Below are 114,818 nucleotides of genomic sequence, written 5' to 3'. Positions count from 1 at the left end.
TTTAAAAAATCTCATGGCCAAAAAAATAAAAAAAAATAAAAAAATCCATTTTTATTAAAAAAATCAGCTTTTATAGCCCCACAAAGCCCGATTTCTTTTATTAAAATGGATTTTTTTATACTTTTTTTTCTTTTCTTGGCCATGGGATTTTTCCAAGTTATCCAATAGTCCCAAAAATAAATTATTCTTTAAAATTTATACTTGTATTTTTGGGTAAATTTTATAATCATTACATCAATTTAATCCAATGTTGTTAGTAGTTAGAACACTTAATCTGTATTGGTTGTGTTTTATTATCATTCCATTGTTATTTCTTGTGAATTATAAATTTAATCAAATCAAAAAAAGTAAAAATACATTATTTTTTATTGGATAACTTTGAAAAATCCCATGGCCCAAAAAAAATGGGGGGATCAAAAAATTAATTTTTATTAAAAAATCAGGTTTCATGGCCCCACAAAACCCGGGCCAAGTTTTGTGGCCTTTGTGACCCCACAAAGCCCGATTTTTTTTTAATAAAATGGTTACTTTTATCCTTTTTTTTTTCCTTTCTTGGCCATGGGATTTTTCCAAGTTATTCAATAGTTCCAAAAATAAATTATTGTTTAAAAATTATACTTTTATTTTTGGATAAATTTTATAATCATTATATCAATTTAATCCAATGTTGTTAGTAGTTAGAACACTTAATCATGTATTGATTATGTTTTATTATCATTCTATTGTTATTTCTTGTGAATCATAAATTTAATCAAGTCAAAAAAGATAAAAATACATTATTTTTTATTGGGTAACTTTGAAATATCCCATGGCCAAAAAAAAAAAAGATCAAAAAATACATTTTTAATAAAAAATCAGGTTTCATGGCCCCACAAAACCCGGGCCGGGTTTTATGGCCCCACAAAGCCCGATTTTTTTTATTAAAATTGTTATTTTTATCCTTTTTTTTTTCTTTTCTTAGCCATGCGATTTTTCCAAATTATTCAATAGTCCCAAAATTAAATTATTGTTTAAAAATTATACTTTTATTTTAGGATAAATTTTATAATCATTACATCAATTTAATCTAATGTTGTTAGTAGTTAGAACACTTAATCATGTATTGGTTGTGTTTTATTATCATTTCACTACAAAAAAATTGATTTTTAGCGGCGATTTTTTAGCGGTGGTTTCTAAAACCGCCGCAAAAAATGAAATTTTGCGGCGGTTTGCAAACTGTCGCAAAATACTATTTTAGCGGCGGTTTTCAAAAAACCGCATCTAAATTTAGAAAATAATTAAATAATTAAAAAATAAAATTTAATTTAGCGGCGGTTTCTGAAAAATTGCCGTTAAATTCAAAAATTATTAAATAATTTAAAATTAAAATTAAATTAATATTTGCGGCGGTTTTAAAAACCGCCGCAAAATTCATTAAAAAATGTAATTTAGCGGCAGTTTCTAAAAAACTGCCGCTAAATTCAAAAATTATTAAATAATTTAAAATTAAAATTAAATTAATATTTACAGCGGTTTTCTAAACCGCCGCAAAATTCATTAAAAAATTTAATTTAGCGGCGGTTTCTGAAAAACCGCCGCTAAATTCAAAAATTATTAAATAATTTAAAATTAAAATTAAATTAATATTTGTGGCAGTTTTCAAAACTGCCGCAAAATTCATTAAAAAAATTAATTTAGCGGCGGTTTTTGAAAAATTGCCGCTAAATTCAAAAATTATTAAATAATTTAAAATTAAAATTAAATTAATATTTGCGGCAGTTTTCAAAACCGCCGCAAAATTCATTAAAAAAATTAATTTAGCTGCGGTTTCTGAAAAACCGCCGCTAAATTAAAAAATAATTAAATAATTTATAATTAAAATTAAATTAATATTTGCGGCGATTTTTCAAAATCGTCGCAAAATTCATTAAAATATTTAATTTAGTTTTTAAAAAAGAAATTTCCCCCCAAAACTTGCATTAATAATTTACAATTAATACTTATTGTATTAATAATTTATATTTTATAATTTACATTAATAATTTAAAATTTTCAATTGCTTTGAAATAATAAGTAGTAATAAATTTTTTTCCCAAAATTTGCATTAATGATTTACATTTAATACTTATTGCATTAATAATTTACATTTTGTAATTTGCATCTTTATATATATAAAACAAGGATAGTTTTCAAAAAAGAAATTTCCCCCCAAAACTTGCATTAATGATTTACAAATAATACTTATTGCATTAATAATTTACATTTTGTAATTTGCATTAATAATTTAAAATTTTCAATTGTTTTGAAATAATAAATAGTAATAAAATTTTCTCCCAAATTAATGATTTGCATTTAGTACTTATTGCATTAATAATTTACATTTTGTAATTTGTATCTTTATATATATAAAAGTAGGATAGTCTTCAAAAAAGAAATTTCTCCCCAAAACTTAAATTAATGATTTACAAATAATACTTATTGTATTAATAATTTACATTTTGTAATTTGCATCTTTATATATATAAAAGAAGGATAGTTTTCAAAAAAGAAATTTCTCCCCAAAACTTGCATTAATGATTTACAAATAATACTTATTGCATTAATAATTTAAAATTTTCAATTGTTTTGAAATAATAAATAGTAATAAAATTTTCTCCCAAATTAATGATTTGCATTTAGCATTTATTGCATTAATAATTTACATTTTGTAATTTGCATCTTTATATATATAAAAGTAGGATGGTCTTCAAAAAAGAAATTTCCCCCCAAAACTTGCATTAATGATTTACAAATAATACTTATTGCATTAATAATTTGTATTTTGTAATTTGCATTAATAATTTAAAATTTTCAATTGTTTTGAAATAATAAATAGTAATAAAATTTTCCCCCAAATTAATGATTTGTGTTTAGTACTTATTGCATTAATAATTTACATTTTGTAATTTGCATCTTTACATATATAAAAATAGGATAGTCTTCAAAAAAGAAAATTTTCTCCAAAACTTGCATTAATGATTTACAATTAATACAGATTGAATTAATAATTTGCATTTTGTAATTTGCATTAATAATTTAAATCTTTCAATTGCTTTGAAATAATAAGTAGTAATAAAATTTTCCCCCAAAACTTGCATTTAATACTTATTACATTAATAATTTACATTTTGTAATTTGCATTAATAATTTAAATCTTTCAATTGTTTCGAAATAATATATACTAATTATGTAAAATTAATAATAAATTTTAAATATACAAGTTTTTCAATGCTAATTGTTTTCTATTAAATTTGCATGAATTTTATGAGAAATATTAATGGACAACTTAAACTATTAATTAAGTGATAGAAAAGTATCTATTTATTTAATATATTATTTTTATATCTTTATTCTATATATATTTATATAATAATAAAATATGATAATCAAATAAAGTATTTTGCCAAATGTCAATTATTAGGGTTGTCAAGTATTAGAGTTTTTCAATGCTAATTAATATTTAAGGTATCACATTTTTAAGACTATGGAAGAAATCAAAATTCACTTTTTTAAAATTTTGTTATTATTGAAAAAACTTATTCTTACTCATATTTAAGAATTTTAATTTATATTTATAATTATAATATAATAAATAGAAAATAACAAACGTCTTTAAGTGGAAATATTATAGATTTTATAATATTTATTTATAAATAAATATAATATAATAAAAATTTTTTATAAGTATATTGAATTAAAAGTATTCTCCATTAGCATATTGAATAGTGAATAATTAAGTAAACTTAAATTTTTTCAATATGATTAAAGATTAAAAAAATTATAATTATCAATTTAGTTAAAATTATTTAAAATAATAAATTTATTTTTTTAATTTTAAATTAAACTCTCCCATATATCATGAAGGTTCACCACTAGTTAACTAAAAATTTAATTTAAAAAAATAAAAATAAAAATAAAAATAAATTTAACAAAATTTTAATAATTGTAAAATATATATAATTTTTTTTAATAAATTAATATAGTTAATTTAATTCAATTAATTTATTTTTAATTTATTCCTTTATTCTTTTAAAAAATGATAAATTAATTAATGTTTTTTTTTCTATATTAAAAAATATAAAATATAATTCTGAAAAATAGTGGTATATAATTTATATATGTAATTATATAACAAGGGAAATTGGTAGATCAGACGGTTTCAAGCATGCAATGGCATAGGGGAGGTTGTGGGTTCGAAACTGCGGAAGGGGGGAGGCTGGAAATTTAATTTACAGCCTCGCCACGTGGCCGCATATCACGTGGCGCGCGGATATGCGGCCACGTGGTTGGACGGGTGGGCAACCGTGTGGGCGCGGTCGGGTGAGAGAGTAAATTTTTTAATTTTATTTAAATTTTAGCGGCGGTTTTAAAACCGCCGCTAAAATTAAAATTTTTTAATTTTTTTTAATTTTAGCGGCGGTTTCTAAAACCGCCATTAAAATTTAAAATTTTAATTTTTTTTTAATTTTTTATTTTTTTAAAATTTTAATTTTTTTTAATTTTTGCGGCGGTTGAAAAATCGCCGCTAAAATAAAAAATGTTAATTATTTTTTAAAACCGCCGCAAAATTAGTGATTTAGCGGCGGTTATTCCAACGGTTGGTCAAAACCGCCGCTAAATGCTCCACGACGGTTATTCCAGCGGTTGGTCAAAATCGCCGCTATATGCTCCACGACGGCTGGTTTAGCGGCGATTTTGAAAACCGCCGCTAAATGCCAGTTTTTTTGTAGTGTTTCATTGTTATTTCTTGTGAATTATAAATTTAATCAAGTCAAAAAAGGTAAAAATACATTATTTTTTATTGGGTAACTTTGAAAAATCCCATGTCCCAAAAAAAAAAAGATCAAAAAATTCATTTTTATTAAAAAATCAGGTTTCATGGCCCCACAAAACCCGGGCCGGGTTTTGTGGCCCCACGAAGCCCGATTTTTTTAAAAATGGTTATTTTTATCATTTTTTTTCCTTTTCAAGCCATGGGATTTTTCCAAGTTATTCAATAGTCCCAAAAATAAATTATTGTTTAAAAATTATACTTTTATTTTTGGATAAATTTTATAATCATTACATCAATTTAATCTAATGTTGTTAGTAGTTAGAACACTTAATCATGTATTGGTTGTGTTTTATTATCATTGTATTGTTATTTCTTGTGAATTATAAATTTAATCAAGTCAAAAAAGGTAAAAATACATTATTCTTTATTGTGTAACTTTGAAAAATCCCATGTCAAAAAATAAAAATAAATAAAGAGACTAAAAAATCCATTTTTATTAAAAAATCAGGTTTCATGGCCCCACAAAACCCGGGCAGGGTTTTGTGGCCCCACAAAGCCCAATTTTTTTTAAAAATGGTTATTTTTATCCTTTTTTTTTTTCCTTTTCAAGCCATGGGATTTTTCCAAGTTATTCAATAGTCCCAAAAATAAATTATTGTTTAAAAATTATATTTTTACTTTTGGATAAATTTTATAATCATTACATCAATTTAATCTAATGTTGTTAGTAGTTAGAACACTTAATCATGCATTGGTTGTGTTTTATTATCATTTCATTGTTATTTCTTGTGAATTATAAATTTAATCAAGTCAAAAAAGGTAAAAATACATTATTTTTTATTGGGTAACTTTGAAAAATCCCATGCCCAAAAAAAAAAATGATCAAAAAATTCAATTTTATTAAAAAATCAGGTTTCATGGCCCCACAAAACCCGGGGCGGGTTTTATGGCCCCACAAAGCCCAATTTTTTTTTATTAAAATTGTTACTTTATCCTTTTTTTTTTTCTTTTCTTAGCCATGAGATTTTTCCAAATTATTCAATAGTCCCAAAAATAAATTATTGTTTAAAAATTATACTTTTATTTTAGGATAAATTTTATAATCATTACATCAATTTAATCTAATGTTGTTAGTGGTTAGAACACTTAATCATGTATTGGTTGTGTTTTATTATCATTCCATTGTTATTTCTTGTGAATTATAAATTTAATCAAGTCAAAAAAGGTAAAAATACATTATTTTTTATTGGGTAACTTTGAAAAATCCCATGTCCCAAAAAAAAAAAGATCAAAAAATTCATTTTTATTAAAAAATCAGGTTTCATGGCCCCACAAAACCCGGGCCGGGTTTTGTGGCCCCACGAAGCCCGATTTGTTTTAAAAATGGTTATTTTTATCCTTTTTTTTCCTTTTCAAGCCATGGGATTTTTCCAAGTTATTCAATAGTCCCAAAAATAAATTATTGTTTAAAAATTATATTTTTACTTTTGGATAAATTTTATAATCATTACATCAATTTAATCTAATGTTGTTAGTAGTTAGAACACTTAATCATGGATTGATTATGTTTTATTATCATTCCATTGTTATTTCTTATGAATTATAAATTTAATCAAGTCAAAAAAGGTAAAAATACATTATTTTTTATTGGGTGACTTTGAAAAATCCCATGTCCCAAAAAAAAAAAAGATCAAAAAATTCATTTTTATTAGAAAATCAGGTTTCATGGCTCCACAAAACCCGGGCCGGGTTTTGTGGCCCCACAAAGCCCGATTTTTTTTAAAAATGGTTATTTTTATCCCTTTTTTTTCCTTTTCAAGCCATGGGATTTTTCCAAGTTATTCAATAGTCCCAAAAATAATTATTATTTAAAACTTATACTTTTATTTTTGATAAATTTTATAATCATTACATCAATTTAATTTAATGTTGTTAGTAGTTAGAACACTTAATCATGTATTGGTTGTGTTTTATTATCATTCCATTGTTATTTCTTGTGAATTATAAATTTAATCAAGTCAAAAAAGGTAAAAATACATTATTTTTTATTGGGTAACTTTGAAAAATCCCATGTCCCCCCCCCCAAAAAAAAGATCAAAAAATTCATTTTTATTAAAAAATCAGGTTTCATGGCCCCACAAAACCTGGGCCCACAAAACCCGGGCTGGGTTTTGTGGCCCCACAAAGCCTGATTTTTTTTTAAAAATGGTTATTTTATCCTTTTTTTTTCCTTTTCAAGCCATGGGATTTTTTCAAGTTATTCAATAGTTCCAAAAATAAATTATTGTTTAAAAATTATACTTTTATTTTTGGATAAATTTTATAATCATTACATCAATTTAATCTAATATTGTTAGTAGTTAGAACACTTAATCATATATTGGTTGTGTTTTATTATCATTCCATTGTTATTTCTTGTGAAATATAAATTTAATCAAGTCAAAAAAGGTAAAAATACATTATTTTTTATTAGGTAACTTTGAAAAATCCCATGTCGCCCCCCCCAAAAAAAGATCAAAAAATCTATTTTTATTAAAAAATTAGGTTTCATAGCCCCCCAAAACCCGGGCCAAGTTTTGTGGCCCCACAAAGCCCCATTTTTTTTAAAAATGATTATTTTTATCCTTTTTTTTTTCCTTTTCAAGCCATGAGATTTTTCCAAGTTATTCAATAGTCCCAAAAATAAATTATTGTTTAAAAATTATACTTTTATTTTTGGATAAATGTTATAATCATTACATCAATTTAATCTAATGTTGTTAGTAGTTAGAACACTTAATCATGTATTGGTTGTGTTTTATTATCATTCCATTGTTATTTCTTGTGAATTATAAATTTAATCAAGTCAAAAAATATAAAATATATTACTCTTTATTGGGTAACTTTGAAAAATCCCATGGCCCCAAAAATAAAAACAAAAAAGATCAAAAAATTTATTTTTATTAAAAAATCAAGTTTCATGGCCCCACAAAACCCGGGTCCACAAAACCCGGGCCGGGTATTGTGGCTCCACAAAACCCGATTTTTTTATTAAAATGGGTATTTTTATCCCTTTTTTTCTTTTTTGGCGATGGGGTTTTTCCAAGTTATTCAATAGTCCCAAAAATAAATTATTGTTTAAAAATTATACTTTTATTTTTAGATAAATTTTATAATCATTACATCAATTTAATCCAATATTGTTAGTAGTTAGAACACTTAATCATGTATTGGTTATGTTTTATTATCATTCCATTGTTATTTCTTGTGAATTATAAATTTAATCAAGTCAAAAAATATAAAAATACATTATTCTTTATTGGGTAAATTTGAAAAATCCCATGGCAAAAAAAAAAAAAATCAAAAAATCCATTTTTATTAAAAAATCAAGTTTCATAGCCGCACAAAACTCGGGCCCACAAAACCTAGGCCGGGTTTTATGGCCCCACAAAGCTCGATTTTTTTTTATTAAAATAGTTATTTTTATCCTTTTTTTTTTCTTGGCCATGGAATTTTTTCAAGTTATTCAATAGTCCCAAAAATAAATTATTGTTTAAAAATTATACTTTTATTTTTGGATAAATTTTATAATCATTACATCAATTTAATCCGATGTTGTTAGTAGTTAGAACACTTAATCATGTATTGGTTGTATTTTATTATCATTCCATTGTTATTTCTTGTGAATTATAAATTTAATCAAGTCAAAAAAGATAAAAATACTTATTTTTTATTGGGTAAGTTTGTATTATCCCATGGCTAAAAAAAAAAATATCAAAAAATGATTTTTATTAAAAAATCAGGTTTCATAGCCCCACAAAGCCCGATTTTCTTTATTAAAATGGTTATTTTGATATTTTTTTTTCTTTTCTTGGCCATCGTATTTTTCCAAGTTATCCAATAGTACTAAAAATAAATTATTGTTTAAAAATTATACTTGTATTTTTGGGTAAATTTTATAATCATTATATCAATTTAATCTAATATTGTTAGTAGTTAGAACACTTAATCATGTATTGGTTGTGTTTTATTATTATCCCATTGTTATTTATTGTGAATTATAAATTCAATTAAGCCAAAAAATGTAAAAATACATCATTTTTTATTGGGTAACTTTGAAATATCCCATGGCCAAAAAAAAAAAAAGGATCAAAAAATGATTTTTATTAAAAAATTAGGTTTTGTGGCCCCACAAAGCCTGATTTTTTTTTATTAAAATGGTTATTTTTATCCCTTTTTTTTTTCTTGGCCATGGGAGTTTTCCAAGTTATTCAATAGTCCCAAAAATAAATTATTGTTTAAAAATTATACTTTTATTTTTGGATAAATTTTGTAATCATTACATCAATTTAATCCAATGTTGTTAGTAGTTAGAACAGTTAATTATGTATTGGTTGTGTTTTATTATCTTTCCATTGTTATTTCTTGTGAATTATAAATTTAATCAAGTCAAAAAAGGTAAGAATACATTTTTTTTATTGGGCAACATTGAAAATTCCCATTGCCAAAAAAAAAAAAAACATTTTTATTAAAAAATCAGGTTTTATGGCCCCACAAAACCCGATGACGTTGTGCAGTTTTGAAAAATTATTTTTTCATGAAAATCAGTATAGATCTGGAATAATATATATCAAAATTTGTTTTATTTACAACCATAAACATACTACATAGCCTTTATAAGCAATATGATTACAAAACAAAACGAATAGAAATGAAATCAATCCTTAGAGATTCAGTCAGTGAAATTGTTTGTTAGAGAAAAAGAATCTTGTTCAATGAGATTTCAATGAGATCGCTGTGATTGATGAAGATTGTTAAATGACCCAACAAGCAAAAAAATTGAATGTATAATGAATGACTAAGTTTGGATGGTTTGATAATGGAGAGAAAGAAAGTACTGTGAACGTTGAAAGATGAGAGAGAAGAGAAAGGCAATATGAAAGAGACAAGAGTATTTTAGTAAATGAAGATAAGGACAACGTGAGCTTTGTAATTTAAAATCTCATTAAGGGTATTTTAGGCATTTCATATAAAAGTGGGTATAGAGTGCAATTAGTTTGTTTGATTTGTCAAAAATATTTTTTTACTAGAAAGTGGTTAAAAACAATTTTTTAAATTTCTTTTAGGTTATTTATGAATTTCTTTCTCTCTCTCTCTCTCTATATATAACAATTACATCTTATGGTCTTCTTTGAGTGCGATTTTGTTCACCCCTTTAACGGAGGTGAATGTAACCCCCGTCAGTGGGGGTTAAAAAAATAATCATATTTTTTAAAAAAATTATTTTTAATTATTTTTAAAAAAAAATTATTTTCAACCACTCAAATAAATTAATTACTAAAAATAGCCACTTTCCAGTTTTGACTCAGTTTTAACCCTGTCAATTATTTTTATAAGTCTGTCATTTTTTTATAAATTCTAATCCATTCAATTTTGATCCTGTCACATTTTCAGTTAAGTTCTAAAAACAAATTTTTTTTTGAAACAAAGTTAGTTTTTTTTTAAACAATTTTGCATTTTTTTTTTCAGTTAAGGGGTTATTTTTTTAACCCCACTAACGGGGGTTACGTTCACCCCTGTTAAAGGGGGTGAACAAAATTGCACTCGTCTTCTTTCCCTTATCATCTACCTACGATGTACAAGACAAAATAATAATTTTCAAAGAAATAATAATATTTTAACAACTATATATATATTTTTTAAGAATCATACTAAGTGTTTCTTAATTAAGATATAAATTAAAAAAAAAGTAAAATATAAAAATCATTCCAAATAAAAATACTTTTTTATTGTATTTGTTAAATTTATTTAGAAAAAAATAATATGACTTCTTATGTTGAATTTTTCAGATAAATTTATCTCTCCCCTCATTCAGATAAATTATCTTGATATAACCTTATTTTACTTATTTTAACAAATGTTACTCAAATAAATAATAATATTTTATAATTATAAATTGTTGAGAGTGCCTTTCTGTAACGCCCCACTTTTCCAAATACACAATGATGTAAAATATAAGCCAACATCACCCCTAGCGTTATGGAAACCCTTACCAACGGAAGCATTTGGATCGAACTTGCAAACTTAACGAAAGCTAAAGAAAGGGTTTCCACTAGATTTCCTTTATATGAACAGGAAACACATAGAGCTTTTAATAAACTCAAAAGACGCAACTCACTACTTGAAGTTACAACTGCAACACACACCCAAACTCGTAAATAAACCCTTATCATGGAAGCCTCCCTATAAAACATTCAAAGTGCATCAACTGAGATATTACCCATGCTCATACATCAAACCTACAACCCTTAATACAACAAGCTCGAGCATCCTTATTACAATACACTACTCTGATTACATATGTACATAATGAAATAAAAATTCGGATTTAGCCAAGCATCACCTCCTTGCCCACGTTTGAATTGGAACCTGCAACACCTGATATTTTTCATAAAGATGGGACGTTGAATGTCCCAGGGGTATGAAACACCCGAGTTAGATAATTACATCTAAGTGAGTGACTCAAAAGGGAAAGTACATGCGTGCAAATGCAATAATGCCATTACGAAATCCACACCTGTTGTAGCAATGCCAGGGTGTTGCAATCACTCCCACGGTCATCATAGTCACCCCTTAGCTCACCGCAAGAGCACGAGTTCTTCTATGATGGCCCAACAACTAGCCACAGTCACCAACACAAACATGATATATGATAAAGCAGAAGGAATATGCACAGCCAAGGAAAAATATGACATGTAAGCCACAAGGCATGATATGCAAGCAACATCCACACACAAGTGAAGTAACAAATGCTCAAAGTGTCACAAAACATTCAGGAATCACTCACCTTGATCGTTTTCCTTCGACAGCTCTGTTTACAGCCCGATTTCAAGCACTAGGGGCTATTATGCAGAAATCATGCATTTCGGTGAACCAAAACTTAAATATTTCTACATAGGGATTGTATATAATTAAATTAGGAGAATAAAGGTGAAAATTTGAGGACAAACGGAGACCGGACGGGCCCTCACGCGCCTTGGAAGATTGGCCACGCGCCTCCCTCTTCCTTGTTATGGATTTTGCAACCCAAAATTAAAAATGCTATAACTTGCTCATTTTAACTCCGATTCACCTTCCGTTTGAACCTACGGACTTCCCTTTCAGTGTACTACGATTCTATGGAAAGAAAAGTGGCTTACCTTTTTGGTTTCTCTTCCGTTTTTGGTGATTTCTCAATCTGGTCTCTTTAGTTTGGCTCCCTTTGCTTTCTTTTCTTTGAATCCTTCTTTCCTTTACTTTTCTCTCCCACTTTTCACTCTTCGTGGCCCTCATTTCTACCTCTTTTATAGTCCTTTATTCCCAAGTTTTAAGATCACACTTAGCCTTTAAGTTATCCACTTTTCTTCCCTAGTAATGATGGCTTATCTTTGAAATTCTTTCCACTTGATTCTTCCTTCCTTTGAAAGCTTTTTATTCTTCTAATCTCATGCCTCCAATTGCCCCTCACGTGGCCTTCAAAGCAACCCTTCTTATCCCTTTCTTTTGGTGAACCAATAGAATTCTTCCAAGTTTATTTACTTTGACTTTAAGGTGTAAGTAATTATTGTTATCACCAAAGCTTTAAGACTTTTAAGTTAACCCTCAAATCCAATTTCTCCAACTCAAAGCTTCTTAAATAAGCATTTATCATTACCATTATTCTTATTGTTGGAGAAGTTATCCTTTGATATTTGCATTCGAGTCCTTAAAAACCATTTTCATTTGCACTTAAATCCATAATTTCCATTAAAACACTTTATTACATCATCCATTCTTTACATTTAAATTTTGGGGTATTACACTATCATCCAAATTTAAATAGTTCAACTCAAAATGTGGTACGCAAATAAGATTTGTATAATTTGAATTTTGGATTTAGGATTGTTCTTCATTAGTAGTTGCATATTTGATTTTCAAATAGTGATGATGATGGATGGGACCCATTATCCTTTCCAAAATAGTCACGCTCAATTTAGTAAGGAATAACAACTAGTATGTACGAGTGCTTATAAGTGAAATGGTTTACCTACAAGGGTATTGGCCATTATATAGGTAGCTGTAGCCAAGATACTTAGTTAATTATCTCTCAGATTCTCAGGTTTGGTTATCTCATGTTAGCAAAGAATTCATTGGGATAGATTGAGATAACAACAAATCTCTTAGATAGGTGTTGGATCCTCCAAGATTGAGATCTAGAGTTGAATTTTTTTGACAAATCACTTAGATAAAAAACACATGGTGATACTATATTAATTAGGATGGAGACACACGACAAGTTGTGGTTCATTACTCCTAGGGGTAGTTTGCTAGTTTCACCCTTTCAAGTGCTCCCTCATCACTTAACATTTTTTGATAATCCTGACCTATCCTCCAAGAGTTACATTTTTGCAACTCACACACTTTCTTAGTGTTTTTATTTTTATTTTTTAAAGTTCTGATAGTGCCTTCTTTAGGACAACCTAAAATAAGAGTGGTCACCACCTATATAAGACCTTACTTTGTCGAAAGTGCTCGATTGTTTAATCACACTACAAAGAATTTATTTTTTTGAGACGTTTTTTTGTGGCGATTTTAAAAATCGCTGTAAAACACAGTATTTTGTGACGATTTACAAACTGCCGCAAAATATGTTTTTTGCGAAGATTTTTTTAACATTTTATGACGGTTTTCCAAAATCGTCGCTAAATTTATTAAAAAATTTAATTTTGCGGCAGTTTTTTACGGTTTTTAAAAAATCGTCGCTAAATTCAAAAACTAATTTAATAATTAAAAATTAAAATTTTTGGCAATTTTTGAGAAATCGCCGCTAAAAAAATAAAATAATTAAATAATTTAAAATAAAAATATTTTAACATTTGCGGCTATTTTTCGAAACCGTCACTAAATTCAAAAAATAATTTAATAATTAAAAATTAAAATTAAATAACATTTGTGCCAATTTTGAAAAACTGCTGTAAAATTCATTAAAAATTTTAATTTAGCGGCAATTTTTTGAAAATCGCCACTAAATTCAAAAAATAATTTAATAATTAAAAATTAAAATTAAATAACATTTGCGGCAATTTTTCAAAACCGCTGCAAAATTCATTTCATAATTAAAAATTAAATTTAGAAAATAATTTAATAATTAAAAGTTTTAATTTTGTGGTGATTTTCAAAATATCGCCGCTAAATTTAGAAAAAAAATTAAATTATTTACCAATAAAATTAAATTATTTACCAATAAAATTAAATAACATTTGCAGCGATTTTGAAAAATTGGGGAAAAATTTATTAAAACATTTAATTTTAAGAAAATAAAAAGAAATTTAACAAAATTTTAATATATAAAATTTTAATAATTTTAAAAAGAAATTTTAAAAAATATATAAAATCTTCTTTTTATTTTTTAATCAATTAATTTATTTAATTTAATTCAATTAATTTATTTTTATTTTATTCCATTATTCTTTTAAAAAATAATCAATTAATTTATTTTTTTTCAATTTATAGTAAAAAATATAAATTATAATTCAGAAAAATAATGGTTGTATATTAGTATATAATTTATATGCGTGAAGATTTAATAACAAGACTTTGCAGCTCAATTGGTTTCGCTTGCGTATGCGCACAAGGGAGGTTTTGGGATCGAGTCTGGGGAAGGCGAGCGCATCACCACGTGGCGCGCGGACATGCGTCCATGTGGTGCAGGGGGGCAGGTGCGCTTGTGAGCGTGCAAGCCTAGGCTAGTGGGCAGGGATAGGCACGCGGCCTAGCCACGCGTGCGAGGTTGTAGAAATTCAATTTTTTTGAATTTCAAAATTTTCAAATTTTTTGCGACAGTTTTGAAACCATCGCAAAAAATATGACTTAGCGGTGGTTATTCCAGCGATTTAATAGCCGCTAAATGCAAAAAAAAAAAGCCACTAAATGCCATTTTTTTTGTAGTGAACATGCAACAACTTTCTTGCAACTCGGGTTCATTTTCCCTGGTTGCTCAATCAGTATCTTCTTCCTATCTCTTGTTAGAACATTAGCTTTTCTCTTATTGGACTGGTATGTTTTCCTCCATTACCGATTCCTAAAACCCCTTCTCTAGATTAGAATGTGTACCAGCTCGAACACTTTGTCCAACTCTACTTCTAATTCTTTCATTTGTCCTTTAAAAAGGCCAAGGGTGGGCAACACAGTACATGAAATGTCTTTCCACTTGATCAAGCTGGGAGCCACTACCCCTAAGCTCGGTGGGTCAAACCTAGTACCATGGATGTAGTATCTAAATTGGCTATTTTTTTAAAGGATATAACTAAGTAGGACATAATGGCTTTGGTGAAGAAATATCACCCTCCTTGGAAGGGTTACTAGTACTTTTTGGGAATTAAGGCTATGTTTGGTTAGGTTGAATGGAGGGTGATAGAAAGGGAGAGGGAAATGGAAATGGAAATGGAAACGGAAACGACATGGGAATGGAATGTTCATTTCATTCCACCCCCATGTTTTGAACACATTGATTTATATGCAATGGAAAAGAAAATATAAACAATTGACAAGAATGCATTTTACATTATAAAATTAAAAATTCTTATAAAAAGTAATATATAATTTCATAAGAGCATTTAATTATCTGATTTATTTTGAAAAATATTTTTTTAAACTAAAAGTATTTATGAAATTGAATAAAAATAAAATTCAATTCTCAACAAAATTTTTTTTACAGATTAGTTCTCAATTCTCAATCGATTTTTAAAGATTCAACCAAAACCACTACCTTTTACAGGATCTGGCGTAACCTATTGTCTTTTCAAAGGATCAAGCACAACCTCTTGCCTTTTAAGGATCAGGTGTAACTACAATAAGATATAAGATGTTTACAATTTGAAACCAACTAGAGATGCTCTCACAAGATTTGAGATTAAGTACAAAAGATGTTTGAGATTAATATTTTTTACATATTTTCTATACCATTATTACTTGATTTTATGCTTAATTCTTATGCTTATATATATTTTCTATATTAATTTTAGGTAATTTATCATGTTGATAGGATTTGAAGGAAAAGTGAGAAAGAAGAGCAAAAGTTATGGATTTTCGCTACCCAATGGTTCGATTAAAAATAAAAGTTGTACCAATTGGAATGTCAAAAAAATCTGAAAAAAATATATGTGAGAGCTCTATATGTCTACTTTTTTACGCTTCAAACGGTGCGTAAATTCAAATTTTTTACAAAAAGCTATGGCTATTGGAATGACAGAAGGTCAAAGTTGTCAAAAATTCAACATTACCTACGAATTTTGCATTCCACTTTCTCCAAGTTGGGTTGACTTGTAGATGGATTAAGAGGCCTTTTAAGGATTATTTGGGCTTCCTATAAAAATTAGGCCCAATTGGACCTAAGAAGCCTAGCGCAAAAGTCTAATTAAATTAAGCTCATATCTTATAAAAATTCCTAAATTGTAATTCTTGATATTTTAAGGGATTATTTTGTATTGAGCATGGTGATGTTCTACCCTTGTGTTTAGTTTTGATGATGAAAAATAATACTTTGTTTCTATCCCCAAGTCATGAGTCAAGTTTATGGTTTTCAACAAAAATCAATTTCAAGTGCTTTGTTAAAATGAAAATGAAAATGATTTATGATTTTCTATATTAGTTGGAGATTTGCAAAGTTAAGTATTTAGTCTTAAAAGAATCTCCTAAAATAATTTTCAAAATAGCTTTGAAGTCGTTGGTCAAGATAGAGCTAAAATTGTTTTACGGCAAAAGACCAACTTGAACATAAATGTGTTTGATGAAAATCCAATCTTAAGTATGAAAAATCATTTATGTTAATCTCATATTTCAAAATAAACTTTCATATTTTGAAGCGTGCATGAAAGATTTTGATTCAAAATTCAAATGTCTAAAAAATCCTTTAGTTCATGCATCATGTTTTGAAACTCCTTTTGGTAAGGTTTTAATATTTTTCTAAGTTTGGAAGGTTAGCACTTTATAAGGAGACATAGAAGAAAATGATTTCATTTTGGAAAACTATCTCCCGGTATTGTGATATATTCTATCCATTAGTACTAAAACTATTTTTAATAAATGTTTCAAGAAATAAAAAGTGTATATCTTGGAGGTGGTAAAATTGCAAAATCCTAAGTTTGTACTAAAACCCAAATTTTACTTTCTTATTCTTATGGATTTTGATTTTCTAGATATTTTTATTGAATCTAAATGGAGGGTACTTTCTTATTTACATTTATGTATTAAAGTAAATGGAAGGTAAAATATAAATAAAATAAAATGAGGGACATTTACTTAAACTAAAGAAATGTAAATAAGTTGTACTGTATGTATATCCTGAAGGATGGCTTCATCTGTCAACAGAAATCTCATCATCTATCGACCGGTCTCTTAGTTTTAGCCCATCTGTCGACCAATGCTCTTACATTTGTCGACCGACAGAATGTCATTTCGTGATGCTTCAAGCCATCTGTCGATCGGCAGAATGCTTGCACAAGCATCTGTCGACCGTTCTTCTTCATCTATCGATCGGATTTTAAATATTTGCTAATCTGTTGACCAATGCCTTGCATCTGTTGACCGTTTGTGTCGCAAAAACTCCCAACGACTAGCTTTTCCACTCACCCAAAGTGTTATTTCCACTACCAACGGCAAGATTCGTGAATGGGCTCTCAAGGGACTATAAATACAAGTTAAATGGGTGATTTAGACCAACCAAGAGATTACATTACAAGCTCCCAAGTGCCAAGATCATTGTTGTGCTTCATTGGTAAATTCTTTTTCTTTTCAAGGCTTTGTATTCATTATGTTAAATTCATTATCAAGCATTTTCTTTATTTTGAGAGAATTTGTAACTGAGAATATTGTTTCTCAAATCCTCTCTTGTATCTCTTTGTATTTTCCCTAGCTTGTTTTGCTAGAGGGCTTACTTTGCTTGTAGGAAGATTTTGATTCCTGGCTTGTTGTGCTAGAGGACTTGTTTGTTGAAGCAGGGGGTTGGATACCTAGCTTGTTGCTAGAGCGCTTGCTTGTTTAAGTAAGAGGTTGTATTTCCTAGCTTATTGCTAGAGTGTCTATCCGAAGAGATATGAGGTATTTAGTGGATTGATTGAAAAATCCTTAGTAAGGAGCTAAGGTAGTAAGCTTGATTTAAGCCGAACCACTATATATCGTTGTGTATCTTCTTTGCTTGTGCCCTTTCTTTCATTTATTATTTCAAGCATTTCAATAATCCTCACTTGCTCTAAAATCTCGATTTTCATCAAAAGGATTTTCAAGTTCAATCAAATTTTGAAACAACCCAATTCATCCCCTCTTGGTGTTGGTGCCATTGCTATTCAAATCTAACACATGGGACCTAAACTTTTGAGTGGACATGGGTGGCATGAAACATGAAAAAGGAAAACATGGAGAGGAAAACATGGAGGTAGGGTATCCCATGTTTTAAGGAGAAAATTAAGGAAAAGAAGAAATGAATGAGTATAAATAGAGAATGAATGCAAAAAAATTGAGTTGGAGGTGAGAGAATATGAAGGATTGGAAAATTGGAACACTCTTGGTGGAAGACTTTTTCAAGAATTGGTGACAACATTTTTTTAAGAAGGAAATCCTACACATCGAAAGAGTTTTAGTCTCTTCTTCCATTTCTTTTAAATTCTATATTTATGTTCATTTGTTTTGTTATGGGTTACATCATTTGTAATATGAACTAAACTCTATAATTAGGGTGTTTTGATTCAATCTAATTATCATAATTTAATTTTTATGGATTGATTTTCTTTATTCATGCAAGTGTTTATTATTATACTTAATGCTATCAAATACTTGGCCAATATTTGATTGATATGTTGATATAGATTTAGACCGGAAGGAAAAATCTATAACTTGATCTAGATAATAAATACCACAAGAATATAATTGGAACGGAAGTAAAAATTTGACTTGTGTGGTTAATTATCATTGCATGAATAATTAAATTTGGATTATCAACCATTTAAATTAAATTGGATTAATTAGGTGAAATCAAAATACCCTAGTGCTCTCCAAATCTTGAAACTCTCTATATTTACTTTATGTGTTATTAATTTATTTTCTTAAATTAATTCTCCTTAATCAATTGTTTAAATAACATTTGGGCCAATATAATTTTGGTAATTATCACCCGATCCTTGTGGGAACGATATTTTACTCACTACTCTATTACTCATACGATTCGTACACTTGTAGAAAATCGTCATCAATCACTCACTAATAGTCGATTATCCATCAACATATACTTGATTACTTTAAAAAATACTCGATTAAACCCTTATAAGTAATCATACTCAACTAAGGAACCAATACACTCGACTAATGCAAGGATATACTCGATTATGCACAACTCTTAGTTGATTATCAATCAAACAATATATATTGTTTTGAATAATATCAAAACAATTTTCTACTTGATAACAACAAATAAATGAGAAAAACAAATAATTAATATATGAAGCACAAGTTTCTCATCAACATCTAAATATCATAAACAATAAGCTTAAATATAAAACTCAATTTTCTCAGCATATAAACCTTAAACATAGGTGATGTTTGTGAAAGTTGAATAAAACTAACTTTCCAATCACATTCACTAGGTTACATAAAGACCCTTTGAGGAGCCAAGATAATGAGATATTTTACAACACATGGCTTTTGATAACAAGTTGAGAACAATACATGTTACTCAACATCCTATTTCTAGATTCAAATAAGAGTCATTTTTCTAAACTTATATGTAATACCCCAAGAGCCCAGAGAAGGATAGTATATATCGAGGATAAGTAAGGAATGAAACAACATCAATTGGATACTTTTTGGGTTAAATGTAGGTAAAGAACTCTCAAGTTAAGCGTCCTTAAGTTAGGAAAGCTCAAGAATGGGTGATCCTCTGGGAAGTTCGCATAGGCCCATCAAGGTAAGTTGTTCAGATCCTTCCTATCATGAAGATGCATCAACACACGACATGTAGCATAAAGATTCAGCATACATATTCATACATGTTTTATGAAACATATTCACATAAAATATTCATAAGTCAAGCATCTTACTATTTCTTGACTAACATAACACATATAAAACGTTGCAAATATGTTCCTCAACAAAGCACATCATTAACACAAAGATACTCTAACTTGATCATTGTGATAACTTATTTATATATCAAGATAAGAGCACACATAAGTTAAAACACAACATATCAAGATGCTCTAATTCTAGCATCATGATTTATCAATTATTCTCAAGAACACATATACACAAAGCATGCATGATTTCTTATTCTATAAGCCCTCAGCCATATATACATCTAATGCATAATTTGAGCGATATTTGAAAGATGAAAATTTTAGAGATCTATTACTCAAATGCATTTATCCTAAACATGAGCAATACTAGAAAATATTGCTTGGAGTATTTAAATTCATTCAAGAAATGTTCTAACTATATCTAGATGCTTCAAGATAGCACCACTTAAATGCATCTTTATACTTATTCAAGTGATTAACCATCACTCGACTATCAGACTAAGAAGATGAACTTTCAGCAGCTTTACCAAATGTTGCATGAAATCATCAGTCCTATAGATATTTGAATGATTTGCTTATCAAACAACATGCATTCAATATTATAAGTTCTTCAAGTATTATTTCATTAAATTTCATAACATTGAGAACCTTAAGAATTTGATACTAAATATCAAATAGACAACTTGACTTGATGTTTAATACTTAAACATTAGACAACATATCTAGAATACATTACTCTTATCCTTTGACTAATGCCGCAACACATCATGAGCTCCACAAGTTACTTATGCAATATCTTTAGGATGATCCCAAAGAGAGGCATATACAAACATATCAATACACTACAAAGAAAAAAAAAAAATTGATATTTTGCGACGATTTTTAAAATTGCCACAAAACATGGTATTTAAGCAATTTATAAATTATCGTAAAATACGTTTTTTGCATTGGTTTCTTCAATATTTTGCGACGATTTTAAAAAAATCACAAATAAATTTAGAAAATAATTTAAAGCGCTATGCCCGTCGCTGGTGTTGTCGGCAGAATAAGCATCGCTGGGCGGTGCTGGAGAGGTCGTTGGGCGGTTTCCGGTCGAAGGGCATGCATGCAACGCGAGCTGGGCCCACATCCATTGTGTGCGGTGTTCTCACGCACATTGCAGGCTGGGCCTACGTTTGTCTTTTGGCCACGTGCTTGCGCATGCCAGAGATCGGGCCGCGCTTCATGTGCGCCCATTTTGGGTCGGGCTGCGGCTTATCCGCGGGCCCTACTCAACAAGAATGAGTGGGCTTGGCCATTGTGTGAAGCCTCACCCACTCGCGCACGCGGCCCATAACCATGTGTGCGTGGCAGCCACTATCTCCCTTCTTACTTGATTTGTCGATTTTTCTAGCACTGTTTTCAATTTAAAACAAAAAAAAATCTTTTGTTTTTCAAAACATCAAGGTTTGTTGATAGTTAATCTCCCATTTCTTTAAATCTTGCATTTCGTTGTTTCTTAGCTGGTGTGCTAGAAAACTTGCAAGAGCTAACGATTCTATTAGATTGATGTTTGCAATTTGAGTTTGGTTTAATGAATTTAAAAATATTAGTGAAGAGTTAAAATAGTGAATTTAGATGGCACAGCTGAACCACTTTAAAATTTTCTTGTCTATTACGCTCTATGTTGCACGGAAACACTTTATAGGTGCCGTTTCTCCATTTCTAAAACGTTTCGGAAACATTTCCTATTCTCGTTTCAGACCCTATTTATACCTATTTTTTTTAGAAAAACGTCCGTTTCTACGTTTCCGTTTCCTATCGGAAACATTTCTTGTTTCCGTGCAACATAGATTACACTTTTATATTTTCTCAAAATTTTTCATTATATTGCACCTCATTTACAAAAATTTCAACATTCTTTTTAATTGTTGTTTAAAAAAAAACTATTCAAAATAGTAGTATTTTTTAAAACACTCAATTCACTCTTGCTCTAGGTGTGATGCCATATAAGCAAAGGTTATCTAACAATAATGATTCTTGACATGAATCCCACTAATCATAATTAGTTACATAATTTTTAAGAAATATTCCAAAGTTATGTTCACACATCTTTATTATAAGAAAGTACCTTGCATAAGGCCTTCTAGGAGACCTTTCGAGTTCTCTCAAAGGCCTTAGTGCTATGGCTTTCTAAGAGTCTCTCAACGATCCTCTTTCCAAGAGGATCTCCTAAAGTTTTCTCCCGTGACCTACTATTTTCTTGACTCCATGGGCTTCATTAATGGTGGGTTTATCTTTTGAGCTCAGCCTTTGTGGGCTTTGTTAATGGGCTTAGCCCCCTCTAAACATCAATGTACTACAATTTAATTGATTAAAATATTTAAGCTATAAATAATTACTATTGTCCAAATTGAATTTTTTTTTTGCAACTACAAGGAGAAAAATTTACCTCTAATGAATTATATATTACTTTTATTAATTATTCTTTTAAAAGTTAGAATACATGTTCTTGTTTTTGCTGGGAAAAAGTTAGAACACAGGTTTCATATATGATAAACATTTTTTTCTCTTTTTATTATTTATTAATTGTTTTTATAGTATTAAGAGAACTAGAATGCAATAACGTAAAGAAATAATTTGATGAGATTATATTGACTTCAATTTTAAAGTCAAATAACTTACATAACTAAAACAAAAAACTTAAGATTGACATTAAAAATAAAGTTCAAGAGACAATTTGATCATTTACTTCACAAAATATATATTTGTACTGCGAGTACAACTTGGAGCTGGTATTTTAGACTTTGCTTAACCATGCAATGTAGTTAGAATTGTCCAAATTCAATAAAGTATCCAAGTTGAATGAAGGTTCCGATAATCTTAAAAGGATAGATATTCAGTTGAATATCAAATCTAGTACAAGAACACAAAACAAGAACAAATAAAGAGAGCTAAAAAGGTCGATTTTGTTGTGATAGAGCCGGGCATGTTACCTTTATCCTTTCAGAGGAAAAGAGCTTGGTATAATGGCAAATTAATGACAACAAGAAGGCTACATAGTAGAATCTGTAAAACCATGGTCTTACAAAGCATAAGTCCATCCTTTGTGAGTAACACTTTGTTGACTACCCAGATTAACGAGCATAAGTTGAGTAGAGCTAGTGTTGCCAAAATGGTAAACATGGGAACAGAGGTTCCGAACTCCATCACCTCTTGCTCATATCTCTTGGACACATCTGGATCAAACACTTTCTTTGTGACCACAAAAGATGTCATTGAAAGACCAAGTAACCCTAAGATGACATCAACATAGGCATATAGATAGGAGGTCGTTCTCTTATAGAGCCACATTCTCTGTTCGTTCCACCATCCTAAGATTGTGCCTTGACACCATAGAAACTCAACCAAACTGTATATGTTTACGCAAATTATCACGTACATAAATGGTAGTAACCACGGGCTTGAGACCTACATTTTAGCTTGTTAGTAAAAGCAAAGGGTAAACAAGTAAACCAGACGAAATAAGCTAACATTAGTATGCATTGCAAACCAAAATCAATATGTATGTAGCAAATTATAAAACAAATGAGAAATAAGAAAACCAAAAGGAATCTATATGTATTGCACACTATGATGTTTAACTATACAGGGACCTATATTATTACTATATAATCCATATAATAAAGTTACATAATGAAACATAATCAATATTTAATCAACCCTTAAAATCATGCTAGCTTCCCCATGAAACTTATGTTTGTAAGAGAGATGTAACAACTTAAGTTTGCAAGTTACATTTAGAAGTGGCAAGCTCGATGACCATTACCAAAATTATGAACAAGTAGATCAATAAATAAATTAGTAGAAAGTTAAACGTTCCATGAACTAAGTGTTGATGAACAAAGCGACAAGCCATTTGCAATGTGCACGCACCTAGTGTGTTCAAGGACACATCGATCATTCGAACAATTCTAATATAACCCTAATTATTAGCTCCACCCCCATTAATCAATGAAAAAAACAAAGGTCACCACCTTGTTAAAAAAAAGAAGTGGAAGTGGTGACATGATTAGGAACACCCATATCTTTCAAAAGCCATTGAAATCAAAGAATTAGGGGTAGTGTTTAGAAGGCATGGCATTTTGCCTCATTTTTAGAGTGAGCAATGATAGTGTACGCTAGGAGATAAAAGAATCACTCATGAGAGAGAGAGAGAGAGAGAGAGAGAGAGAGAGAGAGAGAGAGAGAGAGAGAGAGAGAGAACCCATACTATAGTTTTAATTAACAGGATCACCATTGGTTTAACCCATATACATATTTATATTTGGACTACACTGGAACTAGATTGAACCACATGCCTAGCAAACATATTTCTCTTTCTTTTTGTTTTAGAAAATTAAAAAAATAAAAATAATGCCATGAGATTGAAACCTCAAATATAGGGTTCAAATTGAAACCTTAGAATGATTTAAGGTTTCAAAATTAAATTCCATTAAATTTTGATTTCAAACCCATAAGTTTGGATTTCAATCCGAAGATGGAAACCTGATTGAAACCTTAGATTGACCTTGATTGGGATTTAGAAACACAATAGAGGGGGGTGGGGGTGGGTACTACCACCATTGTTGGGGAGATTTAATGAAATAAAGCCAAATCTATAGAACATTTTAAGTGAGGAAGAAATATGAAGAAATGAAAGTCCTAGAAAAAATAACCAATAAGCTAGATGTAATCTAAAGCGAATAAGTTGTGCACTTTGCAAATTCATCCGTTGATATGAAAGCAACTTGAGTCATCTAAAGGCTAAAGTAAAATATTGAGTTGATTAGGAAATGTGAACCAATTTAAAGTAAAATCAAAGATGTAACACCCACATCTTTTAGGCATGTTACCAACCCAAAAATTTAGGGTTTTTTTTTTTTAAACATAAATATTGTTGTTTCTTAACTACAATAATTAAATTTATTTGTCTTGGGAAGAAGTAGGGCAGAGTTGTTGAGAAAATCGAGAGGGCTGCCAGGGTCAAACGGAAACTAGGATTCGACCAGAGAAAGACTGAGGCTTTGGGATTCCTGGAGGGTCTTAGGAGTCTTCGAGGTAGACTGACCCTGGGGCTTTTTGGGGAGCCGTCTCCAGATGGGTCTGGAGGGTCTTCGGATGACTGTCTTTGGGATCTTCTGGGGAACTGTTCTAAGAGTTTTTGAGGTATGGTCCTTGAGGGCTTGTGGGTATATGCAGCACAAAGACGATTAGAAAGCATGCGAGGATCTTCCCCACACGGGTCCTCCGATGCCTAAGTTAGATACTAATATCTAGAAAATGGGATGCAGATGTATGTAAATATATATATATAGCATGTCTAGTATAGGTCTTCAGGGGAGTAAGCCTTCGATGGGTCAAGATATAGTCTTAAATCTCCAGAGTAGGGGTCCTATATAGTGAACAGTCTCAATATGTTCTAAGAGGTCCGGGAGATCTTAAAAAGGTCCGAGGGAATCCCAAAGAATTCGTTTGCCTTGGAGCAAGCGAGTATTTATACACTTGGTGGGGTCTACGAATGAAAGACTTCAGACTCTTCGGAGAGATGCATTGGGTGAGGTCGGAGGGCTTGGAGGGTCTTCGGGCTGAAAGTGCCTCAAATGAGTTTCCTCTAGGTGGGTCCGAAGACTCTTTCGGAGCCACCGGCTGAACTGGGGCCAGAAGACTCTGGGTAAATTTTTGGGCCATGCAATGCTGAGGCTCAACGTCCTGAAGACTCTCCGAGGACTCTAGGGGACACTTGTTCGGGAGACTCTCTGAGGTCATCTGGGGATATGCAAAATACTTAGGAATTTTTTAGGGCATCCCACAACAAATATATTGCACTATCAACAATTAGATTCCCCTTTTAATTTAGAGGTTTCCCATCTTGTGCATCACATTCCAAATACCTTTAGTGGGCCACACTAATTTAAATTCCACATTTTCTTAAGTTATCTAGGTGGATTGAATCAAAGTTGAGCAATGAAAACATTTAAATTGATCCTAATGTTTCTTCTTATCATCTAAGAACTTTTAATTTCCCTTTTTGGTTGTGCAAACAGTTTCACGTAAGTGATCACACAAACTTTATTTTTGTTGCACATTATGTATTTGAAAAACGTTTTTGAAAACTTTAATGAATCTTTTGGGGTACATGCTTAATGTGAGTGCACCTTTTAGGGGCAATCATCAAGCATTATCAAAAGATAAAGCTTGTTGTCTAGAAGAGAAGAATCTTCTCTGTTACAAAGCAAGAAGCCATTGAAAAGGAAGTTAACAAAGATCAGGCAGCGGGATTCATTCGAGAATCCCATTCACCAACTTAGGACTCCAACGTCATCCTCATGAAGAAGGCTAATAGTGACTAGAGAATGTGTGTGGACTTCACTTACTAGAATAAAACATCCATAAAGGATCCTAAATTGATTAATTGGTAGATGTCATGCTAGGTAATCAACACGAGTTTTATGGATGTGCATTTTGAATACAATCAAGTTTAAGATGTTTCAAGCAGACAAAGAGCATATCATTTTTATTTATGGACAGAGGACTATATTGTTATATTGTCATACCTTTTGGTCTTAGGAATGAAGTGGTCACTTATTAACAACCCATCAACTTCATGTTCAAATCTCAAATTGATAGGAACATGGAAGTTTATGTCGATAACTTACTATCCTGAAATGTCAAAGTTAAAGACCATGTTAAGAATCTCTCAGAGATATTCAAAACGCTTCGACATTATAGAATAAAGCTTAATTCAAAGAAGTGAGCATTTTGGGGGGGGGGGGGGGGGGGGGGGAACGGAACTTCCTTTAATTCTTGTATAGCTCTACAAGTCCTCTTATATGGATAGGATTATACAACATAGGAAAGAGAAAAAAAAAACAAAGGAAAGAATTGACTATATAGAAATAGGAAATGTAACACCGAGAATTTTAAAAAGACTTGAGTATAATTTATATATCTTGGGCTATAAGTGAAATTTCAGATAAATTGGGATTATAATATAATTTTTCACAATCATGAGATATTGAATCGACCGCAGGGAATGCTTTAGATCTTAGATATCTGAGGAAAAGGACATGGGATTGACGAGCGTTCTAAGATAGGATTTATGGTATTAAAAGAAATTAGAATCGAGACTATTTTTGGTATACCTGTGATTTAGGCAAAAAAAATCGAATCGTTATAAGAGACTTTCGGAAAGTCAACGGAACTCTAAGGGCCCCCCAGATTTATATAAGGATCAACCCTGAGGTGGTTTCAGGATGAAACAATAGTCCGGTGAGTACACTGAGGCAAAATCGTCCTTATCGAGTAAGTCTTAGAATTATTAATTTTAGATTTTTAGTATTGTAATGCAAATTAATTCAATGGTTAAGGGTGCAATTGCAGTTAGAAAATTACCCAAGCGAAATATGGATGCAATATAGGGTTTAAATATGTAATTTCCATATATATTGGTGTAGTATATATAATATGAAAATATATAGTATGTATATATGCATGTGCGTGAAGTAGAGGAAGCAAAGCATGGGCTGCAAGATTGGAAAGCTAATTGCAGCAGGATTTGAGGAAGATCTGTAAGAAAATCTGGAGTAGATAATGTATAAGATTTGAGATAAGATTGTGATCTATAATATATATATACATTCTATATATATACATTCGTGTAGTGCAAGCTTTGGGTGCCTATAAATAGGCAGTGAACGTGGCCGAGAAAGAGGGAGAATGTAAGGAGATTGAGAGAGAAAGAGAGAGGGAGAGATAACTAGTCGCTGACAGCCAAGGCTGACTGGAGGCAGCAACTGGTGATAGCAAGCGGCGACTTGAGGCAGCACGCAACAGGTGGACGGCAAGCAGAGGGCGGCCGGCAGGTAACGGTGGTGGTCGGGTGTTGCGTGGCAGATGGAAGCGGTCGGCGAGGACGGCAACAGTCGGCGTAAGCGGTGGTGGCTGGTAGCATGACAGTGTGGCAGCTGGGCATGGCTATTTGCGTGTAGGGAGAAGAAGGAAGGAGTAGAAAAAAGAAAAAGAAAAAAAGAAAAAGTAAAAGAAAAAGAAAGAAAAATAAAAAAATATGAGAAAAATAGGATAAAGCTTCCAAAAATTTCAAAAAATTATAGGGAATTAATTTGGAGCTTAAGGAGCATGCCCAAGGCCAAAAAATTATTCAGGCACGCATTTTGAAGTCAAGGCACGCATATCGAGGAAGCCTGAGAGGCTGAGTTAAGGTGAGTGATTTTTTTCAGAAATTATTTTTATAAATTACGGTAGTGGAAAAATTGGGAAAATGTTTGAGAAATTATTTAGTGTGGAATTACTGAGGAAAATAGGAAGAAATAGAAGAAAATTATGGACAAATTAAGAAAAATAGAATATTGATATTCTTGAATAAATATGATGGCCAGGGTATGTTGAGGTCATGAATTGAGTACATCAGAAGGCTGGCACGAGAATCAAGATATTTTGAGATACGCTTGAGATAAGTGGTCCGACTCTAAACCCAATTTTATGTAAATTATTTTATCATGTTGTCATGTCTTGATGTGAATGTCATGTAGATTGCCTTTACATGTTATGATAAAATGTGCATATGTTCACGATAATATTGTTAATCATGTATCGCACCTGTTTGAGAGTACGGGTCGTCACCATTGCTCTACCAAGGGTGCATCCATATATCTCGACATGGTAAGGAAGTCGTAAAAATGGGGAGTAGCATTAAGGTGCGTTTGACTCAAACGAAAAGAAAAGGATATTTTGCATATTGCATGCATGCATAGAATATGATTTTGTACCCTTACTTATGTGATTCATTATCTAACCTGAGTTTTACCTCTGGAATATTCGAACGTTTCAGATGGAAATTGTAGCAAAAATAAGGATGAAAGAGGCCTGAAATGACACTTAGCAAAGTGCATGATGTATTGATTGTATGTTATGTAGCCTATGTATTTAAGTTTTGTTAATTTAAATTCTGAATGTTTTGAGGAATAATGATGTATAACCTTATTTATGGTTAATGTTAAAGTTAGGTTCGATTCTTAGTCTCCGCATTTAATGTTTATGATGATTCTCATTCGAGATAGATGAATGAAAAATTTGGGATGAATATAAGGAATGATATGGTTTAGCAATTAGATTTGAAAGAAAAAATTTATTATCCTAAAATTGTCACACGCCTAGAAAATGGGGTGTTACAGGAAATCTACTAAACTAGACTAGGAAAGTTCCCTAAACCTAAATTTAGAAATCTCCAAAAATGATGATCCGCCAATTAGCCAAATCCAATCAGACAAATTAGGATACTTTGACTAATCATTCCATGAAATTTATTACTCCCCCTAAAGCTGGTGAATGGATATCAACCATTCCCAACTTGCACACCAATTCTTCAAATAGCTCAGTGGGCAGCCGCTTTGTCAAAAGATCAACTAGCTGTTGTTTGGATGGCACATAGGGAACGCAATTGAACCCAACCTCTAGCTTCTCTTTAATAAAATGTATGTCTATCTCCACATACTTGGTTCTATCATGTTGCACAGGATTATGTGTAATACTTATGACTAATTTATTATCACAACATAATTTGATTGGCCAACTATTAGAAATTCTTAGGTCTTCCAAAATGATTCTCAGCCATAATAGTTCACATAAACCTAGTGCCCTTGCCTGAAATTCAGTCTCAGCACTAGATCTAGCTACTATACCCTGCTTCTTACTTCTCCATGACACTAAATTCCTTCCAAGAAATACACAATAACTAGTTGTGGAGCCTCTATTAGTCAAAGACCCTCCATAATTTGCATTAGTGTATCCAGTAACATCTAATTCATTCCCTGGTTTGAATAAGATCCTTTTACCAAGTGTAGTCTTTAGATAGCACAAAATTCTCCTCACAACTTGCATATGTTCTTCCGTGGGACTATGCATGAATTGACTTATCAATCTTACTACAAAAGCAATGTCCGGTCTAGTATGTGACAAATAAATCAATCTACCAACCAGTGTTCTAAAAATCGGCCTAGGCGACCGCCTAGGTGCCGGTGAGGCACTAGGCGACCCCTGGCCGCCTCGAATATGGCCTAGTCGACCCCTTGATAGCATGTACATTTATGCTATATTTTGGCATTTCACCTTAGTCTTATTACGCCATTTGAAGTAATTTTTTGCTAATCTTTCATGGTTTCTATTTTATTATACTTCAAATCATCCTTACACTATTTTCTATCTTACTTCTATGGATCTAAGCTTGCTTAGCTTTAGGGAATATTGGATGGGCTAGAGAAGCAGCTGGAAAAGACTTGAAGTAGCTCATTTCAGACTTCATGAGGGTAGGCCGGCTTTGGGCAATTGTGGGACTCATCTAAAGGAGCTTGGGCTCACTTTCAAGGAGCAGATTTGGGCTGCTCGATTTTGCTGTTGTGGGCTCACATATTTCTTTGCTTTTTTGTTGGGCTAGGCCCAACGCTAGCCTTCTTAGCTCTTCCTTTCTTAGCCATGTATTTAAGGCTCTTAGCACTTATTTCCAAGGGAAGAGAGGGAGGAGAGAAGGAGAAGAGATTCTGGCCGTTTTTATTGTTGTTAGCATTTTCTGTTTTTCTTCATTTTTTTGTCTCCATTTTGTTTTCCTTGCTGCAATGAAAGGCTAGAGCTATTGTAACTGGTTGTGTATCTTGAACCCATGTGGAATCTGAGTCCCGGATGAGCTACAAAAACCTGGTTTGTTGTTTGTTTCTTATTCATTTCCATTTGGTTTAGTTTGAGCAGATTTGTGAATGCATGGAGTTCATGGCAGGTTTGTGTGAATTTGCATGGATTCATTTTCTGTTAAATGCTTAAGAGAACAGCATGTTGTAGCCGGTTGGTATAACATCTCGGAAGTGAATAAAATGTGCTTGAATGGTTGTTCTTGCATAGCTCCGGATAGGTTGAATAGAGAGTGAATGGTTGCATTTTGTTTATAAGAGATTTCTGTATTCATTTTGTTATTCCAATCATTCTAATCCTTGGACGGTTGTTGGGGATGCTTTAAGTTTGATGTCTGAAGATTAAAACATCTAACAAACCAAGATTTATAGGTTGGACGAGGAAGATTTCACATAGGGGACAAATACACAGCTGGTTGCATTTTACTTAGTGATTTTCATCCATCCTTGTGTTTTCTATTTTGTTATTTAGTTTTCTGTCAACCCCCCCCCCTGTAAACAAACTGTTATTTGTATTGGTTCTCCTTGTTGGTAGAAGAAGGTGAGGCTCCTTGTGAGAGACGACCTAGGGTGCACTTTGCTGCAAACTAGAGAAGAGAAGAGAAGAGATATATAGATACTAATTCTGGAGTGGTTCGACAGCCGGCCAGAATTTTGGCGCCGTTGCCGAGGAGCCAAGTTTTTCTTCTAAAAACATAGAGGACCGACCCTATTTTCTGTTTGTTTTGTTTTCTTGTTTGAGTGTTTTTTCTGTTTTGTGTTCTTGGTGATAAGGTTATCAGTTGTTGCTCACAAACTTGAAGAGCTATTATGTTCTGTTCTTGATAGCAAGCAGCAACAGAAAAGCCTTATTTGCCTTTTCGATCTTCTTTTTGTGTGTGTGTATTTTCCTTTCTATTTTCTTGTTTCTAGAATTATTTTTGAACAAAGAAGTGGCTGTTGGAGAGGGCTGCACGACCTGCAACTGGAAAAGCAACCCTGCAGCAACTGAAAAAGCAAAAAGACACCTGCAGTCCTTCTCTGGTCTGGTTTTCAGCATCACTACATTGTGTTCTTGTCTGATCTTCATGTGCTCTGATAGGTGCTGAAAAGCAAGCTCACAGCAAGTAGACAACCCAACAAAAAAGGGGCTGCAGTAGATCAGGAGCATAACCGTTTTTCCTTTATTTAGAGAAAGTTGAAGCCCACTTTTCTGCCTCTGACAGCAGATCACCTGACCAAGAGGATATTCTGTTTTTCCTTTTCACCTTTTCCTTTTATTTTCTCTCTTTTAACATTCCATTTAACGTTGTCTTTCCCTTCCCCACTAATCTCCCTTTTCGTTTGGCAGATAGGCACCAACAGCTGCAACCAAGAGATGATCAGCCACAGCAGCCTTCCATTTAACAGCGGTTTTGACCACCTCCATGACAGATAGCAATATTTAAGGATTGAGCTCGAGATACCGGTTCTATCCTCTTGCTTTCTCATCCCTACTTGATATTCTTTCATGTCCATATGCCCCCCTTGATGTTCTCTTGCATATAGAGTGGTTTTTGAGGAAAAATAGGAGCCGGTTTTGAGGGAAATCAGTTTTCTCGGTTACTGTTCACAGCCTTCCACTTGCTCCGATTGAGCTGATTTTTGGTGTTCAAAGAAATGGGGGTGTGAGGATCAAGAGTCACTATTTTAGTGAGGAGACCATTTTTTGGCCAAATTCCAACGTTTAAACCACTTTTTGGGCCATTTTGTGTTTCTCAGTGGCTAATTTTGTGTGGTTTTTAGTGTTTTTAGGTCCCTCAATGTTTTTGTGTTGAAATTTTGTGAAAAATTGCATAAAAAAAATCATTTAAAGGCTTCTTGTTTGACATGTTTTTGTGTTTCTATGTTTTTGTGTTTTTGAGTTTTTGAGTTCTTGGTATGCATAGGCCATTTTGTGTGCTGTTTTTGTGCTGATCTCTAGTGCATGACCAGGTCCTCTAAGAAAAAATTACTTGACTTGGATCTTGAATTAGAGAACACTCTTAGAAGGCAAGCTAGAGAGCTTAAGTCTCGGGATAGGATTAACCCTAACAGTGTGTCTAATACTTCATCCGAACCTATTCCAGAATTCACCAATATGGCAGATAATGGTAATGGAAATAATGGTAATGGAAATCATGGAAGTAATGTAAATCATGGTCATTTGGATGGTAGAACCATTAGAGAGCTGGCTGCACCTGATGTGCATTATCAGCCCCTATGTATTCAATACCCACAGTTGGATGCTAACTTTGAACTCAAATCTGGACTGATCCATTTGTTGCCCAAGTTTCATGGTCTTGCAGGAGAGGATCCACACAAGCATCTTAAAGAGTTTCATGTTGTTTGCTCAACCATGCGGCCACAAGGAGTAGATGAAGAGCAAATCAAGCTGAGAGCCTTCCCATTCTCACTTGATGGATCCGCCAAGGATTGGCTCTACTACCTGCCACCAGCTGCCATTACCAGCTGGGATGGATTGAAATGAATCTTCTTGGAAAAATTCTTCCCAGCCTCCAGAATAGCATCCATAAGGAAGGAAATTTGTGGTATAAGATAGATGAGTGGTGAGACTCTACATGAGTACTGGGAGAGATTCAAGAAGTTGTGTTCCAGTTGTCCTCACCATCAGATAAGTGACCAACTCCTAATTCAATATCTCTATGAAGGTCTAATCCCCATGGACAGGTACTTGGTAGATGTTGCAAGTGGAGGAGCCTTGGCAGAGAAGACCCCAGCAGCTGCACAAGAGCTGATATCAAAGATGGCACAAAATGCCCAGCAGTTTGGCACCAGAATTAACACTCCTACAAAAGCCATCAATGAAGTCAGTGTGGCTGCCACTATGAACCAGCAGAGGATAGAAAACAAGCTTGAGGAATTAGCTTCCATGGTCAGCCAGTTGGCATTAGAGAGAAAGCAACCCCAGCAGCAGCTTTGTGGCATTTCCTCCTTGCCATCCCATATAACAGACCAATGCCCACAGTTGTAAGAAAATAATGAGACCTGTGCAGGCATTTTTCCTGGTAGACCATTCCAAAACCAGCAGCACAGCCAACCACAACCTCCAAACAGATATGATCCATTTTCCCCCACCTACAATCCAGGTTGGAGAGACCATCCGAACCTCAGATATGGCGGCCCTTCCAATCAACATGTGCAACAGCAGCAACAGCCATACCAGAATCAACCATTTCAGCAGAGGTTCCATCCTTCAATTTCCAGCAACCATGCTCCACCACCAAGGCCGAATCAAGCCATGCAACAAGCACCTCCATTACCCAAGTCTGAACCTAGCTTGGATGATCTTGTTAAACAACTAGCAGCCAATACACTCCAATTCCAGCAAAAGAAAGAAACCACAATTCAGAATTTGGAGACCCAAATAGGCTAGCTAGCTACAAACATCAATGAGCTAAGGAGTCAAGGTTCAGGGCAGCTTCCTTCACAACCAGTTGCCAATCCGAGGGGTAATGTGTAACGACCCATTAGAGGGTTTAGATTTTATTTAGAAATTATTGAATTTCTTAATTAGTATTGTTTGGAGGATTTTGCCAATTAATTATTAATATGGCAATTTAGAGATTTTAATTGAGAAAATAGCTTTTAAATAGCATTTAATTATTTATTTATTTGTGAAGATTAAATGCAAGGACATATTGGTCATTTGAGGATTTGTTATTAGAATTTAATTATTAAGTAAAGTTATTGTGGTTACGAGATTGACAAATCCGTCTGTGAGGAGATTGGGATTAAAGTCTCCTAGTTATGTTGAGAGAAGAGTTTCAAGCCATGAAGGAGTCTGATCTAGGGTTTCAAGTGTATATATTAATCCATTAGCATTAGTTTTTCTTCACGCCGTGTGAAGAACAAGAGAAGGAAGAAACTTAATAGTGAGATTGCTTAAGAGATTTTCGTTGCAATCGTTGATCCGATCAGAGTTAGCATAAGGCGAGTATCCTATCTGTAATTCCTTTCATTACAGATTCATAGTAGTTTGTTCTCAGTTTATTCCAGCGCTTCAATGAATTCTCAGTTTATCAACCAGTTTATATATATTCCTATATGCGTGTTAGATTAGCGTATCAAAGGCTTCATTGAGCAAGCATCTATCCTTGTAAAACATTCTTACGGGATCATGATTTAATGAGTAATCTCAATTTTTCAGTAACTCTTTTGTTGAGTTTCAGTTGATTACAGACAGTGCACGTATATATATGTCTATATGTGTGTGTGTATAACAGTGAGTGCATGAATAAGTTATGCATAATTCTTATAGCAATTCTTTTAAATATGATCTCCAAATCATGTTAGCATATATTCTCAGATTAAACAAGACTCTTCGTTCTTGTTCCCAGATCTTTATCAGTTGAGTTTGCAAGCGTATGTATATGTGCAGTTATAACCATGCCCAGTGAGTTTGATAACTGGTGCATAAATCTTTCAGCGTTTGCTTTCAGAAATGATCTTTAATTCATCCTCAAGTTGTTTATTTATCAATTGGGATTGTTCTCCCAAGATTTCTTTTGGAATGATGTAGTGAAGATAAGTTTTGATTCAAGTTATGATCTCTGTTATCGTAAGCTGTATATCCGATAAGATTCCAGTCATTCGAATAAGTCTTGTGTCATTCGAATGAGTTTCCTTGCATCCGAATGAGTTTCAGCGTTATCGTGATGTTTTTCCCTTATAATGTATCAGTCATTTGAATGAGTTCCTTGTCATTCGAATGAGTCCTGAGATATCGTATCATTCGTATGAATTTTTGAGGTTTTTTGACTGTCATTCGAATGAGCCTTGTTGTCATTCGAATGAGCCCTTGAAGATGTGAGTAAGTTGTTGCTTTGTGTAGCTTAGCATTCGAATGAGTCTTCTTGTCATTCGAATGATCTTCAAATTGATTCGAATAAGGTTACTGTTGCATTCGAATGAGTCGCATTTTGCCAGTTCAAAAGTTGAAAATTTTCAAAATTCATTCGAATGAATTTGAGAGTCATTCGAATGAGTCCCAGATCAGATCCGAATAGCCTTTGAATATCATCAGTCATTCGAATGAGTCTCTGTCATTCGAATGAGTTTTCTGCCATTCGAATGAGCTTGCTGAAATCCATTTTTTCATTCGAATGAGCTGTTTTTCATTCAAATTTCCTCCTTAGACTTTCTCAATCATCCAAATAGTATCAAATGGCATCCAAATAGCTTCCAATAAATTCTTGATTCAAGTCTTAAATTTAATATAAATATTCAATTATTCAAATATTGAATTTTTATGCCAAGATATGATAAGATCCAATATGCCATGTCTATACTCAGAAATTTCAGAATATTTGAATCTCAATATTTCTAGTAAAAATTATATTCCATGTTTAACAGTTCATTATGACATGGTCAGTATTGTTTTGTGAGATTATGTGCATACATACTTTTGTATGAGCATTGAGCATGACTTTATATGGAGCACTACATATCGTGTGCCAGCATTTATGTGAGCATTGCATTGCATTATGCGCACCAGGCGGCTTGTCCGCGGGGATCCCATCAGTTTCAGTTTCAACTCAGTCTATGAGTTGCTCGCCTGGTGGCAACCAGGGGGCTAGGGGCTTTGCCCACAGAATGTGCTTACAGTTTTTATGTATGCAGGTTCAGATCAGACAGGTATGTATTATCAGATTATGTGGGCCTATGAGCCAAAGTTGCATACCTGCATTTAGTTTACAGTTTATGTGCATTACATTTTTACTAATGCAAACAGACAGTGATTATACAGTACAAGTCCAGTCAGTTATTTTCCAGTATCGATATTCTTCGATTCAGCTTCAGTATTCTTTCCAGCTTATTACTTGCTGAGCTTTTGTAGCTCACCTTGTACTCTTCCCCCCTCCAGGTTCTATCAGGGGAGTATCAGATGTGGGGCCTAGCAGCAGTATTCAGTAGTGTGTGTACGTGGAGCCGCTCAAGATAAAAGATGTCTGGGAGTCTGTTGAGTTTTATAGTGTTTTCTCAGTTTAAATCTATTTTATATTTCAGTTGAGGGATTGTCCCTCAGACAAAGTTTATGGCTTTTAGTCTGTATTGACTTAGAGTTTTTATTCCAGTTGATTGAGATGTTCAGTTATGGTATCAGATTTCATTTTATTAGTTAGTTTATCTTATTTTCCCCGTAGCACCTCTTCTCGGGCAGTTCTAGGAGAGGGGGTGTTACAGTATTGGTATCAGAGCGGTGTTTTGAGGAGTCTCCCGTACACACATAGGATGTTGGATAGAGTTAGGACTTGTGTCCAACAGTTAGATATGTTGGCCCAATTAGCAGTATTCTAACCCTAAGTGGTGATGCAGAAAGATGAGTAATAGAGGTGGATGACCCCGTACTCGCAGTAAGGCTGCTTCTATGGAAGACGAGGTTCCAGTGTCCACACTAGGCTCACTAGGAGAGTCTAGTCATGATCTACGGCAGGGAATGGCCGAGATGTGAAGTATGTTAGCAGGATTGATGAGGGTAATAGATACCCTAGTTACTAATCAGGTAAAGGAATTGGAGGATCATGAACGAGGATCAATAGCATGCAACGGAAGCGTTTTAAAATAAAAATCGATCCTCGTATTGGTTAGAGTCTAGGAGACTTACTTTTACGGCGGATTACCGGACGGAATGGAGCGATGGGAGCTTCTTCGCGTGGAGGAGACGACGGCTGTCCTGTTAGCCTTCGGCTCCGTCGCATCAGAACTCAAACGCCCCCTTTCGATCTTCCGGAGTATGACTCGAACTCGTGGCCTCTCTTCGGTGAAGGAGAATAAAAAACGACTTGGATGAAAAACAACTAAAGAGAGATATATATAGGGAGAACCCTAGGGTTAAAACCCTAGTGGGCCAAACCCTAACGGGCCAAGACCTTTTAATTAATTTTCCAATTGGGTTAGCCCAATTAATTAATTAAAACCCTAATGAACTATTATTTTATTTTAGCCCAATGGACCATTCTAAATAAAATAACTCTCTCTTAATGTAATTCATCCAACAAGCCAAATGTATTAAAAATACATGAGTTACATCGAGCTACCCCGGGGACCAAAAGACAAATTATTCACGGCTGCTAAAATGACCAAAATATCCCTGCTACCTAGTAGCTATATTTTTGTCATTCTAAGTGTTCCAACTATCACCATATGGTAACACTGACCCCACGAATAATTTTGCATATGCCATGTCTTTGACCTACTAGTGTAATGACGAAAATACCCCTCTGCGTAACACCCATCATTTAGAAAGGAATAATGTACTAACACCTTTCTAAATGACTTCTACCATCCTTAGATCACTAGTCCAATAATCCGTGACTACTCGAATGTACTTGCTTATCACTGGGAGCTACCCAGAAGCACACACTCTTAAGTCACGTTCCCAGGGCCCTGGATTATTCGATTATTCTTGGACAATCACAAGGGGGTGAATCACAGAAACTATCTTGTAATAGTCTGTCTTAGCTAATTAGAAACCATACTCCCAACTCAAAAAGATATTGATCTTTGATAGACCTCACTTACAATGAATCCAAGAATATAGATCTAGGTTCACTAGACCACCAACTAATACTCAAGTATTAGAGTACTCGTCCACGTAGTAGCAGTGATAGACTAGCTCCATGATAATTAGTACTTTGTCATTAGCTTCTATCACAGGTCCACTCTACGCATTCCAAATGCGCTTGTACAATTAGAGTAAACGGACTGTTTACTGGCTAAGGCAAGCCATCCTCCATTAGGATCTATTGCACAATGATCTTATCATGATAGAATGCCCAGTTCTATCAAAAGATCAAGAGTTATATTTTCTTGCTTATTAAGTACCCATGATTCATGCCTAACTGTGAAGAACGACCCATCACATGAATCACTTACTTAATAGCATGGACACCTTTCCAACAATTAAATGCAAATAATATATGTGCCATAAACTGAATAAAAGAAACATCATTACCATAAATTAAACAAAACGTGTCTTTAGGGCATACATTTCCAACAGGAATCACAAGTTCCCCAAGAAGTAGGAGATAGTAGAGGTGATAAGCCAGTCGCTCCAGCAACTCTAGTTGTGGAGGCAGATACAGGGAGTCAGTTATTAAAGGATTTCACCGCATTCTGACCATCAGCATTCTATAGAGGCAAAGATGCAGCAGCAGTTGAGAATTGGATGCTATCAATTGTATGGACGATCGCCGAGTGTGACTTAGCACATTCTTGTTTAGCAGCGATGTCGAGAGATGGTGGGAGACTGCCCTCCAGAAGATTGGTAATCAAGAACCCACATGGGTCAAATTTTAGTAAGTATTCAACGACGCTTATTACCTAGCATGGGTCAAGGACCAAATTTTTTTAAGTTTGATGAGTTGGTGTAAGGTACCAAGATAGTGGCCCAAGGTGAGGCAGAGTTTATAGCCTTGACTAGATAGGCCTTAAATTTGGTGTCCACTGAAGTTTAGAAGGCTGTTAAATTTCAGAGAGGATTGTGTGTTGATGTTATCCACGCTTTTAGAGGAGCTTAGAGTGTGGATTATGCCACGATAGTTCAGTGAGCATATGCTATTGAGAGAGATAGTAATGAGTGGAAGACGACACAAGCAGCCAAGAATGGAGCAGGTATATGATAAGAAGTTATTTGGAGACTTAGAGATTTTGGTTTGATCCTTGGCATGGATTGATTATCATGGCATTATGCAAGAATTGACCATCGATAGAAGATTATTGAATTTGATCTACCTCGACAGCCAGTTCAGATATATAAAGGAGTTAAGCCTATGGCTACGATTCCTATGATCTCAATGATGAAAGTAGAGAAGTTGATGCATGATAGATGTGAAGTTTACCTAGTTTTTGTTACCTCGGATGAGGGAAGCAAGAGGAACTTGTTTGAGGTGCCGGTAGTACAAGATTTCTCAGATGTTTCCTTAATGAATTATCAGGATTACCTCCTCGGAGAGGAGCAAAGTTTACTATTGAGTTATTGCTTAGTACGCAGCTTATCTCTAAGGATCCATATCGAATGACACCTAATGAGCTAAAGGAGTTGAAAGCCCAGTTAGAAGAATTAATAGATAAGGGTTTCACCCGACCCAGTTTATCCTCGTGGGGGATACCAGTATTATTCGTGAGGAATAAAGATGGATCTTTGAGACTATGTATTGGCTATCGCCAATTGAACTAGGTGACAGTAAAGAAGAAGTACCCCTTTACCCCGAGTAGATGACTTGTTAGATCAGTTGTGAGGAGCTAAGGTATTCTCGAAGATAGATTTGAGATCGGGATACCATCAGGTGCGAGTCAGAGATAATGATATTCAAAAGATTGCTTTCAGGACTCACTATGGACACTATGAGTTTGTGGTGATGCCATTTGGGTTAACGAATGCTCCAGTTGTTTTCATGGATTTGATGAATCGAGTTCTACGTGAGTACCTAGATTGTTTCATTATTGTCTTCATCGATGACATCCTAGTCTACTCACCCAGTGTAGATGAGTATACAGAGCATTTTACTTTGGAACTGTAGAGGCTTAGAGAAGAGCAACTGTATGTCAAGTTTAGTAAGTGTGAGTTTTGGCTCACTCAAATTGGATTTCTAGGCCATGTGGTGTCAGGAGATGGTATTTCAGTGGATCTAGACAAGACTAAAGAAGTTATGGATTGGCTGAGGCCGACGACAGTGACTGAGATATGTAGTTTTCTGGGACTTACAGGTTATTATAGGCGATTTATTGAGGGGTTTGTTCGTTTATCTTCCCCTATGACTAAGATAACAAGGAAATGAGAGAAGTTTGAATGGAATGTCACGAATGAATGTGCTTTCCAAGAATTAAAGCAGAAGTTGACCACTGCACTAGTTTTAGTCATTATAAGAAGTGGAGAGAAATATTCCATTTATAGTGATGCCTCCCATTTAGGATTGGGATGCGAATTGATGAAATAAGGTTGAGTTAATGCTTATGCATCTAGATAATTGAAGAAACACGAGGTGAACTACCCTACTCATGATTTAGAGTTGACAGCGGCAATATTTGCATTAAAGATATGGAGGCACCATTTATATGGTGAGAAGGTTGAGATTTATAGAGATCATAAGAGTTTACATTTTCTTCTATCCTAGAAAGAATTGAACATGAGGCAGAGACGTTGGGTCGAGTTATTTAAAGACTTTGACTATGAGGATTCCATACCATCTAGGAAAGGCTAGCATAGTAGCCGATGCTTTGAGTCGGTGAGGAGCTTCTATGGTTAGGAGGATAGGTCAAGAATGGAAGTTATTGGAGCAATTGAGTACTCTATCTATTTCAGCCCCAGAAGATAGATCAGTGATGAGTTGTGCTTATATGAGGGTACAACCCGAGTTGTTTGATTTAATCAAGGACCAGCAATCAGAAGATGAGAAGTTGGCATGAATTTAAGCAGATATTGAGAAATTTTCTCCTTTGAGATATACTCTATGGCGTGATGGTATACTCTTATTTTAGGGACTTATTTGTATACCCAATGATGGGAATCTTAAGCAAGGGATTTTGAATGAAGGACAGAAGAGTCATTACACTATTCATCCAGGTATTGCGAAAATGTACCACGACCTTAAGTGATAGTATTAGTAGAGTGGTATGAAGAAAGATGTAAGTAGATATGTTTCACAGTGTTTAGTATGCCAGCAAGATAAAGTGGAATGTTAGAAAACCTGTAGGTTTATTAGTTCCATTACCTATTCCAGAGTGGAAGTGGGATAATGTTGCTATGGATTTTGTGATGGGTTACCCAAGATGACTAGAGGCTACGATGCTATATGGGTGAGTGTTGATCGTTTGACTAAATCAGCCAATTTTCTGCCTATCAAGAAGACTTATCCATTGAATAGATTTGCCAGAATTTATATTGAGGAGATCGTGAAGTTACACTGTGTTCCATCCAGCATTGTATCAGATCAAGATCCTCATTTTAATTCTCATTTTTGGGGAGCTTTGCATGATGCATTGAGATCTCAGTTGAAGTTCAACACAACATTTCATCATTAGACAGACAGTCAGTCAGAGAGGGCTATCAGGACTCTTGAAGACATGTTGGAAACTTATGTTCTAGACTTTCAAGGTAGTTGGGATGAGTATCTACCTTTGGTAAAATTTGCCTATAATAATAGTTTCTATTCAAGTATTGGAATGTCCGTAAGAGGCTTTGTATGGGCGACCATGTCGATCGCCAATATGTTAGGAAGAGATTGGTGATAGGGCTTTATTATGTCCTGAAATTGTTGAGTAGACGACAGAAAAGATCCGAGTGATCAAAGTTAGAATGAAAAGAGCCCAAGACAGACATAAGAGCTATGCAGATAAGAGACGATGAGACCTTGAGTTTGAGGTAGGCGACCATGTTTGGTTGAGAGTCAAGCCTATTAAAGGTGTGCGGAGATTTGGCGTAAGAGGGAAGCTTAGTCCCCGTTACATTGGTCCGTTTGAGATTTTGAGACGGATAGGGACCTTGGCATGTGAGGTAGCTTTGCCACCTCAGTTGTCCCATGTTAATAATGTGTTTCATGTTTCGATGTTGAGGAGGTATGTACCAGATCCTCAGCACGTGATTGATTTTCAGAATCTTGAAATTAGAGAAGTTGTCTTATGAAGAGATGCTTATCAGTATTCTAGAGTGAAAAGAAAAGATTTTGAGGAATCGATCAATTCCTCTCGTGAAAAGTGCAATGGCATCGACACTCGTCAAAAGGGGCGATGGGAGAATAAGAAGAAGAGATGAGGAGTCTTTACCCCTCGTTGTTTGAGAAACCAAATACGAATTTGGAGGACCAAATTCTTTTAAGGAGGGGAGAAATTGTAACGACCCATTAGAGGGTTTAGATTTTATTTAGAAATTATTGAATTTCTTAATTAGTATTGTTTGGAGGATTTTGCCAATTAATTATTAATATGGCAATTTAGAGATTTTAATTGAGAAAATAGCTTTTAAATAGCATTTAATTATTTATTTATTTGTGAAGATTAAATGCAAGGACATATTGGTCATTTGAGGATTTGTTATTAGAATTTAATTATTAAGTAAAGTTATTGTGGTTACGAGATTGACAAATCCGTCTGTGAGGAGATTGGGATTAAAGTCTCCTAGTTATGTTGAGAGAAGAGTTTCAAGCCATGAAGGAGTCTGATCTAGGGTTTCAAGTGTATATATTAATCCATTAGCATTAGTTTTTCTTCACGCCGTGTGAAGAACAAGAGAAAGAAGAAACTTAACAGTGAGATTGCTTAAGAGATTTTCGTTGCAATCGTTGATCCGATCAGAGTTAGCATAAGGCAAGTATCCTATCTGTAATTCCTTTCATTACAGATTCATAGTAGTTTGTTCTCAGTTTATTCCAGCGCTTCAATGAATTCTCAGTTTATCAACCAGTTTATATATATTCCTATATGCGTGTTAGATTAGCGTATCAAAGGCTTCATTGAGCAAGCATCTATCCTTGTAAAACATTCTTACGGGATCATGATTCAATGAGTAATCTCAATTTTTCAGTAACTCTTTTGTTGAGTTTCAGTTGATTACAGACAGTGCACGTATATATATGTCTATATGTGTGTGTGTATAACAGTGAGTGCATGAATAAGTTATGCATAATTCTTATAGCAATTCTTTTAAATATGATCTCCAAATCATGTTAGCATATATTCTCAGATTAAACAAGACTCTTCGTTCTTGTTCCCAGATCTTTATCAGTTGAGTTTGCAAGCGTATGTATATGTGCAGTTATAACCATGCCCAGTGAGTTTGATAACTGGTGCATAAATCTTTCAGCGTTTGCTTTCAGAAATGATCTTTAATTCATCCTCAAGTTGTTTATTTATCAATTGGGATTGTTCTCCCAAGATTTCTTTTGGAATGATGTAGTGAAGATAAGTTTTGATTCAAGTTATGATCTCTGTTATCGTAAGCTGTATATCCGATAAGATTCCAGTCATTCGAATAAGTCTTGTGTCATTCGAATGAGTTTCCTTGCATCCGAATGAGTTTCAGCGTTATCGTGATGTTTTTCCCTTATAATGTATCAGTCATTTGAATGAGTTCCTTGTCATTCGAATGAGTCCTGAGATATCGTATCATTCGTATGAATTTTTGAGGTTTTTTGACTGTCATTCGAATGAGCCTTGTTGTCATTCGAATGAGCCCTTGAAGATGTGAGTAAGTTGTTGCTTTGTGTAGCTTAGCATTCGAATGAGCCTTCTTGTCATTCGAATGATCTTCAAATTGATTCGAATAAGGTTACTGTTGCATTCGAATGAGTCGCATTTTGCCAGTTCAAAAGTTGAAAATTTTCAAAATTCATTCGAATGAATTTGAGAGTCATTCGAATGAGTCCCAGATCAGATCCGAATAGCCTTTGAATATCATCAGTCATTCGAATGAGTCTCTGTCATTCGAATGAGTTTTCTGCCATTCGAATGAGCTTGCTGAAATCCATTTTTTCATTCGAATGAGCTGTTTTTCATTCAAATTTCCTCCTTAGACTTTCTCAATCATCCAAATAGTATCAAATGGCATCCAAATAGCTTCCAATAAATTCTTGATTCAAGTCTTAAATTTAATATAAATATTCAATTATTCAAATATTGAATTTTTATGCCAAGATATGATAAGATCCAATATGCCATGTCTATACTCAGAAATTTCAGAATATTTGAATCTCAATATTTCTAGTAAAAATTATATTCCATGTTTAACAGTTCATTATGACATGGTCAGTATTGTTTTGTGAGATTATGTGCATACATACTTTTGTATGAGCATTGAGCATGACTTTATATGGAGCACTACATATCGTGTGCCAGCATTTATGTGAGCATTGCATTGCATTATGCGCGCCAGGCGGCTTGTCCGCGGGGATCCCATCAGTTTCAGTTTCAACTCAGTCTATGAGTTGCTCGCCTGGTGGCAACCAGGGGGCTAGGGCTTTGCCCACAGAATGTGCTTACAGTTTTTATGTATGCAGGTTCAGATCAGATAGGTATGTATTATCAGATTATGTGGGCCTATGAGCCAAAGTTGCATACCTGCATTTAGTTTACAGTTTATGTGCATTACATTTTTACTAATGCAAACAGACAGTGATTATACAGTACAAGTCCAGTCAGTTATTTTCCAGTATCGATATTCTTCGATTCAGCTTCAGTATTCTTTCCAGCTTATTACTTGCTGAGCTTTTGTAGCTCACCTTGTACTCTTCCCCCCTCCAGGTTCTATCAGGGGAGTATCAGATGTGGGGCCTAGCAGCAGTATTCAGTAGTGTGTGTACGTGGAGCCGCTCAAGATAAAAGATGTCTGGGAGTCTGTTGAGTTTTATAGTGTTTTCTCAGTTTAAATCTATTTTATATTTCAGTTGAGGGATTGTCCCTCAGACAAAGTTTATGGCTTTTAGTCTGTATTGACTCAGAGTTTTTATTCCAGTTGATTGAGATGTTCAGTTATGGTATCAGATTTCATTTTATCAGTTAGTTTATCTTATTTTCCCCGTAGCACCTCTTCTCGGGCAGTTCTAGGAGAGGGGGTGTTACATAATGTTAGTGCCATCATGCTTCGAAGTGGGAAAGAAGTAATCATCCCAACCCCTCCACCATCATCAAACATGAAGCAACATGTAGAGGGTAGCAAAGAGCAGCAACCCTCCTCAATCCAAGAAGCCAAGCAGCCAAACTCCAGCTATCAAGAACAAGGAGAGTCTTCCAGCAACCAGCCCCTGCCATTCCCACATCGAGCAACGCAAAACAAGAAAAGAGCAGAGGTCGAATTAGATAAAGAGATTTTAGAGACATTCAAGAAAGTGGAAGTCAACATACCCCTCCTTGAAGACATTAGGTAGATCCCCAAGTATGCAAAATTTCTCAAAGATTTGTGTACTCACAAGAGGAAGCTTAAGGGGAATGAGAAGATCAACCTTGGGAGAAATGTCTCTGCCCTTATCCAACCTGCCATGCCAGCAAAGTGTAAAGATCCAAGGACGTTTTCCATTCCTTGTATTATAGGAGACATGCAATTTAGCAATGCTTTACTAGATTTAGGTGCATCCATTAATGTCATGCCTAACTCTATATATATCTTCATTGCAGTGTGGTCCTTTGAAGCCAACAGGAGTGGTTGTCCAGCTGGCCAATAGAAGTACTGCACACCCCACTGGAGTCCTAGAAGATGTGTTGGTTAAGGTTAAGGATTTAATCTTTCTAGCCGATTTTTATGTTTTGAATATGGAAGATGGCAGCACACTTGAGCATGCACCCTTGATACTAGGGAGACCATTCTTAAAAACTGCTAGAACTATTATCAATGTGCATGAGGGTACACTTTCCATGGAATTTGCTGGTAACACAATTAACTTCAAGATACTTGATGCCATGAAATTCCCTGCTGAGGATCATTCCACTTTTCAAGTAAATAGAGTTGACCTGTTAGTGAATGAAGCATGTTCTGAGTCTTCTGATTTAATTGATAAACCTCCCACTGTGCATGAGTTCCCAGATACGATTATTTTCACTAATTGTAGTGATGGAGAGAGTCAATGTACTGCATGCTTAGAGATTGCTGAATTTTTGCATAGGCATGAGTTTGATTTTGATGCTAACATTCCCCAAGTGGAAGATAGTGCTGCTGACCTTGTTGAGCATGTTGATAGTGCTTTGGAGTTAGAGTTGCAGTCAAATAGGCCAACCCCCTCTTTGCAGCAGCCACCCACCATTCAGTGCAAGCCTTTGCCTCAGCACCTCAAGTATGCATTTTTGGAGAAAGATGAGAAGCTACCAGTCATCATTACAAATAACTTACAGCCTGACCAAGAGAGAAAGTTGCTGGATGTGCTGAAAAATAATAAGAAAGCAATTGGGTGGACTTTAGCGGACATAACTAGAATCAGCCCATCTGTTTGCATGCACCGTATCTTATTGGAGGAAGGAGCAAAACTAGCAAGGCAGCCTCAAAGAAGACTTAACCCAACCATCCTTGATGTGGTAAAACAGAAGGTAAGTAAATTACTTGCAGTCGGTATTATTTACCCTATTTCTGACAGCAAGTGGGTGAGTCCCATGTAGGTTGTTCCAAAAAAGACGGGCATCGCGGTGGTCCCAAATGAGCAGAATGAGCTTATCCCCATGAGAGTGCAGAACAGCTGGAGAGTCTGCATTGATTATAGAAAGCTGAACCAAGCAACCAGAAAGGATCATTTTGCCCTCCCATTCATTGATCAGATGTTGGAGAGGTTGGCTGGTAAGTCACACTATTGTTTCCTTGACGATTTTTCTGGATACTTTCAGATTTGCATAGCCCTAGAGGATCAAGAGAAGACCACCTTCACCTGCCCCTTTGGCACATTCGCTTATAGGAGAATGCCTTTCGGTCTATGTAATGCTCTAGGTACCTTTCAGCGATGCATGGTAAGTATATTTTCAGATTTTCTAGAGCATTGCATGGAAGTGTTCATGGATGATTTTTCAGTTTATGGCACTTCTTTTGATGATTGCTTGGTTAGCTTCTAGAGAGATGCATTGAAAAGAACCTTGTTTTAAATTTTGAAAAATGTCATTTCATGGTAGAACAAGGAATTGTTTTAGGGCATGTTCTGTCTAAGAAGGGTATAGAAGTGGATCGGTCTAAGGTTGATGTTATTGCTTCATTACCTTACCCCACCTCTGTGAGGGAGGTGCACTCTTTCCTTGGCCATGCAGGATTTTACAGGAGGTTCATCAAGGATTTCAGCAAAATTGCACTTCCACTTTCCCACCTTCTCCAGAAAGACGTGACCTTCCACTTTGATGAGCAGTGCAAGCGGGCATTTGAGGAACTGAAGAGTCGATTGATTTCTCCACCCATCATACAGCCACCCGACTGGGAGTTACCCTTCGAGTTGATGTGCGACGCCTCCAACTTTGCAGTGGGTGCCGTCCTTTCACAGCGTGTGGAGAAGAAGTCACATGTCATTGCCTATGCCTCGCGCACCTTGGATGCTGCTCAAGCAAACTACACCACGACTGAGAAGGAGCTTTTAGCTATTGTGTTTGCTTTAGATAAATTTTGCTCCTATCTTCTGGGTTCTAATGTTGTCGTGTTTTCTGACCATGCAGCCTTGAAATACCTATTGAAGAAGCCCGATGCTAAGCCCAGGTTGATACGGTGGATGCTCCTACTTCAGGAGTTCAATGTTGAGATAAAAGATAAGAGTGGGGCCGAGAACCTAGTAGCTGATCATTTGAGCAGGGTCCCTTCTTCTTCAGATTCCACAGTCATGGACTCCCAGCCTATCAGGGATGATTTCCCAGATGAGTTACTATACCACATTCATGGTGTTGAGCCCTGGTATGCTGACTTGGTAAATTATTTAGTTGCTTCTGAATTACCTGCATATTTTAAGAAGGAACAGCTAAATAAATTTAAGAGTCAGGCTCGGTATTATGTGCGGGATGATCCCTATCTGTGGCGCATGTGTAGTGACCAGGTCATCAGGAGATGTGTGCCTAACCATGAGTTTGCATCTGTCTTAAATTTTTGTCACAAACTTGCATGTGGTGGTCACTTTGGTCCCCAACGTACAGCTAGGAAAGTCCTAGATTCTGGATTATATTGGCCTTCACTCTTTAAGGATTCATATGAGTTCTGTAAGAATTGCACACGTTGCCAACACACAGGCACTATATCACGTAGGAATGAAATGCCTCAACAACCCTTATTGTTTTGTGAAATCTTTGATGTTTGGGGCATTGACTTCATGGGTCCATTTCCTGTGTCATTTGGTTATGTGTACATTCTGTTAGCTGTGGATTATGTTTCTAAGTGGGTGGAAGCTAAAGCCACTAGGACTGATGATGCTTCTGTGGTTGCAGATTTTGTTCGTTCTCACATCTTTTGTAGGTTTGGCATGCCCAGGGCCATCATCAGCGACCAAGGATCCCACTTTTGCAATAGAAAGATGGACACCCTACTTCGTAAGTATGGGGTAATACACAAAGTGGCGACTCCTTATCATCCACAGACTAATGGGCAAGCTGAAGTCTCAAATAGGGAGATCAAATAGATTTTGGAGAAGACTGTCCAGCCCAATAGGAAAGACTGGAGCCAGAGATTAGAAGATGCGCTATGGGCCTACCGCACTGCCTACAAAACCCCCATCGGCATGTCCCCCTACAGGTTGGTTTTTGGAAAAGCGTGTCACTTGCCGGTGGAAGTGGAGCATAAGGCATATTGGGCGGTGAAGCAATGCAATGTGGACATCAGTCAAGCGAGGTCCCAAAGAAAGCTCCAACTTCAAGAGCTTGAGGAGATTAGGATGGACGCATATGAGAACTCACGCATCTACAAAGAGAAGACCAAGGCTGTGCATGACAAGCTTATTGTGAGGAAGACATTCGAAGTTGGCCAGAAAGTTCTGCTATACAATTCCCGTCTCAAGTTGATGCCCTGTAAGTTACGTTCCCGTTGGACTGGTCCTTTCATAGTTATTCATGTTTTTCCCTTTGGTGCAGTTGCAATCAAGGACGAGTCCAATGCAAAGCAATTCACAGTGAACGGGCAGCGGCTTAAGCCATTCTACGAGAGCTTTCAGGAGCATATTGTGGAGGAGTTGCATCTCCTCAATCCCACCTCCATTTGATACATCAGGCTGTTTCTCTCTCCCTCCCTAATATTTTACATTTACTTGTCCTATTCTTGATTGGAATTGTATGTTTACATTGAGGGCAATGTAAAGTCTAAGTAGGGGGGGCGCATTCTTATTTTAGCAGCATTTTCTTTATCTTTTCATATTTCTTTTTCCTTGGGTCTAGTTGAGTCTGTTTTGCGTGGAAATGCAAGTTAAGCAATTAAGTCTAAAAGAACCCAGCATGATTAGAACTTCAATCTTATCTTCCTTTATTTCAAGTGGCTTGGCAATGATTTTGATTTGATAGATTGATTGGGTAGTCTACAGCCGTGAGGATTTTGAGCCTATTGTCTTTCTTGTGTGTGCATTCACCTATCATGATCTCCACTCTAGAACTTGTTTTGATTCTTGGTTGAGGCTATATTTGTTCATACATGACTCAAACATGATTAAGGCATTCTTTCTTGTCCCCATTTGGCCAAAAAAAAAAAAAAATCAATCAATCCCTTTCGCTTGCCACTTAGAGCCATCATTCTTACCCTTCATTTTCATACACCTTTTTGGACCTTCCAACCTTAGGAAGAGGAATATTAAGTGCATTCTAGAGAGAGAGATTGAATTCATCAAGCAAGTCATAAGGCCAAAGGCCATTTGCATCCATGAAAAAGAAAAGCAAGCAAAGGATAAAATGGTGAGAAGGAGCGTAAAACGCACTCACCTCTTTCAAAAAAAAAAAAAAATTGATGAGAAAAAGAAGAAAGCAAAGTTGAGACAGAGCGTAAAACGCACTCAACTGAATAAAGATGCAATGTTTTTCATAATGCTTAGAAATTCTATCTCTTGATCTTGGAGTTGCATGAAATGTTTTCTCGACCTAAGGCATGTTTTCCTTCATTGTTGTCTTTCCATTTCTTTCTTCCCCACATTACAACCCCGAATAATCCTTTTGATTTGTGGCATGCATGTGACATGGATAGTGGAGATTGAGAAGATAAACAAGCTTATGGTAGTGGAATTGTGATTGGGTGAATTTGAGCGAAACAGTCACCACCACCTCTTGAGAGATTTTTGAGCATACACTTGTCCTGTGAGAGGCTTCTACTTTTGATTTGTCTTATTGAATGAATTTTCATGTCACTTGTTTTCTTGGAAGTAGAGGAAAGATGATCTTTGAATGATGAATTCTCGAAGACTTACCTTGCATCTGATTTGTGTTTTTCCACATTTTTATTCTTGAGTCATAAAAGTCTAGTGTTTTGCCCAGGAGTGCAAAAGTCTAAGTATGGGGGAATTGATAGCATGCATATTTATGCTATATTTTGGCATTTCAACTCAGTCTTATTACGCCATTTGAAGTAATTTTTTGCTAATCTTTCATGGTTTCTATTTTATTATACTTCAAATCATCCTTACACTATTTTCTATCTTACTTCTATGGATCTAAGCTTGCTTAGCTTTAGGGAATATTGGATGGGCTAGAGAAGCAGCTGGAAAAGACTTGAAGTAGCTCATTTCAGACTTCATGAGGGTAGGCCGGCTTTGGGCAATTGTGGGACTCATCTAAAGGAGCTTGGGCTCACTTTCAAGGAGCAGATTTGGGCTGCTCGATTTTGCTGTTGTGGACTCACATATTTCTTTGCTTTTTTGTTGGGCTAGGCCCAACCCTAGCCTTCTTAGCTCTTCCTTTCTTAGCCATGTATTTAAGGCTCTTAGCACTTATTTCCAAGGGAAGAGAGGGAGGAGAGAAGGAGAAGAGATTCTGGCCGTTTTTATTATTGTTAGCATTTTCTGTTTTTCTTCATTTTTTTGTCTCCATTTTGTTTTCCTTGCTGCAATGAAAGGCTAGAGCTATTGTAACTGGTTGTGTATCTTGAACCCATGTGGAATCTGAGTCCCGGATGAGCTACAAAAACCTTGTTTGTTGTTTGTTTCTTATTCATTTCCATTTGGTTTAGTTTGAGCAGATTTGTGAATGCATGGAGTTCATGGCAGGTTTGTGTGAATTTGCATGGATTCATTTTCTGTTAAATGCTTAAGAGAACAGCATGTTGTAGCCGGTTGGTATAACATTTCGGAAGTGAATAAAATGTGCTTGAATGGTTGTTTTTGCATAGCTCCGGATAGGTTGAATAGAGAGTGAATGGTTGCATTTTATTTATAAGAGATTTCTGTATTCATTTTGTTATTCCAATCATTCTAATCCTTGGACGGTTGTTGGGGATGCTTTAAGTTTGATGTCTGAAGATTAAAACATCTAACAAACCAAGATTTATAGGTTGGACGAGGAAGATTTCACATAGGGGACAAATACACAGCTGGTTGCATTTTACTTACTGATTTTCATCCATCCTTGTGTTTTCTATTTTGTTATTTAGTTTTCTATCAACCCCCCCCCTAAACAAACTGTTATTTGTATTGGTTCTCCTTGTTGGTAGAAGAAGGTGAGGCTCCTTGTGAGAGACGACCTAGGGTGCACTTTGCTGCAAACTAGAGAAGAGAAGAGAAGAGATATATAGATACTAATTCTGGAGTGGTTCGACAGCCGGCCACCCCTCTAGGCGCTAACCCGATTGATCAGGCAGTGGCAGCGCATAGGCGGCCCAGGCGGCGACTAGTCGCCTAGGATGCCTAATTTTTTGGTTTAAATCTTACCCTTTGTCGATTCTGAAGCCTCTCTTACTCCTCTCAGCCCAAGGCCGCCGCTACCTCAACGCTGTCGGTACCTCCTCGTTGCCTCAAACTCCATCGCGACCTCCTCACCATCTCTAATCCATCAAGCTTCGTCCTCGCTGTCGCTTCCTCACTGAGTCAACGCCGCCGCCACTATCAAGCTCCATCTTCGCTTCTGCTTCCGACCCCTCTCTCTCTCTCTCTTTGTCTCTCGTGCACGGGCTGATGGTGTTAGCTATTAGGGTTTATTATGTATTTAATTTTTTTTATTTATATGTTAGATATATATATATTTTTTCTATTTATATGTTAAATATATTAGATATATATGTTTTTCTATTTCTATTTATATGTTAGATTAGATATATATATATATATATTTTCATGCCACTTTCAACTTTGATTTAATTGAAAATAACATCAAGTTACATCACAAAGTTAAAAAAAATAAAAAAAAATTAACAATTTTCCTAAGCCTGCCTAGGCGCCCTAGGCGCTAGGCTCCAACTTGGCACCCGACTAGCGTCTAGTGCGTTTTAGAATACTGCTACCAACCAATCTTTGGTATCTCCCTTTGTTCATAGGTTGACAGTTGGAATTTTCTTCCAACTTAGCATTAGATCCTACAGATGTACCTACTCCTTTGCCACCCAACAACTTTGTCTCCTGTAACAGATCTAAGATGTACTTTCTTTGTGACAAAAAAATCCCAGCTTTAGAATAAGCTACTTCAATTCCCAAAAAATATTTCAATGCCCCAAGGTCCTTGATCTCAAATACCTTGGAAAGGTTCTTTTTAAGCTATTTTTGTTCTTCAAAATCATTCGCAAATACTATAATGTCATCAACATATACTAGCAGTGTTGTCATCCTTCCTCCAATTCAATGGTTAAAGAAAGAGTATGATCACCTCTACTTTGAAGATAGCCCATATGCCTCATAGCTTCAGAGAATCTGTCAAACTATGCCCTGCAGTGACTGTTTAAGCCCATAAAGGGCTTTATGTAGTTTGCATACCCTTCTTGAAAAACCTTTATCAAAATTGGGTGGCGATTCCATAAACACCTCTTCCTCTAAATCCTCATGTAAGGAAGCATTTTTTACATCAAATTGTTGCAACTACTAGCCATAATGTGTTGCTAGAGCTAATAAGATTCGCACTGTTGTCATTTTTTTCACAGGTGCAAAAGTCTCTAGATAGTCAATACCATAAGTTTGAGTGTATCCTTTAGCAACTAGCCTGGCCTTATACCTCTCTAGGGTTCCATCTGCATTATACTTTAGGTTAAAAACCCACCTAAAGCCCACAGGCTTGACCCCCTTCAATTTAGGTACCATGTCTCACGTTTGATTGTTTTCCAAGGCCTTCATCTCCTCTCGCATTGCTTGAACCCAATTCTAATCCTTGAAAGCCTCACTAATTGTCTTAGGAATAAAAATGGCATCCAAGGAGGTTACGAAACCTCTATGTTTTGGGGACAAATGGTGGTAAGAAAGATAATTAGCCAATGGATGTTGGGTACAAATCTTGATGCCTATTCTGAGGGCAGTAGGTATGCCTAAGCCATTAGCAATAGGATTAGGAGATTAAGGAGAGGGATAAGTGACTTCAGTACTTGGACTCGGAGATGATGTTGGTGCGGAAGAGGATCTGGAATAGGCTGTGTCTATCTCTTAAAGACATAAGGAGACCCTTTGAATCTGTCTGGAGGGGATGGCAGCATTGAATGAGGTTGCTCTTCTTGAGATTCTTACTGATTCTGCTCATCTAAGGGTGAATTGGACGAGCCATGGATTTTTGAATCACGAGACATGTCCAAAATAGGGAGATCAATACTTGAATCAGTACCAGAAACATTTTTCCCTTGATAATTAGTACTAGGAGATCCAAAAAATGATTTCAACAAATGTGACATCTTTGGATACATATAATTTCCTAGTAGGAGGATGATAACATTTGTACCTTTTTTGAGTAGAAGAGTAACCAAGGAAAATACATTTGAGAGCTTGGGGATCTAACTTATCCCTATGATGTTTAGAAACATGGACAAAAGAAACACACCCAAAAACTCTTAAAGGAAGAGAAGTATGGAGATCCACATTTGGAAAATAGGAAGATAAACATTGAATAGGGCTCTGATGATTTAAGAGTTTACAAGGGACATGATTGATCAAGTAGGCAGCAATTAAAATTGCTTCACCTTAAAAACTTTTAGGAATAGAATGGTGAAGAAGAAGGGACACGATTGATCAAGTGATGATCGAAGTAATCCCTTCCATTATCAATTTGGAATTTTTTAATGTGGAATCCAAATTGAGTAGATATCATCTTATAGAATATAGGCAAGAGAGTGCTGATAGATGCCTTATCATTTAAGAGATACACACAAGTCATCCTTGTACAATCATCAATAAAAAAAATAAACCATCTGGCCCAAGAACAATTAGGGATTCTAGATGGTCCCCACACATCTGAATGAATCAAAGTAAATAGAATGGAGGACAATTTATTGCTTAAAGGATAAGAAACTCTATGATATTTAGAAAACTCACACACATTTAGATTTCCAATCAAAGTAAGAAACATTGATTGCATCAAACTAAGTGGAAGGTGTTCCTAAACAATAATGTTGAAGCCAAAATTCAATCATAGATGTAGGCTGGGATGAACAAGCACAAATGGGTTGCTCCCCCTTAGTGAAAGAATTACTTGTCTTCAAGTAATATAGCCCATTCCATTCCTCAGTAGCACCAATCTTCCTCCTCGTGTCCAGTGCCTGAAAATCACATTTGTTAGGAGAAAACACAACACGATAATTTAGGTCTTTGGTAAGCTGGTGAACATATATTAGGTTGTTAGAGAGGTTACGAACATGAAGAACATGCTGAATAGGAAATAAGGAATTAAGGATCACATTACCATGACCGGCAATAGGGATTGCATCTCCATTGGCTACTGTTATTGTAACAGCCCGCCTTCTTGGGCATGTTATGCCTTAGGAAATTTGATTAAATTTTTTTCTTTTTTGAACATTATTTTAAAATTCCCTAAGACCGTATCTAGTGCCAGATGAGATATCTAGACTAGAAATAAATGTAAAGCGGAAGCTGAATCGAACCTGCTCATAGTAATACATAATTTAATAATTGTACATGGCATTTAATACAAGTTAATACATAAAGCGTTTGATGATGGAACAATATACATAAATTTTAAACTAATCATATTATAACTGAAGGATCATGAACGAGGAAACAAAGCATGCAACGGAAGCGTTTTAAAATCAAAAACGTTCCTCGTATTGATAAGAATCTAGGAGACTTACTTTTGTGGCGGATTACCGGACGGAATGGAGCGATGGGAGCTTCTTCGCGTTGTGGAGACGACGGCTGTCCTGCTAGCCTTCGGCTTCGTGGCATCAGAAACTCAAACGCACCCTTTCGATCTTCCGGAGTATGACTCGAACTCGTGGCCTCTCTTCGGTGAAGAAGAATGAAAAACGACTTGGATGAATAAAACAACCAAAGAGAGATATATATAGGGAGAACCCTAGGGTTAAAACCCTAGTGGGCCAAACCCTAATGGGCCAAGATCTTTTAATTAATTTTCTAATTGGGTTAGCCCAATTAATTAATTAAAACCCTAATGAACTATTATTTTATTCTAGCCCAATGGACCATTCTGAATAAAATAATTCTCTCTCAATGTAATTCATCCAACAAGCCAAATGTATTAAAAAATACATGAGTTACAACGAGCTACCCCGGGGACCAAAAGACAAATTATTCACGGCTACTAAAATGACCAAAATATCCCTGCTACCTAGTAGCTATATTTTGTCATTCTAAGTGTTCCAACTATCACCATATGGTAACACTGACCCCACGAATAATTTTGCATGTGCCATGTCTTTGACCTACTAGTGTAATGACGAAAATACTCCTCTGCGTAACACCCATCATTTAGAAAGGAATAATGTACTAACACCTTTCTAAATGACTTCTACCATCCTTAGATCACTAGTCCAATAATCCGTGACTACTCGAATGTACTTGCTTATCACTGGGAGCTACCCAGAAGCACACACTCTTAAGTCACGTTCCCAGGGCCCTGGATTATTCGATTATTCTTGGACAATCACAAGGGGGTGAATCACAGAAACTATCTTGTATTAGTCTGTCTTAGCTAATTAGAAACCATACTCCCAACTCAAAAGGATATTGATCTTTGATAGACCTCACCTACAATGAATCTAAGAATATAGCTCTAGGTTCACTAGACCACCAACTAATACTCAAGTATTAGAGTACTCGTCCACGTAGTAGCAGTGATAGACTAGCTCCATGATAATTAGTACTTTGTCATTAGCTTCTATCACAGGTCCACTCTACGCATTCCAAATGCGCTTGTACAATTAGAGTAAACGGACTGTTTACTGGCTAAGGCAAGCCATCCTCCATTAGGATCTATTGCACAATGATCTTATCATGATAGAATGCCCAGTTCTATCAAAAGATCAAGAGTAATATTTTCTTGCTTATTAAGTACCCATGATTCATGCCTAACTGTGAAGAACGACCCATCACATGAATCACTTACTTAATAGCATGGACACCTTTCCAACAATTAAATGCAAATAATATATGTGCCATAAACTGAATAAAAGAAACATCATTACCATAAATTAAACAAAACGTGTCTTTAGGGCATACATTTCCAACAATAACATGGTACATTCACTCACATCTTGATGTCTCGTGTCACTACACATCACCAGTCTCTGAATCATCTCTGCAAGTCTCGGCTGGAACGTTGAATGTTCCAGGGGCGAACCCATGTTAGATGATGAATTATCTAAGTAAGAATACCAAATGCAATGCTATGAGTGTATGCAATGTCTTTCATCGTAGGTGTCAACTACACCTCTCATGCTGCCTATCATTTTAGCGGCCACCTCTTCGAAGCCGGGGTGTATGGGTGCACCCTTGACAGGCCAGCGGTGTCAGTTCATACTCCCTACGGCCTCATATGCATATGATCAACAGTATCATCGTGCGTGTATGCATTTCATAGTCGTGCCATTGATGCAGTCTACATGATGGTTTCATATCATAGCATGCCAATATGATAAAGCATTTACATTTTTAACTGTATTAAATTCAAGCAGCATACTTACAGCTAATTTGTCTCGATCTACGTGCCAAGCGGCTATCCCTTAATTTCCTTGCTCACGAGGACCCCTACAACATAGATTTATTTTTAGAATACCAATTGCTAATTTTTCATAATTTCTTCCTTTTTCTTTTATTCCTAAGCTCTATTTCTTCCAAACTTACATAATAATTATCTAGGCTTCATAAAATTTTACTTTCTTTTTACCAATATTCCTTAAATAATATTCTTAGTATTCTGGAATTTTTCTTGTAATTTTCTAACTTTCATTCCTATTTTCCCTTATTTCATAATAGCTAAATATGTAATTATTACATAATAATTACCTAATCTTTCAATTTATTAAATTTCTCTTCATTAATATTTCTTACATAATACTTCTAATATCCTGAAATTTTCTTGGAATTTTCGGAATTAAAAATCTTATTTTTCTCTATTTCCATAATAGAAAATTCCATTTAATAATTAATAAATTTAGCATTTCCAAAATATTTTTCACAAAATATGGCATACATAAAATTTCTGATTTAATAAAACTTTTTACAACATTTTCTTTCTTCTATTTCTATTTTTCTTTATTTCTTTTCTTTTCTTTTCTTTTTCCCTTTTTTTTTCTATTTTTTCTGATGGGCGCGTGGGCTACACGCGCCATCTTCCTACTCGCGGGCGCGTGCAGCCACGCGTCCATGCTGGGTGGTCTTCTCCGGCGGCCCCTCCGAGCTTCCGAGCTTCAAAACGAAGCTCTTCCCCCCCTATTTTCGACCTCCAGAACCCAAATACAGCATCAAAATTGGAGAAAAATAACTCGAAATACCTCGATTTAAGGCTTGAACTCTCGGCTCCGACGAAGTCGCGATTTTTCGGCGACGCTCGAATCTCCCTCTTCGCTGCTTCGTTGGCCTCCAAATTCTCCAGAAACGAAGCCCATGACTTGAAGATCAGAACCCTACTCTCAAATCTCTCAAACCCTCTCCCAATTGACCGATCTAAGCTTGCAAATTTTTGAATGGGTTGGCTTGCGCGAACTGGGCTATTTATAGCCAAAAAAGCACGCCGCTCATGTCAAATCGAAGCCCACGTGGCCGGGAAGGCCATACCACCGATCAATCGCCATTAAAACCCCCTTAGCCTTATTAATTCCCGGTTGTAGGCGGCCATGCGCGCTGCCTGCAACTTCTGGATTTTTCGGATTTTCTTGATTTTTTTTTATATATATATATATGATATACATATTTACATATATACTTACATTTACATAAAATGATTTCTTTTAATCTTAAATTTAATCACATTAATCTTACTATTTTTTATTTACATATTTATACATTTATTTATATCTCACATACATACTTAAGCCATAATTAATAATCAATTACATAAACTTAATATCATATTGACTAAATTAATTTAATTTATTTAATGTGACTTAGGGTATTACATTCTCCCCTCCTTACAAAAATTTCGTCCTCGAAATTTAATCATTCCTCACTCATTCTAATTATAGGGTTTTCAAACAGGTATGGATAGTTGAGTTTCATATCTTCTTCTCGTTCCCAAGTTATTTCTTCGCTTACGGGGTTTCTCCACAAAACTTATACCAGGGGAATTGATTTGTTCCTTAGGACTTGATCCCTGCGATCCAAAATACTGATCGGTTTTTCTACATACGAGAGATTTTCTTGAATCTCGATAGCTTCAGCTGGCATTATCTGGGAAGAATCTGGCTCATGCTTTCGTAGTTGCGATACGTGAAACACGTCATGGATGTTTGATAGAGCCAAGGGTAGAGCGAGTCGATAAGCAACTGGTCCAATTCTTTCCACTATATCGTATGGCCCTATATATCGAGGGTTTAACTTGCCCTTTTTCTTGTTGCTTCTAGTCACCATCCTTAGTGGAGATATCTTCAGGTATACTTTGTCGCCTACTTGAAACTCTAATTTCCTTCTTCTTGTATCCGCGTAGGACTTATGGCGATTCTGAGCTTTCTTAATTCTTTCTTGAATGATTTTTATCTTTTCTGTCGTTTTCTGAACTATCTCGGGTCCCAAGATTTGTTGTTCACCTACCTCAGTCCAGCATACCGGGGATCTACATTTTCGGCCATACAAGGCTTCATAGGGAGCCATTCCAATGCTATTGTGGTAGCTGTTATTGTAAGCGAATTCTACTAATGGTAAATGCTCTTCCCAGCTACCTGGAAAATCAATCGCACAAGCTCGCAGCATATCTTCTAGGGTCTGAATGGTTCTTTCTGATTGACCATCTGTCTGGGGATGATAGGCTGTACTTAGCCTAAGCTGAGTACCCAAACTCTTTTGTAGACTTCCCCAAAACCTAGAAGTGAATCTTGGGTCACGGTCTGATACAATGCTTACTGGCACTCCGTGTAATTTGACAATCTCATTCACATACTGTTGAGCTAATTTGCTGATTGGTTGACTTACCCTTATGGCCAAGAAATGAGCAGACTTAAATTGTCTGTCGACTATTACCCAAATAACATCATTTCCCTTAGGACTCCTTGGCAGTCCAGTCATGAAATCCATCGTGATGTGCTCCCATTTCCATTTTGGAACTTCCAATGGTTGCAAGCTCCCACCAGGCTTTTGGTGCTCAATCTTAATTCTCTGGCAGGTGTCACATTGACTAACGTACCTTGCCACGCTTTTCTTCATTCCTGGCCACCAATACACAGTCTTCAAGTTTTGGTATGTCTTGGTGGCTCCGGGGTGGATCGAGTATCTGGATCGATGGGCTTCTCCCAAAATTGTTTGTCGCAATTCCCTCACACGGGGCACATATATTCTTCCTTGAAACCGAAGGATGTTTTCTCTTACCTCAAATTCTGGTTTCTTTGCTTGCCCATACTCATCAACCCACATTTTGATTCGGGAGTCTTCAGGGTAGGCTTGCCGTATCTGATCCGTTAACTCTGGCTGTACTGTAAGACTAGCTACGTAGGCCGAGTTTCCTCGGGAAATTACTCCTACTGTCATCAAGCTAAATGCTTCAACTAGCTTCCATTCTGCCACCATCATTTCAGCCACACAAGCAGTTTCTTTCCTGCTTAGGGCATCTGCCACAATGTTAGCTTTACCGGGATGGTATTGAATAGTACAGTCGTAATCTTTTAATAGCTCCATCCATCTCCGTTGCCTCATGTTTAACTCTTTCTGTGAGAAGACGTATTATAGGCTCTTATGATCAGTAAAAATTTTGAACTTCTCACCATACAGGTAATGTCTCCAAATCTTTAGAGCAAATATGACTGCAGCCAATTCCAAATCATGAGTCGGGTAATTTCTTTCATGGTTCTTTAGCTGTCGAGACCCATAAGCAATGACTCTCCCGTGCTGCATCAACACACACCCTAAACCGTTTTTTGAGGCGTCAGTGTAGACCATAAAACCTCCTGATCCGTTTGGCATAGCCAGGACTGGAGCGGTTGTCAGCTTAGCCTTAAGTGTCTGAAAACTTTCTTCGCACCGTTCGTTCCAGTCGAACTTTACCCCCTTCTGAGTTAACTTGGTGAGGGGTGTCGCAATTTTTGAAAACCCTTCCACAAACTTTCTATAGTACCCTGCCAGTCCCAAGAAACTCTTAACCTCGGTAACTGATTGGGGTTGCTTCCAATTTGTCACAGCTGTTATCTTGACCGGGTCAACCGATATCCCTTCGGCCGATATAACATGTCCTAAAAATGACACTTGGTACAACCAAAATTCACATTTTGAGAACTTGGCATACAACTTATGTTCTCGCAATGTTTGCAATATTATCCTTAAATGTGATTCGTGCTCTTCTTTCGAGGGCGAATATATTAGTATGTCATCTATAAACACGATCACGAATTTGTCCAAAAACGGCCTGAAGATTCGATTCATGGTGTCTATAAAAGCCGCTGAGGCGTTGGTTAGTCCGAACGGCATCACCAAAAATTCATAGTGCCCATATCGAGAACGAATTACTTGTTTCAACTGCCAGCAGACGGGCCATTTCGCAAAGGACTGTCCCAAGCCGCGACTGATAAGTCAACCCCAGGGGACGTCCGGGAATGCCAGAGCACATCAAGGAAGAGTGTTTCATCTAACACGGCAAGATGCGGCAGAGGATCCAACAGTAATTGAAGGTACTATGTTTCTATCTGGTATCCCCATGCATGCATTAATAGATTCAGGTGCAAGTCACTCATTCATTTCGCATGTATTTGCTAAAATAGTAGGGGACAAACCAGAAAATTTGAATTGTCGAATGATTGTCGCAACCCCAATGGGGAAGTCTCTAGAAGCTTCATCAGGGTACAAAGATAGAAAGATTCAAATAGGAGAAGTTGAGTTCCCAGTGGATCTAATTCTTCTGGAATTTCAAGATTTTGATGTGATTCTAGGAATGGACTTCCTAACTAAGTACAACGCCACATTGGACTGTAAAGCTAAGACAGTCTGCCTTAAAAGCGGCGACTTGAACGTCAAGTTTCGAGGGCAAAGGAGGGTAAGTGAACAGAAGTGGATCTCGACTCTGAAGGCTGAAAGACTGTTGCGTCAAGGGGCACAGGGATACTTGGCTTGTGTTCAAGAGAAAAGCAATGAGCCCTTAAAGATCGAAGAAGTGCGACTCATTAAAGAATTCGGGGATGTGTTTCCCGAAGAATTACCTAGACTACCACTCCAGCGAGAGATCGAGTTCTCGATAGAGATCATACCAGGAGCAGGTCCGGTTTCGATACCCCCATATAAAATGGCTCTTGCAGAATTGAGGGAATTAAAAACCCAACTTCAAGAATTGCTAGACAAGGGATTTATCAGACCTAGTATGTTGCCATGGGGAGCACCAGTACTTTTTGTCAAGAAAAAGGACGGGAGTCTGAGGATGTGTATCGATTATCGACAGCTCAATAGGATAACGGTCAAGAATAAGTACCCACTCCCCAGAATCGAGGAGTTGTTCGATCAATTGCAAGGGGCCAAGGTCTTCTCGAAGATTGACCTAAGATCGGGATATTATCAATTAAGGATCAAGGCCGAAGACGTGCCTAAGACAGCGTTTCGTTCTCGATATGGGCACTATAAATTTTTTGTGATGCCGTTCGGACTAACCAACGCCCCAATGGCTTTTATGGACACCATGAATCGAATCTTCAGGCTGTTTTTGGACAAATTCGTGATCGTGTTTATAGATGACATACTAATATATTCGCCCTCGGAAGAAGAGCATGAATCATATTTAAGGATAATATTGCAAACATTGCGAGAACATAAGTTGTATGCCAAGTTCTCAAAATGCGAATTTTGGTTGTACCAGGTGTCATTTTTAGGACATGTTATATCGGCCGAAGGGATATCGGTTGACCCGGTCAAGATAGCAGCTGTGACAAATTGGAAGCAACCCCAGTCAGTTACCGAGGTTAAGAGTTTCTTGGGACTGGCAGGGTACTATAGAAAGTTTGTGGAAGGGTTTTCAAAAATTGCGACACCCCTTACCAAGTTAACTCAGAAGGGGGTAAAGTTCGACTGGAACGAACGGTGCGAAAAAAGTTTTCAGACACTTAAGGCTAAGCTGACAACCGCTCCAGTCCTGGCTATGCCAAACGGATCAGGAGGTTTTATGGTCTACACTGACGCCTCGAAAAATGGTTTAGGGTGTGTGCTGATGCAGCACGGGAGAGTCATTGCTTATGGGTCTCGACAGCTAAAGAACCATGAAAGAAATTACCCGACTCATGATTTGGAATTGGCTGCAGTCATATTTGCTCTAAAGATTTGGAGACATTACCTGCAGTAATTCCTTTCTTTGGGCAGTTCTGGTTGAGATGCCCTATTTCTCCACAATTGTAACACCCTTTGTCCCGAGCCGGCACGGCCTTCCTGGGTGCTGCTTCTGGCATTTTGCGCATGGGGTACCAGGCTTGAATTTCGGCTTCTGGGGTTCCAGCTTCTTGCCGGCTCTATGACTGCTCCCCTGCTGAATTTCTCCTTGGATAGCGTCAATCCGGCTCAGGTTAGCCTCGGTGGTATAGGCTTGCAGTACCGCTTCTGCATAGGTCTGGGTACTTGCACTAATCAATGCCCTCTGAAGTTTTAGGTTTAGCCCTCCCAAAAATTTCTGAGCCTTGATCCTTTCGTCTCCTTCGTAAATCGGCATGTATCGGATCAATCGACTGAAGGCGTCCTCGTACTGGGCGATAGACATGTCTCCGGTCTATCTCAACTCCATGAACTCTCTTTCTTTCTTCATTCTTAAATTCAGAGGGAAGTACTTCTCGTTGAAGAGTTCCTTGAATCTTTCCCAAGTGATGTAAGGTGCCCTGACTCGAGGGGTCATTGTTCTCTTAACTCCTCTCCACCATCTGTCTGCCTCTCCTTGCAACATAAAGGTGGCACAATTAACTTTCTCTTATTCGCTGCAGTGAAGGTGATCCAGCAACTTTTCTGTTTGCTCGATCCAAAATTCCCCTTCACTGGGGTCGGCACCAATTTTCCCCTGAAAGACGGGAGGGTTCTGCCGTCGGTACAAGTCAAGCATGTTGGCCACGTGACCATCCCTGGAGTGAGTCTCGTGTATGAGACCCACCACACCTCCCAAAATTCGCTCCATCTGGTATAGTCTACTACTCCCGGTTTCTTGGCTAGAGTCGCCTTCTGGGTGTCCCCTTGTGTTTCCTTCGGCGCTGCCAACTTGTGGGTTGGACGTCCTAGCCCAACTGCTAACCGTCTTTGAGTGTTCACCATCTGAAAGAAAAGTAGCATCCTGGATTAGAGAACATGATCTTGCCATCCGATTACTTCTATTGATATTATACATTCAGCTGCAAAATGTTATATGTACATGCTACATAGTCCCATAGATTACAGACAACACTGTATGTAAATAGTTAGGGGGTTTCTGAGATGGGTCTATTTTGGTCCTGATGACCTCCAGACCCAAATGTTCTTTTCATCATCAGATTCATATGGGGGTGCCTTGGGGTCGTTCATTATCACTTCTGTCTCTTCCTCGTCTTCAGAGTCGGTGTCCTCGAACTCAAGAAGGTCATCCTCGGCCCAGAATATGGGTATGTCGTCTTCTTCTTCCTCTGCTTCTATTGGATCTGCCATTTCTTCTGCTTCCTCTGGCTCAATTGGGTTTTCCATACCTTCTCCTTCTTCCTCTAGCGGGTCCTCCATGTCTTCATCGTGCTCCTCCACTGGTACTGGCTCGAACATTTCTATGAGTAGCTCGCGAACACGTGCGCAGTAAAGGCGGAATTCGAGGAACTGTTCGCCTTGATGCTGGATCCAATCTGCAAATTCCTGCAGCTCATCTTCCAGTACACCGACCATCATATTTATCTGAAACTGAGCGAATTCAGGCCAAAGTCGGTAACTTGGGGGCACATCGTCGATAATTTCTTCTAGTTGGACGAGGTACTCCATGATCCCCTCGTTTGGTAGCAGAACTCGATGTTCCAAACGGTGTGCCCAATGGTCGACTAAGATTTGCTCTGAAAAATTTCCATCCATCCTGTCACCACAACTTTCGTTAGTACCCCTAATCGTTCTCATATTGGTACTCTTGTCCTGTTAGGCTTAATCCAAGTTTTCCCCTTCCTAGGTATTCTGTTTGGGCTCTGATACCAACTGTAACAGCCCGCCTTTTTGGGCATGTTATGCCTTAGGAAATTTGATTAAACTTTTTTTTTTTTTTGAACATCATTTTAAAATTCCCTAAGACCGTATCTAGTGCCAGATGAGATATCTAGACTAGAAATAAATGTAAAGCGGAAGCTAAATTGAACCTGCTCATAGTAATACATAATTTAATAATTGTACATGGCATTTAATACAAGTTAATACATAAAGCGTTTGATGATGGAACAATATACATAAATTTTAAACTAATCATATTATAACATGGTACATTCACTCGCATCTTGATGTCTCGTGTCACTACACATCACCAGTCTCTGAATCATCTCTGCAAGTCCCGGCTGGAACGTTGAATGTTCCAGGGGCGAACCCATGTTAGATGATGAATCATCTAAGTAAGAATACCAAATGCAATGCTATGAGTGTATGCAATGTCTTTCATCGTAGGTGTCAACTACACCTCTCATGCTGCCTATCATTTTAGCGGCCACCTCTTCGAAGCCGGGGTGTATGGGTGCACCCTTGATAGGCCAGCGGTGTCAGTTCGTACTCCCTACGGCCTCATATGCATGTGATCAACAGTATCATCGTGCGTGTATGGATTTCATAGTCGTGCCATTGATGCAGTCTACATGATGGTTTCATATCATAGCATGCCAGTATGATAAAGCATTTACTTTTTTAACTGTATTAAATTCAAGCAGCATACTTACAGCTAATTTGTCTTGATCTACGTGCCAAGTGGCTATCCCTTAATTTCCTTGCTCACGAGGACCCCTACAACATAGATTTATTTTTAGAATACCAATTGCTAATTTTTCATAATTTCTTCCTTTTTCTTTTATTCCTAAGCTCTATTTCTTCCAAAATTACATAATAATTATCTAGGCTTCATAAAATTTTACTTTATTTTTACCAATATTCCTTAAATAATATTCTTAGTATTCTGGAATTTTTCTTGTAATTTTCTAACTTTCATTCCTATTTTCCCTTATTTCATAATAGCTAAATATGTAATTATTACATAATAATTACCTAATCTTTCAATTTATTAAATTTCTCTTCACTAATATTTCTTACATAATACTTCTAATATCCTGAAATTTTCTTGGAATTTTCGGAATTAAAAATCTTATTTTTCTCTATTTCCATAATAGAAAATTCCATTTAATAATTAATAAATTTAGCATTTCCAGAAATATTTTTCACAAAATATGGCATACATGAAATTTCTGATTTAATAAAACTTTTTACAACATTTTCTTTCTTCTATTTCTATTTTTCTTTATTTCTTTTCTTTTCTTTTTCCTTTTTTTTTCTATTTTTTTTGATGGGCGCGTGGGCTGCACGCGCCATCTTCCTACTCGCGGGCGCGTGCAGCCACGCGCCCGTGCTGGGTGGTCTTCTCCGGCGGCCCCTTGGCCGCCGGCGGCCCCTCCGAGCTTCAAAACGAAGCTCTTCCCCCCCTATTTTTGACCTCCAGAACCCAAATACAGCATCAAAATTGGAGAAAAATAACTCGAAATACCTCGATTTAAGGCTTGAACTCTCGGCTCCGGCGAAGTCGCAATTTTTCGGCGACGCTCGGATCTCCCTCTTCGCTGCTTCGTTGGCCTCCAAATTCTCCAGAAACGAAGTCCACGACTTGAAGATCAGAACCCTACTCTCAAATCTCTCAAACCCTCTCCCAATTGACCGATCTAAGCTTACAAATTTTCGAATGGGTTGGCTTGCGCGAACTGGGCTATTTATAGCCGAAAAAGCACGCCGCTCATGTCAAATCGAAGCCCACGTGGCCGGGAAGGCCATACCACCGATCAATCGCCATTAAAAACCCCCCTAGCCTTATTAATTCCCGGTTGCAGGCGGCCATGCGCGCTGCCTGCAACTTCCGAATTTTCTGGATGTTCTTGATTTTTTTTTTATATATATATATACGATATACATATTTACATATATACTTACATTTACATAAAATGATTTCTTTTAATCTTAAATTTAATCACATTAATCTTACTATTTTTTATTTACATATTTATACATTTATTTATATCTCACATACATACTTAAGCCATAATTAATAATCAATTACATAAACTTAATATCATATTGACTAAATTAATTTAATTTATTTAATGTGACTTAGGGTATTACAGTTATCTTCTTGGAGCTATTCATTGGTTTATAAGATTCAAACACATTTAAATCAAAGGTCACATGGTCGGTAGCTCCTAAGTCTATGATCCATAAATTATTCCTAATAGTATGTGAGATAGTAATGGATTCAGAATTCAAACAAATACCTGCTTGAGACATGAAACAAGTGCCATCTTGAATGGTTTTCAAAAAGCTTTTTAACTTATTGATCTCCTCAGTATTCAGTTTATCATTCATGATAACTGGATCTCCCTTTTTAGGAATGGTTTCTTCCTCCTTAGTTGCATTATAGGCTTGAGCTTGGTTTCTGGACTGTATATGTTTCAAACCTCCCACCTTGTTCAGCATTGCTTCTTTCCATGTAACTTAAAATAAATCTCCCTGGTATGCTTGGATTTTTTGCAAAAACAACACCACAAACCATCCCGATTTTGTGATTTAGAGTTATACTCATTCCTTCCTTCTTGTGGCTTGAATTGAGTACCATCCATTTTATTAGTCACCATTGCAGATCCCTCAAGATTTACTTCATTTAGCATGGTTATCCTTCTATACTCCTCGCTACAAACAATAGAAAACACTTCATTGAGGGAGGGAAGTTTTTCCCTTCCAAGGATCTGCACTCTCACTTGGTCAAATTCAGCATTAAGACCGGCTAAAAATTCCACTACTCTGTCCCTTTCAAATATTGCAATTAGGGTGGTTGCACTTCACTATACTTCATTCTAATATCTTGGTAATGATCCAACTCAAGACAATACCCATTCATTTTGTTGTAGTACTCAATGATTGTCCAAGATCCCTGCCTTGTACTACTTATTTTCATTTTAATGTCAAAAATCACAAATGCATCTTGCACCTTAGAGTAAGTGTGCTTTGTAGTGTCCCAAATCTCCTTAGCAGTAGACAAAAACATACAATTTTTACTCACCTCAGGCCGTATCGCACTCCAAAGCCAAGACATTATCATAGAGTCCTAGACTTCCCATGCAGAAAAACTTGGATCTTTAACATTTGGAACTGACTCAGTTAAATAGGTTATCTTCCCTCGTCCCTTCAAAAACATCTGCACAAGTTGTGACCATTGTAGATAGTTCTTCCCATCAAGTCGATAGGTATGATGTATCCCTAGTAGGAGCACTCCCCATAGGCGGATCAAATGGGACACCATCTCCTTTTCTCATTACAGTAGTAGTTTATGAAATTTCTGACATGGTAGAAAAGAGGAGGACACAAAGACTGACATACTAGGGTCAGATTTGAACACTGATGTGGCAATGAAGGCACACAACAATAGAAAAAATGAATGAAAGGGACAGACTGCCTATGGCTCTAATACCATGTAGGTAACAAAACAACTTATTTCATTCCCTTAATTTGTGTAAAGCTTTACAAATCCTCTTATAGAGACAAGGATTATATAACATAGGAAAGAGCAAAAAAATAAAGGAAAGAATTGACTATATACAAATAGGAAATCTCCTAAACTAGAATAGGACAGTTCCCTAAACCTGAATTTAGAAATCTACAAAAAAGATGATTCGCCAATTAGCCAAATTAGGATACTTTAACTAATCATTCCATGGAATTTATCAAGGGCTAACCTCAGTAAACTTCTTTAGTTACACGGTGATGCATCATGGAATAAATGCAAACCTCGAAAAGATTAAGGCCATCTTAAGTATGCCAAAACAAAAAAGTATTTGAGACATGAAACACCTCACAAGAAATATCACTTCTCTTATTAGATTCATATTAAGATTAGTTGATATATGCTTGCCTTCCTTCCACATTTTAAGGAAGGAAAACACAACCTAGTGAAATGATTAGTTCCAGAAGGCTTTCGAAGATCTAAAGCAACATGTTACCTATCCTCCACTCCTCAATAACTAGAGCACGAAGAAGAGCTTTTGGGCCATCTGTTACTCAACAAGCATGCATTACGTGGAGTACTGATATGAGAAAGAAATAAACACCAAAAACCTAACCACTACATTAGCAAAATATTTCATGGTGACAAATCACATTATTTTATGATTGAGAAACTTAATCTCGCCCTTGTTACCATGGCCCAAAAGATGAGGCATTACTTTCTTGGCCACACTATAATTGTCTTGACAAATATGAAATTAAAGAATGTCCTCCAAAGGCCTGACCTCATGGGTAGAATGTTGGCATGGATGGAAGAGCTTAGCGAGTTCGATATCTAGTACAAACCTCAATCTTAAAATTACATGTCTTAGCATATTTTCTCCCATAATTGACTAAACCCTAAAAAATCTCGTTCCATAAGTAGTTCAAACATCCAAAGACATTGAATTGAAGTTATGGACCTTGTTGGCTAGTGGTAGTTTCAGAACTAAAGGTAGCAAGGTTGGAGTAATATTGATAGAAGTAGAGGCAAACAAATTTAAGTATGCTCTGTGATTCACTTTTCTAGCAACAAATAAAAAGGGACAAGGATGAAGTGCTTTTGACTAGTCTCAAACTAATTCAAGAATTGAAGGGAAGAAAGTTACAAGCATAAAGTCATTTAAAACTAGTAGTTAATTAGATTATTGGGAACTTTGAACCTTGTGAACTAAAGATGAATAGTTAGATTTTAAATGAAACCAAAGTTATATCCTCTCTAAAAAGGTTTTCCATTCATTAAGTACCTTGGGCTTAGAATGAGAAAGCAGATAAACCATCCCACTTGACTTTTTGTTCCAAGTGAGAATCTACCCAAAGATTGTTAGTGATGTATACACTAATGCCGAATTTAGATGACATCTAGTATATAATAGGGATACATGTATGATATTCTTGCACGCTAATAAAGTGGTAATTTCTTCATTCATTACTCTCCAAATTGTCTATGAATGAGTCCCTAGATTTTCTAATGATCTTATTCTTAAGTTGTTAAGAATATGTGACAAAGATCTATAATATATGATTTCTTAAAATTATTCCTAATCCTAAGATTTATCAGATAAGGATTATGATTGATCAATTATGGACTAGCACATGGGCTTTTACTTTTGATTAGTATGAGATACTAATAATAAAGGAAGACGAGTCACATGCCATATTGCATGAGATGTAGATAGTAGACATGGGAAGATGTTGGTTGAACATCTACTGAATGTGACGCTTGTAACAGATTACATGGCTTAGAGGATGATGATCTGTTGCTGTTTTTTGATTGTGTATCTAGTCCTCAGATCATAAGCATAGTGTTCTCTTGTGCACTAGTGTCAGAGATTTTCTGTTGAGTGGAACCATACAATGTAAGAGGTGAGAATGCTCATTGTGTGGTCTCTATGCAATGGTGAATGGAGGTAGATGCTTGCTAATATAATCCATTGACCTCTGGCGTGAGGCGAGCATCCTATGCGGTGGCAATTGGTTATGGTTGTAAAACCCCATAGCCAAGGTGTGCATGATTGGAAAGGAGCTTCCAATGCCAGAAGGAATTTCGATGTGTCATCTCAATCACACCAAATTGGATATTGGCATAGTTACCGAGTCTTGTGAGTTTAATTAGTCAATGGCTCTCACTTAGTCAGGATGTTAGTCAGTGGAAGAATTATAGTGCATGATAATCGAAAGCTCTAATAGGGTTATCTAAAGTATTGAATTCATTGCCATTAAGATCATCTTAACATTATGCTAGAGGTCACTCGAGACCTTTCAGGGTGTTGTGAGGAAATGGGGAGTTTCTCATAGTAAATCAAAATGTGCAATTGGCATCAACGAGTTTAATGTATCCTGATTGCTATATGGTGGTGAACCTATAAAGTCATGCACAAACTAGTTAATACATTGGATTACTGATTCCTTGATGTCGTGTGTGCTCAATTATCATTAAGAGTTAATGATGATGATGGATGTATTGTTAAGAGTTAACAAATTAATCAACAAATTGTTAAAAGTTAATAAAGGTGGACCGTTAAGAGTTAACAAGTCATGCCACTAAAAGTTAACATGAGGTTTTGGTTCTATTAAGAGTTAATGGAATGGCCATTAATAGTTAATGGTGTGCCTTGATGCAATTTAGAGAACCTTGGAAAGGAAGGCATGAAACAATAGACAATGTTCCTAAATGGTCAATAGTTTGGTTATAAAACTATCGATTGGTCAACTGGAACATTGACAGTTTCACTGAGCAAGATTTGATCTCGCGTGCTTTTTTGTTTCAATCTATAGAGCATTAAATGCTCTGCCGAGTATGATTATATGCATCTCAGAGGCAATAAATGAGGAGTGAGAGAGAGAAGACAAAAAGGGGAAGGGAGTAACTTGCTCTATACGCCTTGCTCTATTCTTCCTTTCGATCCTTTTTGAGAAAGCATATGCTCGACCATTGCTACTACTCAATGTCTTCTTCCTCTATCTCCATCACCTTCTCTCCTCTCCTCACTCCCTTGTTTTTGTTAATCCAAAGGTCATGTGATGACCCGTTCAGTTTATCCGAGGAGAGCCAATCATAGCTTGGAATCATCATCGTCCTTGCTTATCTAGCACATCGGTGAGGTGAAGGGTCCCATTGCCACCTAGTTGTGGATCAACTTGGTCCCCTACGGTTGTGGGGGTGCCGTGGTCGGCCAAAGAAGCAGCTACTAGAGCGGACCGGGTTGGACATGAGGCTTTTCGTGGGAGCTTGCTCCTGACTGAAAGAGTTTGGGTCCAGGTGCATCACAGGCACAACTAGAAGCATCTCAATGAAGTAAGGTAATGGTTACTTCCATTCTTCATTTTGATGCTTTTATTTTGCATATGCCTGTCTATACCAAGTCTTGCAAACATTGTGTGTGTGTTCTTAAAAATGTTTTGAAAACCATCGTGACTCCCTTGTATGGTACACTAAGCGTTGGTGCATTTCAAACAAAGATATCTGGGTAGAAACCATTCAAAAGTCCAACATTGGGGAACTAGACGAAGTGTAGTACAATGAAAAAGAGCCAAATTGGATAGATCCAATTTTTATCCATCTCTACAATGGATAACTCCTCGTAAATCAAGTGGAGGCTAAGAGAATACAAATCAAAACTGCACACAAAGTCATCGTGGGGGATTAGCTTTACTAGAAATCTCATAGCCTTCCATTCCTTTCATGCTTGAGGCTAAGGATAGTAGACTTCACTTTTGCATTTCATGAAGTCCATGAAAGAAAGTGTGGAGATCACTTGGAGGGAGACTTCTTACCTTTACACATCTCCAACAAGGTTATTACTAACCAACCATCTTCACAGATGCCAAGTAATTAGTCTTAAGGTGTGATAGCTGCTAGAGACACTTTAATTGTATCCACTAAATCTTCCTAACTAATGACGAACCTTGCCTCACCATGGTCACTCTTTTAGCAGGGAATTGACCTCGTGGGTCATTTACCTCAAGCAATCGGACAAAGATACTATGTTATAGTAGTTGTTGATTACTTCAAAAAGTAGGTGGAGGTAGAAGCACCAGTGAAAATCACTAAAATCCTAGGACTTCCTAAGTTGATCCATCCATTCCTAATTTGGAATCAAAGGAGTCATAGTTGTACATAACAACACCTAGTTCGACAACAAACCTTTCTAAGAGATTTTCAAAACATAAAACATAGACTTTAGATTTTTAACCTCAAGACGTCCTCAAGCTAATGACTAAGCTGAAGTGACAAACAGAAGCATCCTCTAGGAAATCAAAACTCTCTTGATGCTGACTTAAGCATCGAAATGACTTTATCTCGATTGAGCCCTAGGATAGTTTTCTTTTCTTTTCTTTTTTTTTTTTTTTTGTTGTCTTTGCAAGCAATTCCAGTCCATCTCAGTAGCATACATGGTCGAAATCTTAATTAAATTGTTTAAATTAATTTGTGGTCAATCCTTACATTTACATGCTCTATTTCAGTATATAGATATGGGTATTTATACTCATATGTATATAGATTTTATAATGAGAAAAGTCAAACACATTTGATAGATATCATGGTCCTATATATGCAATCCTTATATAAATCATCTTATTCAATCCCTATAATATAATCAAGACACACAATCATATATACCAATCCCTAATATTATGCTAATGGCGCAAATCAATTTAGAAACTTAGAGATTGATATTCTACATTTTTATGGATAATTTTCCATTTCTCGTCTTGCCTCTTTATTTTTAGTGTAACCATTTGAGTTACCACAAAATATGTATTATTGACTTGCAATCATGTAATATCATATTTTTTATGTGAAAGCATAAATGAAGACATGAATGGTGATAAAATAGATATTACACTAAAAAATCAATGGAAAGAGAAAATTTTTCGTTTGATTCTTTATCTTAACCACATAAGAATAGAATCATTAAGAACATTATGTTTATTTATTAAAGAGCTTTTTAAAGTACTCTTTCTCATTATGTGTTGTTTAAGAGAATCTCTTTCAACCTCAAAGTTCAAACCAATTTTTATTGTTTATGTAACAAAAAATAATTAAATAAATAACCTAAATTTGCAACATTTTGGTTGACTTTACTAAAAAATTTGGCATATCGTGATGATTCAAGGACTTCTCAATTTAATAAACAAAACTAAGACGAAACCAATTCTTCTAAAAAGGAAAGGAATTGCATATTAACATTATGGCAACAATGACAATTAATATTATGGTAATAATGACACAATTAGAAATTGAAATGTGAACACACCTGTGGGAACAAAGAGACGCCTCTTAGAAGGTAAAGTGAAGGGACAATAGAGTAATATAATGTTCCGAAGCAGTTCAGAGCCCAGAGGCAGCCTGTGCAATATCCCAATTGAAGGCCAAGGCTAATTCTTCCAACTCCATGCCTTAGAGGACTATACTTAGAGAGCAAAATCTGTAGAACACCTTTGGACCATCTCTTGTGTTGCAAAAGTGTGTCATTCAATGAGGTTGGAACAACACCTAAGAAACCCTTCCTTGTTGGATTATAATACACGGATTTCCATCCTTGACATTGAATCAACAGCCCAGTTATCACATCTTCAACCGGACAACCATATTTCAAGCCCATCTGCATATGAAAAAAAGCCCCAAGTCATAAACACTTGCCTTTGTACGATAGACACAAAACTAGAGAGAGAGAGAGAACCTGTTTTCCCCATTGAGTATTCTCTTCATATCCACAACTTGCTAGTCCTTTAAGTCTTTCCTCTAATTTACTTGCAGTTTCTTTTATATTCCCATCATTCTCCATCTTCCACTCAATCCTACTATCCTTGTTGAACTTTCTACCGCACAGGGTATCTCTTCGATGGAAACAACCAGTTCCAATATAAAGAGGACCTCCATAACCATCCAAACCATGGAATTCCATCTTTATTTTTGTCAAGTTCAAAAATAAGAAAACAATTCAAAAAGATGATATATATATATAGTTCATCATTTTAAAAGAACACTTACCTCATATATAACTCTTAATGAACTACCATATAATTCATTCTTTGTAACATTTTTGAAACCCTGTGGGAACTGGACGAAGGCAATTTCATGTCCTTTTTCTTCATCCAAGAAGAAACAAAGTGCATCTCTCACAGAACATGAATGATTCGAGTACATATCACAATCCAAATTTAATATTACTTGCCCATTGCTAATTTTTGATGACACCCTTATCTGAAAAATGATCATAATCTTAGAGAAGCAAGCTTTTCTAGACCATTAGTATCTTCTACATATAAAGTATTAGTTAATTTTCATTACCAATGCATTCATAGCTCCTGCTTTGAAATTATGAGGATGCTTTGGTCTCTTCTCCCTGGCTAAGTATACAAGAGTTGGCAATGAACAACCCTTAATATCCTTGGTATTTGAGTCTCTCCCATCAATTAGTGTCTAAAAATATAATCAAGAAAGAAATTCTAGAGGTAAATAATTACTACAACTTGGATAGTTTTAGCATTTTCATATATCCGAGGAGAACAACAAGATTCAATGCTAAATGAAGAAAATAAGGTGTGAAATACTTGAAATATGGTGTGATGGTCATATTTAGATGAAAATTTGTTCCATTGAAGATACCTTTATGTTCTAAGCGCGTGTTTTCTGGGACTCTTCCAAGTTTAGTTGTAAATGTGATATGATTCTCCATGTCTTCATATAACTTCTGCATAAAACATAAGGGCAAAAAAATATGAGCAGTAGATATCAAGGAATTTTTGAATATGTTACATCAAAATTAGGAAGCATAAGGAATTCTTAAAAGATGATCCCATTAATTAGTGGAATTGCATCACAACATGCAAAATTAGAAGCCTTCATAACCAGGAATAATGCTCCAATTGAAACACAAAAATCCATTATGATATCAACACTTCTTCTTTTTTTTTTTTTATTGGATATAATTTAGTAATTATATTGTTTGTAACAAGGACTGAGTTGGAGAAAAGGAAATCAAAGTAAAATGAACGTTTTTTAGTTCAAGTAAGAAAACACGCCTACACAAACATAGGAAATTGTCTCATTTTTTTTTTTTCTATCAAAAAAAATTATTCCAAACATAACATCTACGGTCACTTTTCTAAACTTGTTTCTGAAGTGAACAATTTAAAGAAAGGGTATAGGATATGGGGTCTCACATTTTTAATTTTCCTACTTAAGATGGCTAGCATAAATGTTATGTGAGAACTTGAATGTTATTCAAAAGTTGAACGGGATAAACATACTTTTTGTTTGTGGTTTGTCCTTAAAAAAACATAACAATCTTATTTTTTAAAGTTGATAGATAACATTCATCTCATCTAGACTCTTGAAACCAAACATTAGCTATTTAAAGGTATTAATATGATCATGCTAATATGCCCTGCAAACAACAAACATAAACTGACTAAAGACTTCCCATCGATCCTCCAAATGAAGCATGAAAGTACAACTTGTTGAGCAAGTGCATAATTGAACAAGGCAACAACTGAGGGGCCACCACTCGATCATGAAGATCAAGATCCGTGAAGATGGTTCATTTGTGAGCAAAAAACAAAGATAAAAATAGCCTAGTTGAAGACAAAGGACCAAGTGGCGACCGAGTGGCCACCACTCGGTTGCAACAGAGAGGCCTCTCGGTTATGGCCGAGAGGCCACTCAGTTGTGGAAAGCAAAGCATGAGGAAGTATGGATCCAACTTCAACGAGTGTCCAAATGCATCAAGTGACCAAAGATTGAAGCAACAACTACATGGCCACTCAGCCATAACCGAGTGGCCTAAGAAAACCCAGTGGCCTCGAAGACCTGAGTGGCCACTCGGTTGTGGCTAAATGGCCCGAAAGAATTATTAGAAAAAAACACAAGGATGCGGGTCAAATACACCTAAAAAAGACAAACCCAAAGAGACAAAATGCAGAACCCAAGTGAGAAGGAGCAAGAGGTGGCCGAGAGGCCACCACTCAACAGCAACCAAGAGACCTCTCAGTTATGGCAGAGAGGCCTCTTAGTTCTAAGTGGCCTCTCGGCCTTAAGTGTTCTTCAAACCACCGGGGGCCTCCCTCAAAGCCAACGGACCCTCCCGAGGCAAAATACAAAAGCGTGTGGAAGGAGCCAAGTGATGAACCGAGTGGCCACTCGGTTATGGCCGAGAGGCCTCTCGGTTCTAAGTGGCCTCATGGCCATGAATGTTTTTCAACCCCTAGAAGCCTCTCTCGAAGCCAACGAACCCTCCTAGGCATTCCTCGATTCAAATATTCTGAGAATATAAGCGACAGACCATTAAGAGTCCTAATTCCACAAGGACTTTGAAACAATTGAGATAAACACCCTCCACGAGAAATTTCACAATAAGCGTCATCCATAAGAGATAAACGCCATTCATAGCAGTCCTAATCCCAGCCAGACTGGGGATGATCAAGATAAGCGTTATCTACAAAGAATCCTAATACTAGGTTAATTAGGATTACTCTATTCTCCACTATAAATAGAAGGCTCATCTCCTCATTCAGGTACGCTCACTCTGATACTCAAACCCTATTTTTGCGGTCAAGCACTCGAAGATTGACTTAAGCATCGGATGGTTTGTGCGGGAACAGTCTCGCACGCCTCTCATCGTTTGTTTGTTTTGGTAGATCACTCGGTTCTCCAAGGTCACTAGGTTCTTGAAGATCACTCGGTTCTGAGAGATCACTCAGTTCTCAAAGACCTCTCGGTTCTTTGAGGTCTCTCGATTATTTGAGGCCTCTCAGTTATTTTAGGCCTCCCGTTCATCAGCAAGCAACCACTCACCAGCATCAACAATATATCATCTCTCAGGGCCTCCTAATTATTTTTGACTTCTTGATTATTTGCCACAAGGCCTCTTGATTATTTTCCACAAGGCCTCCTGATCATTTGCCTCAAGGTCCCCTGATCATCCTTGCCGAAGAACGTAAAGATTACTTTTTCCCACTTTACAAATCTATTGTTGTATCTTAGCAACAACACATGCAAATTACCTTATCCCTCCATTTTGAGTGGACACAAATCCATTAAAAATATAAATTCTCTCCAACTTTTCTTATAGTGTCTTTTATGTTGTTTCTTGTAAAGCAATGCATGTAACCTAATTAGGTGTAAATGCTAACAAAATAGAGATTCAATTTGTTGGCAGTTGGATTTATCAGTTGATTTATTTCATTAATATTTTGAGTTGTAATCTAGTAGGGGTCCTAATTTATAGGAGAGTAATCAACTCCTATACATTAGGAGAATTGTTAGGAGGTTGAATAATCTTAGAATTCTTCAAGGATTAGAAGTATGTGTGTTATAAGTAAGATTGTATTAATTAGTTTTGATATATGAAAGATTAATTCTTTTTCTTTCACATGGTATTAGAACCAATTATCTAGGGTTCTATAGCCTTCATCGCTGCTATCTTCAATAGTGCATCTAGGGTTTTATTTTTACCCTGTCTAGCCTTCATCGTCGTTTGCACTCTCCAACTGGGTTTTCAACCACCCAATCATAGCCGCCTCTTCCCTATCTTCCCTTCTCCCACATCTGCTGCACCTCCTCCATTACCGTCGTCGCCAGATCTACCTCCTGTGAGCAGATCGACCACCACACGTTGTCCAGTGCCATCACGTCTCCTGCCGCCTTCTTCTCATCTCTTTGCTTTCACCGCAATCGCGTCGTTCTCTTCCGCTGCCACCAGATCTGAAGCAACAACTGCTGCCTCTAGCCACCCCTATCTTTAGCCTTGATTGTTGCTTCCTTGTTCATCCACTCGGCCTTAATTGCCGCCCCTATCTTCAGCCTTGATCGCTGCAAGTTGTCTTTAGCAAAGGAATGGCAGAAAACTCAGATTCCAGTATGAACAATAGAGAAGCAGCCACTGAAAATTATGTAGCAGGTGTTAGTTCGAGTGCTGGTACCGATTTTGGGGCAGGAGTAAGTGAGCTTCCCAAAATGCTATTACCCTATCGATTGGATGGTAAAAACTACCTCTAGGTGCAGCTGGTTCAAACTTTCCTTAAAGGTTGAGGAAAACTCAGCCATCTTACTTCTCTTTCTCCGGCAGCAACTGATCCCAATTTCCAGGTATGAGATATAGAGGATTCTTTTATTATGTCGTGGCTATGGAATGCCATGCAACCTGATGTAAGTAGGAATTATATGTTTCTAAGTATTGCTAGGGAAATCTGGGAAGTAGCTAAGTAAACCTACTCTAAAGTGCAAGATGCATCGGTTATATATGAAGTTAAAACCAATATAAGTAGTACTAAACAAGGGGAGATGACTGTTACAGAGTACTACAATAGCATGAATGGCTTGTGGTTAGAATTGGATCAATACTAAAAAATTAAGATGGTGTGCAGTGCTGATGCTGCGACCCTTAATAAGATCATGGAAATGGATAGAATTGTTGAATTTTTGGCTGGCCTTAACTCGATTTTTGATAAGGGTGTAGATTCTTGACCGAGAGAAATTGCCCTCACTCAATGAGATATTTGCAATGGTAAGAAGTGAGGAAAACAGGCGAGCAGTGATGCTGAAGGGGACATTCACTGATGGATCAGCTTTAGTGTCAAACAAAGGAGAAGAATCAAGGCAAAGAGATGGAAAATCAGAGGCATAAGAGCGGCCTAACAACAGAGAGGGACTTTGGTGTACATATTCCAAGAAACCTCGGCATACCTGAGATAATTGCTTCAAGCTCCACGGAAAGGAAGCAGTCCTAAGCAAAATGGGAGGATTCCCAAGCACAGCTACTCGGCCTAGCACTCAATCCTATCTATCACACAAGGGACAAGAAGAGGATGGAACTATGGAAAAGTTGGAGGAAAATTTTAGTTCAGATCTCACTCTTCTCAACAGTGAGGAAATCAACAAACTGAAATATTTTTTGAAGACTATACAAGATGATGGCAGTTGCTCCTTGGCTCATCAAGACCTTTCTGGTAAGCCCTCAGGTAAGTTTGCTTATTCTGTAATTTTTCCAGCATCAAACACTGACAGGAATGATACTTGGATCTTGGATTCCGAAGCTATAGACCATATGACACTTAACTCCCATGTGTTTACTACCTATCAACCCCTTAAGACCATGAAACAAATCTACATTGCTAATGGAAAAATAGTCCCTATAATCGAACATGGCAGTGTTTATCTAAGCCCAAACATAACCCTTAACCATGTTCTTCATGTGCCCCAATTATTAGCCAACCTCCTCTCTATCTCTCAACTCACAAGAAACCTACATTGCCATGCTATTTTTTCTACTAATGTGTGTGAGTTTCAGGCAATGAAAACCGGGAGGAGGATTGGGGCTGCTAGGGAAACAAATGGGTTGTATTGTTTGACAAGGACAGCAGCAAAGAACCAGCAACTAGTGGCTTGTTCCTCTCAAATTGCAGCCAACTATCACCAAATCTGGCTGCATCACTACCGGTTGGGTCACCCACCATTTTCTTTATTGAAATCTATGTTTCCTACTTTATTTCTTTCTTTAGATCCTAGTACTCTTCATTGTGATGTATGTGTTATATCCAAACAACATTGTGATGTATGTGTTATATCCAAACAACATCGTGTATCTTACCTAATTAGCAATAAACTCCATTCTATTCCATTTGCATAAATTCATTCTGATGTATGGGGTTCTTGCAAAATTCCTACCTATTTTGGGGCACGTTGGTTTATCTCATTTATCGATGATTGTACTCGGATGACATGAGTTTTTTTGCTAAAAGACAAAGCAACCATGCAAACAGTCTTACCAACCTTCTGTAAAATGATAACGACTCAATTTGGAACTCCCGTAAAGAAATTTCGAACCAACAATGCTCGAGATTATTTTAACTCTTATATGAACCACTTTTTCCTACAAGAATGGATTGTCCATGAATCTTCTTGTGTGGATACTCCACAACAAAATGGAGCAGCTGAAAGGAAGATGAGACATCTCCTTAATGTAGCTCGAGCATTGCTTCACCATCTTACCGTTTCTAAAATTTTTTGGGAAGAGGCTGTCCTTATGGCCACTTTTCTTATTAACCGCACGCCTACCAAAGTTTGAAACCAACAAAGTCCTCTTTCTTGCCTTACTACACACTTTCCTGACTCTAATTTCCATACCACTCTTCCTCTTAGAGTGTGTTTGATTGCACACATTTACTATAGAAAATGTGTAATTATTATAATATTTTTTATGGAAGCAATCAAACATTCTTAACTTTTCTATGGAAAAATGTGTATGGTACAAGCATTTAAAGATTATTTCCATGGAATTCATTTTCCAAGGGAGTGGAGTGGTTTTTGTTTTCTAGGCAAAATTACCTAGAATTAAATTCTAGGTAATACAATCAAATACACTCTTAGAGTATTTGGGTGTGTTTCCTTCGTTCATATTTCCAAATCCTCTCGGGATAAGCTTGATCCAAGAGCTGTGAAGTGTGTCTTTCTTGGGTATTTCTCCACACAAGAAGGATATAAATGCTATCATCCTCCCACTCGCAAGCTCTATATCTCTAAGGATGTCACATTTGTTGAGACTACCCCATTCCTTAGCTCTACCCAAGCTGGTCACCAGGGGGAGACTTCCTATGGTGACCCAAGTGACATCTTCTTTCTTCTACCATCTTCCCAGTCCAATCTTTAGCTTAATGTTGATCCTCATTCGGTCTCCAGTCAGCCTAGTCATACCTCTAATCCTGACCCTACAGCCAGTCCATCTCCCTAGCACTCAAACAGCTTTAACCATGGTGATGATCAGGCCAAATTTGATGAGTAAGAAACCTGCCAGTAGCTGCAAGGAAGATAAAAGGGGTCTCCTTATGTATATAAACGAAAATAGCCAAGCCTAGAAGACCAACAAGCTCCAAACTCCTCTCCCATTCAAAGCCGAGATCACATGCAAGCAATACATCCAGCCTCTATCGGCCAAATCCTTGATGATATCGACCTTCCCATAGCTCTTAGGAAGGGAGTTAGAAGCTGCAACACCCAATGGCCAATTACCTATCCTATCATAGCCTCTCCCAAAACCATAAAAGCTTCCTAACATCTCTAGATTCAATTATCATTCCAAAATTAGTAACTAAGGCTCTGAAAAATCAGAATTGGAAGCTTGCTATGCTTGAGGAAATGAGGGCTTTAAGAAGGAACCATACATGGGATATTGTGGACAGACCTAAGGGAGTTAATCCAGTGGGGTGTAGATGGGTTTTTAATGTCAAGTATACGGTCGATGGGACACTTGAGAGGTATAAGGCAAAGTTGGTAGCTAAAGTCTACACTCAATCATATGGAATTGACTACCTAAAGACATTTGTGCTAGTGGCAAAGATGACCATAGTTCGTATTCTCCTGTCATTGGTAGTCTCATTTGGGTGGAATCTATAACAACTAGATGTTAAAAATGCGTTTCTCCATGGAAATTTAGAAGAGGAAGTGTTTATGGATTTACCACCAGGATTTCATGAGAGACTCAGTAGGAAGGTATGTCAGCTAAATAAGGCCTTATATGGGCTCAAACAATCCCCTAGAGCTTGGTTTGGGCGGTTATCTAAAGCCATGCATACTATAGGTTACAGACAGGCAAAGCTTAAAGAAAGGCTAGCTAAGGAATTTGAAATCAAAGACCTGGGTATGCTCAAGTATTTTTTGGGAATTGAAGTAGCTTATTCTAAGGCAGGTATTTGCTCAAAGGAAATATGTGCTTGATTTATTGACTGAAACAAGATTGATTGGAAGAAAAGAGGCAAAAATTCCTATTGAACCTAATTGCAAGTTATGGAACAACCTTACTAGCAAGTCTATAGACAAAGGAAGGTATCATCGACTAGTTGGAAGATTGATATATCTCTCTCACACAAGACCAAATATTGCCTTTCCTATCAGCTTGGTAAGTCAATTCATACACAGCCCAACTGAGGAGCATATGCTAACGGTTAGAAAAATCTTGTGTTATCTCAAGGCTACTCCAGGTAAAGGGATCATATTTAAAGAAGGAAATAAATTGAACATTCAAGGTTTTTCAGATACAGATTATGTAAGGTCCATGACTGATAGAAGATCTACAAGTGGCTACTATGTATTCTTAGGAGGGAATCTGGTGTCCTGGAGAAACAAGAAGCAAAATGTTGTGGCAAGGTCAAGTGCAGAGGCAGAATTTAGGGCTATGGCCCTTACTCTATGTGAAATTCTATGGCTACGAATTGTTCTTGATAATCTAAGAATTTCAGTCCAAGACACAGTTAAGTTGTGGTGTGAAAACCAATTAACAATCAATATAGCACATAATTCTGTCCAACATGACCGGACTAAGAATGTTGAGATAGACATGCACTTCATAAAAGAGAAGTTGGAAGCTAGACTCATTCACCTACCATATGTTCCATCAGAGGAACAAGTTGCTGATATATTAACAAAAGGGTTGCCAGTAAAAAGATTTGAAGATCTAGTAAACAAGCTAGGAATGTGGGACATCCATTCTCCAACTTGAGGGGGAGTGTTGGCAGTTGGATTTATTAGTTTATTTATTTCATTAATGTTTTGAGTTGTTGTAATCTAGTCATGGTTGTTAAAATCTTAATTTTAGGCATACAATTTTACGATTTTATGAGTCAAAAGGCCATAAGCGATCCGGATCGTATGTAAAATCGAAAATGAAGTGAAATCCCATAAAATCGGGTGTTAAAATTGTAAAATCGTTGAAATCACATTCAAAATCGCGACTTCAGCGATTTAATGTAATTGGGCAGACTTGAGGCTTAGAGACAAAATTCAATTCTGTCTCTAAGCTTAACCCAATTCACTGAAATTAAAATAGGGTTTCTTACGCGCGCGACTCTCCCCATTTGTGTTATCTTCTCTCTCTCCAGCCTCCTCTCTGTCTTTTGCCGCCGTTCTTTTTCTACCTCATCTCGCGGCTCTTGCCAGTGCTCGGAGCTCGCTGCAACTGTACCGGTGGTACTCCTTCTCCCTTGTCTCGTGGCTTTTGTCATTTCTCTGTAAAGATCCAAAAAAAAAAAACTAAATTAATTAAATTATATATATAATAATTAAAAAAAACAAAAATATAAAAAGAAAAGGGGGAGGCGCTCGGCAGCCCCCCCCCCCAAATCAGAAAATCTCTCTCTCTCTCTCTCTCTCTCTTTCTCTTTTTTATTTTCTCTTGATTTCCTCTCGGATTTTCTTCGATTCCAAGCGATCCGACCGTTCGATCGTTGATCCGACTTCGCTTTCACCGTTAAAGTGCCCCCGATCTACAAGGAGGTAAGTATTTTGGCTTCATCCTCTCTGTTTTGCTTGTTGTTTTCGTGAAATGAGGCTTGAGGTGCGATGGGGCTTGTTGGCCGAATGTTTGAGGTTAGATCTACGAAGATCCAACCGTTGGATTTTTGTGATTCTTGGATATGATGGTCGGTTTGCTTAAGAGGGTTGGGTGGCGGTCTTGGATCGCTGGAAATCGCCGGCCACGGTGGCCGGCGACGTTGGCAGTATTTTTTCTCTTTTTGGCCGAAACTTCGACTCTAGATCTACGAAGATCTAGCCGTCCGATCTTTCTCATTTTTGGGTATGTTGCTCTCCTTAGTGTTGCACACCTCGGGGTAGTTTCTGATCGTCGAAAAAATGGCCGGCGAACGGCGACAGCCAGATTCGCCCCTATTTTTGGCCAAAAATTAAATCTCAGATCTAGTAAGATCTAACCGTCCGATGGGTTTCATTTTAATATATGTTGATATTCGTGGCGAGGGCTTCGTATCGGTATATTGGTCGGCCATTTTTGGCCGGCCGGCGGCGGTCGCCGGCGGTGGCAGTGTGTTGGAAAGAAAAGAAAAAAAAAAGAAAAGAAAAAGAAAGAAAAGAAAAGAAAAGAAAAGAAAGGAAAAAGAATAAAAGGAAATAAAAATAAAAAAAATAAATAAAATATAAGGAAAAAGGAAATGAGGGCTTTTGGGGTTGGGCATGTCGGGTTAGGTTTTAGCCTAGGATGGCGGGGCCCGATTGGGTTTTAGGATGGCCCAATGTGTTGGGCATGACTGACCCAGTTGTGGCAGCCCTTGGGCTGGCCCACTCGGCTTGTTCTCCCTTGTCGCTTGTCCGGGAACCTAGGATGACTTGGTTAGGTTGGTCCTACTCGGGATATCGATGTCAGTTTAATTTGGGTTCTCTTTAGGTCTCCTAGAATTGGCGATATGATTGGCGAGTCATTTTGTTGATCGGAGTCCTAAGGATGAAGCCCTATTAGACGACTCGAGGCCGAGTAAGACTGACCCCGAGTGCGTTCTAGGCTAGCCTATGATGATGACGTGGGTTTATTTCGAATCCTGATTTCTGATGGATTCCTTTTTATCTGAGGCTAGAATATTGCAATTTATTCCTTTTAAACTATTTATTAAATTATTAATTAATTATTAAGTTTTCAAGAAAATTTATCAATTTAGTTATAAATATATATATGTATGTATTTTTGATAAAGGAGGAATTTAGATAAAAAATATATTATCTATATTAAAAGAAAACTAGTTTATGGGTAAATATATATATATATATATATTATGATATTGCAGCCTATAAGTGGGTGTGTAGTTCCACTATACACTTACGCGTAGCAAGCAAAGCGAGACATGATGACGTAGTAGATGGCTTAGCTCGATGAATTCCATGACGCCAGATTTGAATATTGCGCGGGCCAAGGTACCAAATAATCGATTTAGGGTGTTAGGCAATGGTTAGGATTTTCGGTAATTTCTTTACGTCGTTATTCTTGTTACCTAAATGTGACACCCCATTCTATTTATTGTAGGCTCAGATTCTCAGGATTTTGTTCGATCTTCTCCCCAGACTCGGACTTGAGTCATCATTTCCCAGGCGAGTAGACAGGATATGTTATGATTACCTTATATTATGCACGTATGTACTGTTTTATTCATAAATATTATAACCTTGTATAAATTTTTATATGCATAACTCGTACATGATTTTTATATGCGGATCATAGAAAAATACTCTTAAATGTTTCTAATTTGCATGAAATATTTTCATCCTACTGGGAGAGACATAAACTGAAAGATACCCTAATTGATTTCTTGTTTTGAGAATGTGAATTATTGAATGATATGGTGTATTTTAGGCACCACGTGAAATGATAAATGATTATGACTTGTGCATAAATTAGGGTATTATTTGCATTATTATTAGAGGACTATCTAGTAGATTCCCTGGTGACTCACAGCAGGAAAAGATCATGGTACTGTGAGGCTTGGCATGCCAAGGCCATGAGAGACACGGATAGTATGTTTCAGCACTGCTATCACGTGGGCCTTTATGATGATATTGTGTGATGATGATGTATGTGCCGATATATATACTTGTGTGCATGTGTATATAGGCGTTAGGCCAGTTTCTACTAGTGTGTCCTCAGAATCAGTGCATGCATCTCATACAAAAGTATAGGGGACTTGGGTGGTTAGGGAACAACTTATGGGGGTTGTCTTTAAGCACCTATTTTTCCTACACTATGTTTTCCTTTGAAATCTCAAATTGTTTAACTTATGGTTTATAATTCCACTATTTATACTGTTATTACGTTATTATACTCATGATGATCATCCTAGCATTTTATTGTATACTCTCCTAGTGGGCATGACATACCTTATACTCGCGAGTCCACAAGACTCACCTCGTTTTATTAAAAATATTTTCAGGGAATTCTCCTTTTGATTATTGGTCCAGCAGATCTTCTGGTATGATGTCATACCCTCTTTTGATTTCGGATGTATTATAGGATGCTCTGTGGAGACATACCCATGTTGTAGAGTCTGATGTTTTGTCTTTATTTTTGTTGGCACATAATTGTGCCAAGGGCCCGAGATACGGGATCGGGTATGTATTATTGACAGCAGTGTGATAGATATTCTTATTTTGTACAGCTGCTGTATATGAAATATTGAGATATTATGTTAGAAGGTGAATTGGTATTTTATTCATGTTCTATATCTTGTCAGTAATATTGTTTTATTCAAATCGAGCTAGAGAAGAGGCTTACTAGTCCATTTTAGGGCCGCTGGGCCTAGGGATTAGTGCCGGTCATGACATACCAGATTTCGGGTCGTGACAGATTGGTATCAGAGACTAGGTTACTCTTGAGTTAGGCTTGTGTCTTTTGATTCTATTCGATTCTCTAGCCTTGTCTAAGGTCTTGTCTCATTGAGTCCCACAGAGCCATTCTTAGCTGGGTTTTAGATCGTGGTGTGAGCCATGGCACATTATTGATCTAGCTTTTGCTAAGGGTGTTAGAGTCTAGTATCATTTGATCTTTTGCTTTCAGATTCTATTGCTACTATTATTGACCTATCAGTACGATGACAGGGATGATACCTACTCGTTCTCGGACAGCATCCAGGCAGACAGATTCTTTAGGGGGTGATCAGGCTCCTCAGCCCTCACCTACCAACGGTTACACGGTCAGAGGCCGTGGACGAGGTCGTGGCGAACGACGTGGCCGAGGCCGAGGCCGAGGTAGAGGCCGGGGCCGTGGTTCGGGTCGCAGTGGAGTTGACTTTGATGGTAGTACTCCGGCGAGAGATAGGGACCAGCTGATTATTGACTCCTTGGCAAACATCACGGTGCTGTTGACAAATATAGTTAATTCTCAGAGACAGCCAGAGGCGCCAGGGGGTGTGAGCCCTGATACTAGGGTTGGTGGCGGCACTGGAGATGGCACCGAGGATGGCACTAGAGGTGGCACTAGTGGCGGCACTGGCGACGGTGCTGTGGCTGGTGGCGCCAGGGGCGCCGTTAGCGGTGGCGCTGCAGGTGTTGCCGTCGGCACTGGTGATGCAGGCGAGACTAGGGGACAGCCTCCAGTGGACCTTCCAGTGGACCCTGAGGCCGTTGGGATAGATTATGAGTTTGAGCGGTTTATGGGTCTGAAGCCGCCCCAGTTCAGAGGTGCGAGAGATAAGGCTGAAGAGTTTTTGGATCAGTTGGACAAACTGAAGAGAGGTTCTCGCATACATGGCTACCGGATGGTGGAGCTCACCTCTTTTTGTCTTCATGGTGAGGCGAGCGTGTGGTATGATGTATTGAAGAGACGGCGGGGTGATGCCCCGTTAGGGTGGGCTGAGTTCAAGAGACTATTTTTGGCAAAATATGTCTCTAGCACTATGAGATTCCAGAGGGCCCAGCAGTTTGAGGCCCTAAGACAGACCCCAGATATGAGCGTTGAGCGTTATGATGCGTTATTCACTGAGCTCTCACAGTTTGCACCTGCTTTGGTTCCTACGGAGCAGGACAGGATTACACGCTTTATATCTCGATTGATCGAGCCGTGGTTCAGGAGTTTGCACGCCACTCGTTTTGGCACGTATGAGGAGGCAGTTGATAGTGCCTTAGCCCTTGAGGCACGAGCAGCAGAGGAGAGGGCAGCTAGAGACTTGAAGAGGGTTAGAGGCGACGCTGGTACTTCCTTCTCTTCTGGGAAGAAGGGGAAGGGCACGACGAGTTTGCAGCCGTTGGCAGTACGCCACCATTTCCTTCATTGCCTGCGCCCCCTTCCCAGAGACAGCAGCAGCAGCGGCAGTGGCAGCAGAGACAGGAAGAGAGGCCCCTATGTCCGACATGTAAGAAGAGACACTCAGGGGTGTGCAGGTATGCGAAGGCCCCGATTACATGCTTTAGGTGTGGACAGTCAGGTCACATCCAGAGGGATTGTTCACAGCTAGGGCGAGGCCCTCCAGGACGACAGGCTCCAGCTCAGCAGCCGACATCTAGAGCTCAGAGCAGCGCTCCCCAGCCTCGAGGGGGACATGGCCCACAGAGTCAGCCGAGGGTCTATCATATGACGACTCAGGATGCCCAGGCATCCAATCAGGTGGTGACAGGTACGGTTCATATCTGTGGTCACAGTGCACACGTGCTATTTGATCCCGGGGCGACGCATTCGTTTGTATCGCGACAATTTGCTCCCTGTCTGGGAGTAAGTGCCACTCCTCTGGGCGAGCCCATGTTAGTGGGAACTCCTGTGGGTGATGCCCTACAGGTAGAGCGAGAGTATCGGGCTTGTGTTGTTTCTCTCGTGGGTAGGGATACGCTAGCAGATCTTATTTTACTCGGTCCTATGGAGTTTGATGTCATTTTAGGTATGGATTGGTTAGCTTCATGCCACGCTAGCCTAGATTGTCGTCAGAAACGCGTTTACTTTAATATTCCCGGTGAGGATTCGTTTTATATCCAAGGGGATAGGACTCGAGGGGCTAGCATGTTGATATCAACTATAAAGGCGCAACGTATGTTGGGCAGAGGTTGTGAGGGGTTCTTGGCAGTCGTGAGAGAGTGTGACCGATCAGTTGGGGAGGTTAGTGGAGTCCCGGTAGTGTGTGAGTTCCCAGACGTTTTTCCCGAGGAGCTTCCGGGATTACCACCCGATCGGGAGATTGAGTTTTGTATCGACCTAATACCGGAGGCTCGACCTATTTCGATACCCCCGTATAGAATGGCCCCAGCGGAATTGAAGGAGTTAAAGGATCAATTACAAGAACTCTTAGATAAGGGCTTTATTAGGCCTAGCACGTCGCCATGGGGTGCGCCAGTGCTATTTGTGAAGAAGAAGGATGGGAGTTTGAGACTTTGTATCGACTATCGTCAACTAAACAAAGTCACTATCCGTAACCAATACCCGTTGCCACGCATTGATGACCTATTTGATCAATTGCAAGGCGCAAGGCGATTTTCTAAGATTGATTTAAGATCAGGATACCATCAATTGAGGATCAGGAATCAGGATATTCCCAAGACTGCCTTTCGCACTCGGTATGGGCATTACGAGTTTTTGGTGATGTCCTTCGGGTTGACGAATGCTCCGGCAGCATTCATGGACTTGATGAACAGAGTATTTCGACCCTTATTGGATCGATTCGTCATCGTGTTCATAGACGACATATTGGTGTATTCGGGGAGTGATGTTGAGCATGAGCACCATCTTAGGACGGTTTTACAAGCCCTTCGTGAGAATGAGTTGTATGCCAAGTTTTCAAAGTGTGAGTTCTGGCTAGAGAGTGTTGGCTTTTTGGGGCATGTTGTGTCTAGTCAAGGGATCCAGGTGGACCAAAAGAAGATAGAGGCTGTGGCTCAGTGGCCTAGACCCACTACAGTCACCGAGATACGTAGTTTCCTAGGTTTAGCAGGATACTACCGTCGCTTTGTGAAGGATTTTTCTAAGATTGCAGCGCCGATGACACGTCTCACCCAAAAGAATGTAAAGTTTGAGTGGTTAGATGCATGTGAGCAAAGCTTCAATGAGTTGAAGCGACGTTTGACTACAGCGCCAGTGTTGACCCTACCATCAGGGAATGGGGGTTATGCTGTGTACTGTGATGCGTCGAGGGTTGGATTAGGATGTGTGTTGATGCAGTGTGGGAGAGTTATTGCGTATGCTTCTAGGCAGTTGAAGAAACATGAGCAGAACTATCCTACTCATGACCTCGAGATGGCTGCCGTAGTATTTGCTCTCAAGATATGGCGGCATTATTTGTACGGCGAGACTTGTGAGGTGTTCACAGATCATAAGAGTCTTAAGTACATTTTTGACCAGCGGGACCTGAATTTGAGACAGCGTAGGTGGATGGAACTCCTTAAGGACTATGATATCCATATTTTGTACCACCCAGGAAAGGCTAACGTAGTAGCAGATGCCTTGAGTAGAAAGTCTATGGGTAGCCTTGCTCATATTTCTAGTTGGAGGAGACCGTTAGTGGAGCAGTTACATAGTTTAGAGCGGAGTGGTGCACGTTTAGAGATATCTGAATCTTGGGGATTTTTGGCGCACATCGAGCTTAGGTCTGCTTTGATGGAGGAGATTAAGGCGGTTCAAGTTAAGGACCCTAGTTTAGCCAAGATCATTAAAGATGTCGGAGAAGGTAAGGCGTTGGATTTTTCTATGGACTCTTCTGGAGTGTTGAGATTCAGGACTCGGCTTTGTGTCCCCGAGGTGGACGAGTTGAGGAGTAGGATCCTTAGGGAGGCTCATCACTCTCGATTTGCCATTCACCCAGGGACTACCAAGATGTATCAGGACCTAAAGCAATTGTTTTGGTGGCCACGCCTTAAGGAAGATGTTGCTCGTACGTGTCTAACTTGCCAAGTCTGTCAGCAAGTGAAGGCAGAGCATAAGAGGCCAGGAGGTTTGTTGGAGAGCATCCCAATTCCAGAATGGAAATGGGAACATATTACCATGGATATGGTTACAGGATTACCGAGGTCCCCTGCGGGACATGATTCAGTATGGGTAGTGGTAGATCGCCTAACGAAGACAGCTCGTTTTATTGCTGTACCTACGTCGTTTACTGCTTCTCAGTTAGCTCAGAAGTTTATTCATGAGATTGTACGGTATCACGGAGTACCCATTTCTATTATTTCTGATCGAGGGTCCATATTTACCTCTCGGTATTGGGGCTCATTTCACGAGGCTTTGGGTACGCAGTTAGCATTGAGTACTGCGTTTCACCCCCAGACGGATGGCCAGTCGGAGAGGACTATCCAGATACTTGAGGACATGCTTAGAGCGTGTGCCCTTGATTTCAAGGGTAGTTGGGAGAAGAATTTGCCGTATGTTGAATTTGCATATAATAATAGCTATCAATCTAGCATTCAAATGGCACCTTACGAGGCGCTATATGGTCGACGATGTAGGTCACCCTTAGGTTGGTTTGAGGTTGGTGAGAGACGACTTATTGGCCCAGATCTGGTTGGCTAAAGCATGGAGATCGTCCAGGTAGTTCGTGATAGGCTTTTGACAGCTCAGAGTCGTCAGAAGTCGTATGCAGATCGTAGGCGTCGACTCTTAGAGTTTGCAGTTGATGATTTGGTGTACCTTAGAGTATCGCCTATGAAGGGGGTAGTGAGGTTTGGGAGGAGAGGTAAGCTCAGTCCCCCGGTATGTTGGACCTTTTCGAGTCCTTAGGCAGATTGGGAATGTAGCTTATGAGTTGGCACTACCACCGTCGATGGTTGGAGTGCACCCTGTATTTCATGTGTCGATGCTACGCGGGGTTATTAGAGACCCCTCTCATGTTTTGCCCCCGACAGCACCCACTATGATCCAACCAAGCTTGCAATATGAAGAGCAACCTGTTAAGATCTTAGATAGGCAGGTCAGAAAGCTTAGATCTAAACAAATAGCTTCTGTTAAAGTTCAGTGGAGCCACTATAGTGAGGGTGAGGCCACTTGGGAGATGGAAGATGCTATGAAAGAGAAATATCCTTATTTGTTTCCGTGAAATTCGAGGACGAATTTTTATAAGGGGGGAGAATGTAAAGATCCAAAAAAAAAAACTAAATTAATTAAATTATATATATAATAATTAAAAAAAACAAAAATATAAAAAGAAAAGGGGGAGGCGCTCGGCAGCCCCCCCCCCCAAATCAGAAAATCTCTCTCTCTCTCTCTCTCTCTCTCTCTCTTTTATTTTCTCTTGATTTCCTCTCGGATTTTCTTCGATTCCAAGCGATCCGGCCGTTCGATCGTTGATCCGACTTCGCTTTCACCGTTAAAGTGCCCCCGATCTACAAGGAGGTAAGTGTTTTGGCTTCATCCTCTCTGTTTTGCTTGTTGTTTTCGTGAAATGAGGCTTGAGGCGCGATGGGGCTTGTTGGCCGAATGTTTGAGGTTAGATCTACGAAGATCCAACCGTTAGATTTTTGTGATTCTTGGATATGATGGTCGGTTTGCTTAAGAGGGTTGGGTGGCGGTCTTGGATCGCTGGAAATCGCCGGCCACGGTGGCCGGCGACGTTGGCAGTATTTTTTCTCTTTTTGGCCAAAACTTCGACTCTAGATCTACGAAGATCTAGCCGTCCGATCTTTCTCATTTTTGGGTATGTTGCTCTCCTTAGTGTTGCGCACCTCGGGGTAGTTTCTGATCGTCGAAAAAATGGCCGGCGGCCGGCGAACGGTGACGGCCAGATTCGCCCCTATTTTCGGCCGAAAATTAAATCTCAGATCTAGTAAGATCTGACCGTCCGATGGGTTTCATTTTAATATATGTTGATATTCGTGGCGAGGGCTTCGTATCGGTATATTGGTCGGCCATTTTTGGCCGGCCGGCGGCGGTCGCCGGCGGTGGCAGTGTGTTGGAAAGAAAAGAAAAAAAAAAGAAAAGAAAAAGAAAGAAAAGAAAAGAAAAGAAAAGAAAGGAAAAAGAATAAAAGGAAATAAAAATAAAAAAAATAAATAAAATATAAGGAAAAAGGAAATGAGGGCTTTTGGGGTTGGGCATGTCGGGTTAGGTTTTAGCCTAGGATGGCGGGGCCCGATTGGGTTTTAGGATGGCCCAATGTGTTGGGCATGACTGACCCAGTTGTGGCAGCCCTTGGGCTGGCCCACTCGGCTTGTTCTCCCTTGTCGCTTATCCGGGAACCTAGGATGACTTGGTTAGGTTGGTCCTACTCGGGATATCGATGTCAGTTTAATTTGGGTTCTCTTTAGGTCTCCTAGAATTGGTGATATGATTGGCGAGTCATTTTGTTGATCGGAGTCCTAAGGATGAAGCCCTATTAGACGACTCGAGGCCGAGTAAGACTGACCCCGAGTGCGTTCTAGGCTAGCCTATGATGATGACGTGGGTTTATTTCGAATCCTGATTTCTGATGGATTCCTTTTTATCTGAGGCTAGAATATTGCAATTTATTCCTTTTAAACCATTTATTAAATTATTAATTAATTATTAAATTTTCAAGAAAATTTATCAATTTAGTTATAAATATATATATGTATGTATTTTTGATAAAGGAGGAATTTAGATAAAAAATATATTATCTATATTAAAAGAAAACTAGTTTATGGGTAAATATATATATATATTATGATATTGCAGCCTATAAGTGGGTGTGTAGTTCCACTATACACTTACGCGTAGTAAGCAAAGCGAGACATGATGACGTAGTAGATGGCTTAGCTCGACGAATTCCATGAAGCCAGATTTGAATATTGCGCGGGCCAAGGTACCAAATAATCGATTTAGGGTGTTAGGCAATGGTTAGGATTTTCGGTAATTTCTTTACGTCGTTATTCTTGTTACCTAAATGTGACACCCCATTCTATTTTTTGTAGGCTCAGATTCTCAGGATTTTGTTCGATCTTCTCCCCAGACTCGGACTTGAGTCATCATTTCCCAGGCGAGTAGACAGGATATGTTATGATTACCTTATATTATGCACGTATGTACTGTTTTATTCATAAATATTATAACCTTGTATAAATTTTTATATGCATAACTCGTACATGAATTTTATATGCGGATCATAGAAAAATACTCTTAAATGTTTCTAATTTGCATGAAATATTTTCATCCTACTGGGAGAGACATAAACTGAAAGATACCCTAATTGATTTCTTGTTTTGAGAATGTGAATTATTGAATGATATGGTGTATTTTAGGCACCACGTGAAATGATAAATGATTATGACTTGTGCATAAATTAGGGTATTATTTGCATTATTATTAGAGGACTATCTAGTAGATTCCCTGGTGACTCACAGCAGGAAAAGATCATGGTACTGTGAGGCTTGGCATGCCAAGGCCATGAGAGACACGGATAGTATGTTTCAGCACTGCTATCACGTGGGCCTTTATGATGATATTGTGTGATGATAATGTATGTGCCGATATATATACTTGTGTGCATGTGTATATAGGCGTTAGGCCAGTTTCTACTAGTGTGTCCTCAGAATCAGTGCATGCATCTCATACAAAAGTATAGGGGACTTGGGTGGTTAGGGAACAACTTATGGGGGTTGTCTTTAAGCACCTATTTTTCCTACACTATGTTTTCCTTTGAAATCTCAAATTGTTTAACTTATGGTTTATAATTCCACTATTTATACTGTTATTACGTTATTATACTCATGATGATCATCCTAGCATTTTATTGTATACTCTCCTAGTGGGCATGACATACCTTATACTCGCGAGTCCACAAGACTCACCTCGTTTTATTAAAAATATTTTCAGGGAATTCTCCTTTTGATTATTGGTCCAGCAGATCTTCTGGTATGATGTCATACCCTCTTTTGATTTCGGATGTATTATAGGATGCTCTGTGGAGACATACCCATGTTGTAGAGTCTGATGTTTTGTCTTTATTTTTGTTGGCACATAATTGTGCCAAGGGCCCGAGATACGGGATCGGGTATGTATTATTGACAGCAGTGTGATAGATATTCTTATTTTGTACAGCTGCTGTATATGAAATATTGAGATATTATGTTAGAAGGTGAATTGGTATTTTATTTATGTTCTATATCTTGTCAGTAATATTGTTTTATTCAAATCGAGCTAGAGAAGAGGCTTACTAGTCCATTTTAGGGCCGCTGGGCCTAGGGATTAGTGCCGGTCATGACATACCAGATTTCGGGTCGTGACATCTCAATGCTGGGTCCTCGCTCTTTCGATGCTGGTGGTGCTCAGTGCTCGTCACTTGCCTGGGTTCATTGCTTGGTGGCTGGTGCTTCTCGGTGCTTGTTGTCGCTAGTTGGTGTCGGCCAGATCTTTCTCATTCTCAGGTAATTCCCAGAGAGCCAGATCTTCCTCATCAGTAGGAACCTTTTCCAATTCATAGGTTCTGTACGCAATAGCTACACAACGCAAACTCCCGGAAGCCCAATCCACAAAATGAACATTGAGCAGAAAATTTTCAAAGACAACAAAGATCGCCTAGACTACAGATTTTTAAAGACAACAAAAAATTATTCTTGAATTTAAAAAAGATGTTTAGAATCCTACAAAATTGTTTTGATTCTAACTGATGGCTACACTTATTTGTTAATGCCAAATAATGTTACAAAGCAATTCCTTAGTGTTAGTGCCTTACGGCTCTTACCTTGCTGCGTTTACCCTTTAGCTTGATTAGTTAATTACCTATATTTTGCCTCTATCTTACTTACATATTTGCCTCTATTTTAGTTTTCATTTAGTTGATTTATTGTCATTGATTTGTAGTGTGAATGTGTGGTGGCAGTGGTGCTACACTGCTACTTGCTGCAAGTTGTTTGTTTGAATTTTTATTTTAAATAATACATTAGAAGAAAAATTAAGATGTTTGAATTTATTTTGGATGACAAGTTTCAAGATTATTTACTAATACTTGATAAAAAAATGTCAACGACTGGTTCTTCAAACCCTAAAGTTACAAGAAAAAATGCATCAGGAAATAGATATGATATGGGATGGCAATATACCATTGATGTGGAAAATAACTCAAGAAAAGTTCAGTACAAATTTTGTAGTAAGATCTTTAGTGGAGGTATTTTTCGTTTTAAGCATCACTTAGCTTGTACTCACAAAAATATGGAACCTTGTCTAAAAGTTCCAGACGATACTAGAAAGGAAATTTTGGAAATTTGGGTGAAGAATGCTGAAGCTACTGAACGAAAAAGAAAGATAATTAACAGTATTGACGATTCTGAGAATAAGAATGATGAGATACAACAAGTTATATCAAAACAAAAAGGTAAGAATACTATGGATACTTTTATGACAAAGGGGAAGTGGTCATCAAGTGCAACTGGAAGTGGTCAAACAACTATTAATCAAATGTTGAAAAGAGAATTAAGAGAAGATTGTTGTCAACAAATTGCTAGATTTTTCTATGCATGTGCCATTCCTTTTAATTGTGTAAAACATCCCGAGTTTGCAAAGATGCTTGAACTGGTAGGAAAATTTGGAAGTGGACTTAAACCTCCTTCTTATCACGATATTAGAGTGAAATATTTGAAAAAAGAAGTAACTCATACCATGGAATTACTTGAGGAGTACAAAGCTGAATGGAAAAAAATAGGTTGTTCAATTATGTCAGACGGGTGGATTGATAAAAAGAGGCGTTCAATTTGTAATTTCTTGGTCAATAACCCAAAGGGGACAGTTTTTTTTACCTCAATTGATACATCTGATTTTTCTAAAACTGCTGATAAAGTATGTGAAATGTTAGATGCAATAGTAGAGAAAGTTAGAGAGGAGAATGTGGTACAAGTGGTAAATGATAATGCTGCAAATTATAAAGCAGCAGGTGAGATGCTAATAGAGAAAAGGAAAAGGTTGTATTGGACTCCATGTGCTGCCCATTGTATTGACTTTATGTTGGAGGATTTTGAAAAGAAGCTTAAAGTCCATGCTACAACTATTAGAAAGGCTAGGAGGATATCAACCTACATATATTCAAGAACTCTTCTCATTTCTATGTTAAGGCAATTTACAAAAGGAAGAGACTTGATAAGACCAGCTATTACTCGTTTTGCAACTACATATCTGACTTTAAGTTGCCTCAGTGAGCTAAAAGGTGCCTTGATGACAATGTTTACTTCAAACTCATGGAAGTCTAGTAGATTTGTCTCTCAACAAGATGGGAGACGAGTTCAACAAACGGTGTTAGATTCTAGATTTTGGAAAAATATAATTCGTTGTCTGAAGGCAGCATTGCTATTGGTAAAAGTTCTTCGATTGGTTGATTCAGATGAGAAACCAGCTATGGGCTTTATTTATGTGGAGATGGATTGAGCTAAGGAGAAAATTAAAGCAAATTTTAACAATGCAAAGAAAAAGTAAGTTACTAACTATATATTGTTTTATCATTTTACAATCTTTGCATTCTTTTATCTACACCTATTTATTTAATTTTATTATTGTTTATGTAGCTTTGAGCCAATTTTGAAGATTGTTGATGAACGATGGGAATTCCAATTGCATAGGCTATTACATGCTACAGCATATTACTTGAACCCTCAATATCATTATAGTCCAAATTTTAAAGTTAATATGGAAATAAAATTGGGACTATTTAATTATATTGAAAGAATGGTCACAGATCCAGAAGAAAGGGACAAAATAGATGTGCAAATTGAAATGTTTAAGGGTGCAAAAGGGTTACTTGGTATTGAATCTGCTAAGCGTTCAAGGGATAAAAAGGCTCCAGCCAAGTGGTGGGACACCTATGGAGATGGATGTCCTAAATTGCAAAGGTTTGCTATTCGTGTGTTGAGCTTGACATGCAGCTCTTTTGGGTGTGAATGAAATTGGAGTGCATTTGAGATGGTAAGCAAAGTATATTTAGTCATTATTTTAATTATGTTTTAAATTTTGAACACCATATTTTGATGCAAACTAACAATTGATTTTTGATAACTTTATAAATTATGTTTCAGGTTCACACAAAGAGAAGAAATCGTTTGCATCAAAAGAAGATGAATGATTTGGTTTTTATAATGTATAATTTAAAGTTGAGAGATAGGTAATCCATAAAAGACGAAACATTTTTTAGCGTTGATGAGTTATCCTCATATGATGAATGGATAACAAAAGAGTTTACCCATATTGATTCCTCCAATAGAAATGATTTAGATATTCTTAATGGTGCAACAATGATGGAGTGTGGGGAAAATGAAGTTGGTAAAGATTTGGAAAGTCATGGAGACGAAGGATGTGAAGATCCATCTGAGCCTTTAGGCGATTTTGAACTTGAAGATGACCTTGATTTAGAAGATGATGATGATGATGATGATGATGGGGATAATGAAGATGGTCATAGCTTGGACTTGGATGAAGATTTAAATATTTCTGTTAATGATTTATTTTAGTTTGTAACTTTGTATTTTGTGCTTGTAATGTAGAAGTTTAACAATGCCATATTAACAAAATTATGGACCCTTTTTGTGCTTGTATTTTATAAAATTATGTTATTATAATTTATAAACATATATTTATAAAAATTAAATAGTATCTTTAATTGTCTCTAAAATCCTACGATTTTACGATTCGATTTTACGGACCCTTCTTCGATCCTACTTAAAATTCCGATTTTAACAACCTTGAATCTAGTAGGGGTCCTAATTTATAGGAGAGTAATCAACTCCTATACATTAGGAGAATTGTTAGGAGGTTGAATAGTCTTAGAATTCTTCAAGGATTAGGAGTATGTGTGTTATAAGTAAGATTGTATTAATTAGTTTTGATATATGAAAGATTAATTCTTATTCTTTCACACAATTAAGTAGGTAAGCCCTATGAACTATCACTTTTAGGTAATTCTTAACTAGAAGAAAGTCTGTGGAATCCTTATTTTGTAACTTCAATCCCCATTCCAAATTGGTGTGTAATAGCCTAAAGAAAATTTAATTCATAAGAGGAGCTCATTGAGATTGTAGACCCACTAAACTACCATTTCCAAGCAAAGGAACCCATTGAATCCTTATAGGCTAATTTAATTAAATCCATGACTTTAGACCAATGTGAGATGGCCTTTAGTTAACTTCTTTTTTGATAAGTAAGCTGAGAATGAGGCAACATACATCATAAATTAAGCTGAGTGGAGACTCAAATATGTGAGCCCACCAACTATGACTTTTAGGCAATTGTTGTTTGGAAATGAGCCCGTAAAATATGCTAACTTGAGTTCCCACTCTGGATTGATGTGGGGTAGTCTTAAACTAACTTCTTTTTTCAATAAGTAAGATGGTAAAGGGAACACATACTATGCAAATGGAGGTAAATAAAGATTTAAGTAAGCTAATAAGATTCATTTTATTAGGATGCACGGGTCTTAATTCCAATCAACAAAATTCATTAACATACATTTATGTCGTTATTGTTATTTATTTATTTATTTATTGCTCATCTAAAACCACATCAATGCCTTGATACACCACATTCTATCATAAAATAAAAATGTTTCTTTTCATCTTATAAAGATATTTTCATACCTTAGTGAAGTTGATGCCATTGTACAAGGCTAGATCAAGAGGTAGGTTGTTGATCTTAGTTGGGTTAAACTAATTTAAAAGAAGTTAAAGAGAGGTGTAAAACTTGGTTCAAGTAAGGACTAATCAAATTGAGTTGGGTTGCTTCTTACTAAATGAGACAACTGCAAAATCTCATCATTATCTTTTTCCAAATATGGCAAAGGAAATCCTAGCAATACTAGGTGGAAAGAACCTTTTTTGGACAATGATAGCAAAGTAGGAGATGAGGAAGGCTTGATAGTGATTTCTCTTATTTAGTTGAGGTTCCTCAATCTACCCTAATTGTATTTCGGTTCTCTCCTCACTCTTCTCTATTTTCCTTTTTCTCTTAAACCCAGTATAAACCAAAAGTCTTGGAAAATGAAAAAGAGAAGAAAGTCTTCTAGATAGTGTTGGGAAGGTTGTGAAAAACTTGGATAGATGTTCTTTAGTAATTAGTAGGAATGGTATACAAAAATTCCCACAAGGGAGGCTTAAGTTAGACATTTGAGATATCTACTAAGGGTGGGTAAGGGTCCCTGACCCATACTCAACCCGTTAATATTAATTAATATATATTTTTTTATTATTTTATTTTTATATAATGGATAAAATTACCAAAAAGATATAGAACTTTTGCCTTTGTTTCAATATTATAACACTCTCTTGAAATTTCGAATAATATAATGAACTTTATGTTTAATTTCAATAATATAATGAGCTTTCAATTTTTTTCAATAATATACCTAATTTTAGGTTCAGTGTAAATTAATATAAGTTAAATTACCCCAAGGCCCTTGTGGTTTGGATCACTTACACTAATACCTTTAGTGGCTTATTTTGGTTTGTAAAGGCCCTTATAATTTACTCTCTTTTTTTTCCTCAAACACCTTCATCAATTTTTAAAACTTAAAAATAAATAAAATAAAATTTAACTAATAGAAAATTAAAAAAAAAAAAGAAGAATAGATCTTTCTATTCTTCAAACAAAAAAGCTAGTTGTGGAAGAAAGATCACCACCAGCAACAACTACTAGGGGAAAGAGAGAAACACACACACACACACACCTCTAGCTACTTTTATAAGGGAGATGATCAAAGTTGCCAAGGCTATAGGGTCAATAATGAGACTCTAATGACCTTGTCGAGAAGGTTATAGATCTTCATTGACACCATTTAGAAGCAACTAAAAAAAAAAGGTTGAGGAAGAATATTGCCATTGTAGTTGCTAGCAAAGAAGAAGACACAACCTCATTGGTATATCTACTATTATCCTTATCATTAAGGAGAAAAGCCTTAGCCTTAAAATCACTACGAGGAAGGATAACAATGTTATTGCCTGGATACCATCACTAATGGAGGAAAAGATTGTTGTGGTCGTTGATTGCAAAATGCAACCTCTTTTATTCATCCTCTAAAAACCCTTCCAATTTCTCTTCTACTCTTAGTCTTCATCTCTTCTATTTGTGTCTTTATCTTACTTTCTCTTTTTTTTTACTCGATTTGCTCAAGAAGACCACTAAAGTCTTGCCATTGACTCTAGCCTCAATGATAGGGTTCATTTTCCCTCTAAGAAGTTGATAGAGAGATTCATTATTCTCTCATCTTCTCTTACTCCCTTATTCCCTCTCATTTCCTTGCAATTCGATGATGGCCTTTCTTTTGCCACAAATCTTGTTTTGAAGAAAAGAACATTTTGTTCTCCATGGTTTTTCATTAGACATTTCATAACCCTCCAACTCCTAATATCCTCTTCTCCATCTCTCCTACATTATGCTTTTAAGTTCTCCCACCATAGATTAGCATAATCTGTAAATTCAAGAGCTGCAAGTTCACATTTTCTTACCTCAGAATACTCTTGATATTCGAATACTTTCTCCACTCGTTGCACCCACTTCAAGTACTCTTCCGGTGAGCTAGTTCCCTTAAATGGTGGAATTTTCATCTTGATGTTGTTTCTCGGATCTCTTTGTTGCCTCATCTCCCATGGTTGTTCAACCACGCTATCTTCGTCTTCGATTTCATATCCTTCACCCTCATCTTCATGGATGGCCCTTCTTGGTGCTTGAGGAACGTGTTGTTGTTATGGTGGTTGTTGAACTCCCATCATCTCAAACGCTTGAGTCAAACGAGTAAGTTGTTCCATCATCTCTTCTTGCCTTAGTTGGGGACCCATGATTTGAGCTTCTTCCAATGAAAGCCCTCTTGGTGCATCTTCTCAGGCCATGATCAGAATCTAAGCTCTGATACCAATATAATGTGCCCAAAATACAAAAGAAATACTAGGACCCCTTGTTTGATAAGAAAATTCGTCACAAACAAGAAAATACCAATTTTGATTCGTCACACTCTAAAATAGAATAAGGAAGAGTGATAAGAAACAAGTAAATTCGCCACTAAACAAATAAATTTCTTAGATAAGAATTATGATAAAAATGTTGTCTGCACTTTTTTCATAAAAATGTTCATTTCAAAACATTACAAGATCACACACATAAATACTAATCTTGTTGACAAATTACAATGATTAAAGACAAACCTAATAATTAAAAATAGACAACATCATTGACTCTTTTGACAAAAGAGAGTTAATGATGATAAAAGACAAATTAAAAGTTTAAAGTAAAAAAACATATTATGTCACTTTTGATAAAGGGAATCGTGATGATAAAACATAATAATACATAAAAAAATAAAACACCCTCAAACATAAAAAATAAATGAAGAGTGACATCATACGTGACATGAGTTAGAAGACTTTAAATTACATGCTCTTATATAATTTTTTTCTTTGTATCTTTACCATTCACATCTGTTTGAAAAGTCAGAGGAAGAGAAATTAAAATTGCAATTCGACGGTGGCAATTTCAAATTGAAAATTGCAATTGAAATGAAGAAAAGACAACGGAAGAGACAAGCTGCAGTAGGAGCATCATTGTGTCTGCAAGGACTGAAATTAAAGGGGAAAATGTTCCCTTGGTTACCGAGATTTGCATTGCAAATATATATATATATGTAATATATTATTATTAAAGAAATATTTGAAAAAACGCAACCGTAGCAGCCCAATTGGTAGCCCCAATTTTCAGAAGTGTGATTCCCGTCTTTTTCCAGAGAACCAACGCTGCCCCTCTTCCGTCTTCTTCCTCCTTTGTTCTGTCCGTCTGTTCCACCAAATACATAGATATATATATGTATAAATATATATATATTTATTGAAGCAGCAGGAGCACCAGGCTCCTCCTCTTTCTTGGCTTAATATATATTGGATATATATTTGCAAGGAGGAAGTAGTGCATGCGCAGCAGCAGGGAGCGGTTTTCGGTCTTCTCCTCCGTGGATCTTCTGGTGTGGAGAAGAAAACCGATTGAAAGGAGTTGCAATCGTTAGACGCCTTAGGGACAGACAAGTTCGTGGCCGAAAATATTTATAGCCAGGAGAATGGACAGCAACATGCGGATCCGACGAAGGAGTTCGTCGCAGCCATTGCAAGAAACCAACTTGGGTAGCCAGCGAATAGTCTCTAGGGTGGCAAGAGTTACTGGTATCTGGAAGTGTACAGTATCGGGTAGCCTCTGGTGGTCGTTGTTCATTCTTAAGCGATACCAATAGTTGTGACGGTAAGAGTTGTCGTCGGTACAACAGTTGGGGATTTTCGATGAGCTTCCAGCGACTATACAGCCGCAGCTCATTTGTTATATCCCGCTTCAACTCCATGAAATGGATAGTCCCTTTGGAGGAATGGTCCCAACTCTCTTTCACCTTAGTTGAGACAGTCCTAGCACGGGTTCAGTGGAGGGTTCCAAGGCAACCTACAAATGGACTGACTTGCTCCCCTAGGCTTATGTGGGTGGCTTGGTCAGGCAAGGATAGGTATCGGGGCGGACAAAGAGCTGATTTGGGAAACAGGTTGGTGAGTCGGTATAATGGAATTGCGAGAGCTCAACCGAGAGACCGAAGAGTTTAGGTCAAAAGTGCAACAGAAGTAACTGGCATGCTCTTTGAAACTAAGGTACACGTTATCATTTATTGCATTTCCATATTATATGATTATGTTTTATATACATACGGCTACTATCACTGTGTCTTGCAGGAAACGATCTGTTTTAGTTACTTATTTATGGTTTTTGAAAAAATTTAAAAAACAATTTGTCTTCTTGTATCTTTCGCTAAGTGTTAACGCATGCAATAGTTGCACATCCTTTTAAAAAGAGGCATCCATACTTATCCTTAAGAATGTTGTAATCAATTCGATAAGGGTGGGCGGCAAATGCATGAAGCTTAAGGCATGACAATAAATGTCACCAATCTTAAAGATAATTTTCACCCCTCAATAAATGATGCAAAGACTTTGGTGGCTATCCCTTATGATACAACAAGCACTTCAAAACTTGGGTGCACTCATGAGTTTTGAGGATAAAAGAAGTAGTAAGAAACTAGAGATGAACCCAGCAAAATAGCGACAGGGGGAATATTCTTTCCAACCAATGTGGGACAAAGACACTATATATCATTTGAAACAACACTTGGTTTACAACACAAAGTGGCTCAAATCCATCTCTTATTATTGCACTAACAAGAGCAATACGATCAAATTATCTTGCTTTTAGGTGGTAAACCTACTTCTACTCATTCTGGCAATCGGGCTAGTAAAACACTAAACTCAACATATATATCATTTATAATTTTTGTATTTGATTTTATAATATTTTTAAAAAAATTATTATTTGATGATGAGTAATGTGGCAGTTTTTTATTGGGTGGATAGAGAAGGGGACACCAAATTGGGACAGCAAATCTGAGCTCGCTTGAGTGATGGTTGGCTCTACAATGGTGACAGACCGATGTGAAGGGTTATTTTTACATTGACATTCTCTTGTTGGCTTAATTGGAAAGAAGAGTGTGTTAATTTAATCAAATAAATAAATATGTAATAATAAAAATTAGGATTTAACTTTAGAAAAAAAAAGATTTAAAAATTAAAAAGACATAATATTCTTTTGAATTTATTCTTTTGAAAACACATAATATAATAATGAACGTTAAATTTATTAGGTAATATTCTTTTGAAAATGACAAAATATAATAACACAATGATCAGTCAAAACAAATTTAAAATAAAATAAGAGGCCGTATCCAAAACACAAGCCAAATCATTGTTGATGTTAAGCACAAATTGAACATAAAAATTTAAATTAAATTAATTAGAGCACAAAAGATAAATAAAATAAAAAAATAAAACAAAAACTAGTACCAGAGATTTTAAAGTGATGTCAAATATAAATGCGTATACCACTAACTCCAAAGTATGACCACCTATGATGCATGAAAACGATTTAGAGGCTGTCAGTTTCAATATTTATGAAATGTTTCTGTCTTTAAAACATTAAAAAATATTTTTGAATTATTTTTATAATTTTAAAAATATTTCAAAATTATTTTGTAATATCAAGAAAATATTAAAAATGTGTTTCTGCATGTTAAAGAAAGAATTTTTACTATATTTAACTCAAAATTTTTAAATTTACAAAAAAAATTATATTTTTTTAATTAGGTATTTTTTCATATTTTTATTTCTGACCTTTTTAAAAATTACTATTTTCTAATTTTTCATTTCCACTTTGGGTAATCTAGGTGGCCAGAGTACTCCAACTCATCACATCCACCAGGCCTTCAAATATTATTATTATTATTATTAGGATAATAAATGATTCACTAAACGACAAAAAGAAAAGGTCAAGTCATGCCTGAAATAAACAACTGGATGCCTGATTGAGATAAAGCCTGGGTCCTTCCAGTCAACAGTCAAGTGATGTAAGTCGTGCCTCCAATCGAAAAGCACGGATACGATAAACAAATTGAGAGAACCAACCAACCAACCATAATACGCGATTATTAGGCACTTTATAATTTCAACTGAGAAAATTCTTGCCAACCAGAAAAATTTATCGGGCGAGTTATTGAACGGGTTAAAAGATAAAAATATTCTTATTTATTTTGTAAATTTATAAAGTGGGTTATTGTTTCGCTCTCTTTTCTCTCTTTTTATGGTTGTTATCTTTTTTTTTGTCACCGTCATCTTGCTACTCTTGCCTTGTCTTTGTTGTCTTCTTGTTGTTATCGTCTCGTCAACGATCACTATAACAAGGTAAAGAGAAGACAGACAAGACGATGGTAGCATTGCAGTGAAGTGACGGCCACAAGCAATGGCCATAAGAAAGAAGATGAGAGAGCAGTACACTGACCATATTATAAATTTGTAAAATGGGGAAGGGCATTTTTATCTTTTTGCCGCATTGATAAGCCTCTCTCCCACTATGTCTGCCCGAACCTTTTCAACAGTTATCCCACTAACCAAGAATCGAGATCCAAAAAAATAAGAATCGAGACGAAGTAAAGGAAATGCAGCTACCTACATCTAAAGATTAAAGTTAAGTAAATACCTTGACGGAGTTGAAGCATTCAGCCGGAACGGAATCGCGAGGGGAAGAAGAAGAGAGGAAGTAAGCGGGCAGGGGACCTGGGCTCCACCATGAACTGCTTGCAGAACGGAATCCAGTGCTTGGCGAAGCGAGACGCCTCCAAGAGGGCATAGAAAGTAAGTTCGGAGGCTGCGTTGTCGGAGACGTACACGCTCAGCTTCTCCGGCGGGTAGTCGTACGCCATCACCGATAACACAGTGTTCGCCACCATCGCCGGCGGCTCCATGTTCGGGTCCGCCGTGCACACGAATACGTCCACTCCCGGGAGCTCGTCATCCTGAAACCTACAAATATACAGAATAGAATATTCAATATATATATAGATTATATACATTTATATATTTATTGAGAAGAGAGATCATCACCTCTGGGAGAGCCTGTTCTTGAAGGTGCGGCGATAGATGGGGTTCCAGCGATGAGATTGGGATAGGAGCCAGTAGAAGCCGAACCAGAGCTCCGCCGCAAAGCAGAAAATCCAGCCCACAAACCCGTCTTCTTCCCATGCCGGGATGTTTGTGGCTCTGTATGTCAATATGGAAACTATACCCACAAACACTGATGCCACAAACGCTTTGTATATCGCTCTTCCCTTCCCTCTTCTTGTCTCGAACAATGGAACGTACTCACGCTTGCTACCCATCTCTCTCTCTCTCTCTCTCTCTCTCTGTATGCCCCTATAATATCTTGTGGTCTTCCTTCCCTTATCATCTACCTAAGGATGTACAAGATAAAACATATTCCCCTGTACAGAACATGATCGATGTTACCTTTTTTTTTTTTTTTTTTTTATTAAGGACTGTTAGCATAAAAAAAGTTAAGTTTTATTGTATTTTTACGATTTTTTGGTAAGAAAGACATAATTCCTGAAATTAGTTACAATTTTAACCCACGCGCTAAATCGAATCCCGAGACGTGTGCCTTTGCACAAGTGACCTATCACATGGCAATTTTAAATAGGACCCGCGTTGACTAAAAAAAAAACAAAATAAAATAAAAATTATATGGGTTTAATCGCGGTTAAACTCAAATAAAAAATTGAAACCCTAATTTCAAATCACGAAAAGTCGAAACGAAAGGGGGAAATAGGAAAAGGATGACGTAAAGAGCAATCAGAGGCCGAAGATGACATCGAAGACAAAGCAATCATAAGATAAGACGTCGGGGATGAATAGCACGTTCGTCGAGGACGAAGAACACGTGGCGGAGGAAGAAATAAAAAGTTTTGAACAAAAGTTCGATCGGGATTGTCGTCCTTGTTTGATCGGGCTTGTTGTCCTTTTTTTTAAATTTCATTCGATCGGAATTCTCATCCTTTTTTTTTAATTTCGTTCAATCGGACTTTTTCTTGAGTCCAATGGGACTTGTTGTCTTTTAACCAACCCTACTTTTAATCCATATGGACCATTAAAAATCAAATCTGAAGTGAAACCCTAAACCCTATTTTGAGATCTGGAAGAGGCGACCTTAAAAGGAAGGCGAAGGAGGAAGACGCGAAGAGGAATCGAAGGCCGAGGACGATGTTGAAGAGGAAGTAATCAAATGACGAAGACATTGGGGATGAAAAAGACGAGGCAGAGGAAGAAATTGACGTTTTGAAACAAATTTATAGAGCTCCCAGACAACACACTGACCAAAGAGAGTCAGCGTTCATGCTCTCAATAAGGAAAAAGGTAAGTGTTCCTTTCTTGGTACTGCATAAAGTTCTTTACTACTTTCTTTGCAGCATTAATTTCTTGACGGCATGCCTTAGCATGAATTTTCTTAATTATTCTTTAATTCCTTTATAATCATGACTTTGAAAGCATCTTCCAATATTTGTTGAAATAGTAGTGTTATTGTATGATTTCAATGATATGCATTAGGGTTTTAAAGTTGGGGAAATAATGATTAGGGTTTATTGGTTAAGTTACCACTACAAAAAAATTGATTTTTAGTGGCTATTTTTTTGGTATTTAGCGGCGATTTTTAACTGCCGCAAAGTGATTTAGCGGCAGTTTTAAAAACCGTTGCTAATACAGTCGTCGCACAGCATTTAGCGACGATTTTTAGCAACCGCTGGTATAATCGTCGCTAAATGATATTTTAAGCGGTAGTTTGTAAATCGCCGAAATTAGCAGTAGTTTTTTAAATTTAGCGACGGTTCTAAAACCACTGCTAAAATTATTGAATTTAATATTAAATTAAATAATTTTTAGCGGTGGTTTCGGAACAGTCGCTAAAATTTAAAACCTATTAAATTTAGTGGCGGTTTCTTAAACTAGCACTAGTGTAAAAGAACTTAGCAGCAATTTTCAAACCGCCGCTAAAGTAACTGATTTCAAAATTATAGCGGCGATTTTTCAAAACCGCCACTAGAACCTAATTTTGCGGTGCCGCTAAATGAACACTATATAAAAATATTGTGGTGGTTTTAAAACCGCCGCTAAATTCAATAAAATCCCAATATTTCCATCTATTTAAAACCACCTGATAACCTGTATACCCAAACCTGTAACCTAAATAGCCAATCATAAATATCCAATGATAACTTGTATACCCAAACCTGTAACCTATATATATACCAAATTCACAAATACAATATCTCCATCTATTTAATCAACAAACTACAAAGATTCCAACTTAAATATCCAAACATGTAACATATCAAAGTCCAATCAAAATAGACTTACATATCAAAATGAAATTTAAAAAGTTTACAGGTCAAGTCGTTCAAATATTTTAACAATACATCAATTTTGTTGGTCTGGAAGTTGTTGTGGATCATGAATGTTGTGACTAGATATCGAAAACCTCCTTCCCGCTGGTGAAGCTTGTCCACTATTCGCATCTGGTACCTGAAATAATTAAAATTGTATTAGATGTATACAAAAGATAAAAACATACTCTTAAAAAGTATTTGTAGGAATAAACATAAACAATCACTTAAAATGAAAAATCAAAATTAATAATTTTAAAATTAACATATTAACATACCATTAAATTGAGCATACCAGCAAACTTAGGTGGTATATTCCCCACAATGTTTGTCAAAAGAAAACTCACTACACCTTGAAAATTTTGCAGCTGTGACTCTAAACTTTGAACCTTTTGTTTATTAGTTCGTAATTCTTCTGTCAAAAGGTTCACTTGTTCTTGACATGCTACAACAGATGAACTGGTATTATTGGAAGACGAAGATATCCCATTCAATTGACTAGCGATCCCAAAAATTTGATTTAGACTCGGACCAAATCCCAAACCTCGGACTCGGCCTAAGTGTTCTTTTCCTAGCACTTGAGTAAGTGAATCATGTAAGGAGACTGACTATGGAGATGTGCCTTGACTCTCAATCTCAGAAATTTTGTCTTGTATATGTATGGATTAAAAAACAATATCAATAACAACCAAACACCAGCAAATCAACTCACAAAAAACTCCGATTAACACACAAAAAGTAAGTATTCTCAACTTTCTACTTTCAAAGGAGACTTAATTTCAAGGAATAAATTACAACTTTAACTTTAATCTTTTACAGAGTTCACAAGCATTGCTATCAAGACTTAACTATTAGTTCACAATGCTTAAAGGTTGTTAGAACCTTGAGTGGACTGCTTGTTAGAAGGTCCTTGTTTGGTTCATTTGAGGAGTCCCTGTTATCTGGTCGTTTATCATCTGGGGTAGCCAGCCAAGTTGGTTTTATATAGGACCTTTTCTATATAAATATGGATGTTGATGATAGATATTCTAAGGTGGTAGCCGTACGTTCCCTTCTTGCCTCTCTGAAAGTACCTGCAATGGAGACGGGGCTTGTTCCCCCGGTCGATCTCCGATGATTAAGTTAGTTCTTCATCTAGGATTCATTGTCCCTTTTAAACTATGTTTCTCAGAAAAGGATAAGAAGAATCTCCCACCTTTTTCTCTTACCTTTTCTTGGGATGGGGATCATGGAGGGAGCTTCGGGATCTCCCTTCCGCCTTCTTCGGAACTTTCCTGATAAGGATTTCGTGATAGTATCCGTCTCCGAGGAGTTCGGGATAACTGTTGCCTCCGTGATCTTCGGTGGGTTAGCATGCTCCTGAGGTTTCGGGGATTTCTTTACTGAGTGCTTATCCAATTGACGTGGCGATGCTTGTCTGCTATGTATCTTTTGACCGCCACTAGGTATCCGTCTTGGCATAATTATGGGACCAAGGGCGTACTCCTCATCAGATGTAAATAATGTGATAAAGTTTAATTAATGTATCTTTATGTTTTAATTCCTTGTGCAATTCTTTGTTTGCAAAAAATTGATGGTTTCCTTGTTTGTACCTGGAGCAATTAGTTTAATTTATCCTAAATGAAAAAGAGTTTAATTATGCAATGCAGCACTAGAAAAGACTCTGTAACTCCTATAGACTTTATTCAGGCTGAGAATTTCTTTCTTAAGGTGTCTTGATCTAGCTACAAACTCCTATTATTGTGCCATCACGGGATTGATATTTTACTCTTAGTAATAAAATGGTTTTGTTAATGACTATATGAAAATCAATCTCTACAAAATGGTTTACATAAATGAGAAAATAACTTTTATAATATGAAGCAAGGCATGGATTATATAAATGAGAAAATAAATTTTAATATGTGAATTGTGAAGTAAGGTATGGATTATGTGAATGAGAAAACAAACTTTTAATACATGAATTTTGAAGCAAGATATGAAATCCTATAAAAGAATCTTTGAGTTTGGTTGAGTGATATTTATTTCAAAATATACTTTTGATAATCTCAACTTGCTTTCTAAAAGATCAAAATGAGGTTTTGTTAAAGTTTTATATGTTTTCAAAAGGATAGTCGACTATATGTTTCTTTCTGTTGACTATGCTTTAGAATAGTCGACTATGCTGTTAAGGATAGTCGACCATGTATAAGGATAGTCGACTATGCTGATTTGATCTGTCGACTATTTCTTAATCTGTCGACTATCAAGTAAGGATAGTCGACTATGGCATTTCATCTGTCGACTATTTTTGTTCTGTAAATTCAAAATTTTCTTCACATTTTCTCATCTGTCGACTAAACACTTGTATTTGTCGACTATGGGATTTTTGTATTAAAAGATAGTCGACTATCACTTTCTGTCTGTCGACTATGCTTAGATTCATTTGTAAAAATAGTCGACTAACCTATTTTCTCTGTCGACTATGTATTTCACAGAAACTTATAATGGCTAGTTTTTGGCGCATTAAATGCTTGCCAACCACCCACAATGGTTTAAAATTCAAATGTGCCCACCGTCAACTGTAAATAGGTGGTTGAAGATTCATTAAAGGTTGCTGGAAAATCATTGAATATCTTTATCTACCGTGCCTTCACTGTTACATCGAGCTTTTGATTTTCACTCTTTGTAATTCCATTTTAGAGGCTTTGATAACTTACTGTTCTATTATTTTTTAAGCCTTGATCATTTATTTAAAGAGAGAAATTGTAACTAAGAGTTGTAACTCTTAGATTCTCTATTTCATTGTTTGTATTTTTTCCTAGCAGTAGCTAGAGGGCCCATTAAATTGGGAGGTTGTACACTGCCTAGTCAAGCACTAGAGGATCTGCTCATATTGAGTAGGGGGTTTGATAGTGATATTGGTTTAAAATCCTTAGTGGATAGCTAAGGTAGTGGACTAAGCTTGGAAGGATGAACCACTATAAATCTGTGTCTTCATTGCCCTTCATCATTTCTCTTTTATTTTTGCATCCTTGTACTTTTGACTTTGTTCTTCTGTATTGATAAGATTACACTTTTATTCCTTTTTATACGAAAATATTTTCACTTCTCAAAAGAAATTTTTTTTTATATACCAATTCACCCTCCCTCTTAGTGTGTTACACATAAGCTCAATTCTATCAATTGGTATCAGAGCTAAGTTCCCTTGTTTTTATCGGTTTAACAACCTAGGGAAAAAGATCTTATCATATGGCTCATTTTGCATCATCATCCCAATCCGAGGGTCTAAGCACCACTCATCCCCCATTCTTTGATGGAACTAACTATAATTACTAGAAGACAAGAATGCAGATTTATTTGATGCAGGACTCAAGCTTAATGCAAGCTGTTTATAAGGACATCAAGTTAGCTGACATGGAGAAAATTGAGACCTGGTCACCAGAAGAAAGAAGAGATATGGAGATAAATGCTAAAGCCATGAATACTCTTATCTATGCACTAAGCTCAGAGGAATTCAACAGAGTGTCAACGTGCAAAACAGCTAAGGAAATTTGGGACAAATTAAAGGTAACACATGAAGGAACAAATCAGGTAAAAGAAACAAAAATCAATCTTCTGGTCCATGATTATGAATTATTTTCTATGAAAGATGATGAATCCATAAAAGATATGTATACCAGATTCAATAACATTGTTACTACTTTAGAGGCTTTGGGTAAGACATTTACAAATGGAGAAAGAGTTAGAAAAATTTTAAGAAGTTTACCTAGATCGTGGGAATCTAAAGTCACTGCCATAACAGAAGCAAAAGACTTAGATACACTTCCATTTGACAACTTGCTAGGTTCTTTAATGACACATGAAATAATGATGAAAAGAAATGAAGTTGATGATTCCAAGAAAAACAAAAAAGTAGCATTTAAAATTGAGGATGAAGATAAAAACTCTCAAAGTGAAGATGATGATTTTGCTCTATTAGCTAGGAAATTTATGAAGAAATGTAGGTTTAATCAAATGAGAACATTTCGGAAAGAAAAAGATCAAAAAGAGTCTAATCCAACTAATGAGCTTCGATGTTTTGAATGTAAGAAGTTAGGTCACATTAGAAGTGACTGCCCTCAACTGAAAAAGATGGATCGCAAGGAAAGAAAAATAAAGAAGAAGGCTCTAGCTGCATGGGGTGAAGAAGAGCTCTCATCAAGTGATGAATCTCACTATGAAGAAGTTGCCAGCATTTGTTTTATGGCTAACATTGAAGACGAGGCTGCATTGGTTTCAAATGATTCAAAGAGTAAGTGGTTCCTTGACAGTGGGTGCTCTAGGCACATGACAGGAGATCAAGATCTTCTCAGCAACATCGTTTTCAAGGAAGGAGGTAAGGTTTTCTATGGTGACAACTCTCAAGGTAAGATCATAGGTATAGGCTCTATTTCTTTTGAAAACATTACATTAGAAAATGTATTTCTTGTTGATGGTCTTAAACATAATCTGATTAGTATTAGTCAACTGTGTGATTTAAGTTATGATGTTTGTTTTGATGCTAATTCTTGTAAAGTTGTATGCTCCAAGACAAAAGAAATAAAATTAAAAGGAAATAGAATAGGAAACATCTATCTCACATTTCTAGAATCACCAAAAATGGAGAATTGTTTAGTTGCAAATTCAACTCAAAATTCCTGGTTGTGGCATAGTAGGTTAGGGCATGCTAGTATGAACCTAATAAACAAGTTAGTAAAACATGATCTTGTTATTGGATTGCCTAAGCTTAAATTTGAAAGAGATCACATTTGTGGCACTTGCATGAAAGGCAAGCAAATTAGTATTTCATTCAAACCAATAAATGAAGTATCAACATCTAGACCTCTAACACTACTTCACTTAGACTTGTTTGGTCCAATGAGAACTCTAAGCTTAGGAGGTAAGCAATATGTTTTAGTAATAGTAGATGATTATTCTAGATTCACATGGGTAATCTTTCTTGCATCCAAAAATGAAACCTTTAAGTCTTTTGAAATATTTATAAAAGAATTCAAAAAGAAAAAGGCTTTTGTATTTCAAAAATTAGAAGTGATCATGGAGGAGAATTTGAAAATGAGTCTTTCAAACTATTTTGTGAAGAAAATGGAATAGATCATAACTTTTCTTGCGCTAGGACTCCCCAACAAAATGGTGTAGTAGAAAGAAAGAATAGATCTTTACAAGAAATGGCTAGAACAATGCTTTGTGATAAAAATCTTCCTAAGTACTTTTGGGCAGAAGCTGTGCATACTGCCTGCCATATTTTAAATAGAGTTTCTATGAGGCCATTATTGAAAAAGACTCCATATGAATTATTTAAAGGAAGAAAACCTAACATAAGTCATTTTCATGTGTTTGGTAGTACTTGCTATATTCTCAACAATGGAAAAGAATCTTTACGTAAATTTGATGCTAAAAGTGATAAAGGTATATTTTTAGGTTATTCATCTCAAAGTAAAAGTTATAGGGTTTTCAACAAAAGAACCCTAGTGGTGGAAGAATCAATCCAAGTAATAGTTGATGATATAAGCTTTGAGGTTCCAAAACCTAAGGAAGATGGTGAAAATAATGTAACCCAAGATTTTGAAAAACTTTCAATAAGACAAAATGAGTCTAATACTCAAGAAAATGATCCATTTGAAGAAGACCAAGAGTAGTAAGTTGAAAGAGAACCAACATTTCCAAGAGAAAGGAAATATGTCAAAATGAATGAAATCTTAGGAGATCCATCCAAAGGCATTAGGACTAGATCCTCCATTAGGAACGAATGCCAATATGTTGCCTTCCTATCTCAAATTGAACCTAAAAATATCAAAGAAGCTTTAGAAGATGAAAATTGGATTATTGCCATGCAAGAAGAACTAAATCAATTTGAAAGAAGTGGAGTTTGGAAACTACTGCCAAGACCAAAAGATTACCCTATTATAGGCACAAAATGGGTTTTTAGAAACAAGATGGATGAAAATAGTATTGTAACAAGAAACAAGGCAAGGCTAGTAGCTCAAGGTTATAGTCAAGAAGAAGGTATAGACTATGATGAAACTTATGCCCCTGTTGCTAGATTGGAAGCCATAAGAATGTTGTTAGCATTTGCTTGTTTCAAAAACTTCAAATTATATCAAATGGATGTTAAGAGTGCTTTCTTAAATGGATATATCAATGAAGAAGTTTATGTAGAACAACCCCCGGGCTTTGAAAATCATAAATATGAAGACCATGTGTTCAAATTGTCTAAAGCTTTATATGGTCTAAAACAAGCTCCTAGAGCTTGGTATGAAAGACTTAGTAAGTTTCTCTTAGAAAAAGGTTTTAAAAGAGGCCAAATAGATACAACATTATTTATAAGAAGCCATGATGAGGACATCTTATTAGTCTAAATTTACGTAGATGATATCATCTTTGGATCTACTAATAAATCTCTATGTGATCAATTTGCAACTCTTATGCAAGGAGAATTTGAGATGAGTATGATGGGTGAACTTAAGTATTTTCTAGGATTGCAAATAAAGCAAGAAGAAGAAGGTATATATATCTCTCAACAAAAATACATAAGAGATCTTCTCAAAAGGTTTGATATTCAAGATTGTAAGCCTATGGCTACACCTATGAGTAGTTCTCAAAGCCT

The 114,818-nt window shown here is 36.6% G+C and overlaps 2 protein-coding genes, 1 non-coding gene and 1 pseudogene across 4 annotated transcripts; 2 read left to right on the top strand and 2 right to left on the bottom strand.

Annotated features, from left to right (window-relative positions):
• Positions 1–22,607: 22,607 nt before the first annotated feature.
• Positions 22,608–107,050, bottom strand: LOC127791552 (cellulose synthase-like protein E1; annotated as a pseudogene).
• LOC127792727 (small nucleolar RNA R71) lies at positions 33,099–33,206 on the bottom strand. Its single transcript, XR_008021197.1, has one exon. It is a non-coding gene; the product is annotated as a small nucleolar RNA R71 (small nucleolar RNA).
• Positions 83,947–93,424, top strand: LOC127791401 (uncharacterized). Of its 2 annotated transcripts, XM_052321266.1 has the most exons (5): positions 83,947–84,947; positions 85,057–85,121; positions 85,958–85,996; positions 86,622–88,135; positions 93,360–93,424. In XM_052321266.1, the coding sequence occupies exon 4, from the start codon at positions 86,624–86,626 to the stop codon at positions 87,974–87,976; it is 1,353 nt and encodes a 450-aa protein (XP_052177226.1). In that variant the 5' UTR covers positions 83,947–84,947; positions 85,057–85,121; positions 85,958–85,996; positions 86,622–86,623; the 3' UTR covers positions 87,977–88,135; positions 93,360–93,424. The 2 variants fall into 2 exon arrangements, with proteins under 2 accessions (XP_052177226.1, XP_052177225.1); XM_052321265.1 differs by lacking the exon at positions 83,947–84,947 and having other exon boundaries at positions 84,954–85,121.
• LOC127791400 (uncharacterized) lies at positions 91,683–100,054 on the top strand. The gene is made up of 2 exons (XM_052321264.1): positions 91,683–91,824; positions 94,261–100,054. Exon 2 carries the CDS (start codon positions 95,344–95,346, stop codon positions 96,799–96,801), a length of 1,458 nt encoding a protein of 485 aa, XP_052177224.1. The 5' UTR covers positions 91,683–91,824; positions 94,261–95,343; the 3' UTR covers positions 96,802–100,054.
• Positions 107,051–114,818: the final 7,768 nt, after the last annotated feature.

Source organism: Diospyros lotus, chromosome 15 (genome assembly GCF_014633365.1).
Source record: "Diospyros lotus cultivar Yz01 chromosome 15, ASM1463336v1, whole genome shotgun sequence".
In the NCBI taxonomy this organism is placed as follows: domain Eukaryota; kingdom Viridiplantae; phylum Streptophyta; class Magnoliopsida; order Ericales; family Ebenaceae; genus Diospyros; species Diospyros lotus.
This window is presented reverse-complemented; position numbering and strand designations above follow the sequence as displayed.

Coding starts and splice junctions, on each gene's coding strand:
- LOC127791401 (XM_052321266.1), top strand. CDS start 86,624: ATGATACCTACTCGTTCTCGGACAGCATCCAGGCAGACAGATTCTTTA.
- LOC127791400 (XM_052321264.1), top strand. CDS start 95,344: ATGTTTGAATTTATTTTGGATGACAAGTTTCAAGATTATTTACTAATA.